Here is a 121,896-nt window from a genome sequence, read left to right on the forward strand (position 1 = left end):
ACACATTGTTACAGATCAAGCCTGCAAAACTTGGTCTGTATCGATCCATAATCAATCCCCATATATCACTCTTACAACAAGCTCCGTAAGAGTAAAATTCATCCGATCCTGTTGAAATTTGGTAAATTATGTTACTATATGCCTTCCAACAACCGTGTCAAAATTGGTTCGTATCGGTTCATAATTATATTTAGTTAGTTAAATTAACGGAACCCGAGGAAAAAAATATACTCAAATGAGGCATAAAGATTAACTAAATTTGTGTCTTCCACAAAATAGTTCAGAATTTCTTTAAATTTTTAAATTTTACCAAAAATGCGTCCATCGTGAACTTCGTATGTCACTAAAGACATTCTTGCAATTGTTATCTCCAAGTTTTTTCTTCAAACTACAAAATTTTCTTTAACAAGTGAAAAAACTTAGTTATGTCTAATAAATTTTCTTGAATTTGTCGAAAAATATTTACTTATTTTTATGACATCGGCGTGATGCCAACGTTTGTAATACTGTTTAGTTAAAATTTTCTACAAATATTCAAAATTTTCTAAAATTAACCGAAAGTTTTCTTCCTGGTGGGTTTACTGTTTTTTCAGTGTAAATATATCATAAAGATTTTGGTACTGACTGTCAGCCAAACATGTGTCTTTTTTTCATATAAGAACATTTTTTGGAAGCTATACGCAAAAAATAATTCTTTCATCCCAAACGAGATTTTTCGACCAAAACAACCATTGCACTTATAAAACAGTGAAGCCACCAGGAAGACAAATTTTAGTTAATTTTAGAAAATTTTTCTTATTTTTGGAAAATTTGAAGTAACCAGTATTACAACAGCATTATTAATTTTTTAACTATAGAAATAAAATGTTGACAAAATTTTCTATAGAAATAAAATTTGACAAAATTTTCTATAGAAATAAAATTTGACAAAATTTTCTATAGAAATAAACTTTTCACAAAATTTTCTATAGAAATAAAATTTTAACAAAATTTTGACAAAAATTGGAGTTTAAAATTGCAAGACTAACTTTGGTGCCATACGAAGTAATGAATGAAGTAATGAACTTTTTGTAAGAAGTACGAATTTACTAAGTCTTTATGCTTAATTTATGCATATTTTTTCCCCATTTTTTAGTTCATTTAACTCATTTAAAATTTTGACAAATTTTTCTATAGAAATAAAATGTTGACAAAATTTTCTATAGAAATAAAATGTTGACAAAATTTTCTATAGAAATAAAATTTTAACAAAATTTTCTATAGAAATAAAATTTTTATAAAATTTTCTATAGAAATAAAATTTTGACAAAATTTTCTATAGAAATAAAATTTTGACAAAATCTTGTACAGAAATAAAACTTTTACAAAATTTTCTATAGAAATAAAATTTTGACAAAATTTTCTATATAAAAAAAAATTGTGGAAACCCTCGTAGATTGACAGATTGATAGTGAGGCTGCCATTGACTCACCTTGTGATTCCAAATGTAATATTAACTCAATTACATTTTTGACACAATGAAATATGTTTGATAAATTGTTTAAGAAAATGCTATTTCCACATCCATTGTCTATACTAGATACTAATTTGAGTTTTACTTTCCATTGTTTGTTTTCATATTGCATTGCCATTCGTTTTCTTCGGTATTCACTAGACCAAGAATATTTGTTGTAAATCCAATAAATAAGATTTTAACGACGCCTTTTCTTTATTATTATACTATTTATGTTTTTATTAAAATGTTGTTGTTTGTTTTAAATTACACATACTTTATGCAACATGCAATTTTTACAGAATCCAGCAATGCAACAGCTACAGCGCCAGAAATTGCAACTTACCATTGCAGTGGCCATGGTCACTGGCGTTTTACGATCATTCCGTGGTCCCGTTGTTGCATGTTGTTATGCTAAGAAGATAAACATAAAAGAAATAAAACTCTCCCATTCGGTTGAATATGAAAAACGATACCTCTTTTCTTTGGCTGCTTTGCGGCGGCGTAATTAATACCTCTATCAAATAATAACCACGGAACAGTGACTACGAAAAGCGATAATAAGAGATAATCTAAGGACAATTATGATTTTGGACACAAAAATAAATTTTTTACATAAATATTTAATGTGAGATATGAACTTGAGTTCTTTAATTTTTTATTCATAATAATAAAGAACATCTTGAGAAGTAGTTAGTATGTTATACCTTGGTGTCATATTATGTTCATGTCACAAACATTTGTATTGATAGTGTTTAATGGTGTTTGTGAATGATCGTGCAGGGGCATTTATGTTATGTGTGAATATTTACAGTCGAAGCTCGGTTTTGCGAACGATATATTGTCAGGTCCTTTCGTTATTTAGAAAAATTCGTTAAATCGAACGGGAATTTAAAATGTTAACTTTTATTGAAATAGTAGTTTTTGCCATATAAGAAAAAAATCATAAGCATTTGGCAAAATTAAAGTACTAAAGAGGCACTTAAAAATCTATCTATCTAGGGTAGTTTGGAAAATAGGATGCAAGTTCCGATGTCTCATAAGGGGCTATATATACCTATGTCAATATTCGTCTTGATGTGTGCCCGGTTTCAAGCTCGGCCAAGCATATCTAGAGTAGGGATCTATAGTGCAAACCTATAATCAATTTTTCGACTTTTCCATTATTGACTACTAATCAAAAATCGATTTTCGACTATTTTTACCAATTAAAATTCGAATACTCGATTTTTCATAATCGAATTTCATTGAAGTAATGATTATACAAAATATTCGATTTTATGAAATCTTTGTCTTATAAGCACCAGTTGGTAAGAAACACCAAAAAAAAAATATAAAACATGTTATTTTTTTAATTCGTTTAATATTTATATATTAAACAAATTAATATTAATATTTATTTTTATTTATATTTAAATGTTAAATATAAAAATTTTATTATGTACGGAGATTTAATTTCTTTATTTCGCATGGAATTTTGTTAATAACAAATTATGAAAAATTTTCCCCACATCTACACTGTTAGAGAAATATGTTTTTCATATGTTCCGATATAAACAAAATGTGTTTCGGGCACAATTTTTAAACACAATGTATTTAAGTGCAAACATGCAATGTTCCTAAACTAACACTAAATGTTTGGGACACATATGTTAATATGTTAGAATATATTATGTTTGGGGCATGAATGATTTATAAAAATAATATGTGTGAATATAAACATATATAAATTTACAAATTTCTAGTAAACATATATATGTTGTGATATTTTATTCAGAGAGCGACAGAGAGAGTATAGAGAAAGAAATAGAGATGGAAACCGGGAGGGTTGACAAAAGATATCAACATAACACAGCGAGAGAATGAAAAGAGAGCAATTTCTGTGAATCCGCTTGTATGTTGTTTCGGAAAACTGTTTTATGATAAGGCCAAAAATTTGATATGCTTAAGTCTAAATATTATTTAATTTGAATATTAGAATGAGTATTCGGAGTAAAGAGAATAAACATTCGGAACGAAGAGAATAGACATTTGAAAAAAAAACAGCATGTGTTTTCGTCTTGAGAGCAGCATTTTATGTATGTGTGGACATGTGTTTTGTTTATCATTTTTGCATTATGGGCACAATTTTTTTCTTGGTTCGTTAAAAAAAATCGGAACGTATGCCAACCACTGCTCCACGTGGCCAACAAATGTATGTTTCTGTTAAATAATGTTATGTTTGCATGGGCTCGTGGGCGCTGCAAACTATGCTATATAAATGTAACTTATAACGATAATTGTCTATTGGTGACTATAACAGCTACGTAGCCCAGTGATAATGTGTTGGCTTACAAATTGCATGGTTTCCGATTCGATTCTCCGTCCAGGCGAAAGGTAAAATTTAAAAAAATTATAAAATTGAATAATTTCTTCAACATTATTTGTATTACAGAAAAAGGTGCCAAGAACTAAAAATTTCGTGGAAGTGACAATTATGTGAGGGAATGAGCACAAACTCCTTGGGGAGAAAATTCTTCCAAGCATATAATATTTTTGGGCTCAAAATACTTCCAAACATATAATATGTTCACATAAAAAACATAATAATGTTTCGGCAATATCCAATAATATATGTGCTTCCTGCAAAATATGTTTGGAACATATGTTGGAGAAGCGATTTTTTTTGAGGGTGTAGGTATTTTTCAATTCAATTGAAACTATTGAATATAAAAACAGAAAACATTAAAATCGATTTTTGATAGTCAAAATTAAGAAAGAGTTGAGAATCTAAAGTCAAAAATCTAAAATCGATTTTGCGATTATTTTTAGGTTAATAATCGATTTCGAATAATCAATTATTCGATTTTCGATTTATAGATCCCTAAGCTAGAGTTCATTGTAACATCCTAACACGTCCTACATAATACACCATTGTTCACTGATTCGGTTCGGCATAGCACTAAAAAAGTTTTTCAACTGTAGTTTATCCCTCTCAGTAACAATGCTGACATTCCTGTGTATTTCATAGTCTCTTTTCTACTATAATATAAGATCCATCTCATTGAGCTAAATATAGAATCGCATAGCTCTCATTAATACGAGAGAAGTTCACCACCTGTGGTATCACAATAGATTGAGTAGCTCCTTACTTATTCAGTCCAAATAGCGATCCAACGGAAAATTGGTGCATACTGCCACTAACGTACCTATCACACGACTAGTAAAATTGCTCAAGTTTGTGTCAATTTTTCCTTACATTTTCATATAATTTATTGATTTCTATACTGACAGAAAAAAATTCACAAAAAAATTTTCCAATTAAAGTTTTAATTGACTCTTAAAAAATATTCAATTAAAAATTTAATTGATTCAACAAATTTTTTAATTGAAACAAAAATCAATCAAAAAACTCAAAAGTGCCAATTAATGTTTTAATTAGATCAATTATTTTTTAATTGACTTTCAATTATTTTTTTAATTGATACTATCATTTCTATGATTGAAGAAATTTCAATTAAAAATTAATTGGATTGATTAATTTCGTGATTGAATCAGAAAAAAAAATTTGTGTGCTATCTTGATTTTAAAATCTTATTAGATCAACACATTCCAAACGTTTTTCCTTTCTGATGCGATTGGAATTGGACTAAAAAAATGAATCCTAAGAGCTTGTCCCAGACTAAGTTCTCCCAGGTCATGTCCTTCGAAATGAGTTCAAGTCGTATCTTGCAGTGTAAATTTACCTCGTCAATGGCAAACCTGTGTACAGTGGCCGTTCCCTTCTGGTTCTGGTCCATTCACACAGTAGTCCTATACCGGTTCTGGGGTAGATCGATTTCCCTTAGCGGAAATCATTTCACAGAAAGTATCAATCAATTAAAAATTAATTGAACCAATTTAAAATTTAATTGATACTATTAATTTCTGCACGCATCTTCAATCACAGAAATGATAGTATCAATTAAAAAATTAATTGATCCAATTAAAAACTTAATACTATACTATTAACTTGCGTGATTGATTTTTGTTTCAATTAAAAAAAATGGTTAAATCAATTAAATTTTTAATTAGGTATAGCCCCCATATAAATCGACTCACAGACTTGTCTTGCCGATGCTCGTGGAAGAGAAAATTTCATCTGATCCACTTTACATTTGCTACGTGATGTTACTATACCCCCTATAACATCCATACAAAAATTGGTCCATATCGCTTCATACTTATATATAGCCCCCATATAAACCGATCCTTATATATGACCACCGGAGCCACTTGGAGGAGAAAATTTCATCCGCTCCGCTTGAAATTTGGTACGTGCTATTAGTATATGCCCTCTAACAATCATGGAAAACTTGGTTCACATCGATCAATAATTTTATACAGCCCCCGTTCACATCGCGATTTCACTTACAAAAAATAAGAATCGAATCACCTATTCAATTCGCATGTGAGTACTATTTAACTCATGCAAACTCACAATGGAGCATTTTTACATATTCACACTCATGCATGGTATTTTTGGTAGAACTCACGGTCACGCCTTCTCAGGAAATAAAATTTTTTGCACATGCACGAAAAACATCTAAAGACTCAAACTCACGAAAGATGAAATTGTATTCCCGCATACTGACGATCAGAAGAAGGCAATCACACGCTGACATGTCTGGACTCACGAAGACTTTGTAGACTCACATTCACACTCACGAAAAATCTCCTGACTCACCAAAATTCACCTCACTCAAGGAACACACAAAAATTGTTTTCTCATTCAATCACGAAATTAATTGATCCTATTAATTTTTTTATTGAAATGTCTTCAATCACGAAAATGATAGTATCAATTACATTTTTAATTGCACAAAAAATACTTGATTAAAAAATTAATTGATATCATTGATTCAAATAAAAATGTAATTGATGTTAATTGGAAATATTTCGGTGATATTTTTTTCTGTGTAATTTTATTTTTAATTTTATTTTCATTATTATTAATATCTTAACAATTAATTAATTAATTTTTAAAATTTAAATTATCTCTTTGAATGACCCAATTGCGCATTTTCTAAGATTTGTCCAAGAGACCTTCTTCAAAAGGAAAAACATTGATAAAGAACGCGCTTAAAAAGAAATGGTATAATTTTTTGCAGCTAAGGCATTTCCCAAATTTTTTGTAATCATTAACTTGTTCTGAAATATAATATGTTCAAAAAGTGAGTCCCAAATTTATAATTTTTACACCACAACATATGAAAAAACAAGTAAGGAAAGTCTAAAGTCGGGCGGGGCCGACTATATTATACCCTGCACCACTTGGTAGATCTAAATTTTGGATACCATATCATATCCGTTAAATGTGTTGGGGGCTATATATAAAGGTTTGTCCCAAATACATACATTTAAATATCACTCGATCTGGACAGAATTTGACTTCTACAAAATCTATAGACTCAAAATTTAAGTTGGCTAATGGACTAGGGTGGAACAAAATGTTAGTAAAAAAATATGGGAAACATTTAAATCTGAAGCAATTTTAAGGAAACTTCGCAAAAGTTTATTTATGATTTATCGCTCGATATATATGTATTAGAAGTTTAAGAAAATTAGAATCATTTTTACAACTTTTCAAATAAGCAGTGGCGATTTTAGTTACAAGGAAAACGTTGGTATTTTGACCATTTTTGTCGAAATCAGAAAAACATATATATGGGAGCTATATCTAAATCTGAACCGATTTCATCCTAATTTGGCACGCATAGCAACAATGCTAATTCTACTCCCTGTGCAAAATTTCAACTAAATCGGAGCAAAAAATTTGCCTCTGTGGTCATATGAGTGTAAATCGGGCGAAAGCTATATATGGGAGATATATCTAAATCTGAACCGATTTCAACCAAATTTGGCACGCATAGCTACAATGCTAATTCTGCTCCCTGTGCAAAATTTCAACCAAATCGGAGCAAAAAATTGGCCTCTGTGGTCATTTGAGTGTAAATCGGGCGAAAGCTATATATGGGAGCTATATCTAAATCTGAACCGATTTCCACCAAATTTGACACGCATAGCTATAATGCTAATTCTACTCCCTGTGCAAAATTTCAACTAAATCGGAGCAATAAATTGGCCTCTGTGGGCAAATGAGTGTAAATCGGGCGAAAGCTATATATGGGAGCTATATCTAAATCTGAACCGATTTGGATGATATTGTGCAAGTTCTTCGAGACTCATAAAATATTCGGATGTACGGAATTTGAGGAAGATCGGTTGATACACACGCCAATTATGACCAGATCGGTAAAAAATATATATGGCAGCTATATCTAAATCTGAACCGATTTTTTCCAAAATCAATAGGGATCGTCTTTGAGCCAAAACAGGACGCTATACCAAATTTTAGGACAATCGGATTAAAACTGTGAGCTGTACTTTGCACACAAAAAATACATCAACAGACAGACAGACGGACATCGCTAAATCGACTCAGAATTTAATTCTAAGACGATCGGTATACTAAACGATGGGTCTCAGACTTTTCCTTCTTGGCGTTACATACAAATCCACAAACTTATTATACCCTGTACCACAGTAGTGGTGAAGGGTATAAAAAACATGATTTGAATCGACAGTCATTTTGCTCTTTTTCCATTTTCTGGAATTTGCGGATCTTTCATCCTGCTCACGCAATAAAAAACGATGAACCGAAGGTTGCTTTGCCGATACCTTTGAATGTGGGAGGAAGGTTTTAAACTTATCAGATCACCCTCTTAGGAGTTATTGGAAAAATTAAGATTTCAGATATTTCTACCATCTAACCACTGTGCATTGATTCAATCAAACCACCAACACTTAAGAAAAATGTGTGAAATGCAATAGAAATTATATCTTAACGCAACGCAAAATTATATTTAATCATAATAATGTTGAAAATATCAAAAGTATGTTTCGATCCAACAACGCTTTGCTCTAGCTATCAGATAGAAATGGTTTCGGTTACCGCCTGCCTGTCCGCCGCCTCATTGTTGCAAAGACAATAAAACTGAGTTGCAAGTTTGCCACAGTAATTAGTCGACATTGAACAGCCAGCATTGAACCCAAAAAGCTGAAGCTGAAAGTGATACGCGCTCGGGTTTTCGCCCCACACAGTTGGACTACGAAGTCTCTTTGTCCAGGACTTCAAATGTGACAGTAAACAAAACACACACATACACACAAATCTAACTAGAAAAATAAAACCTGATAGCAGTGCCTTTGTGAACAAAAAAAAAACATAGAAGAGTCCTTGTGAGTGAAATAATGGCACGTTTCAGTAACGATAAAAATTCGCTCAAAGCGATATCAATTTTGTTAATCGTCCATCTCAGTTGTTCGTTGATTCAATTGTGTGACGCGGAAATACGCAATCGATACTCTTCATCGCACGGGTCGAAAAGTGCCAATGTGAAATTAAATAGCATACACGATGGTCATACCAAAAACTCTGAGAATAAGGCAGATGCTGACATGCCATCGTCATCATCCTCATCCTCGGATGGCAGCTCCACGGTTCCCGTTAACACTGACTTTGTGGATAAAATGTCATGGAAATGTGCCAATAATGCCAGTTGCCTGTATAGTTTGGCCAACAGTATTATCAGCTCATATCGTCGGGGAGAATCAATCCACTTGGGTTTCCTCGATTTAGTCAAACTAGCACCATCAAAGAACCCCAACACCAATTGGAATGCCACCGAAACGGAAACTGGTCGTGGCATATCAACTTTTATGGATTTTATTAGTGGCAATGCCATTCGTATACCGGTTGGTCCCATGGTCTTTAGTGTGCAACGTGATGAGGATGATGCCAACTACATCGAAGTGGCTCTACTCAAGAAAGCAACCAGTAGTACAGGTATTTTTTTTAATTGGACTTTTTCTCTTAGCAAAACAAACTGAAAAATTAGAACGAATGTCCATCAATGGAATGTGGAATGAACGTTCATGCAAAATAAGTGAGAGTTGGTATAGGCAGGAGTTTTAATCCAATACAAAATTCTTTTTCTCATACTGGCCTACTTTGGTCTTTGGCATTTGAAAAAAATCCTGAAAATCAATAAGCAAAGAATTTGTAGTTTTCTATTGGCCGATTTAATTATTAGTTAACTACTCCGATTCTAAAACCATGAAGAGTTAGCCAAGCCAATTCTACTCAGTGTGCCAGCACATTTGTGGGGTATTACTAATAAGAAAATTTTGTCACAAATCGTGTTACACAGAAAAAAACTTGTTTTCTGATTTAAATTTGTTTGACGGAGCTTAGATTGACTCCGAATTTCGCCATGAGCAAAAAAGTATACGAGTATAGATGGGTCTCTTCTCGAGTCAAAAACAGAATGACAAAGTTAGAATAACGTCCATCCCTTCACAAGACAAAAATAATTTCCTTTATGGCAAACGAAATTTTAGACCAACGTTTGTCCCCAATGACATTTTAGACCATCGAAGTTGTTAATTTGAAGGCAAATAAATCATCAAATATTTTATATAGCCCTCATAAAGTCCGATCTGCCGATTTATGATCTTGTGGAGATCACCCAGATTTCTCGAAACTAACATAGAAGCAAAAATGCCTGACTTGAAAAATAAGAATAATATCTTCGCTGTAAAAGAGTCAAACAAATTGAATGGTTACGAATAAATTTTTAAAATTGACTGACGAATTTAAAATTGACTAAAAAATCTTTTCTCAGGGACATAATACTCAGTTCTCGAGAAAATTAAATTCTAAATAAGCATTAAATGGCCGCCGTAACAGTTTTTAGGGCCTTTTATTTTTTCCAAATTAAACTTGGTATAAAGACACAGTAAGAAGAGGGGTTTGATGACAGATAGCACACGCAAAAAAATAATTCTTTCCTCCCAAACGAAATTTTAGACAAACAAAGATCGTTTCTCATTTGCTTTTCGCTGTAAGGAAGTGTATTTGGAAGAAAAGTATATACTTTTTGTTATTCTTTTCCACGATGTGAAAACAATACGATTTTATAAATTTTTAAAATTTTTTTACCTTTCGCCTGGACGGAGAATCGAACCGCGGACCATGCACTTTGTAAGTCAACAGACTAACCACTGTCGGACGTAGCAGTGGTTGCTACGTCCGACTTGCATGCCAAGGGTCGTGGGTTCCATCCCTGCTTCGACCAAAGTTTTTTTTTGTTTTTTTTACATATATTCCTGATATGTTCGGAAGATTCCGAAAAAATGTTCCACATTACATTGTAGTATATTAAATTTTGAACTGTAAAATGTGTCTTATTAAAGGCTTAAAGTCAGAAAAGAACAGTGTTTGATATAAACGAAATGGACTGCGTTGTTGCTTCAAAAATAACTTTTTTTATGGAAAAAATAAAAATTTTGTAACAAACGAATTTTTTTGGTGATAAAAATTTTCGAAACATTTCAAAAAACTCTAACAAAAGAAAAACGTTTTCGGTACACGTTTTCCAAACGTTTTTTTTTTTTCTTTGCGTGCAGATCAGTTCAACCAGTACGCTAAATATAAATAAATATAAAAATTATACCTATGAAGACTATATCAGATTCTGGATTTATAATAATCATTTTTATTTGTTTTTTAGATGAATCATAAAAAGATTAAATAACGCCTTGATTTGAAATCTAAAATCTGAAGATTTTAGATTTCGTTTATTCCAACGATTACGAGAAGTAAAATCTGTAAATTTCAATTTCAAGTAAATGTCGTAATTAGTGAGCCTTCATCCTCAAGAAGTGAAATCGGCGTTACCAAAAATCACGGTTTATATAAGTCAAAGGACTTAAATTCGTTAGATCAGTCTATATGGGTGCTATGCCAAAAACATGCACCGATTCACACCAAATTCAGCACACCTAATTGTGGTTCTCAAAAACCTACAGAAACTAGACCGCAAATAGGAGGGGGTTTATAAGGGGGATATATCAAAATCTGTAGCGATATACCATAAATTTGGAACACCTATTTATGGTCCTAAAAACCTCTAGATTTCTAGAAGACCAAGAACTAAATTCGGGAGATCGGTCTATATGGGGGCTATACCAAAACATGGACCCATTTTCGACACCTATTTGTGGTCATAAAATACCTCTAGATTTCCAATTTCAGGCAAATCGGATAGAAAATACGGTTTCGAGACGCACAAGAAATAAAATCGGGAAATTGTTCTATAAGGGGGCTATACCAAAACATTTTCGCCACACGTATTTGTGGTCCTAAAATATCTCTCGATTTTCGATTTCATACAAATAGAAAATACTGTTTCTAGAAGTTCAAGACCCCAAATCGGTGGATAGGTTTATATGGGCGCTATATCAAAACATGAACCGATATAGTCCATCTTCGAACTTGACCTGCGTGCACAAAAAAAAACGAATCTGTGCCAAATTGCAGGACGATAGAGCCATTATTGTGAGCTGTAGCGTGATTACAACAGACGGACACGGTTATATCGTCTTAGATTTTCTACCTGATCAAGAATATATATACTTTATATAGTCCGAAATCTATATTTCGATGTTTTACAAACGGAATGACAAACTTATTACACACCCATCACCATTCTATTGTGGTGATTATAAAAAAGGCATATTAAATACTTATATAATTCAGCCAGTTTTTAAATAAATTTGCATGGTTGTTAGAGGCCACATACTAACACAACATAACAAATTTCAACTTGATCGGATGAAATTTGCTCCTAGAAAATACCCTGAAACCATGTCTGGAGATCGGTTTATATTATTTTCATAATAAAATGAATAAAAAACTAGACATCAAAATAACTCGACAATTAATTTATAATAAAGCAACTTGGGTAAAAAGCATGTTACTATATCTGCGTACCATCCGCAGGCAAATGGTATGGTTGAGAGAATACACCGAACACTAAAAACTGCATTGGCTTGCAAAAGCAATCCATCATGGTCTAAGGCTATACCCTCCGTTTTACTTGGAATGCGAACATCCTTTAAACAAGAACTAGAAGGAACATCTGCTGAATATCTCTACGGCCAAAACCTAAAGCTACCTGGAGAGTTCTTAGAAAGTTCTTATAATGCATGCTGAATTCCTGACAACACTTCGCAGGACTATGGAAAACATACGTCCAGTTTCGACGCCACATCATATGGCAGAAAAACCTTTTTGTCTCAAAGAAATGTTGACAATTCTCACATGTCCGGGTAAGAATCAACAGCATACGGAAACCCTTATCTTCAAAATATTCTGGTCGTTATGAGGTCATAACAAGATACCAAAGTATTTTATTGTGAATATAAAAAAACAAAACAGACAGCATTTCCATCGATCTTTTAAAACCAGCTTACGTCGAAAGAAACAAATTAATGGAGTGCTTTTGGAAGGAGGGTGAATGTGGCGACGAACCTGCACTACACAATTTTAAATTAAAATTCGGGGTCACCAATTTGTAGGTTTACGTTTTCCATTTTTAAACTCAAATAAAGAAGTTTAATTTTTAAAGATCCATAACGCGAACCTACAGACTAAACTAAACATAAATTTAGGAACTTAAATCATAAGTTCAACCACAGCCTTAATTAATGAATATCAAATTTCAAACATAACAATTATATACGGCCGTAAGTTCGGCCAGGCTTATGTACCCTCCACCATTGCGTAGAAACTTCTATGAAAGACTGTCGAATAATTGGGTTGTGGTATTTTAAAACTTCTTAGCATCGTTTTCTAAATTGTTAGTTAGTCCATACGTGGCATATATTAGACAAAAAAGGTATGTACAACAAATAATTACGAATCGATATGGACTTTTGCGCGGTATGTAAAGAGCCAGAATTGAAATATGGGGGTTGCTTATATGTGGGCTATATACAATTATGAACTTGATATGGACCAATTTTTGTGTGATTGGGGATCGATTTATCTGAGGGCTATATATAACTATAGACCGATATGGACCTAGTTAGGCATGGTTGTTAACGGCCATATACTAGCACAATGTACCAAATTTAAACTGACTCGGACGAAATTTGCTCCTCCAAGTGGCTCCAAACCCAAATCTTGGAATCGGTTTATATGGGGGCTATATATGATTATGGACTGATATGGACCACTTTTGGCATGGTTAATAAATATCATATACTACCACCACGTACCAAATTTCAACCAGATCGGATGAATTTTGCTTCTCCGAAAGGCGCCGGAAATCTGCACGCTCACAAAAAATCGCTTCTGTAACATATACTCCCAAACATATTTTGCTTCAAGCATATATATTTTTGGGTATTGCCCAAACATTTATATGTTTGATCTCTTCCAATATATAATATGTTTGAAAGCATATTGGTCTAAACAATATATGTTTGGGTAGTCTAAGTTCCAAACATTTTGTATTTTTGCATCCAAATTCAATAATGTTGTCTTCCAAAAAACAATGTGTTATTATGTGAACATATAATATGTTTGGAAGCATTTTGCACCCAAAAATATTATATGCTTAAAAAAAATTCTCCCAAACAATATTGTGCTCAAAATTTTATTTATTTATATATTTACAATCATAATGAATTATGAAAATAAACAGGTAATATAGGTGCTAACAACATAGGTTTTCGACCTGAATGCTCAAAATTTTGTTTCTGCCCAATTGTATATTCCCCCACATCTTTCTCACTTCCACGAGATTTTTTAGTTCTTAGCACCTTTTTCTGTAATACAAACATTGTAGAAGAAATTATTCAATTGTATGATTTTTTTTACTTTAATTTTACCTTTTGGCGGACGGGGATTCGAACAGCGGACCACACAGTTTGTAAGGATCAAAGAAGTAGCTGATCAATTGCCCAAGGAAAAATAAAATGTTAATTTTGTAATAACAAGCAACAACCACCAACTTAATTCAATATCGCTCCCTGTTAAATAGCGCTCCAAGCTACTAAACACATATATGTTTATGGGCTATTTCTAAATTAATATATGTATGCATCCAAGCATATTATATTTACAAACATTTTATGTCCCAAACATAATATCCTCTAACATATTAACATATATGTCCCAAACATGTTATGCTAGTTTATGAACATTATATGCTTGCACTCAAAAATATTGTGTTTAAAAATTTGTGTTCCAAACATATAATGTTTATAGCCAAACATATGAAAAACAGTCTTTTTCATCCGTGTGGGTATCGGTGAATATGGGGGCTATATATAAGTATGGACCGATTTCGACCAATTTTTGCATTGGTGTTTGATGCCATATATTAATACCACGTACCAAATTGCAACTGAATCAATGAATTTTGGTCTTCCAAGAGGCTCCGGAGGCCAAATCTGATGATCGGTTTATATGGGGGCTATATATAATTACGGACCGATTTGGTCCAATTTTTTAATTAATATTAGATACCATATATTAACACCACGTACCACATTTCAAAGCTGTGACAAAATCACAACGTTTGTGATATCCATACATTTTTCTTGACTTGTCCAAAATTATCGGAAATTGAAAAATTTATAGAGGCTTCCAGGAGTCGTACAAAAAGATATATTTGTGGACCGATTTTCAATTTATTTGAAGGGTAATATTAAACAATTAATTGTTGTTTGGCTAAAACCAAGTTCAAACGTATTTTTAGTTCACATTTCGTTACTGAAGTTTTTCGAATAATTGCCAATTTTCAACGTTAATAAAAAAATCAACCATATGATTTTTAATTGTTTTTATTATTTCTATCCACAACAGCTCGTCTGGGTGATGAAGGAGGTGGTGGACTATTAGGTGGTGGTGGTGGCGGTGGCGGTCATGGTATTATTCATCGTTTCAAAGAGCGCCATCACAAAGAGGATAAAAAACAAATGCAAATGTACATACCCATGTATTTGGCCGCCACAACATTCGGTTGGACATTGGTTGCAGCTAAATTTGTTGGAATGTTAACACTGAAAGCATTGGCCATATCAAAAATAGCCTTTATTGTTGCAGCAATGGTCTTGATGAAAAAACTAATGGATAATGCGTCGGATAAGTATGAGAAGCAAAAAATAAAACCAATCAAATGACTTCCATTTAATCTTTCTTATTTCTTCCACACATACACAAAAACTATGAATCCTTTTCAGAATGATGTATCAGTATCCCGAACATTCACCATACATGATGCCCTATAGCATGGACTATGGTATGCATTCAATGGCTGCTGCACCACACGATATTGCTGCCTCTGATATGTATGCAGGAGGTATGCCATTGCATGCTGCTGCTGCAGTTGCTCCTTTGGGTGGTCATCCAAGTCATCCCGGTATGGAGCACTATGCTGCGGAGAGTTCATTACATCAGAATATAGCCGATGGCCAAAACAATACCCAAGTTTTGGCTGCCCTCAATGCTGTTGGATTGGGTCAGAAGGTGAAACGTGAGGATACTTGGCTAGGACGAAGTATGTATACGAGTATGAAACTCATTTTTACATTAGCACTTCTCTCATGCACTTACCCTAGAACCGATGCACATAAAGCACTTGTCTAAGGACTTCACAGTATCCAACCTAGCACCTTCTTATTTAAGACAGACCATAGACCATGTGGGTTCATTGGAACCTGATGATTTTTATATAAAAGTTGCTGCAATTGCTGCTGCCGAAGTGGTGTCAGAAAATGAGAAACGTCTACAATGGAAGGCCAACTTATTGGGCATGGACGTTGAAGATGTGGAACAAGAAGAGGAAGATGGTATCTTCAATGAAGAGGAGAGTATAAAGGATACATTGCAATTTCTGGGAATGGATATTCGCAGAAAGAGGAAAAAGTAAATTAAAGTTTGTTTTATTTAATTGCACAAGCAAACAAAGAAATGAAAACCCCTTCGATCTCTTTTAAAACCACATTATATTTTGACAAGTTTCATTGAAGTTGTGAAATAAAATAGAGGTATATAGTAACATGAATGAACGAGAAGGTTTCACAGTGTCAGTTCATTGAATTATCTGTAAGAGTAGTAACAAGAAAAAGGTGATTTTCTAAGATTTATAGGAAATATTTTTAAAAATTCTGAAAATTTTAATAAATATTCATTTGAGTTGTTAGTAGGGTTCATATAATTTATGGTGTTTTCTTTTCTGAAAAAAGTGTTGCCATTAACCTAAAAAAACTGCTATTATTTCAGCGAGCAGGCAAGAAAGGAGGAAACAGGGCAATCGCAGCACTCTCGTTTGTCGGCAGTGCTGAAAATGCTCGCAATTTGCCTCTATGCGTGGCACTATTTCCACAACAGAATTCGAAGCCTTTTCGTACTTTTGCCTGTTTTTATATAAGTTTGATCGGCCAAAAAATGTGCTTACCAGAAATATTGGTTTTAGACCCCATAACATATATACCGATCGACTCAGAATCACCTCCTGAGTCGATCTAGGGCTTGGTGTCCGTCCGTCTGTCCATGTATTTGTTGTTCACAGGATTCCGGTCGCAATTATTAACTGATTTTGATGAAATTTGGTACAGGGAGTTTTTTGGGCACAAGGACGAACGCTATTGAATTTGGAAGAAATCGGATAAAATTTAGATATAGCTCCCATACATATGTATCGCCCGATTTCGACAAATGGGGTTACGTTGCGCTTTTTTACAAACGGATCGTCACAAAATTTGGCAAAAGAAATCTTTTTCCTCGCCCTTCAAGTCTGCAAAATTTCATCTAAATCGGTTCAGATTTAGATATAGCTCCCATATATATGTATCGCCCAATTTTGCCAAATTTGGCCGTAAAACCCTTATTTATCAACCGATCTTACTCAAAGTTGGCTAAATGTAATCTTCTATAGCACTAACTATATGTGCAAAAAATCATGGAAATCGGTTCAGATTTAGCTATACCTCCCATACATATGTACCGGCCGATTTTTCTAAATTTGGCCATAAAACCCTTATTTATCAACCGATCTTACTCAAGGTTGGCCAAATGTAATCTCCTATAGTACTAACTGTATGTGCAAAATTTCATCAAAATCCGTTCAGATTGAGATATAGGTCCCATATATATGTATGCCCGATTTTCCCAAATTTGGCCATAAAACCCTTATTTATTAACCGATCTTACTCAAAGTTGGCACTCCTTTATAGTACTAACGGTATGTGCAAAATTTCATCGAAATCGGTTCAGATGTAGATACAGCTCCCATATATGTATCGCCCGATTTTGAAAAATTTGTCCCTAATAACCTTATGTTTGACCATGGAGGCCTCATTTCGTAACTGATCTTACTCAAATTTTGCACAAGGTAACCTTTTGTGGTATTAATCAAACCCGCAAAATATTATGCAAATTGGTTCAGATTTAGATATAGCTTCCATATATATGCATCGTTCGATTTTCCCAAATTTGGCCATAATACTCTTATTTATTAACCAATGTTACCCAATTTCAAATTTTGATGTACTAGTCGATCGTATTTATACATACTTGTAGCTTTTACATAAGAATATTGCTCGATTTTTACAAATTCGGATTTATTACCAACAATAATTGAGCGATTTTCTCTTTTATAATAATGGGCTCAATATTACACACAATAAAATGTTTTCTGATTCAATCACGAAATTAAGTGATTCAATTAATTTTTAATTGAAATGTCTTCAATCACAGAAATGATAGTAACAATTCAAAAATTAATTGAAGGTCAATTTAAAAGTTAATTGATCCAATTAAAAAATTAATTGATACTATTATTTTTGTGATTGATTTTTGTTTCAATTAAAAAATGTTTTAAATCAATTAAATTTTGAATTGAATATTTTTTAAAACTCAATTAAAATTTTAATTGGAAAAATGTTCGTGAAACTTTTTTGTGTGTAGTGGCATACCAGCCCCGTAGGTGCAATATCAACTACAGCCAGTGTTGCTAGAAGTAGGGAAAATTCCCTATATGTATGTTTTTTCTAATATTTAGTGTCTTGTAGGGACGTAGTGCCACAATGTAGGGACATTTTCACTCAACACAATTTGCAATAATGGCTCTAGAGGAGGAAATGAGAAGCCGGCAAGGCTTGATCTTTAACAATGTGCGGTAACAACAGTTACCACTACACGCAGAGAAGGAATATGATCACCTCAAACATGTTTCAAGAGCAAAATGTTATTTTTGTATGGTGACCATGTACCATGTTTGTCACTAAAATGTTATTTTCTCGTCAAATAAAACCTGCTTGCCGGAATCAGATACATGATTTCCGAGAAAATAACATGGTTGCGAAAATCATGTAGTGCCAAAAAAAACAAAACAAACAAAATTTCAAGATTACCACAAATCTACCAAACAAATAGTGGTCAGGGTATAAATTTTTGTCTAAACTTTATTCCTGTAGGAAATTTTGTCAACATTTTATTTCTATAGAAAATTTTGTCAAAAATTTATTTTATAGAAGATTTTATCAACATTTTATTTCTATACAAGATTTTGTCAAAATTTTATTTCTATAGAAAATTTTGTCAACATTTTATTTCAATAGAAAAATTTGTCAAAATTGTATTTCTATAGAAATTTTTTTCAAAATATTATTTCTATAAAACATTTTCTCAAAACTTTATTACTATGGAATTTCTCAAAATTTTATTCATATAGAATTTATCAAAATTTTATTTCTATAAAAAAAATTTCTCAAAAAAAAAAATTGTTTACAGAAACTTTTTCAAAAATTGTATTTCTATAGAGATTGAACAAAAAAAAATCAGTAAAAAAACGGCATAAAATTATACATATTTGTTGCAAATTTTATTATAACTTAATGGGGAATACCCCAAAGCAAATTTTCACAAAGTTTCTATTCCTTAAAGTGGATTAATTAAGAAAAGTAATCGTGAAAAAATTGCGATTTTAGCGACTATACTCGAACTTAATACCCACCTTCTACCAACTGTGGCAACCGTGGTGGTGATACAATTTTTTTTTAGTTTTAAGATAATAAAGTAATAAAGTAAAGATAATAAAGTACCATTTTTATTTTGTAAAATTTGTTTAAAAATAACAAAAATATTGTAGGGAAAATTGTTTGGGATAATCGATAAAATAATCGATAAAAATTATTCCATGCGCATCCCAAAAAACAGAGGCCATTTCTTTGCCAGCGGACTTTTGAGTTTTTCCATGCTTCGGAGACGGTTCACCGGTCGCTGTCCACTCAGCCGACTGTCGATTGGACTCAGCAGTGTAAGGATGGAGCCATGTTTCATCCATTGTCACATATCGACGGAAAAACTCGGGTGTATTACGAGTTAACAGCTGCAAGCACCGCTCAGAATCATCACCACGTTGTTGTTTTTGGTCAAATGTGAGCTCGCGCGGCACCCATTTTGCACAGAGCTTCCGCATATCCAAATATTGATGAATGATATGACCAACACGTTCCTTTGATATCAGTAAGGCCTCTGCTATCTCGATCAACTTCATTTTACGGTCATTCAAAATCATTTTGTGGATTTTTTTTTTGATGTTTACGTCGGTAACCACCTCTTTCGGGCGTCCACTGCGTTCACCGTCCTCCGTGCTCATTTCACCACGCTTGAATTTTGCATACCAATCAATTATTCTTGATTTCCCGGAAAGTTTTTGCTTCCACCGTATTTTTTCCCTTCAGAAAACAGTATTTTATCAAAACACGACATTCCTTTTTTTCCATTTTTTTCACAATAACAAAAGTTGCTTAACAAAAGACGCTCTATCTCACAAAATAATTGACTTGCAGACGTCAAATTTTGACACGAATCATTTGAAGGTTGGTACTATATAAAAATAATATGCATTTAATACTAGCGACGCAATCTATATGTCAGGATAATGAAAAATATTACTTTGCGCCAAATTTAATGACGATCGGTTTCCGATTTCTTCCAAATTCAATAGTCGTTGTGCCAAAGGAAAAACACCCTGTACCTATTTTCATCAAAATCGGTAAATAATTGCACCGGAATCCTGCGAACAACAAATACATGGACAGAGGGACACCAAGCGCTAGATCGACTCAGGAGGTGATTCAGCGTCGATCGGTATATATTTTATGGGGTCTAAAATCAACATCGAGGAGGTGATTCTGTGTCGATCGGTATATATTTATGGTGTCTAAAATGAATATTTCTGAGAGAAAGTTTTCTACCACTGCGGCGAAGATTTCGATCAAATCTAGCTTTCACATTTCGGATAATTTCGGTGTGATACAAATGCACACTAAAGACTAGTCCTGTACCGGTTCTGCGATTGATCCATTTTCCATGCGATTGATCCATTTTCCATGGGGTAGCGATGTACCAATATTAATTAATTTTTACATTGTAATTATGTAGCTTATATTGAAATTGCATAGCAAATTTTAACAGTATCGGATGAACTTTGATCTTCTATGAAGCTCCGGAAAAAAAATCTGGGGGTAGGTTGATATGGGGGCCATACATACTTATATGTGGATGTGGACCAATTTTTACTTTGTTGTTAGAGGCCACATACTTACACGACGTTCCCAATTTCAACCGCATCGGATGAAATTTCCACATCCAGGAAGCGCCGGAAATCAAATCTAAGGGATCAGTTTATATGATAGTGGCCAAGTTTCAAGTCGATAGCTGGTTTCATTCGGAAGCTAGCGTGATTTCAACAGACGGACGGACATCGCTATATCGACTCAGAATTTCACCACGAACCGCTACATACAGTGACGCACATAAGTATTGGCATACCAAAAAAATTTTGTTTAAAAACCATATTTTAAAAGTTACATGAAGCTATTTCAATTTAAAAAAATATTTTAAATTAACTGTAGTAAGAATCTAGGTAATTTCTTATTTTAGAAAAATTTTTTTCTTTCAATATTTAAATTATGAAAAATTAAACAAGGCACATTTTTTGAGGAACAAAATTATTGGCACAGGTACCCAGCAAAAACAAATTGGAAGTTGTTCTACAAACATTTCTTTTAAAGCCCATCCCAGAATCCCACATCGTTTTTTCAACTTCCGATGCAGTCCTTTTGGACAAGTCCACAAGCATTTCTTCTAAAGCGCATCGTGGGATCCCCCAATGAGTTTTTTCCACTCCCGATGCAGTCCTTTTGGACAAGTCCACAAACATTTCTTCTAAAGCGCATCGTGGGATCCCCCAATGATTTTTTTCTACTTCCGATGCAGTCCTTGTGGACATGTATTAGAAAGTTCGCAATCAGGCTATTTTAAGTGCAAATTTTGGACAATTAAATTTCACAAAAAACTAGAAAATTAAAAAAAAATTAAAATAATAAAAAAAAAAAAAAAATAATAATAATAAAAAAAAAATAAATTGCATACCCGCTGGGATTTGAACTTGTGCCGTTTGACTTTTTCGCTTCCATGGAAGTTCTTTTGAGAAGGGTATGCAAATTACGAGGATTTTTATTATACCCTGCGCCACACTGTGGAACAGGGTATTATAAGTTAGTGCATATGTTTGCAACACCCAGAAGGAGACGAGATAGACACATGGTGTCTTTGGCAAAAATGCTCAGGGTGGGCTCCTGAGTCGATATAGCCATGTCCGTCTGTCCGTGAACACATTTTTGTAATCAAAGTCTAGGTCGGAGTTTTAGTCCAATAGACTTCAAATTTGTCAAAAGTATGTGTTTTGGCTCAGACTAGTACCCTATTGAAATCGGTTCAGATTTAGATATAGCTCCCATATATATATCTTTCGCCCGATTTGGACTAAAACGGTCCCAGAAGCCAGAGTTTTACCCAAATTTTGCACTAGGAGTTCAATTAATGGTGTAATCAAGTGTGCCAAATTTTATTGAAATCGGTTCAGATTTAGATATATCTCCCGTATATATCGTTCGCCCGATTTACACTCATATGACCACAGAGGCCAATTTTTTACTCCGATTTAGTTGAAATTTTGCACAGGGAGTATAATTAGCATTGTAGCTATACGTGCCAAATTTGGTTGAAATCGGTTCAGATTTAGATATATCTCCCATATATAGCTTTCGCCCGATTTACACTCATATGATCACAGAGGCCAATTTTTTACTCCGATTTAGTTGAAATTTTGCACAGGGAGTATAATTAGCATTGTAGCTATGCGTGGCAAATTTGGTTGAAATCGGTTCAGATTTAGATATAGCTCCCATATATATGTTTTTCTGATTTCGACAAAAATGGTCAAAATACCAACATTTTGGTGCTTGCTTTACTGGATTCTATTTGTTTTGGTTCACAATGTGCAAGGTTAATATTTCACTCGTTTGAGAAATGGACAATGAAGTTACTACTCGAATTGTAAGACGTGTGCTTGAAGTATTCGCTTGTGTATTCGTTGCTGAGGTTTGATCGGTATATATTTTATGGAGTTTAAAATCAATATTTCTGGCAGGCACATTTTTCGCAGATACCCTGACCACCCTGTGGTTTAGGAGCGGTGCCAATACTTATGTGCGGCACTGTATATTCCCTACGGGAAATTGGTGTAAATTGCCACTGACGAACCCATCACAGAACTAGTACCGGTGCTCCAGTTAGTTGCAATTTTTAAATAGTCGAAATATATTAATTTCCGTACTCGCTTGATATTAAAATCTTTTTGGATCTACACATTTGGTGAAATAAAATTATCAGAATAACCTATTGTTCGACATATTTCAAATGTTCGAATGCGATTCGGATGCCCAAACTGAAACAGTTTTCTAAGAGTTTGTCCGAGTGTGGGTCCTGAAGACCTGTGTATGGAGTGCTCCTGCTAAATTGTCCCTAAACGGGTCCTTTGGAATGAATCCAAGACGTGTCCTAATGTGTAAATTTAACTCGCCAATGACAAACCCATGTTAAAGTGACCGGTGCCTTCCATACATTTTGACCAGAACTGGGACTGGTCCATACACACCACGGACTAGTCCTGTACTGGTCCTGTGGTTGTTCCATTTCCCGTAGGGTTATTAAAGGGGTCTGAGAACAATATTTCGATGTGTTACAAACTGAACGACATAGTTAATATACCCCCTATGGTATAAACATTATTGGTGATATTTTCTTTCTGGGTATTATCAATGCACTTTAGCATGATTAAATCGACATGATTTTTTGTGTTTTTTATAGCTTTTATTGATATGTATTTTAAATTTTATTTCATAACAATTTTCCTAACAAGAATAAAAAAAATAAAATTTTCATAAAAAAACATAATGTATTTTAAATTTTATTTTCAGATACGGCTAGTCCGAGAAGACCTTTGGTTTATAACTATGTTAATCCATATGCACATTACAGGCAATGATATCATGGAGAATAAACAAGGCCAGCATGGAAATCCAACTACTTCAACAAAAGGACAAAAGAAACACAATAAAACAAACAAAAAACGAATAATGATATTTAGTTAAAAAAAATCGAAAAACACACACACACATAAACACGTTGCAATTAAATGCTTTTAATAAATAAACAAGTAAGTTTTTCTATATCTAGAAAAAACTATATAGCCATAAGATTAAAATTAGCAAAATATGCTCAAAAATTAAAAAAAAAAAAACAATTGTAATTATATAAATGCAACCACTTAGCAAAAATTCTTAGCAATAATAATTTATTCAATTTTTTTTTTTTGGTTTTTATTTTTGTTTTCATCAAAAACATAAGCTTTTTGTTACTGTTTATAAAACAATGTTTTATTTTGTTTTCGTATATAATAAATAAATAAATTAGTTAATAAATAGTTTATAATAAATTAGTTTACAACTAAAATAAATAATTTTTCATTTTGTGTTTTTTTTAATCTTTTCTTGGCTTTTGGCAATACAGTGTTATTAAGAGAAAATTAAATAGGAAAATTATATTGAAAATGAAAATACTTGCATAGGATAGATATTATCACAGTATAAGAAGAGAAACAAAGAGAATCATAAGAAATTAAAATTAAAGTTTCCACACCGCATAGAGATATTAGTAAAATTAAATTAAAATTAATTAATAACAACTATAACAAAAATTAATACATTTTTAACAATTAACAAAATAAAGCACTAGAAAACCTTAAAATCCCCTTTTCTACTAATACAAAAAGATACCCCAAGAGCAGATCAAGGTTTCAAAATAGAGAAATGTCTCCAAATTTTTATTTTTTTATGTTTGATAAGACAAAAATGTTTGTTTCCTATTTTTTCGATTTAGGTATTAAAACAAAATCCCTCGATTTAATTATAGGAAATTCCGTTGCAATTATTTAGAATTCGTTCAGACTTATTATACAAACAATCGTTCATATTGGTTTGACAACTTCATCGTTTAGATTCGACGATAATACAAATTGTTACTTATATACATATTTCACAAATTATTCGTAAAATTTCTCTTGTCGTACAATTTGTTCACAAATTTCAAATTCTATTATCTTGAGGGTTTAGAGATTTTTTGCACCTATGTCCCTCCAGATCTTGAGGCAGTAGGGAATTTTACTGCAGATTTTTAGCGATATTCGTCTACAGTGACTGTAATTCTTTTTCACTTAAGCATGAACCATCATTACCTCTTTTAGTTCAACATTTTTCACATAGACTCAATAGTTGACAATAGTAATCCAACAGAATCCAAAAGTCGACATTTTTAAAATTTGGAAATTTTGATTTGTTTATATCCCACTTTTTCAAAATTTAAAAAAATCGAATTTAGATATATGGAGTCGATTTTTTTACATTTCGTCTTTTTCAATATTTCAAAAAAAAAAACGATTTTAGGCTCATGGTGTGGACCATGACTACGAAAATCGATTTTAGACTCATGGAATGGACTATGACAAAAAGTCTATTAGCCGAAAAGTCATTTATCTATTTTTGTATCCCTGGCCGAAAACTATTTTCAACATCGATATTTAGTAATGAACAATTTTTATAAGAAATATATCCATGCCCAACAAAATCCTTTAACCGGTATTGAATATAAAATCAGCGAACGTTTGATTTCTTGTTAAAGTTATCCCTTTTTGAGAACGAATAGTGCACAGTTTTATTAAGCCTTTTCGAGTCTTAAAGAACCAACTTTCATGAAAAATGGAAACCTCGATGACCTACTATTTGAATTAAAATGGGTGAAAATTATTCCATATTTTTCAAAGAGCTCTCGAAAACCTCTGCAGCATAAAATTACATAGCTATCAGTTATTATCGGAACATAAATCGCCTTACTACGACCCTGTTCACTTGAAGATTTATTGTTCCAAAATAGGTTTCAAGATTAGGTTTCGTTGATCTATATTTTTGAAATTAAATCGACCAAATTAATTTCCAACTTAAATTGAAATTGATTTTAAATTCAAATTCAATTTGGTTCAAAATCACATTCAAATTGGTTTCAAACTAATATGCTAACAATTCTTGTAATATGTCTTAATTCTTACAAATATAAGCTGATCTATTTTTATGTTCAGCATACAATTAAAATTGAGAAAAAAATATTTCAAGTCTTTTGACATGAAAATTTCGGAAGCAAAGAATTAAGAATCATTAAAATTTATTGTACTAACATATTAATTCGGAGCAATATGAATAAAATTGCCTTGTCATTCAATATCAGGGATACTAGATATACTTGTGAAATTATATCGACCAAATTAATTTCAAACTCAAATTCAAATTGGTTTTCAACTCAAATTCAAATTAGTTTCCAACTCAAATTTAAATTGGTTTCAAACACAAATTCGAATTTCTATCAAATTCAAATTGTCTTCAAACTAATATGGCAACATTTTTTGAAATTTGCTTTAATACTCATGAATATGATTCGATATCTTTCGAGATAAATTTTAACACGTGACATTGATTTGAGAAAAATCGTCTGCTCTACGATTTGGATTCAAATATTGTTTGCTAACATTTCATTTTATTGTACAAAAAAGTCTACTAACCTAAACACCTCAGAGAATTGATAATTTTCGCGCATTTTCTACAAATTTGTGCCCAGAAAATTTCCAGAATTTGTTAAACCTAACTCCCAAAAAATGAAACCTCGACTTGCTAATGCGATAGAAAAAAGTTAGAAAATAACAAAGAACACTTAAAAACAATAAGATTAGATATAAATAGATCTTTGAATAGAGATGAATAGACCATTGCATTTACAAAAGAGAGTTCGCCTGTGCTTCTTTTACAAAAACATATATATCTACACTTTTCCAAATCCACTGGCCTTAGTCCTTGTGATCATACGCTTTCGTTTTCGCCTTCGATATGATTACCTATTATGAGGCCACTGGTTTTTGACCACTAAATGCCATATCATGGGCCTCATCGGCCAATATCTTGGCTGGCACTTCAACTAAGCCCTCCATGAAACCATCTAAAGCTCTAGCCCAACCGCTACTATAGCTATCATGATGTGGAACTTCCACAACATGTTTCTTCTGTGAGAGTAACTTTTTCAGGGCTATTATCACGGAGAGTAATAAGGCAATCTTGGAAACAATTAAAGCTTTGCCAGCCAACAGGAATAAGCCCTTCAGTATTATGGCACCCACAATACCAGCTTTACCGGCCATCATCATTATAATGGGCATCATATTCTTCATTTTGCCTCTACCCTCTTCGAAGGCTGAGACGGGACTTATGGAAACGCCAAAGTTCAAATTTCCTGCTGGTTCAGAATATGCCACAAAATCAGCATTATCACTGAAATGATAACGTAGTGTGCGTGATGATATGAATTTTCTCACTTTACTGGCCACCAGCAGGGCCAATGTCTCATCATCTGAGTCAATGGAACGTGCCAATAGCATATCATCTTCTGGATCATCAGGTATTTCATCAATATCTCTGTGAAGCAAAATGAACATAGTAAAATGAAATTATATTTCGTTTTCATTTGCACTACATTAACTCCGTCATACCTGTTTTGTGTCACAGTGACTTTTTTATTCACTTCCAGTGATGATTTTTTGAATATCCGATTCATGTACACAATCAATTTCAGCATCATACATGAATGATTATCTCTTTGGCTGCATTTGGTATTGAGTTTCCGCAGGAATCCCTCCTCCAATTGATTGCGATTTACTGCAGGAATCTGAAAAATACAAACAATACAAATTGTATGAATATTAAAAACAAATTGTATACATAATAAAAATTCTTCGAGTATATTTTTAGTTGTTTTTTTTTATGAAACAGTAGAATGTGAACAGATTTTAATCAATCTGTCATCGTACAACATTTCATGAAGTACAAAAAATCCACAAATGGAATGAACAGTGAAACCTCTCAGAAGTCCCCGGTCGCTAGTATTTAAATGCGGGAGCCATCGTGGTGCAATGATTAGCATGCCCGCCTTGCATACACAAGGTCGTGGGTTCGATTCCTTCTTCGACCTGACACCAAAAAGTTTTTCAACGGTGGATTATCCCAACTCAGTAATGCTGGTGACATTTCTGAGGGTTTCAAAGCTTCTCTAATTGGTTTCACTGCAATGTGGAACGCCGTTCGGACTCGGCTATAAAATGGAGGTCCCTTGTCATTGAGCTTAACATGGAATCGGGCAGCACTCAGTGATAAGAGAGAAGTTCACCAATGTGGTATCACAATGGACTGAATAGTCTAAGTGAGCCTGATACATCGGGCTGCCACCTAACCTAACCTAACCTAGTATTAAATGCTAACCTAACCTAATATTAAATGCATTATTTTTATATAGTACCAATCTTCAAATGATTCGTGTCAAAATTTGACGTCTGTAAGTCAATTAGTTTGTGAGATAGAGCGTCTTTTGTGAAGCAACTTTTGTTATTGTGAAAAAAAAAATGGAAAAAAAGGAATTTCGTGTTTTGATAAAATACTGTTTTCTGAAGGGAAAAAATACGGTGGAATGATAATGAGTTTCCGGACTCTGCCCCATAGAAATCAACAATAATTGATTGGTATGCAAAATTCAAGCGTGGTGAAATGAGCACGGAGGATGGTGAACTCAGTGGACGCCCAAAAGAGGTGGTTACCGACGAAAACATCAAAAAAATCCACAAAATGATTTTGAATGACCGCAAAATGAAGTTGATCGAGATAGCATAGGCCTTAAAGATATCAAAGGAACGTGTTGGTCATACCATTCATCGATATTTGGATATGCGGAAGCTCTGTACAAAATGGGTGCCGCGCGAGCTCACATTTGACCAAAAACAACAACGTGTTGATGATTCTGAGCGGTGTTTGCAGCTGTTAACTCGTAACACACCTAGTTTTTCCGTCGATATGTGACAATGGATGAAACATGGCTCCATCACTACACTCCTGAGTCCAATCGACAGTCGGCTGAGTGGACACCGACCGATGAACCGTCTCCGAAGCGTGGAAAGACTCAAAAGTCCGCTGACAAAGTGATGGCCTCTGTTTTTTGGGATGCGCAAGGAATAATTTTTATCGATTATCTTGAGAAGGGAAAAACCATCAACAGTGACTATTATATGGCGTCATTGGAGCGTTTGAAGGTCGAAATCGCGGCAAAACGGCCCCATATGAAGAAGAACAAGTATATACGGCCTTAAGTTCGGCCAGGCCGAAGCTTATGTACCCTCCACCATGGATTGCGTAGAAACTTCTACTGAAGACTGTCATCCACAATCGAATTATTTGGGTTGCGGTAACACTTGCCGATGACAAGGTATCTTAAAACTTCCTAACACCGTCTTCTAAATTGCAAGGTAGTCCATACGTGGTATATATTAAAATAAAAAAAGGCCGATTAAATACGTATATAATTAAGTTTAAAGTTTCTATAGAAATAAAATTTTGACAACATTTTCTATAGAAGTAAAATTTGGAAAAAAAAAATCTATAGAAATAAAACTTGGAAAAAATTTTCTATAGAAATAAAATTTTGACTAAATTTTCTATAGAAATAACATAAAATTTTGACAAAATTTTCTATAGAAATACTATAAAATGTTGACAATGTTTTCTATAAAAATAAAATTTTGGTAGATTATTTTTGGCTCGAGTGGCAACCATGATTATGAACCGATATGGACCAATTTTTGTGTGATTGGGGATCGGCTATATATAACTATAGACCGATATGGACCAATTATGGCATGGTTATAAGCGACCCTATACTAACACCACGTTGCAAATTTCAACCGGATCGGATGAATTTTGTTCCTCCAAGAGGCTCCGGTGGTCAAATCTGGGGAACGGTTTATATGGGGGGCTATATATAATTATGGACCGATATGGACCAATTCTTGCATGGTTGTTAGAGACCATATACTAATACCACGTACCAAATTTCAACCGGATCGGACGAATTTTGCTCCTCTAAGAGGCTCCGGAGGTCAAATCTGGGGATCTGCTTATATGGGGGCTATATATAATTATGGACCGATATGGACAACTTTTGGCATGGTTGTTAGAGACAATATACTAACACCACGTACCAAATTTCAATCGGATCGGATGACTTTTGCTCCTCTAAGAGGCTCCGGAGGTCAAATCTGGGGATCGGTTTATATGGGGGCTATATGTAATTATGGACCGATATGGACAAATTTTTGCATGGTTGTTAGAGACCATATACTTACACCATGTACCAAATTTCAGCCGGATCGGATGAAATTTGCTTCTCTTAGAGCAATCGCAAGCCAAATTTGGGGGTCCGTTTTTATGGGGGCTTTACGTAAAAGTGGACCAATATGGACCAATTTTTGCATGGTTGTTAGAGACTATATGCTAACACCATGTACCAAATTTCAGCTAGATCGGATGAAATTTGCTTCTCTTAGAGCAATCGCAAGCCAAATTTGTTTCGTTCGGAAGTTAGCGTGATTTCAACAGACGGACGGACATGCTCAGATCGACTCAGAATTTCACCACGACCCAGAATATATATACTTTATGGGGTCTTAGAGCAATATTTCGATGTGTTACAAACGGAATGACAAAGTTAATATACCCCCATCGTATGGTGGAGGGTATAAAAAAGTGTTGTTCCACCAAGACAATGCACCGAGCCACAAGTCATTGAGAACGATGTCAAAAATTCATGAATTGGGCTTCGAATTGCTTCCCCACCCACCGTATCTCGAGATCTGGCCCCAGCGACTTTTTCTTGTTCTCAGACATCAAAAGGATGCTCGCAGGGAAAAAATTTGGCTGCAATGACGAGGTGATCGCCGAAACTGAGGCCTATTTTTGAGGCAAAACCGAAGGAGTACTACCAAAATGGTATCAACAAATTAGAAGGTCGTTATAATCGTTGTATAGCTCTTGAGGGGAACTATGTTGAATAATAAAAACGAATTTTGAAAAAAAATGTGTTTTTCTTACAGTCATCATAATTTTGTCCACATTGGGGAGGTGATCATTTATAAGAGATAACGTTTAATGCGATAATATAGGAAACGTCTCACTATGATTGTTCACTTCCGAGAGGTGTCTGGCTTTCAGTGTGTCCAAGTTTGTGAGGTTTCACTGTATAAATCTATATACAAAAATCAAATTGGAATTTGGAAACATAAATAAAGTTGTTTTGTTCTCAGAAGTGAACACCCACGGTCGCCTAATTTTTGTCCATAGTTAGGTTTTCAGAGAAAATTTTTGCATCAAGGATTTTGAACTTTTTATACCCACTACCATAGGACGCTGATGGATGTATAATAACTTTGCCATTCCGTTTGTAACACATCGAAATATAGGTTTCTGACTATATAAAGTATATATATTCATGATCAGGGAGAAATTCTAAGATGATATAACGATATTCGTCTGTCTGTCTGGATGTCTGCTGTAATCACGCTACAGTTTTCAGCAAATAGCAAAGCTTTCTTGCCTAATAGCCTCCATAGATTAGGTTAGGTGGCAGCCCGATATATCAGTGAACTTCTCTCTTATCACTGAGAGCTGCCCGATTCCATGTTAAGCACAATTTATAGCTGAATCCGAACGGCATTCCATATTGCAGTAAAATCACTTAGAGAAGCTTTGAAACACTCAGAAATGTCACCAGCATTATTGAGGTGGGATAATCCACCGCTGGTGTTCGACCGAAACAGGAATCGAACCCACGACCTTGTGTATGCAAGGCGGGCATGGTAACCATTGCACCACGGCGACTCCCTTATCGCTCCCATATAGACCGATCTCCCGATTTAATTTCTTGAGTGCATGGAAGGCACAATTTTCAACCAATTTGATTAAAAGTTTAAAATCAGAGATAATTTAAGTTTATAAAGAGCTATGTTAAATTTGGTATATATCGGTCCATGCTTTGATATAGCCCCTATGTATATTTAGACCGAACTCCCGACTTGACAACGTGAGGGCATGGAAGCCATAATTTCCGTCCGATTTACTTGAATTTTAAAATCTAGAGGTTTGCCAAAAGGTTAATTGAATCGGAAGCAATTATGCAAAAGGATGGATGATGAACACACTTTTCATTAAACTGTGCTAAAATTTAAAGAATCATACATTATGATAGTTTATAGAAATCGTCCATACCCTGAACCAAAATTTTGGTCCATCATGTCTCAAGCCATTGATGATTTAAAAGATGGTATAATAGGATTGTCCGAACTTTTTATTCTGGGTGATTTCAACAAAATAGAAGCCTGTACGAGTAGCCTGACGGAAAGACAACTATTGGCGAAGGGATATAAATCACTCCTAGATCAAAATACTAGCACAAAAAGCATTGAACCAATATTGATTGGGCATTTTTTAGTACCAACAAGCGAAAAACAAAAAAAAATTGATGGTATTTTTATAGAATTATAAAAATGATATTGTTCAACTAATTTTCAATATTATATAAATAAACATCTAAAACTTAACCCATTTGAAATTTTACGCACAATAATTCAATGTTAAGTCTACTGTCAGTGCAAAATTTCAAGTAAGTCGGAGTAAAACCTAGTCCTTCGTAGGTCATATGAATTTAAATCAGGCATACACTGATACAAAAGTATATCTGGTTTCAAAGATTTTGTCTTTACCCTAATGATTTTGGTATTGATTCCGAACCAAAGAAGCGACGAATGAACACATTAGTAAAATGTTAATTCTACTCTCAGTGCAAAATTTCAAGAAAACCTTTGTCTCCGGGGGTCATATAAATCAGGTGTCCATTGAAAAAGGGCATGTCCGTTCCAAAGATGCTTGTTCCAAAGATTTTACACTTTACACTAATGATTTTGGTATTCATTCCGAACCAAAGGAAGGACACAACTCTCCTTTAAGTTAATGTTATTTTTCAGATCTTTTTCTTCATGTGCTATCAAAGTGAATTAAAATTTTGTTAACGACAACTTAAATTTCGAAATTCGACTAGACTATTTTTAAATGCTTTTCAACTTTGTAGCCAAGATGCAAATAGCCAACAAACTTAAATACGATTTCATTGATTTTGAAGATTTTTTTTCAAATTGACTTTTTATATTAAGAAAAAATTGTTTATACACTGAAAAAACAGTGAACCCACCAGGTAAGAAAATTATATTTAATTTTAGAAAAATTTGATAATTGTAGAAAATTTTAACTAAACTGTATTATAGACACAGATGTTACCCCGATTTCACAAAAATAAGTAAAAAATGTTCGACAAATTCAAGAAAATTTATTAGACAAAATTATTATTATTGTATCTGGCGTTTTCTTTTCAATGACTCTATTAATCATGTTCCTTAATCTAAATCTGTGCATAAAGCTCGATTAATAATTGTAAAATTGGACAAAATTATTATTTTTCACTTATTAAAGAAAATTTCGTAGTTTGAAGGAAAAAATTGGAGTTTAAAATTGCAAAAATGTCTTTAGTGCCATACGAAGTTCATGATGGGCGCATTATTGGTAAAATTTACTAATACTAAGGAATTCTGAACTATTTTGTGGGAGATACGAATTAAGTTCATCTTTATACTTCATTTGCGTATAATTTTTTCCTCTGCTTTAGTTAAGTTAACTTACGTACGCAAAAAAATATTAAAGTCATGGAAAGTTTCTTAAAACGTAATAACTCCTTGCACTAAAAGAGAATTAAATAAGCTTTATTGAAATATAGGGTTCACTTTTTTTGAGTGTATGTGAATAGCTTTACTAATATATCGCAAAACAAAAGTAATTAAAATTAAATAAATGAGTGCGGTATTCTAATTAAAATTTTATTTATCCTAGATTTGAAGATGCATAGAAGTTCCTAAAAAATATCCTTAGTTTAAAGGAGCTGTATTTTTGGCTCGGAATCAAGACCAAAATCTTTGGTTTAAAGTAAGTAAGTAAGATTTTTGTCATGTCACACACTCACAAAGTATTCATATTTTTGCTTTCTTCAAATCAAATGTATTTTTTTTTTTGTAAACCGTTTTACATTTTTATTAAATAGTTTTATTTAAATGTTTCCATGGACATACATAAAAGGAAAACGTAAATAAAAAATCCAAACAAGTATATACGGCCGTAAGTTCGGCCAGGTCGAATCTTATGTACCCTCCACCATGGCTGTTAAATATCATATCACTTTTGGCATGGCTGTTAAATATCATACACTACCACCACGTACCAAATTTCAACCAGATCGGATGAATTTTGCTTCTCCAAAAGGCACCGGAGGTCAAATCTGGGGATCGGTTTATATGGGGGTTATATATAATTGTGGACTGATATGAACCAATTCCTGCATGGTTGTTGGATACCATATTCTAACATCACGTACCAAATTTCAATCGATGTAGACCAATTTTTGCATAGTTGTTAGAGACCATATACTTACACCATGTACCAAACTTCAGGCGGATCGGTTGAAATTTGCTTACCTTAGAGGCTCCGCAAGCCAAATCGGGGGATCGGTTTATATGGGGGCTCTATATAATTATGGACCAATGTGGACCAATTTTTGCATGGTTGTTACCATATACCAAATTTCAGCCGGATCGGATGAAATTTGGTATATGTAGCCCCCATATAAACCGATTCCCAGATTTGGCTTGCCGAGCCTCAAAGAGAACCAAATTTCATCCGATCTTGCTGAAATTTGGTACATGGTATTGCTATATGGTCTCTAACAACCACACAAAAATTGGTTCACATCGGTCCATAATTATATGTAGCCCCCATATAAACCGATCCCCAAATTTGGCTTGCGGAGCCTCAAAGAGAAGCAAATTTCATCCAATCTTGCTGAAATTTGGTACATGGTGTTGGAATATGGTCTTTAACAACCATGCAAAAATTAGTCCTCATAGGTTCATAATTATATATAGCCCCCATATAAACCGATCCCCAGATTTGGCTTGCGGAGCCTCAAAGAGAAGCAAATTTCATCCGATCTTGCTGAAATTTGGTACATGGTGTTGGTATATGGTCTCTAACAACCATAGGTCCACATCGGTCCATAATTATATATAGCCCCCATATAAACCGATCCCAAGATTTAGCTTGCTGAGCCTCAAAGAGAAGCAAATTTCATCCAATCTTGCTGAAATTTTCTACACGGTGTTGGTATATGGTCTCTAACAACCATTGGTCCACATCGGTCCATAATTATATATAGCCCCCATATAAACCGATCCCAAGATTTGACCTCTGGAGCCCCTTGGAAGAGAGAGAATTCACCCGATCCGTTTGAAATTTCGAACGTGGTGTTAATATATGGTCTCTAACAACCATGCAAAAATCGGTCCATGCCGGTCTTAATTATATATAATCCCCATTTAGACCGATCCCCAGATTTGACCTCCGGAGCTATTGGAGGAGCAAAATTCATCCGACCCGGTTGAAATTTGTTACGTGGTGAAATTTGGTACATTACGCTAGTATATGGCCGCTAACAACCATGCCAAAAATTGGTCCATATCGGTCTATAGTTATATATAGCCGATCCCCAAAAATTATGTACCAAAATTTTATTTCTATAAAAAATTTTGTCAAAATTTTAATACTATACAAAATTTTGTCACGATTTTATTTCTATAGAAAATTCTGTCAATTTTTATTGTTATAGAAAATTTTGACAAAATTTTATTTCTATAGAAAGTTTTGTCAAAATTTTATTTCTATAGAAAATTTGGTCAAAATTTTATTTCTATTCAAAATTTTGTCAAACTAAATTATTTACGTATTTAATCGTCCTGGCCGAACTTACGGCCGTATATGCTTGTTTCATATTCCACTTGCCTTAATAATAGTTCTTATTTTTACAATTCTCAGAACCATCTCTGTCCACAGTTAGTACTACATTATTCCATGAGGCTTTGTATATATATTTAGCAATTTATTGTTAATAATTGTCTTCATTATGCTACATCTTTGTAATGTATATTTTTTTATAGTTTTTCTTGTTTTAATTGTAGTTAGAGTACTTAAAACAATTACCGCATTTTCATTGGAACTGATTGCTGGGGTGGCATATGCTGATAGTACTGCCGTACAGACTATTGTCCACAATATCAATGTTGTTCTCATGTTTCTGCTGTTGTTGCTTTGTTAACTAAAGGATCGATCCTTATGATTATTTTTGGTACAAGCGATAGAGTTTTTTTTAACGTTTCCCTAGTAGAAATAAAGGATACGTTAAAGAGTCTTTGTAGGTGTTTTTTTAAAGCTTTTTTTTTAATTTAGGTTGCACTTAAGTTTCCAATTTTAATTTACTTATGAAAACACTTTAAATTAAGTTTTCTTCAAGCACTCAAACTAGACAAAAAACTTTTTTCTTATTTTGTATTTTTCTTCTTTTTTTGTTAACTTAATTTTGTCTCTTAAATAATCCTTGTTGTATGAATTTTCAATTTCTTTTCTCTGCCACAAGCTGTTCTGTTTTTCTTCTTTGTTCACTTCTCAAACACAGCACTGTGGAGCTAAGTGGAGTTGGCGTTGCGTCTAGAATGCGGTGATGACATCGTCATCATATAAGAAAACCTAATGCGAATTTTCGTGAGTGTGATTAAGATTTTATATGAACCCCAGCGCTGCATTTGGTGAATGATAATGCTGCAGCTGCAAGTCCCGACCATCATAACTCAAACTCCTCTCGTGGCAACTACTAATGCTGCAGCAGACCGTCGTCGCTGTCATCATCATTTCTTCCAAATGCAAGAATTCCTAACGTACTCCGAACATGGATGTGATGAACATAGATGGCAAAGTCGCCTTGGCTAGGTTATAGTCGTCGTACCGGTCCACTTTTGTTTCAACTTTAAATCTAATTTTTTTTCGCTTCCACAATTTTTCCATGTTGTTGTCGTTGTCAAGTTTTCTCCTTTGCTACTGCACCATTTTCATCTTGGATTTTTTTGTGTTCACATGAACATCAAAATTTTCCCCTGGATTGTCTTGTTAAAAATTGTTTCCCAAATTGAAATTTATTCGCATTGTATAAAATATGGGATATAACGAGGGAAGTTGCATAAATTTCCTTTTGTGTATAAACGGAGCAAAAAAAAATCATCGTTAAATTGAGGCTATTTTTTGTTGCAAAGGAAATGTTTAGTTTCAATTAAATTTTATAATTTTCCACAGCTCAATGAAATTTCCCTGTGTCACAAGAATTGTATAAATTAAACCAATAAGTTCAATTGTACAAATCCAAGATAGGCTTTCTTGAGTGGATTGTAATTTGTTTGTTAGCTCTCAGAATTGTAAAAGGTTTGTATTGAAAGAAAAAGGGAAGATAGCAAAAGGCAAGTTTAAGTTTCAGTGAACAAAATAAGATTTTATTAAGGATGGCGGCAGCTTACCAAGATCAAAGTTAAAGCACAAGTGAAGTTAACAAACGAAGTGTTAGATCAACATTATGTTTTAGTACATACAACAATAATATATTAATTCATTGTAGAAAGGGACAAATTCTTAAGATATATTGAGTGAAAGCTTTAGGTTTTCCGCTCTTTAAATATCTCAAATATGGATAACAATAATTCAGTTAGATTGGTAATTCAAGACAATTCAAATATTTAAACGTTATTTAAGATTAATTCATTATGAGAGTAATTAAAATTATTCAAATCTTAGCACCAGGGCTGTGGAGTCGAGTCAATTTTGCTCGACTCTGACTACAGCATTTTTCATCAGCTCGATAAAATTAAAAAAAAAAAATAATTTCGATTGTTCGAAATATTTCAAATAAATTGATATGGGCATTAAAATGGATCGATCCAGCCCATCTGCTAGTCTAACATTCTAGGAAACATAAAAAGATAGCCGTAATTGGAAGTTGATTTTCATTTTCAATCATGCTGTACATTAATTGAATGAATAACGCAATGGAAACTAATTTGGGTAAAAACTTGCTTAGTTACAAAAATGTGAAGTGTTTTAAAAAATTTGTTTTAGCCGGAGTCGGAGTCGAGCAAAATTGTTACGACTCCGACTCCAGCAAAATCTTCAGACTCCGACTCCAAGACTCCGGCTCCGGCTCCACAGCTCTGCTTAGCACTATGTTAATAGTAAATTTTGGAGAACGGAGTTCAACATCAATATAAAGTAAAACAGAAAAAAATCTTTTGGATAATAAACAAATTTGGCATATTCTTTCAAGGACCTAAACTACCTATAGATTTCCAATATCAGGGAAACTGGATAAAAATTGTAAGATCAAGAATTCAAATCAGCAGATACATACCAAAAAATTCGTTCCCCCCAAATAAAATGGCAAAATTTCTTTTCGCAGTAAAAACGTTTGTTAAGCTCACGTTCTTTACAGGATGTAAAAACAATTCAATAAAGAAAATCTAATTTTTTTATTTTATACATAATTTTATGCTCTTAAGCACTATATCATCCATATGATTTATTTAGTTCTCACCAATTTTTTCTGCAATGCAAAATATGGGATTTCATAAATTATTTTTATACCCTCCACCATAGGATATTAACTTTGTCATTCCGTTTGTAACACATCGAAATATTAGTCTAAGGCCCCATAAAGTATATATATTCTGGGTCATGGTGAAATTCTGAGTCGATCTAGTTATGTCCGTCCGTTTGTGGAAATCCCGCTAGCTTCCGAACGAAACAAACTATCAACTTGAAACGTGGCATAAGTAGTTGTTATTGATGTAGATTGAATGGTATTACAAATGGGCCATATCGGACCACTTTTATGCATAGCCTCCATTTAAACGGACCCCCAGATTTGGCTTGCGGAGCCTCTTAGAGAAGCAAATTTCATCCGATTCGGTTAAAATTTGGTACGTAGTGTCATTATATTATTTCTAACATTCATGCTAAACTTGGTCCATAAACACTGAAAAAAAAGTATGCCCGGTTCCAAAGATTTTGTCTTTACTTAAACAAAGAAGCGCAGAATACATGTAAGGATACTTTTAAGACACAATTCTCTTTTAAATTTGGGTTTTGTGTACTTGCTTCTAGAAAGAAAATTTAAATTTTTCGTTTTTTCATCTTTCTTTCTTCATATGCTATCAAAGTCCTTTAAAAACGAGTTAACGACAACTTTATTTTCCAAATTCAGACTCGACTTCTAGTAGAAATTATGCTATGTTTCAAGTAAAAAACGTCTTTAAAATAAAGTGTTGAAAAACATGTCCTATCTTTGAAAGATTTTTTGCTTCGTAGTCAAGATGCAAAAAGACAACAAACTTAAAGACAATTTCATTAATTTTAAAGATTTTTTCTGAATTATTAAAGTCAAGTTGACCTTAGCCCAAATATTTTTTCTTTCATGTTATGATACCCATTTTTAAGTCAAATCACTTACTTAAAAAAAATAAAACTTCATTGTAAAGGTTATCGACTTTTAGACAAGGAAAAAACTTTAAAAACTTTTATGCTAAGCTACATTTGCTTTCGTATTTTAAGGACATGAAATCTTTGGCCTCACGACAATATTTTTTTTTCAGTGTAGGTACATAATTCCATATAGCCCCATTATAAACCGATCCCCAGATGTGATCTCCGAAGCCTCTTGGAGGAACAAATTTCACCTGGCACGGTTGAAATTCGATGTGTAGTGTTTATATATGGCCTCTAACATCCATGCAATAATTGGTCCAAATCAGTCCATAATTATATATAGCCCCCATGTAAACCGATCCCCAGGGTGAAATTTGGTACGTGGTGTAGCCTCTAATACCAATGCAATTTTTTTTTTTTTCAAATCGGTGCATAATTATATATAGCCCCCTTATATACGGATCCCCAGATTTGACCTCGGGAGCATCTAGTAGGAGCAAATTTCATCCGATCCGGCGGAAATTTGGTACGTGGTGTAAGTATATTGTCTCTAACAACCACGCAAAAATTGCTTCATATCGGTCCATAATTATATATAGCCCTCATATAAACCGACCCCAGATTTGACCACTGTAGACTCTGGGAGGAGCAAATTTCATCGGATTCAGTTGCAATGTTGTATGTTGTGCTAGTTTATGGACACTAAGAACCGTGAAAAAATTTTCCCAAATCGGTTCATAAATGTATATAGCCCCCATATAAATCGACCACCATATTTCACTTTTGGATCTCTAATTACCACGCAACAGTTCATATCGGTTCGTAATTATTTATAGACGTCCCTATATATACCGATCAAGAACTAAATTATTTACGTATTTAGTCTACCTTCTAATACTCGTATATATCCGGTATGAACCAACTAGCAATTTAGAAGACGATGTTAAGAAATTTTAAAATACCTTGCCATCGGTTAGTATTACCACAACTCAAGTAATCCATCCAAAAGTGATGTTTTTTGTATATATTTTTCATTAAAAATTTATATATTATTATCTCGTAAAATAATTTAAAAATGGTAATCTTAAAAAAACAGACTAATTATATCATAATTATTATACTAGAGTTGTATATAGCTTTTTCAACAAATATTGTTAACTTTTGTTTATTTCAGTTTTTCTTTTTTTCAAATGTATATTTTGCAAATATATAAACATCAAAAAAAAAAAAAAACATTTTTCTTGTGCTGATAAAAAAAAATCGTTATAGACCATTAAAGATATAGTCCACATGAAAATAATTGTCACCATTTTTTTTAATGTGGACTATATAATAAAAAAAAGCACCAGATCTGGTTTTTAACCATATATATTAAAATTGAATTAATTTTTTTCTTGAAAGCGTATCTCATTGATTTAAATATATTTCAATAAAAAAATAAATCGTCTTTTACTAACTTTCCTTTTCATGTCCTATTCATTCAAATGTGTGAATGCAGTTATTCATATTCCTTCTGTGAGTAACCTCAGGGGCTTCTTATTTATTTTGATTTCTTTTATCTTTTGTACCGATTTTCTACTACCGTTACCAAGGACATGGAGCCACCGTACAGTGCTGCGAAAACGGCAAAAAAAATATGTGCTCCGATTTTTATTCTAATTTATGTTTATAAAGTCTATGATATAGAGCTACGAATACAGAAATAAAACTTTTCTATAATTAACTTGTACTATTTTGTTAAAATATTGGAATTTTAAGCTTTTGGTTTATAAAGTCTATGATATAGAGCTACGAATACAGAAATAAAACTTTTCTATAATTAACTTGTACTATTTTGTTAAAATATTGGAATTTTAAGCTTTTGGTCGAAAATGGGGTTAATTAAAAGAAGGAATGGTCCGATTTTAGCCAAATTAAATATTTTGTGTAGGTATCGCTGAGCAAATTGCACTTTTGAAATTTTTTTAAAGTTTCGGAATTTTTCTAAACAAGAAGGATAATTTGCAAAAGACTCCAAAAAGATTATATCTCTCATTGTGGTCCTCACATTATTTTTTGGGTTGATTATAGAGAATCACAAAATAAAACACTGCTATTTATTGCGTTTTATGTTAACTTCAGTTTTCAATTTTAGTTTGTGCTTGTTGTTAACTATCGTCCATAAAAATAAAATTCTGTAAACTGTAGAAATAAACGTTATTTGTCGATTTTCTTTTTTTTAATTTTAATACATTTATTACAATCAAAATAAGAAAATGAAACTCAAAGATACCACCAAGATGGACAAAAAGAAAAACAAGTATATACGGCCGTACGTTCGGCCAGGCCGAGTCCACCATGGATTGCGTAGAAACTTCTACGAAAGACTGTCATCCACAATCGAATTACTTTGTTTGTGGTATCTTAAAACTTCTTAACATCGTTTTCTAAACTGTGAGTTAGTCCATACGTGGTATATACTAGACAAAAAAGGAATGTATAGGTAAGTATACAAATAATTACGAATCGATATGGACTTTTGCACGGTACGTAGAGAGCCAGAATTGAAATATGGGGGTCGCTTATATGGGGGCTATATACAATTATGAACTTGATATGGATAATTTTTGTGTGATTGGGGATCGATTTATCTGAGGGCTATATATAACAATAGACCGATATGGAACTAGTTAGACATTGTTGTTAACGGCCATACACTAGCACAATGTACCAAATTTCAACCGACACGGATGAAATTTGCTCCTCCAAGAGGCTCCAAAACCAAACCTCGGGATCGGTTTAACAGGTTGGCTGATAAGTCCCCGGTCTAACAAAGCAAAACAATGTTTTTTTTTTGTCAAAATTCGTTTTTATTATTCAACATAGTTCCCTTCAAGAGCGATACAACGATTATAACGACCTTCCAATTTTTTGATACCATTTTGGTAGTACTCCTTCGGTTTTGCCTCAAAATAGGCCTCAGTTACGGCGATCACCTCTTCATTGCAGCCAAATTTTTTTTCCTGGGAGCATCCTTTTGAGGTCTGAGAACAAGAAAAAGTCGCTTTGGGCCAGCTCTAGAGAATACACCGAAAGAATTCTCTTCGTTAATTTTACGAAGAATTCTTCATTAACTATTCTTCGTGAATTCTTCATTAAAACAACGAAGTTTTCATTCATTTTCGTAAATTTTACGAAGAACACTTTACGAATATACGAAACTCTACGAAATATTCTACATTAACTTTTCTTCGTAAAAAGTTGGTACTTTTAACGAAACTTTCTTCAAATTTCATGGATTTTGTGAAGAAGTTTTCACGAATATTTTACGAAACATTCTGCGTTAAAATTGCTTCATAAAAAGTACGAAACATTTTCTTTGAAATAACGAAGAAGTTTCATTGAAGTTGTAAAATTTCCGTTCGCGGCATTAAATTGTCTTTTATAATGTGCTTGAGTGTATTTCTTTATTCTAATTTTTTATGCAAGTCTATGCTACTTCTCATTTCGGTGATAGCGCGATATGAATAAAAGTGAAGCAATAAAACTAAAAATTATTCAACAACTTAAGATATAAAGTAGTGATGTAATTTTTCACACTTGTAACTACAACCAAATGCACTTTCGACTATAAATATTTTTTCTGAAAGATCGAACATTTTTGAAAAAAAAAGTACGAAATTTTTTCATAAAATGTACGAAAATTTTTCATAAAAACTAAGAAAAATTTTCATAAAAAGTACGAAACATTTTCATAAAAAGAACGAAATCGTTTCATAAAAAGTACGAAGATTTTTCATAAAAAGTACGAAGATTCTTCATAAAAAGTACGAATTGTTTTTTCTTACAAACTATGAAATTTTTGGAATAACTTTTCTTCGTAAAAAGTACGAAATATTTCGTACTCAATTTTTTTACAAGTCCAAGGTGGCACCAAGGTGGTTGTTAGAGACCATATACTAACACCATGTACCAAATTTCGCTGTCCACTCAGCCGACTGTCAATTGGACTCAGGAGTGTAGTGATGGAGCCATGTTTTATCCATTGTCACATATCGACGGAAAAACTCAGGTGTATTACGAGTTAACAGCTGCAAACACCGCTCAGAATCATCAACACGTTGTTGTTTTTGGTCAAATGTGGGCTCGCGCGGCACCATTTTGCACAGAGCTTCCGCATATCCAAATATTGATGAATGATATGACCAACACGTTCCTTCGATATCTTTAAGGCCTCTGCTATCTCGATCAACTTCATTTTACGGTCATTAAAAATCATTTTGTGGATTTTTTTTAATGTTTTCGTCGGTAACCACCTCTTTCGGGCGTCCTCTGCGTTCACCGTCCTCCGTGCTCATTTCACCACGCTTGAATTTTGCATACCAATCAATTATTATTGATTTCCCTGGGGCAGAGTCCGGAAACTCATTATCAAGCCAAGTTTTTGCTTCCACCGTATTTTTATACCCTTCACCACTACTGTGGTACAGGGTATAATAAGTTTGTGCATTTGTATGTAACGCCAAGAAATAATTGTCATAGACCCATCTTTTAGTATACCTATCGGCTTAGAATTAAATTCTGAGTCGATTTAGCGATGTCCGTCTGTCTGTCTGTCCGTCCGTCTGTCTGTATATGTTATTTTGTGCACAAAGTACAGGTCGCAGTTTAAGTCCGATCGTCCTCAAATTTGACACAACGTCTTTCTTCGGGTAGAAGACAATCGCTATTGATTTTGGAAAAAATCGGTTCAGATTTAGATATAGCTGCCATATATAGTTATCATCGATTTGATCATAATTCACGTATTTATGAACCGACGTTCTTCAAATTTTGTACATCCGAATGTTTTGTCAGTCCCGTCAAAACTGCCAAATATCAGCTAAATCGGTTCAGATTTATATATAGCTCCCATATATATCTTTCGTCCGATTTGGACTTATATGGCCCCAAAAGCGAGAGTTTTGCCCTGATTTGCTTCCAATTTTGCACAACGAGTACGTTTAATAGTATCGTTAATTGTGCCAAATTTAGTTGAAATCGGTTCAGATTAAGATATAGCTCCCCTATATATCTTTCGTCCGATTTTGACTTATATGGCTTCAAAAGCTAGAGTTTTGCCCTGATTTGATAAAAATTTTGTACAAGGAGTACGTTTAATAGTATCGTTAAGTGTACTTAATTTGGTTAAAATCGGTTCCGATTTAAATATAGATCCCATATATATCTTTCGTCCGATTTGGATTTATATGGCCTCAAAAGCCAGAGTTTTGCCCTGAGTTGCTTGAAATTTTGCACAAGGAGTACGTTTTATAGTATCGTTAATTGTGCAAAATTTAGTTGATGTCGGTTCAGATTTAGATATAGCTCCCATATATATCATTCGCCCGATTTGGACTAATATTCCCACAGAGGCAAAAGTGCTACTCTGATTTACGTGAAATTTTGCAGAGGAAGTAGAATTGAACTTGAAACTTTGCACAGGCAGTAGAACTAAGGTTCTGCATATGCGTGTTTATTTTGGTTGAAATCGGTTCAGATTTTGATATAGCTCCCATATATATCTTTCGCCCGATTTTCCGTCATATGACCACAGAGGCCAAAGTTGTCATCCGATTTACGTGAAATTTTGCACAGGCAGTAGATTCAACATAGTAACTATGCATGTGAAATTTGATTGCAATCGGTTCAGATTTCGATATAGATTCCATATATATTTTTTTCCTATTTAGGCAAAACTGGCCGAAATACCTACATTTTCCTTATCAAATCGCCACTGCTAAGTCGAAAACTAATCAAAATGACTCAAATTTTCCTACTACTCAATTACACATCTATCGAATTATAAATACACTTTTGCGAAGTTGCCTCAAAATTGGTTCATATTTAAATGTTTCCTATATTTTTTACTAACATTGTGTTCCACCTCAGCGCATTAGCCGACTTAAATGTAAAATCTATAAGTATTGCAGAACTCTGTACAGATCTGCTCAGATATACAGAATATATGTGTATGGATTCATATAGCATCCAACGCCTTGGACGGATTTGATATGGTATTGAAAATGTGGACTTACAAAGTGGTGAAGGGTATAAAATAGTCGGCCCCGCCCGACTTTAGACTTTCCTTACTTGTTTCCCTTCAGTATTTTATCAAAACACGAAATTCCTTTTTTTTCCATTTTTTTTTTTTTACAATAACAAAAGTTGCTTCACAAAAGACTCTCTATCTCACAAACTAATTGACTTACAGACGTCAAATTTTGACACGAATCATTTGAAGGTTGGTACTATATAAAAATAATACTACTAGCGACGCCATCTATGAGTCAGACCGGGCACTTATCAGCCAACCTTTTATATGAAGGCTATATATGATTATGGACTGATATGGACCACTTTTCGCATGGTTGTTAAATATGCTTCTCTTAGAGGATCCGCAAGCCAAATTTGGGGGTCCGTTTATATGGGAGCCATACGTAAAAGTGGACCGATATGGCCCATTTGCAATTCAAGTCGATAGCTTGTTTTGTTCGGAAGTTAGAGTGATTTCAACAGACGTACGGACGGACGGACATGCTCAAATAGACTCAGAATTTCACCACGACAGAATATAATATGTATACTTTATGGGGTCTTAGAGAAATATTTCGATGTATTACAAATAATATACCACCATCCTATGGTGGAGGGTATAAAAAATAATTTTCACTTGTTTCACAAATCTTTATAAAAATAATCTTACTTTTCCAAAATTAGCAACATTTTAATTTTTTGAATTGAATACTAACAACAGATATTAAACAAAATCAAGACAAGAAATGAAATTCAGAAATTTTTTTACAAGTCCAAGGTGGCACCAAGGTGGTTGTTAGAGACCATATACTAACACCATGTACCAAATTTCAGCCGGATCGGATGAAATTTGCTTCTCTTAGAGGATCCGCAAGCCAAATTTGGGGGTCCGTTTATATGGGAGCTATACGTAAAAATTGACCGATATGGCCCATTTCCAATACCATCCAACCTACATCAATAACAACTACTTGTGCCAAGTTTCAAGTCGATAGCTTGTTTCGTTCGGAAGTTAGCGTGATTTCAACATACGTACGGACGGACGGACATGCTCAGATAGACTCAGAATTTCACCACTACAGAGTATAACATGTATACTTTATGGGGTCTTAGAGAAATAATCTTACTTTTCCAAAATTAGCAACATTTTATTTTTTTGAATTGAATACTAACAACAGATATTAAAAATTTTTGTTACAAGTCCAAGGTGGCACCAAGGTGGCCAAATATATGGAAAAATTTGAAAAACACCAGCGACAAATTTGCTATCTATTTCAACTTCCTTTAAGTTTATTGATTAAAATATGAAGGCTAGTCTAAATCAATTTATCCATACAGAAAACTGGAACATTATTTTCAAATCAAATAAAAAATTTTATTTATGAATGTCTACAGCCTGCGGTGGATGACTGTCTATGTAGATATGACGGTGATAAATACATCTAAATCCGAATGAGACAAATCCTGTGTTACGCTTTGCTAGACATGAGCACCGCCAGCTGAGTCGGACCTGAGCAATTCATAAATTACAGCATTTTTTCCGGAAATATCTCAATAAACCTGCTAAACTGTATTGCAAGAGGGCATGCTATCTATGTTATCTTTGGGGCATGCTAACTATGTTATCTTTGAAAAGATTATCTTCTGGCTTAAAAAAGTACTTTTGTCGTGTTCCGGTAGAATTTCGTGAAGGGAATTTATTATCCCATCTTAGGATGCTTATTGCTAATCCAATAAAACATGTTTGTTATAACATAGACGAAGACGATGGAAAACCATACACTTTTTACAACCCTACCCTCGTATAATTACCAATGCTCATGGAAAATGGTAGAGTATATTTTCCACCAAATGACTAAATGCTTGACACTTTGATACCCCAGTCCGGTGAGTATTGCCATGGACATGTTTGTTATTATCTTTGCTTTGTAGTTTATTTTGAATGTCAAAGTCACAGAACTCAAGTTTACCGACTGGTTTTTCACGTGCAAGCAGTTTCGATGGTATTTGGATGCTACTTTAGTTTTCCATTTGTACAGTTTTTCCATTGAAATCAGAAACAAACAAAAAAAAGAAACAAGTTTAATGTTTGTTTTGGAATTGCGAATACCATTCATAAATGAGTGGTTATTTATCTATGACGGCTTCTTGTTTTCGCTTACTCTCCCTCATCCATTTCTTTCAATGGCAATAAACCCATTAAATGATTTTCAATTTAATTTAATTCGTTGTTGTAATTATGATATTGATGAAATATGTATTTTCTATAAAATTATAAATGCTAATTTTTATAAAAGTTTTATTAGGAATTTCGAAAGAGTTGAATGGGTTTAGGCCTCTACTAAATTGAGGTTCGAAATTGCTTATTTGTCCTTATATAAGAAGGACTTATTTCATAGGTCTAAACAAGTACTAAATGAACTCTGTGGCTCTCATAGTGTTAATTGTGTATATCAATTAAATCGATTAAAAAATCGCATTTAATTCCATGACTACTATACAGTTTTTTGTTAAACATAATTTTCATCACCTTAATCTTGGTAACTCTTTCTTAATGGGAGGTACAAAGAAACTATCATCTTACAAAGATTTCATATATGGACAGTTGCGATAATCGACATACAATATTTATTAAAATATCATGGAAAGTGTATATGTAATACATAAATTCCTAAAATTCTAAATCATTTAACTCCTATACTATAGAAATGAAATTTGGGCGCAATTTAATCAATTACGTTAGAAAAATATCCTGGATAATAGGACACAGTATATATATTAAATTTCGTTGTTGTTTCGTTTTGTGGAATGTTCCCACAATTGGTACTTATAAATAAATAAAATTTTGACCAGATTTTCTATAGAAATAAAATTTTGACAAAATTTGCTACAGAAATGAAAAATTTGTTTAAATTTTCTACAGGAATAAAAATTTGACCAAATTTTTTATAGAAATAATTTTTTTTTTACCAAATTTTCAATAAGAATTAAAATTTGCCCAAATTTTATAGAAATACATTTTTTAGATTTTTTTTTATAGAAATAAAATTTTGATAACATTTTCTATAGAAATAACATTTTGATAAATTTTCTATAGAAATAAAAGTTTTCTATATAAATAAACTTTTGACCAAATTTTCGATAGGAATAACTTTTGACAAATATTTTTCATAGGGACAAAATTTCCTATAAAAATTAAATTTTGACAAAATTTTCTATAGGAATAAACTTTTGACCAAATTTTCCATAGGAATAACATTTGACAAATTTTTCTATAGGAACAAAATTAAGACGAAATTTTTTATAAAAATAAAGTTTTTACCAAATTTTGTATAGTAATAAAATGTTAACCGAATTTGTTATAGGAATAAAAATTTGACAGATTTTCTATAAAAATAAAATTTTGACAAAATTTGCTACAGAAATAAATAAAATTTTGATCAAATTTTCCACAGAAATAAAAAATTTGTGTAAATTTTTTACAGGAATAAAAATTTGACAAAATTTTTTATAGAAATAAATTTTTTTACCAAATTTTCTGTAGGAATAATAATTTGGCCAAATTTTATAGAAATACAATTTTTAGATTTTTTTTATAGAAATAAAATTTTAATAAATTTTCTATAGAAATAAAAGTTTTCTATATAAATAAACTTTTGACCAAATTTTCGATAGGAATAACTTTTGACAAATATTTTTCATAGGGACAAAATTTCCTATAAAAATTAAATTTTGACAAAATTTTCTATAGGAATAACATTTGACAAATTTTCCTATAGGAACAAAATTAAGACGAAATTTTTTATAAAAATAAAGTTTTTACCAAATTTTGTATAGTAATAAAATGTTAACCAAATTTTTTATAGGAATAAAAATTTGACCAAATTTTCTATAGAAATAAGATTTTGACAAAATTTGCTACAGAAATAAATAAAATTTTGATCAAATTTTCCACAGAAATAAAAAATTTGTGTAAATTTTTTACAGGAATAAAAATTTGACCAAATTTTTTATAGAAATAAATTTTTTTTTACCAAATTTTCTGTAGGAATAATAATTTGGCCAAATTTTATAGAAATACAATTTTTAGATTTTTTTTTATAGAAATAAAATTTTAATAAATTTTCTATAGAAATAAAAGTTTTCTATATACATAAACTTTTGACCGAATTTTCGATGGGAATAACTTTTGACAAATATTTTTCATAGGGACAAAATTTCCTATAAAAATTAAATTTTGACCAAATTTTCTATAGGAATAACATTTGACAAATTTTTCTATAGGAACAAAATTAAGACGAAATTTTTTTAAAAATAAACTTTTTACCAAATTTTGTATAGCAATAAAATGTTAACCGAATTTTTTATAGGAATAAAAATTTGACAGATTTTCTATAAAAATAAAATTTTGACAAAATTTGCTACAGAAATAAAATCTTGACAAAATTTTCTATAGACATAAAGTTTTGACAAAATTTCTATTATTTATAGAAATAAATTTTTTTTACCAAATTTTCTGTAGGAATAATAATTTGGCCAAATTTTATAGAAATAGAATTTTTAGATTTTTTTTTTGAAATAAAATTTTGATAAATTTTCTATAGAAATAAAAGTTTTCTATATAAATAAACTTTTGACCAAATTTTCGATAGGAATAACTTTTGACAAATATTTTTCATAGGGACAAAATTTCCTATAAAAATTAAATTTTGACAAAATTTTCTATAGGAATAACATTTGACAAATTTTCCTATAGGAACAAAATTAAGACGAAATTTTTTATAAAAATAAAGTTTTTACCAAATTTTGTATAGTAATAAAATGTTAACCAAATTTTTTATAGGAATAAAAATTTGACAGATTTTCTATAAAAATAAAATTTTGACAAAATTTGCTACAGAAATAAAATCTTGACAAAATTTTCTTTAGACATAAAGTTTTGACAAAATTTCTATTCAACTAAAATTTTGACTTAAATTTTTGACAAAATTTTCTATTAAAAATAAAATTTTGACAAAATTTTCTATTAAAAATTAAATTTGGTAATATTTCTATATAATTAAAATTTTGACAAAATTTCTATATAATTAAAATTTTGACATCATTTTCAATAGAAATAACATTTTGACATAATTTTCTACAGAAATAAAATTTTGACAAAAATTTCTAAAGAAATAAAATTTTGACAAATTTTTCTACAGGAATAAAATTAAGACAAAATTTTTACCAAATTTTGTATAGTAATGAAATGTTAACCAAATTTTTTAGAGGAATAAAAATTTGACCAGATTTTCTATAGAAATAAAATTTCGACAAAATTTTCTATAGAAATAAAATGTTGACAAGATTTTCTATAGAATTAAAATTTAGACAAAATTTTCTATAGAAATAAAATTTTGACAAAATATTCCATAAAAATAGCATTGTGAAACATTTTTCAATAGGAACAAAGTTAAGACACAATTTTTACCAAATTTTGTATAGTAATAAAATGTTAACCAAATTTTTTAGAGGAATAAAAATGTGACCAGATTTTCTATACAAATAAAATTTCGACAAAATTTTCTCTAGAAATAAAATTTTGGCAAGATTTTCTATAAACATAAAATTTATACAAAATTTTCTTTAGAAATAAAATTTAGACAAAATTTTCTATAGAAATAAAATTTTGACAAAATTTTCTTTAGACATAAAAAAATGTTGAAAAATTTTCTATGGGAAAAAATTTTGACCAAATTTTCTATAGTAGTAAAGTCTTTACAAATTTTCTATAGAAATAAAATTTTGACAAAATTTCTAAAGAAATAAAATTTTGACAAAATTTCTAAAGAAATAAAATTTTGACAAAATTTTCCATAAAAATAGCATTTTGACACATTTTTCTATGGGAACAAAATTAAGACAAAATATTTACCAAATTTTATATAGTAATAAAATGTTAACCAAATTTTTTATAGGAATAAAAATTTTACCAAATTTTCTATACACACAAAAAAATTTTACGAAAATTTTTCCAATTAAAATTTTAATTGAGTTTTAAATATTCAATTAAAAATTTAATTGATTCAACAAATTTTTTTAATTGAAACAAAAATCAATCGCAAAAATAATAGTATAATTAATTTTCTAATTGGATCAATTAACTGTTTAATTGACCTTCAATCAATTTTTTAATTGATACTATCATTTCTGTGATTGAAGGCATTTCAATTAAAAATTAATTGGATCAATTAATTTCGTGATTAAATCAGAAAAAAAAATTTTGTGTGTAGTAATAAAATTTTGACAAAATTTTCTATAGAAATAAAATTTTTACAAAACTTTCTATTGAAATAAAATTTTGACAAAATTTTCTATAGAAATAAAATTTTGACAAAATTTAGTATGGAAATAAAATTTTGACAAAAATTTCTATAGAAATAAAATTTTTACAAAATTTTCTATAGAAATAAAATTTTGACAAAATTTTCTATAGAAATAAAATTTTGACAAAATTTTCTATAGTTGACAAAAATTTCTATAGAAATAAAATTTTGACAAAATTTAGTATGGAAATAAAATTTAGTATGGAAAAAAAAATTTTGACAAAATTTTCTATAGAAATAAAATTTTGACAAGATTTTCTATAGAAATAAAATTTAGACAAAAATTTCATTTTGACAAACTTTTCCATGAACTTATATAATGTTAGATTGGCTTTAATGCCCTGGAGGGTTCCCCTTTGTTGAATGTAGATACTCGACGGACGAATACAATCGAATAATATGCAGGATTTGGGTGTTATGAAACACCAAGCTTTAAATTTTTCCTCTATCATTATTTGTTCAGTGTGTTCGAAAGTATATATCTACACGCTGAGAAGGAACATGTTTGTCGGAATAATGCAGTTCTCTCGCCAAACATATACATGTTTGCTTAAATAGGATACATAATTTTCGATAGAAATAATATGGTTGTGAAAAACATGCTGAATGTTTGCCGTCCAAAAATTTTGCTCTTGAAACATGTTTGTGGTGATCATATTCTTTTTCTGGGTGTATGTTTACTCAATCTTTATACATCTTTTATGTGCACTAATACCAAAAATGTGGGCCTCCTACATATCAAACTGTTTAAATGAGCTTGCTTATAGAAATCAAATGGCTCCTTTGTGACCAATGAAATTGTGAAAAACTAGCCATTGGAAATATTTATATGAATGCATGTGTGCCGCTAGCCTCAAAAATAGATTGGTCTGCATTTTCCAGTAGAAAGTGGATTGCTGGCCAACAATCCAGATTTTACAAAAAAAAAAACCAATAGTATAACGCCACTGCAGTAAGTAATGAAATAAAAACTGAAATCTTATGTTTGGATATGTCAAATACTATTTGGGATATAAGATGAATGGTAAGAAATAAATCCATGGCATACTCTTGTATATTTCTCCTGGCTTAATAATGTTTTTTTTTATACCCACCACCATAGGATGGATATATATAGCCCCCATATAAACCGATCCCCCGATTTGGCTTGAGAGGCCTCTAAGAGAAGCAAATTTCATCCGATCCGGCTGAAATTTGGTACATGGTGTTAGTATATGGTCTCTAACAACCATGCAAAAATTGGTCCACACCGGTCCATAATTATATATAGCCCTTATATAAACCGATCCCCCGATTTGGCTTGCGAGGCCTCTAAGAGAAGCAAATTTCATCCGATCCGGCTGAAATTTGGTACATGGTGTTAGTATATGGTCTCTAACAACCATGCAAAAATTGGTCCACACCGGTCCATAATTATATATAGCCCCCATATAAACCGATCACCAGATTTGACCTCCGGAACCTCTTGGAAGACCAAAATTCATCTGATTCAGTTGAAATTTGGTACGTGGTGTTAATATATGGCCTTAAACTCCCATGCAAAAATTGGTCGATATCGGTCCATAATTATGTATAGGCCCCATATAAACCGATCCCCAGATTTGACCTCCAGAGCCCCTTGGAAGAGCAAAATTCTTCCCATTCGGTTGAAATTTGGTACGTGATGTTAGTATATGGTATCCAACAACCATGCAGGAATTGGTTCCTATCAGTCCATAACTATATATAGCTTCCATATAAACCGATCCCCAGATTTGACCTCCGGTGCCTTTTGGAGAAGCAAAATTCATCCGATCTGCTTGAAATTAGGTGCGTGGTGGTAGTATATGATATTTAACAACCATGGCAAAAGTGGTCCATATCACTCCATAATCGTACATAGCCCCATATAAACCGATCCCGAGATTTGGTTTTGGAACCTTTTGGAGGAGCATATTTCATCCGAGTGAGTTGAAATTTGGTACATTGTGCTAGTATATGGTCGTTAACAACCATGCCTAACTAGGTCCATATCGGTCTATAGTTATATATGGCCCTCAGATAAATCGATCCCCAATCACACAAAAATTGGTCCATATCAAGTTCATAATTGTATATAGCCCCCATATAAGCGACCCCCATATTTCAATTCTGGCTCTCTGCGTACAAAAAGTCCATATCGATTCGTAATTATTTGTAGACTTAACTATACATAACTTTTTTGTCTAATATATACCATGTATGGACTAAATCACAATTTAGAAAACGATGTTAAGAAGTTTTAAGATACCACAACCCAAGTAATTCGATTGTGGATGACAGTCTTTCGTAGAAGTTTCTACGCAATCCATGGTGGTGGGTACATAAGATTCGGCCTGGCCAAACTTGCGGCCGTATATACTTGTTTTCATTTAAATTGGCAGTTTACTATTTTGTGGAGGTATTCAGTAGTATGATGTCTTTCTAGGCTCTATTTTAAAGGCACATTGAAATATTTCATAATTTGTACTTGAAGTCTAGTTCGAACTTGGAATTTTGTGGTTAATACTTTTATGAATTAAGAATAAATTACGATTTCTTGCCCCAAAATTTTTAAAGTGAATTTCGTCCTAAATGCAATTATCAGCTTCTTTAGTACTTAACAAATACTAAAATTATTTTATTAAATTAGTGGAAACACGAAATCTTTGGAACTGGGAAGCTTTTCAGTGTAGAATCTATATCCGTTAATTTTAAAGGCAACTTATGGGACTGTATCATTTAAACCGTTCTTCTGGAAGCAGACTGTTCACCATCAAACTCGATTGAAATCTGTATGCCTTTCAGTACTGCGTGGAACGTGCTATTATAAGTTAGTACATATATTTGCAACAGAAGGTGACGGTATAGTCACATGGCAATGATGCTCTGTCTGTGAATATATTTTTTGTAATCTAAGGCTATGTCGCAGTTTTAGTCACTCAACTTCTTCACAATCTGTCCCTATTTATTTTAGAAGAAATCGTCTCAGATTTAGATATATCTTTCACCCGATGTATGGTCCCAGAAGCCAGCGAATCGCTTTGATTTACATCACATTTCCTACACTCAGAGGAGGAATATGATCACCTCAAATATGTTTCAAGATCACCATTTTACTTTTTCACAGCAACCATGTAACATTTTTGTAGCAAACATTTTCTTTTCTCGTCAAACATAACATGGTTTCCGAAATAAGATATATAATTTCCGAGAAAAGAACATGGTTTCCACAAACATGCTACATGTTTTCCGTGAAAAAGTAACATTTTGGTCTTGGAAAATGGTTGGGGTGATCATATTCCTTCTCGGCATGTACAAAGGGTAGAAATGATAGAAAAAGGCTCAGATTTAGCTGTGTATAACTCTCATATAAATCATTGGTCCGATCTATGACCACAAATCCCAAATATTCGTGAAATTTAGCAGAGATGGCTGATATGTATTGTAACCAACTTCAGGTTGCTATCATTTATAAACCGCTCTTATGAAAGCTTACAAATTTATTCCAGTGACAGTTCATTTTATTCTCAGCAAAAACGGCGTCGCCAAAAAAGTAGTGAACATTTTATTTTTGGATTCGGGGATTTCCAAAGGGATTTAACTCCGATTATCTTTTTCCATACTGTAATTGCATATTTTTATAGACTTGGTAAGATTACCAAGATATGGCTTCAAAAACCACAATGGGCGAGATCTAAATCGCTGTTGCCAAGTGGACAAAATTTAAAAAAATTAGCCGATTTATTTATACCTCTAATATATATCGCCCTATACTCAAAAAAAAAAAAATACATGGATCCAAAGATTTTGACCTTACCTTATACCCTGCGCCACAACAGGGGTATTCTAAGTTAGAGCATATGTTTGCAACACCCAGAAGGAGACGAGATAGACACATGGTGTCTTTGACAATAATACTCAGAGTGGGTCTCTGAGTCGATCTAGCCATGTCCGTCCGTCTGTCTGTGAACACATTTTTGTGATTAAAGTCTAGGTCGCAGTTTTAGTCAAATCGACTTCAAATTTGGCACAAGTTCCTGTTTTGGGTCAGAATAGAACCCTCCTCATTTTGGAAGAAATCGGTTCAGATTTAGATATAGCTCGCATTTATATCTTTCGCCCGATATGAACTTTTATGGCCCCAGAAGCCAGAGTTTTACCCTGATATGCTTGAAATTTTGCACCAGGAGAACAATAAGTACTATAGTCAGGCGTGCAAAATTTGATTGAAATCGGTTCAGATTGAGATATAGCTTTCATATACATCTTTCGCCCGATATAGACTTATATGGCCCCAGAAGCCAGAGTTTTAGCCCAATTTGGTTGAAATTTGCACTAGGAGTACAATTAGTTGTGTAGTCAAGTGTGCTAAATTTTATTGAATTCGGTTCAGATTTAGATATAGCTCCCATATATATCTCTCGCCCGATTTTCCGTCATACACTCAAAAAAAAGTGAACTCTCTATTTCACTAAAGCCATATTAACTTTATATTAGTTCATAGAATCATTATGTTTGGAAAAAGTTTATTTTAGTCAAATAATTTTTTGCGTATGTTAGTTAAATGAACTAAAAAACGGGAAAAAGTTATACACAAATAAAGCATAAAGATTTCCTAATTTCGTATTTCTTACAAAATAGTTCATTATTTCTTTAAATTTGTAAATTTTACCAAAAATGTGTCCATCATGAACTTCGTATGTCACTAAAGACATTCTTGCAATTTTGAACTCCAAGATTTCTCTTAAAACTACAAAATTTTCTTTAACTACTGAAAAAATTCAGTTATGTCTAATAAATTTTCTTGAATTTGTCGAAAAATATTTACTTATTTTTGCCATATCGGAGTGATGCCAGCGCTTGCAATACCGTTTAGTTAAAATTTTCTAAAAAAGTTCCAAATTTTCTAAAATTAATCGAAAGTTATCTTTCCTGGTGGGTTCACTGTTTTTTCAGTGTATGACCACAGAGTTCAAACTTGTAGTCCAACTTACGTGAACTTTTGCATAGGGAGTATAATTAAAATACTAAGTATGCATGTCAAATTTGGTTGAAATCGGTTCAGATTTCTATATAGCTTCAATATATATGCTTTTCCGATTTGGGCAAAAAATGACCAAAATACCCAAATTTTCCTTATAAAATCGCCACTGCTAAGTCGAAAACTTGTAAAAGTGACTCAAATTTTCCTTTATTTCTAAATATCTCCATTTTTTATACCCTCCACCATAGGATGGGGGTATATTAACTTTGTCATTCCGTTTGTAACACATCGAAATATTGCTCCAAGACCCCATAAAGTATATATATTCTGGGTCGTGGTGAAATTATGAGTCGATCTGAGCATGTCCGTCCGTCTGTTGAAATCACGCTAACTTCCGAGCGAAACAAGCTATAAACTTGAAACTTGGCACAAGTAGTTGTTATTGATGTAGGTCGGATGGTATTGCAAATGGGCCATATCGGTCCACTTTTACGTATAGCCCCCATATAAACGGACCCCCAAATTTGGCTTGCAGACCCTCTAAGAGGAACAAATTTCATCCGATCCGGCTGAAATTTGGTACATGGTGTTAGTATATGGTCTCTAATAACCATGCAAAACTTGGTCCACATCGGTCTATAAGTATATGTAGCCCCCATAGAAACCGATCCCCCGATTTGGCTTTCTGAGCCTTTAAGAGAAGCAAATTTCATCCGATCCGGTTGAAATTTGGTACATGGTGTTAGTATATGGTCTTTAACAACCATGCCAAAATTGGTCCACATCGGTCCATAGCCCCCATATAAACCGAAACCCAGATGAGGCTTGCGGAGCCTCTAAGAGAAGAAAATTTCATCCGATCCGGCTGAAATTTGGTACATGTTATTAGTATATGGTCTCTAATAACTATGCAAAAATTGGTCCACATCGGTCCATAATTATGTATAGCCCCCATATAAACCGATCCCCAGATTTGACCTCCGGAGCCTCTTAGAAGACCAAAATTCATCTGATTCAGTTCAAATTTGGTATGTGGTAGTAATATGTGGCCTCAAACACCCATGCAAATTGGTCGAAATCGGTCCACAATTATATATATCCCCATATAAACCCATTCCTAGATTTGACCTCCGGAGCCCCTTAGAAGAGCACAATTCATCCGATTCGGTTGAAATTTGGTACGTGATGGTGTTAGCATATGGTCTCTAATAACCATGCAGGTATTGGTCCATATCAGTCCATAATTATATATAGCCCCCATATAAACCGATTCCGAGATTTGGTTTTGGAGCCTCTTGTAGGAGCAAATTTCATCCGAGTCAGTTGAAATTTGGTACATTGTGCTAGTATATGGCCGTTAACAACCATGCCTAACTAGGTCCATATTGGTCTATAGTTATATATAGCCCTCAGATAAATCCATTCCAATCACACAAAATTTGGTCCATATCAAGTTCATAATAGTAGCCCCCATATAAGCGACCCCCATATTTCAATTCTGGATCTCCACGTACCGCGCAAAAGTCCATATCGATTCGTAATTATTTGTAGACTTACCTAAACATAACTTTTTTGTCTAATATATGTTATACCACGTATGGACTAACTCACAATTTAGAAAACGATGTTAAGAAGTGTTAAGATACCTTGCCATCGGTAAGTATTACCACAAGAACCATGCCAAAAGTGGTCCATATCAGTCCACAATCATATGGACTAACTCACAATTTAGAAAACGATGTTAAGAAGTTTTAAGATACACCCAGAAAAAAGTGCCTTCGAAACTAAAGGAAAAAATTTTCATCAATATAGTTTATCCATTTTATTTCCATTAAGGTAAATTTTTGTGAAAAATAATAAAATTTACTCGCTTCAGTAAAAAAATCCTAAACTGTAAGCAGTTAGGAATAGTTCATTAACTAGAATAAGGCATGGAATTTTACTCATACTATTTTCTTCGCTGGGTATAAGAATTTACTACTGAAAAAGAAAATTTTATTCACCGATAACAAAGCATTCGTAAAAATAAACAAAAACCGAACTAAAACCAAGTTTCCTCAAAATTAGTAAAATTTCTTATAAAATGATAATTGCGACTTCCTTTATAATAGAAAGTTTTTCATACATACGAACAACACTTGGCATAGAAAAATATTTTAGTTCATTCGTACTAAGAAGTACGCAATCCTTTCAAAACTTAAGGAAACACACTTGTTAGAATATAGGAAATTTTCCTAAATTTCTATTGTCTACCTGTAATCGATACCTGTCATCGTAATCGATGTGTTTGCGCGTGGGTGTAATCGATATATTTGCGCGTGGGTTGTTTTTTAGTTGGAATCGCGTTGTTGTGGTATACGGAGAGATTGTTAAAAAATAATATGGTAAAATAATATAATAAATAACAAATAAAATATATAAAATATTTGTTATTTTAAATTAAATAGTGTATAAAGAAAGAAAACACCAGCAGAATAACAACCCTTTCATTTGTCTTCATTTTGGAATCTTCAATTATCAGGTAATATTCAGTGACGCTAACCTTTTGCAACAAAAATGTTTTATGATTTTTTATATTTGTAGGTATTGAAATTGTAAAAGGAGGACAAAATCGTTAGGCAGCAACTTATTAAAAGTGAAAAGTACAAGAAGAAGAAAAAGTGCGTTTTACATTTGATAATATCACACGGAAATTGGAAATAGTGGAATAATAAACTAATATTTCAAAGAGATTCGATACTGTTGATTCTTAATAAATATATTCAATATATTAATAAAACATGTCTTTTATTGAAGATAAAATTGCTTATAGAAATAAATAAAATTGTATTTAAAAACGAAGGTAAGCAGTTCTAATTATGAAGTAAAAGTTTTACCACAAATGTGTAAGATTTGTCGAAATGAATGAAAAATTTCAATAAAATCATTCCATATATGAATTCAAATTAGTTAAATTTTTTCATTCTGTAGTATAGTGGTATATAAATATAGGAAAATGTTAACTAATATATGGAATGCATTATTCCTAATTTCTACGAAAATCACATCGTTCAAACAAATAAAAATGTCTTTGGCGCTATACGAAGTTCAACTTTCTTCACAATGAGTTCATTTTAACTTAAAGAAGGGGTCACTTTTTTCTGGGTGTACCACAACCCAAGTAATTCGTCTTTCGCAGAAGTTTCTACGCAATCCATGGTGGAGGGTACATAAGATTCCGCCTGGCCGAACTTACGGCCGTATATACTTGTTCTTTACTAATATTGTATAACAGAACCATAAATACAGTTTGGTTTTATTTTTTACAAAAAAAAAAAAATTTTATTTATAAATAAATAAATTTACAAAAAATTAAATAAATATGAAATAAAACAAAAAAATGAAATATGTGAAAACTATTTAACAAAATAACAATGAAAACAAAAAGTGATACTACACTTTAAGAAAAAAAAACACGTCATGGCATTTAAAGAAATCTAAAGAGTTGCATAAGAATGCGTAATTCTTTCTTTCTAACTCTTTTGAGTACTTTCAATATCTTTGCCAGTACTTCTGCCATAATAACCTGAATAAGCAGCTTCATGGGCACCACCAAAGCTAACAGAATTACCACTTGCTGTCGCACCTTGTTCATAATTTTTACTATAGTAATCACCATAAGGTTTGGAGAATTGTGGTTCGGGTCTATAGCCTCCATGTTCATAGTGATCATGATGATGATAATAAGTAGCTGAACCAACACCTTGTGGTGAATATTGGGTGTGTGAATCCTTGGCACCAAAGAGACCAGAGAAAATACCACCGCCTGCACTGAAACCAGCACCTGGTGGACGACATAATTTGAAATAGGCAAAGACACCAGGCAAAATAATGGCAGCCAAACTAAGGATCTTTTTCAAGCCAACAATACCCAAGATGAAGGGCAAGAACAACAACAATTTCAATTTGAAGATTTTCAATACCAACAACAATGGAATGATCAATTTCTTCAACTTCTTGCGCTCTAAATAGGAGTGAAAGAGAAAATGAAAACATGAAATTAATTGGGATTATTCAAGGGGTTTTCATAAACGTTAATAACTTACTTAGAACAGGAGCATGTTTATCTTCAATGATATCCAATTCACTATCAATATCATTACCAATAAAACGAGCCTGATAACGTCCTGCTTCAGTTAATTCTTCGGGAAGTTCGACTTCTAAAGCTGTGGACTTAATGAATCTGTAATTAAAAAAGAAATAAGAATTAGAATATATACTAAACATTAACGATTATACATAGGAAATTATAGCTGTATCTTGGAGACATGAATTATAGGAAACAAATATATATAGCCCTATGTTCTGCTGGGCCGAATCTTAAATACCCACTACCATAATTTAAATATAATACTTTTCTTATATTATGGATGTTTTTATTATATTCGACCTGTATATAGATTTTCCAATTGATAATACTTTTCTTTGGAAACTCTCCATTATAGAAGGCTTCTTGCAAATATATACAATTTCAGGTGAACTTGATCACAGATACATTGACAATCAGATCGGTTCAATTGGCTTCCGAAATAAAACCGGCAAATTTTATCTCTAAAGTTGTACAATTTGGATGATGAGTGCGCCTTCTGATCTCTCACGAAGTAACATTGGGAGTTTCTTTGGAAACCCTTCGTCATAGAAGGCTTCTTGCAAATATATACAATTTCAGGTGAACTTGATCACAGATACATTGCCAATCAGTTCAGTTGTCTTCCAAAATAAAACCGGGAAATGTTACTTCTAAAGTTGTACAATTTGGACGATCAGTGCGCCTTCTAACCCCTCACGAAGTAACATTGGAAGGCCGGTGTATATGAGGATTATACAAAAAATTACAGTTATAAACCAAATTTTACAAGGTATCAAATCGGCAGATCGGTTTATATGGAAACTATATCAAAGCATAGTTCATGGACCATGTCCAAGCATGGATGGGCACACCGATTTGTGGACCTCAAATACCAATAGATTTTGAATTTTGGGCAAATTGGATAAAAATTGCGTTGTCTATAAGCCCATGAAGTCAGATGGAGAGATCGGGAGCCACCGTGGTGCAATGGTTAGCATGCCCGCCTTGCATATACAGGGTCGCGGGTTCGAACCCAGTTTCGACCAAATACCAAAAAGTTTTTCAGCGGTGAATTATCCCACCTCAGTAATGCTATAAGTGTTTCAAAACTTCTCTAAGTGGTTTTACTGCAATGGGGAACACTGTTCGGACTCTGCTATAAAAAGGAGGTCCCTTGTCATTAAGCTTATCATAGAATCGGACAGCACTCAGTGATAAGAGAGAAGTTCTCCACTGTGAATAGTCTAAGTGAGCCTGAAATATCGGGCTGCCACTATACCTAACCTATCGGCCTACATGGAAAACATGGACCGACTCACACCATATTCCTAACATCTTTTCCAATTTGAGGCAAATCGAATAAAATTTGCGCGTGTCCAGAAGGCCAAGAAATCAATTCGGGAAATCGGTCTATATGGGGGTTATACCAAAACATGGACCGATACACACCTATATGAGGACCAAATTCAGGCAAATCGGGTAAAAATTGTGGTGTCAATAAACCCAAAAAATTAATTTAGGAGATCGGTCTATATGGGTTCTATATAATAAAAACCTGGAACTGTGCACACAATATTCGTCACACCATTTAGTGGGCCTAAAATACCTCCAGATTGTCAATTTCAAGTAAATCGGAAAAATTGCGGTAAATCGGAAAAATTTCCTCAAGAAGAGATCGGTATAAATCGAAACATGGAACAATGTTTACAAAATTTTTTTTATGGACCCAAATGGATTTCCAATTTAAAGCAAATCTCCTCTAGATTCCTAATTTAAAGCAAATTGCAAAAAAGTAGAGAGGCGTATATGCACAAAAAGACAAATGGGAATATATGGAGGCTTTATCGAAAAATTTACCAATATAACCAATCTTCGAACTTAACCTGCCTATAGACAAGGAACGAGTTTGTGCATTGTGTGCAAATTCAGCACAATATCTTCACTATTGATGGATATTGGACAAACGCACAGACAGACGGACATTGTTAGATTATCTTAGAATTTCATTTCCATGTGTTATAAACGGTATGACAAACTTATTATAAATACGGTGATACGGTCAAAATTTGGTCAAGGTTAGGTTAGGTTAGGTTAGGTGGCAGCCCGATGTATCAGGCTCACTTAGACTATTCAGTCCATTGTGATACCACATTGGTGAACTTCTCTCTTATCACTGAGTGCTGCCCGATTCCATGTTAAGCTCAATGACAAGGGACCTCCTTTTTATCGCCGAGTCCGAACGGCGTTCCACATTGCAGTGAAACCACTTTGAGAAGTTTTGAAACCCTCAGAAATGTCACCAGCATTACTGAGGTGGGATAATCCACCGCTGAAAAACTTTTTGGTGTTCGGTCGAAGCAGGAATCGAACCCACGACCTTGTGTATGCAAGGCGGGCATGCTAACCATTGCACCACGGTTGGTCAAGGGAAAACGCGTGTAAATCGGTGAAATCGTTTATTTAAAAAATCAAATTATATTTCTTTTTCAAGTTCAATTAGTATAAAATTCAGGAAAAATATTCAGTTAGGCTTTCGCTTTTCCAAATCCGAATTGCCGGGCCTCACGCTTAACACCTGCCATCAGATTTTGTACAGCCACCTTGTCCACCTTCTTCGCCGCAGAAAGCCAGTTTGCTTTGAACTGCTGCTCGTCCATAGCAGTTTTTTTTGGTCTTCTTTAGGTTCCGCTTGACAATAGCCCAGTATATCTCAATTGGGCGGAGCTCTGGCGTGTTTGGAGGGTTCTTGTCCTTAGGAACCACCTGCACGTTGTTGGCGGCGTACCACTCCATGGCCTTTTTACCGTAATGCCAAGATGCCAAATTCGGCCAAAACAGTACGGAACAACTGTGTTTCTTCAGGAAAGGCAGCAGACGTTTATTCAAACACTCTTTCACGTAAATTTCTTGGTTGACAGTCCCGTAAGCTATGAAAATGCTGCTTTTCAAGCCACAGTTACAGATGGCTTGCCAAACCAGATATTTCTTTGCGAACTTTGACAGTTTTATGTGCTTGAAAATATCTGCTACCTTTCCCCTTCCTTTTGCCGTATAAAACTCCTGTCCCGGAAGCTGCTTGTAGTCGGCTTTGACGTAGGTTTCGCCGTCCATTACCACGCAGTCAAACTTCGTCAGCATCGTCGTGTACAGCCTCCGGGATCACGCTTTGGCCGTCGTATTTTGTTTATCATCGCGATTTGGAGTCACTACCTTCTTGTAAGTCTATAGTCCGGCTCGTTTTTTGGCTCGATGCACGGTTGTAGACGATACACCCAGCTTATTTGCGGCATCTCGGAGAGAGAGGATAGGGTTTCGCTTGAAACTACCGGCAACTCTCTTTGTCGTCTCAGCAGCTTCCGGTTTTCGATTTCCCCCCGATCCAGACTTCCTGGCTGTCGACAAACGTTCCCCAAACACTTTAATTACATGTGTAACGGTTGATTTGGCAACTTTTAGCGATTTTGCCAGCTTTGCGTGCGAGTAGCTTGGATTTTCGCGATGCGCGAGCAAAATTTTGATACGCTGCTCTTCTTGCTTGGACGGCATTTTGACAACTGAAGAGTGAATACCAAAATCAAAATAGGAGCAACATTCTACACACACACACCTTCAAAATGAGGGGTTTTTTAAATGCAAAATTGAAAGAAATACGTCAAGTTTATATTGACCAAATTTTGACCGTATCACCCTTTATAAAGGTTTTTGTCCCAAATACATACATTTAAATCTGACTCCAATTTAAATTTAAGTCGGCTAATGCCCTGGGATGGTACACTGTGTTAGTAAAAAATATGGGAAACATTTTAATCTGAAACAATTTTGAGGCAACTTCGCAAAAGTGTTTTTTTATGATTTATCGGTCGATAGATATGTATTAGAAATAAAGGAAAATTTGAGTCACTTTTACAAGTTTTCGACTTAACAGTGGCGATTTTATAAGGAAAATGTGGGTATATTGGTAATTTTTGCCCAAATCGGAAAAACATATATATGGAAACTATATGGAAATCAGAACCGATTTCAACCAAATTTGACATGCATACATAGTATTTTAATTCTACACCCTGTGCAAAATTGCACGTAAATCGGGCTACAAGTTTGAACTCTGTGGTCATATGACGGAAAATCGGACGAGAGATATATATGGAAGCTAAATCTGAACCGATTTCAATAAAATTTAGCACACTTTTCTACACTACTAATTGTACTCCTAGTGCAAAATTTCAACCAAATTGGGCTAAAACTCTGGTTTCTAGGGCCATATAAGTCTATATCGGGCGAAAGATGTATATGAAAGCTATATCTCAATCTGAACCGATTTCACTCAAATTTGGCACACCCGACTATAGTACTCATTGTTCTCCTGGTGCAAAATTTCAAGCAAATCAGGGTAAAACTCTGGTTTCTGGGTCCATATAAGTGCATATCGGGCGAAAGATATATTTTGGAAGAAATCGGTTCAGCCGAGGAGGGTTCTATTCTGACCCAAAACAGGAACTTGTGCCAAATTTGAAGGCGAGTGAACTTAAACTGCGACCTAGACTTTGATCACAAAAATGTGTTCACAGACAGACGGACGGACGGACAGACGAAAATGGCTAGATCGACTCAGGGACCCACCCTGATCATTATTGCCAAAGACACCATGTGTTTATCTCGTCTCCTTCTGGGTGTTGCAAACATATGCACTGACTTATAGTACCCTGTTCCACAGTGTGGCGCAGGGTAGAATGCACTTGCTACCTTGACGTGCTAATTCATTTTTGTTTTTTTTTTTAACCATTTCATTGAAGCGTTATTTCATATATCCTTCTAAACATTTTAATCACTTTTAGTTGTAACAAAAAACAAACACCTAAGCTCTAGAATAAATAACGACATTTATTCCTTTCCTCTCAAAGTTTTGTGTATTTCAAAATATTTTCTTTAAACAAAATTTAAAATATTCATCATATGAATTTTATCAAACATGTATTGTGTTTACAAAACCTAACCTATCGCACGATACCATTGGTTATGTCTTCTTCCCACAGAATGTGTGTTTCGTCTTAATAAAAATTAATTTATTCATATTCTCATCACCGACACATTGTACTTAGGATCGCCTTCTGGATGATGTATTAAAAAAAAGCAAACAGGTAGCATCACAGCTACCTATATCATCTATTGTCTACAAAATGATAAATTTTCCTGAACATGACCTTACGAGAGATGATGATGAATTTGTTTGTTTGCTGCTGCTACTGCTGGTTGTTCTTTGTTTTCATGTTCGTGACATTAATTATGCCCAAATGCGCATATGGCCCATACATAATTCTAATATGAAATTCTGATGATGTTACGGTTGCGGTCTATATATTCATTCTTTGGAATTCTGGAATACCTGTATTGTGGTATCAGAGGAATTTCTTTGTATACATTTAATATTATGCACAAGACTTTCATGTACAATGTATCTTTACTTCATTATTAATTGCGATATAAGCTTTAGTTGTTTACTGAATATGTATAATTATTTATATTGAGTAATAACTTTAGTAGGAATATTTTTTTTACTAAGACCAAAATATTACAAAATCGATTGTCCAAGGAATAAAATCAGGTGATATATAGGGCTGATAGAAAAAAATCATCAAGCCAAGTTTGCGATTCTGCTGTATTTGTCCCCTGGGGACTTGGGAGACGCTGTGATGCAATGGTTAGCATGCTTACAAAAAAGTCAAGGATTCACTCTCCGTTTCGATCAAAATATCAAAAAAAATTCAGCGTTGGATAACCCACCAGTATTGCTAGTGATATTTCTTAGTGTTTCAAAGATTCTCTTTGTAGTTTTACAATAATGTGAAACTTCGTTCGGTACCGAATTTCTTAATTTCCCTTAAGCTAAATTATTTCCATCGAAACTTACCTCTCAGCCCTTCTTAGAGCATATTTTGTCAATTGGCTCCAATCGTCATCCTCATTACGGGGTTCTTCGGAATATTCAAATGGTTCTTGCAATAAAGAACGCTGTTGATTTTCAGGCAATCGAACAATTCGGGCGAACTCAGTCATACTAATTTAAAATTAAAAAAAAAAATGAATCTCACATTATTCAAAGATTCTAAAAATTTATAAAAGCAATTTTAACTTACGGATAACTCTCACGATAGAAAATCTCATCGAAAGTTGATAAAGCTTGATTTTTGAAACATTCCGAAAGATCACCACTCAGACAATGGGAACTTGTACGAGACAAATAGGGATCATTATCAGAGCTTATACCAAAGATATCAAAAATTGAAGAACGGCCCTCACCAACACCAGGTTGTTGGAGTTGAGGCTGTTGTTGGGGTTGTTGTTGCTGATTTTGGTATATTTGTTGAACATTGTTGAGATTTATTGGTTGTTGTTGTTGTTGAACGGGGCTCTGCTGGTCCGGTAAACGTAAAGCTTCAGCTGAGATTTGCCCAACCAAGATGGTTAAACTGAGAAATGTTGTTATAAGAATTGAAAATCCCAAAGATTTTAATTTAAATTCCATCTCTGTAAAGAAACCAGAAGAAAGAGATAATATTAGAATAGAGATAAATATTCGGAAGAAAAAAATATCACAGACTATTCTTTAATTTAAATATTAAGACAAATAAAAATCCTAATTAAATTAACAAAAACCAATAAATTTAATTAAAATAGAAATTTTGATTTATTCGATCTTTCGTTTGTATTAAATAGAAAATAATTATTCAAGCTTGAAGTCGTTTTTAGATATAAAATATAAAAAAATCTCAAGCTTGATATATTAGAATATAAAATTCGATACTTAAATGAATTTGAAACAATATATTAAAAAATTAAATGAACATAAAATTATTTCTATCTTACTGAAATCAATCTCATAAACTAATACAAATAATTAATATATTTAATTTGATCAATTAATTTGTTATTTTATTTTGGTTATTGATATTATCATTTCCATCATTGAAGCACTTTCAACTAAAATATTTTTTTTGATCATATAATTTAGGAAAAGTTTTTTTAATTAAAATATTAATTGAGTTAAACATTAATTTTGTAAGAAATAAATTAATTAAAAAAATTAAATTATTTATTTTATTTTAAAAAAATCAATTTAAGCCCTTTCCATCAAAAATTATTGGGATCCATTAATTAAGGAATATATTTAAAACAAATTTTAATTGAAATCTGAATAAAAATATCAAAGATTATTTTTTAATTAAAATACTAATTGGACTTCAAAAAACGTTGATTTTTTTTTTGGTTTGAATTAAAAAAAATCAATTAAAAACTTGATGGAAATTTAAAATATCATTTTTTATTTAAAAAATCAATTGAAGCCCTTTCCATCAAAAATTATTGGGGTCCATTAATTTAGGAATATTTTTAAAACAAACTTTAATTGAAAACTGAACAAAAATATCAACGATTATTTTTAAATTAAAATACTAATTGGACCTCAAAAATATTGGATTAAGTTTTTTGTTTTCAATTAAAAAAATCAATTAAAAACTTGATGGAATTTAATGGAAATTTAAAATATCAATTTTTTATTTAAAAAATCAATTGAAGCCCTTTCCATCAAAAATTATTGGGGTCCATTAATTTAGGAATATTTTTAAAACAAACTTTAATTGAAAACTGAACAAAAATATCAACGATTATTTTTAAATTAAAATACTAATTGGACTTCAAAAAATATTGGATTATTATTTTTTTTTTTTTTTTTTTTGATTAAAAAAAAAAATTAATTAAAAACTGGATGGAATTTAATGGAAATTTAAAATATCACTTATACAAACTAATACAACCAATTATTTTTTTTTTAATTTGGACAATTAATGTTTTATGATGATTTATATTATCATCAAGCCGTTCAAATTAAAATTACTAGGGATAAATTAATTTATGAAAATATATTTAATAAAATAATAATTAAAATTTAAAGCAAAATCTCTTAAAAAATTAATTAATTAAATTTGAATAACAAAGATTTCAAGACTATTTAACAAGCTTCAGTTTCAGAAACATTGAAACATTTTCTATTAAAAATTTGATCAAGAAATTTAAGAAAATATATTGAATAAAAAATTTACTTGAATTATGGCAAAATATAACAACAATTATTTCTTAATTAAAGTATTGATTAAACAAAAAAATATTGAATTAAAATCGTAATAGAGTTCTAAAAAATTTTTTGAAAATTTAATCATTTAAAACCATCAATTACCAAACTTATTACTTTAATTTTTTAATTGATCAATTAATTTTTTATTTTAATTTGTTGATTGATATTAGCATTGAAGTTGTTTACATAAAAGAATATTTTGATTGATTGACGACTGAGTTTGAATTTTAAAAAAATACAATGAGTAAAAGCTTCCAACCAAAAAGCCAAAAAAATATCAAATATTATTTTTTAATAATAATATTAATTGAACTAAAAATATCGAACTAGTTCGAGTTTGAAAAAATCAATTATAAAATAAATTGAAAATTAAATAATGTTTTTATCTAAAAAAAATTATAATCACACTTTCTAATACAACAAAAATATTTTTTATTTGTCTTTAATGACCAATGTAATATTTAAGTTTTTAATTCTTTGTGATGGGCTAGTTTTGGTCAAATTGTTTTGAAGATGCAAATAAAACAAATTTATTTCATCATTTCCTGGACGTTTCGTCGGCTGTTTTGCGACTTTTTTCAAAGTTTTTTTTTTATTGATAAATCTCTTGAAGAAGAAAATATTTTTTAATTGGTTCAAGTAATGAACTAGTTTATCATTGAAGTTATTTAAACTACAAATGAAATGAAATCAAAATCAAATACAAAATAATTATTGAAAATTATTTAATTAAGTTTTAATAAAAACAATTAATTTAAAAAAGATAACAACGATCACATAAACTAATACAAATACATATTTTTTTTGTTTTTATGGGATAAAAATATTTTTTTTTATTTTTCTTTGCTTAAAAAATATATTTCGATCAATTTAATTTAATAAAATATATTGAGTTCAAATCTTAATTGAATTTGAAAAAAAAAATTAATTAATTAATTAATTAAATTTTAATAAAAAAATTTAATAAAAACAAGACATTTACACACAATTTTTGTTTTTTTTTTGCTTTGGTTTTTGTGTGAAAAACATTTTTTTCACATAAAAGGAATATTGTAAAAACGTTCAGAGTGTTTTGCAATGGGAAAAGTTTCCAAAGACCCTTTCAAAAAAAATAGTTTTTTGTATTTAAAAAATTTTAAAAATCGAATATCTTAAATTTCAATTCTAGATCACACTTTCTCACGATATAATGATCACTTAATTATTTTCTTTTTTCTTTCAGTGCATACACTTGTAAAAATCATTGATCTTCTGGACAAAAGATGCCTATATTTATTTTTATTATTATTATTTTCGATTTTTTCTTTTTCATTTCATACGAATTACTCGACAACAACTTTCCCAACAAAGTCATTTATAAATTTGAACCTGGGGCCGGGGGAGGCTGTCGGTGGCTGTGGAAAATGCTATGCATAAATTTAATTGATTTCTAATAAAGTTTAATCACATTTTGACTTTTAGGCTGAGACCGGAGCCGGTATTGCTGCTGCAGCTACTGGTGTCTGTTGATGATGGTCTGTGTTCGTTATACTGGTTACAGGCACTGCCAAAGACTTTGGCTAATACTTCTTGACTTGTTATTGCGTTTTTCGAAGCTCTTTGTAAGATTGGAAATTCGTTGTGGCTGCGTTTAAAATGGTTTGTGTGCCTTAAGCTTTGGATGCGATATGTTTGGTGTTTTCGCTTTGATCAAAACAACATAAATTACAGGCAAAAAAAAAAAAAACATATATACTATACGAAACGAAATGCTACACAAACAAAATCAACTCCAGAAACAGTTTATACACTTTTTCGGCTATATCTGAAGGCTGTCAGTGTCAGCGGCTATAGATAGTAGATGTATAAGTTTCTTTCAACTGGAAGCTGGTTTTTTTGGTAATGGGTGTGCGAATGCGTTGAATGTTTGTTGGTGTTGCGGTTTTACATATTTTTTCTTTCAGTGAGGTATCAAGAGTGAAACTGATAAAAGGAGGCCTTGTGAAGAATATACTAAGGGCCGGCTACTCAAAGGTTTGTTATTGGTAAGCAAATGATGATTTCGGAACTGATCGTAAGTGGAAATGTGGTGGAACTAAAGAAATGCCAGATTTGTACATTCGTCGTTGTTCTGTGGTATTGGACATTACACAGACGTTATTACACAATATTTTGCTTAATGCTGATTAAGTGCATTTATTACCTTAACTGATGAGGTCATATTATGATGAACTAAAAATAGAATCGAGTGAGCTCTTTGATATTGGACCAATTAAAAAACAAAATCGCTTTCCCATTTCCTCCCCAGTAGGTTATTTACCACCAAAGTTGACAAACATAAAAGGCCAGCTCGGTCTAACGAACCGGCCATTTCAGTATTCAATGAGTGTGATTTTCTGTAAACTGAGTACCATGAGACAGATAGGTAGTTAAATGTATGTGATTGTGGTCCATTACCAACAAAACAACAACAACAACATGAATACCATGCAGACACACCTGACACACTTTCTTTGCCAAGGCATACAAATAAATTCGTTCATAAATTTACACGACAGAAAGAAAAATAAACGAAAGTCCCACCGCCAACACGTTTTTAGTCATATTGGAGTAAATGCTCCCAAACTCCTTTTGAAGTTTCTTCTTTTGGTCCATATTAAACTATCATCTGGGGGATTGAGTTACATACACAATTTATGTATGTTTGTGTATGTGTAGTGGAAGTGGTAGTATACTATGATCAAATACCGTATTTATAGATAGATTTCAACGTCTCTTCGTTGGGTATTTAATAATCGATTGAATTGATGAATGATCAATGGTGGAAGCATGTGCGCAGGCGCCTTATGTGACCATCAGTACGCTGAATGGAAAACTTCTACAGCATTTTAGAGAAAACTAAAATAAAATATTTCATCACGGAAATAATTAATCTAATAACTTTTCAATTGAAAGTTCTTCTATCACAGAAATTATAATATCAATCGTCCAGACTAATTAAAAAAAATAATTGATTAAAATAAAATAAAATATTGATTAAAAATTTAATAAAATATTGATTAAAAATTTAATAGAAACAATGAATGTTTTACTTAAAAATTTTCCAGTTGTATTAAAATTTAAATTTGAACATTTTTGTGTAGATCTAAACCTGTAGCCCTTAAAAGGGGTTTAAACAATTTTTTTTCATCGACTTTTTCATTTATTGGCAGTTTTTAAAATTTTGTAAATGTCGTGTTTTCTTTTTTTTAATAACACAGAAAATAATATTATAATTTTTGAGCTAACAATAAATTATTGTTACCGAAAATTTTTAAGTTCAACAAATTTTTTTTTGATATAACAAAATGTTTGTTGATATAACAAGATTGGTTGCTAAAGTGACTAAAATCGCAATTGTATTTACAAATTACGGTGTTAGCTCAAATTTAAACATAATTTTAATTGTATTGACAATCAAATTAATTGATATTTTTTTTTGTGAACCAAGGGGGGATATATGATTTTTATAATTTTTTATAACGATTTAAATTTGAACATTTTTTTGTGTGGATTTTAACATGTCCGTCCATCTATCAGTTATTCGCATAATTAAAGTGACCTAGCCAAATAATTTTAGCCCTTAAAAGTTACCACACACAAAAAAATATAACCTACCTTTTTCGAATTACAATTTTAATTGAAGTCTGCAAAATTTTCAATTAAAAATTTAATAGGTCAAAAATTTTTTTAATTGAAAAAAAAAATCAATCACGAAAAAAATAGTATCAATTAAATTTTTAATTGGATCAATTAATTTTGTGATTGATTGATTTCGTTAAAATTTTAATTGAAGTCTAAAAATTTTCAATTAAAAATTTAATTTAATTTAATTGGAAAAAAATAATCACGAATATTAATAGTATCAATTAAATTTTTATTTGGATCAATTATTTTCGCATTACTCTATAGGTATTAAAGATAATTCATCGACTTTTTTCAATAAAATAAACTGTATCTAAATTTTGTAAATATCGTTTTTCGAACAAAAACGAAGATTGTGACAAAAAGTCAAAAATTACCTCAGTATAATTAAGTTTTCATTATTTTAGAGATTTAGTAAATTCTTTTTTCTTAAAATAGTCCAGAATTTCTTAATATTTTTAAATATTACCGCCTATCTTGAACTTCGTATAGTGCACAAGATGTTTTTTTTTTTTTGAATTTTTGTGCAAACTCCATTTTTTTTCGTTCAAAGTAAGAAATTTGCTTTAACAAGTAATAAAATATGTCTAATAAATAAAAAATATTTACTTATTTTTTAATATCGGCGATTATAATACAGTTGAGTTAAAAATTTTCTAAAATTAACCTACATTCTCCACATTGGTGAACTTCTCTCTTATCACTGAGTGCTGCCCGATTCCATGTTAAGCTCAATGACAAGGGACCTCCTTTTAATAGCCGAGTCCGAACGGCGTTCCACATTGCAGTGAAACCACTTAGAGAAGCTTTGAAACCCTCAGAAATGTCACCAGCATTACTGAGGTGGGATAATCTACCGCTGAAAAACTTTTTGGTATTCGGTCGAATCAGGAATCGAAATCACGACCTTGTGTATGCAAGGCGGGCATACTAACCATTGCACCATGGTGGCTCCCGTGGTGCAATGACGTAGGTCGGATGGTATTGCAAATGGGCCATATCGGTCCACTTTTACGTATAGCCCCCACATAAACGAACCCCCAAATTTGGCTTGCAGACCCTCTAAGAGAAGCAAATTTCTCCGATCCGACTGAAATTTGGTACATGGTGTTAGTATATGGTATCTAACCACCATGCAAAAATTGGTCCATATCGGTCCATAATTATATATAGCCCCCATATAAACCGATCCCCAGATTTGACCTCCGGAGCCTTTTGCAGGAGAAAAATTCATCCGATCCGGTTGAAATTTGGTCCATGTCGGTCCATAATTATATATAGCCCCCATATAAATCGATCCCCAGATTTGACCTCCGGAACCTCTTGGAGGAGCAAAATTCATCCGATTCGGTTGAAATTTGGTACGTGGTGTTAGTATGTGGCCGCTAATAACCATGTCAAAATTGATCCATATCGGTCTATAGTTATACGAGTATATAGCCGATCCCCAATCACACAAAAATTGGTCCATATCGGTTCATAATCATGGTTGCCACTCGAGCCAAAAATAATCTACCAAAATTTTATTTCTGTAGAAAATTTTGTCAAAATTTTATTCCTATAAATAGAAAATTTGTCCAATTTTATTTCTATAGAAACTTTTGTCAAAATTTTATTTCTATAGAAAATTTTGTCAAACTTAATTATATACGTATTTAATCGGCCTTTTTCAGTTAAATATATACCACGTATTGCCATTGGCAAGTGTTACCGCAACCCAAGTAATTCGATTGTGAATGACAGTCTTCAGTAGAAGTTTCTACGCAATCCCTCCACCAGTACAATAAGCTTCGGCCTGGCCGAACTTACCGCCGTATGTACTTGATTCTTTTTTAAATATGAAAATTTGATTATGCGATTCGATATATTTTTAGAAATGTTAAAATCGAAAATGTTGGTTTTAGGATCTCGAAGATTTCGATTTGATTTGTTTTTAATTTCTGACAAATATTTGAAATTAGAATTTAATATAACAAAACGGGGACTTCTCTTTCTAACATATTTTATAAATAGTTTAAGTATCAACTATGCTTTCTTCTCGGACTATAAAATTAATTGAAATAAAATCAATAAAAAACTAATAAAAAAACCTTATTTTTACAAATAGAAAAAATAGTTTAAATATCAATTATTTTCTCGGACTAAAAAAATTAAATAAAGTAAAATAAATAAAAACCTTCTTTAATAAAAATATTGTTTGTCAATAAATTTAGCTATTATACACACTCACATGATTGGAGACTCAAGTGTTGAAAAAAAAACAACAGTCACATATTTTTAAATTTCATTTGTGAATTTGTACGATTATCTCTCCATTGAATGACTGTAGGCTACAGTAAAATTTTCGAATATCAATCAAAAAATGTATTTTTATCTATAGATATATTGTTTTTTTTTCTCCTTTTTGCTTCGAAAAATTAAATCCTCTATTTAACAAATTGATGATGGTTGTAGTTGTAGTTTAAAAGATTTTCACTTCAGCAATGTTGATTGGCAACTGAAGCTAAATAATTTTGAACTTGACCATCCGCACTAGTCGCTTGGTTTCTGTGAATGACTAAAGTGGGGTTTTTACTTTGGTTCAGCCACTTTAGCTCATAAACTTCTAATAGTTTAAAAATTGCAATGCAGTTTGGTTTTTGGTTTAGTTGTATTTGTATGAAGGGTAGCATTAGTTGTATACATCCAGATAAAATAGGTTTGTATTTAATTTTCTTATTTCGCATGAAATCTAATATAAACGTGTTTAAAGGCAAAAATGAACTAAGTCAATTGGAAATGAAGAATGAACAAGAGTTAAAAAATAATGAATATTATTTAAAGAAAGGAAAGCCTCCATAACATTAAAGAGTACAAAGGAACCTAATATTGTTGCTTGGATCTGAATGCCCAGTTCATTCTTAATATTTTTGAGAAATTTTGAAAAACCTTATTTTGCTTTAGCTTATATGGAACTCATTTGCTCATATTTCCTAAACCATGCGTCCTAGATCAAAAAGGGGCTTCATTCGATATCACCTTAAAAAAATCGAAAATTCCATTTAGAACTGAAAAATTTATTTTCCCATATTATCATAAGGACGCTTAATTCATGACCACCTCCAATAAAATCGAAAATTTCATTGAAATCCTGAAAACTTTAAACTTTTATATAAAAATTTTTCAGTTTTTTCATATCTCCTAAACTTTTCATCCTAAAACGAAATGGAGCTTAACCCGTGGAAATAAAATACTCCAATATAGATAATTCATATATTGTTTAAAATTTTCTTCTTTTATTGACTTAATACTTTTTAATCAACAATTCCAGTTCGCATGTATAAAGCATTTGTGGGGCATTACATTAAAGCTAATTAACCATCGAAGCCGTAACTGAGTAAATTTAATGCAGTTATGATATAATTATTCATAACTGCACAATGAATAATTATGTATGTATTCATACCATCATATATGTATGGCCTATTTAAAAGTATATTTTTTTCTAATGGGAGAAATCAAGCTGAAGCAGAAAAATATTCGTTTATTAACTATATATATTGGGTGAATCGCAAAAGAGTAGCTATAATTAAAATTTAATAAAAAAAGTGAAGTGAAATTTTTAATTTTTTTTTTTTCAAGTTGAGATTTTTATTTTCACTTAAATATCATATTAAATTTATCATAAGACCACAGAAAAAATTTTTTTTTTCAATCACGAAATTTATTGTTGCAATTCATTGTTAATTAAAATTTCTTTAATTACAACGTCAATTGAAAGATAATGTATCCGATTGGGTTTTGTTTTGATTAAAAAAATTTTTGTCACCACAAGTGGTGAAGTTCTCGCGTATCAATGAGTGCTGCCCGATGTCACTTACTGAGAAATGTCAATAAGCTATAATTAAAATTTAATAAAAAAGTGAAGTGATATTTTTAATTTTTTTCAAATTGAGATTTTTATTTTCACTTAAATATCATATTAAATTTATCACAAGTACACAAAAAAAAATCCAATTACGATATTTATTGCTGCAATTCATTTTTAATTAAAATTTCTTCAATTACAACGTCAATTGAAAGATGATGTATGCGATTGCGTTTTGTTTTGATTAAAAAAATTGTTGTCACCACAAGTGGTGAAGTTCTCTCGTATCAATGAGTGCTGCCCCATGTCACTTACTGAGAAATGTCACTTACATTAATGAGAGAGGAGAATACATAGCTGAAAAATTTATTGGTGTTCGGGCGAATATGGTATTGAACCCATGATCCTTCCTATGCAAGTCGAACATGCTAACCATTGGATCCACGGTTGCCACAGTTGGTAGAGTTCTAGCAAAAATGGTAGATTTTTTTACTGTTTGGAAGATTTTTTACAGTTGGTATAGTTCTGGCAAAAATGGTAGATTTTTTACTGTTTGGTAGATTACACTAGCCAACAGTCGCTTTGTGAATTGGTTCTAGCATAATTTTTCTCATTGATTTTGACCTACTAAACACGAAAATGAGTTTTAAAGAGTTTTTTTAGTAAAAAAGTGGCAGAAAAACCCATATAAAAATTCATATAAAATATAAAACACTATGCTAACAGCAATTTTGGTTTTTTTACGTATAGCTGAAATTTTTACAAAGAAAACAGCGTTGATGCGTTGATTTGGTCTTTTCGGTCTTTTACCAAAACAATTATAAGTCCGCTATTTGTTGTTAGATTTTGTTAAGTAAGGACTTATTTTCTTTGTAAATTTCATCTATACATAAAAAGCCGAAATTGATGTTAGCATCGTGTTTTATATTTTATATGAATTTTTATATGGTTTTTTTCTGCCACATTTTTACTAAAAAAATGCGGTTTTTTAACCTTTTTAAGCCGCCAACATCCAAACTACTTACCCGATTATAAAATTTTCTGAGAATGAGTTGTAGACGGCTCAATTTTCTTTAATTTGAGTAGTAGGGGGATCAAATAGGTCAAAGAAGACGAAAGATATGCTCAAAATTGTATGTGTACCTCCAAAAATTAAAAAAAAAAGTTCAAAAATTTGTATCTCGAAAACCAATCGAGAGAAAATTTTTTAAAACTCATTTTCGTGTTTAGTAGGTCAAAATCAATGGGAAAAAGTATGCTAGAAACAAATAACAGAGAAAATTTTGTTCTTTGTGACCTAGTGTTAGTAGAATTCTTCATGTTTTCGTAGATTTTTCAAATTATTCCTCTCCAACTAAGAGGTACTTTGAATTTTTTTTTTAAAGAAATGAAACTTTCTAAGAAATAACATTTTGTTTAGTATTTTTTTTTTTTGGTAAAATTTTCCCCAAATTTCGGAAAATTATTTTGGGTCTCGTGTACCAAACGAGATTGGACCACGTTGGATCTAAATTTAGTAAATATTTATCCTTAATTTGTTATATACAATATTTCCCGTTTTTAGTTAACCTAACGAGCAAAAAAAAAAATATTAAAGTGAAGGAAACTTTCTCATATTCTCATAAATTTTAACTAAGACAAAAATATTTCCATGAACTAAAATAAAGTTATGTCGGATTTAGTCCCCCCTTTTCTGAGTTTATAAATTTGTATTTGGATTTTTTTTAGAATGACTCAATTGATCACGTACTTTAATCATCTTTGTCCATAAAGCTTTAATAATATCTTCCATTGAAAACAAAAATTTACGTGGTATTAAAGATTACGCAACCTGAATTTTAGGCTACAATTTATTTTGAGGTTTTTGCATCTTTGGTTTAATTTTTTGGAACCAAGAAAACATTTTTTACTTTGAAGTATCCGTAATAAAATTGGGGTTTTAAACTTAGCATTTGTTTGTACGTGAATAGCTATATTAACGTACACTGAAAAAAATATTTACGTGATATTAAAGATTACGCAACCTAAATTTTAGGATGCGAAATTCACAAAATATTAAGGACAAATTTCTTTCAAATAATGAAATTCTTATTAAAATAAAATAAATAATCTTTGCTTCAAAATGTTTTTTCATTAAATGTAGGAAACACATTTTGTAAATTTGCATCCCTCCGTTAAAGTCGCATGTCTTTAAACTAAGGTTAATTTTCCTTAAAGTAAAGAAACACATTTTTGATTTAAAGAAATTGTCCTTAAATTAACTGAAATATTGAAATTTTAGATTTAAGATAAAAACTCTTCAAATATAGGCTAAGACTTATTTTAAGGATTTAGCGTCTTTGGTTTAAAGTTTTTTTTTTGGAATTCAGAAAACATTCTTTACTTTAAAGTATCCGTTATAATTTGGATTTTTAAACTGGTATTTGTTTGTAAGTGAGTGCCTTTATTACTAAAAAAATTGACAATCTCATTTATCAAATTTTCATTCTCTTCCTAATTTTAATTTTATTGGTCCTAGATGTAAAGCTAAAAAATGTCTTTATTTTAAAGAAGCAGCATCTTTGGCTCGAAATCAATACCAAAATCCTTAGGGAAGGTCAAAATCTTTGGATCCAAGTAAACGTTTTTTTTTTGAGTGTACCGGTAAAAGAGAATAAGAATTCGATAAATGAGATCTGTATCCTAAATTTGATTTTATTGATCCTATATTTAAAGCCAGATAGGTCGCTAAAAATGTCGCATCTTTGGCTCGGTATCAATACTAAAATCCTTAAAAGAAGGTCAAAATCTTTGGTTCCAAGTAAACTTTTTTTGAGTGTGTATTTGTACGTTACTCGCTTGTTTCGATATCAGGCTAATATGAAAGGTAAAATTAAATTATATTTATGTTTATGTTGTATTATCGTGTTACACCCAATTATCTGTTAGGATACCTGCTAATAAAAAAATTTGCTGTTCATGCTAATTTCTTGCAAATAAATTTAATTAAATTATTAGATTGTTATGAACAAAATGTTTAACTAGATTATTATCTACTGTATTACATAAATTTAAAACTGAAACTTTTTAATTCATTTATGTCATTAACAAAAATTTTATTTCCAGCATTCAACGTGGAGCAGTTAACAAGAAATCCATGATTCTACACACACACACCTATACAAGTGGGTGATGGTAAAGGGCACTTGATCAAATTTCCCCACAAGGCTTTTGTGTTTGTTGTTGTTAGCTCAACAATTGCATGTTTAATGATTTTCATTTAATTTCCAAATTATTTTGGACTTGAGAAGGAGGAGAAGGCAGTTAACCAGCTATGTTGAGAGCACTTGAAATTGTTCACTGAAATGAAATCATCCAAAGCCGTTTTGGATGCTGTAGCCAAGACCCATACATACCTTATGTATATAAAGGGTGATTCTTTTGAGGTTAGGATTTTCATGCATTAGTATTTGACAGATCACGTGGGATTTCAGACATGGTGTCAAAGAGAAAGATGCTCAGTATGCTTTGACATTTCATCATGAATAGACGAACGATCTGCCACAACGTCGAATTTTCAGTGAATGGGCCCTAGAAAAGTTGGCAGAAAATCCGCTTTTTTATCGACAAATTTTGTTCAGCGATGAGGCTCATTTCTGGTTGAATGGCTACGTAAATAAGCAAAATTGCCGCATTTGGAGTGAAGAGCAACCAGAAGCCGTTCAAGAACTGCCCATGCATCCCGAAAAATGCACTGTTTGGTGTGGTTTGTACGCTGGTGGAATCATTGGACCGTATTTTTTCAAAGATGCTGTTGGACGCAACGTTACGGTGAATGGCGATCGCTATCGTTCGATGCTAACAAACTTTTTGTTGCCAAAAATGGAAGAACTGAACTTGGTTGACATGTGGTTTCAACAAGATGGCGCTACATGCCACACAGCTCGCGATTCTATGGCCATTTTGAGGGAAAACTTCGGAGAACAATTCATCTCAAGAAATGGACCGGTAAGTTGGCCACCAAGATCATGCGATTTGATGCCTTTAGACTATTTTTTGTGGGGCTACGTCAAGTCTAAAGTCTACAGAAATAAGCCAGCAACTATTCCAGCTTTGGAAGACAACATTTCCGAAGAAATTCGGGCTATTCCGGCCGAAATGCTCGAAAAAGTTGCCCAAAATTGGACTTTCCGAATGGACCACCTAAGACGCAGCCGCGGTCAACATTTAAATGAAATTATCTTCAAAAAGTAAATGTCATGGACCAATCTAACGTTTCAAATAAAGAACCGATGAGATTTTGCAAATTTTATGCGTTTTTTTTTTAAAAAAAAGTTATCAAGCTCTTAACAAATCACCCTTTATAAGTGCGTGTGTGTGAGTGTGCGAGAGTGCTTTGTAAGTTGGTTGCTTTATAATTCGCACCGTTTAGGCTTTGAGGCTGTCATACACAAAACCAGGTTGTTGTTGTTGTTCTTTCTTCATCTCTATTTTATATCGCAATCTTAAGTAACGAAAAACACTCACACCATGTTTGCTTTGTAACTTTAACCACTTCAAAGGTGCGGTGAAACAAAATACCTAACACAATGCAACAACAAAAACAACAACTACACAAGGCCAAAAGCGATATAACAACAAATACGTTACCGAACTTTAGTTGGTCCAACGAAAGATGTGAAGGCAAAAAAATGAAAGTAAAAGTTTTTGTTATACGAATCAATGGAGATGAAGATTTTTTTGTTGTGGCTGTTGTTGGTTTTGTTTTCTTTCCATAGGCCAATGAATGGATAATCATAGATGCTGACCCAGGGGGCGACTATCGTAGCCAACGTTCATGTCACTACTGTTGGTATGGTTCGATGTCTCGTAATGACTTCTTTGTGTTTTGGGTAAAAATAAATTTCAAATCAGTTGATAGGCAATTGAAAAATAAAGGCCCCCTATGTTTGTTGATTGAAAAGGATTTTAAGGCTGTTTTTGTGAAATCTTTTGCTAAAAATATCAAGAATTGGATAGTTTAGAGGATATAACATTAGCAAGAAATAGCTTTGAAATAATAAAAAATACTGGAAAATTTCCAATAAGAAAATAGAATAGCTCTGCATTTTAAAATTAACCACTTGATTGAGATGAGTGGTATTTCAAGTGATATCTCGAAAACAGCAATGCAAATAAAATAAAATATTCACGTCAAAAGGTTATGGGTCATATCCAATTTGTAAACATTAAGGACATTTTTTTTTTGTCTAAAAATATGTTCCAAGAGGCATAAAGGAGTACTTCAGTCATATGAGAAAATGGACCTTCTATTTTTAGAAACCCCCTAAGAGCATGCCATACGACAACAGTCAATGTAAATATGACACAAACAGAACATTTCTTTAAAATTGTGCCAACAAAAAATCCAAAATTTTCTGAGATTTATTAAACTAGGGATTTTAGCAAAAAAAAAATAGCCCCTTCAAAGTCGAGTTTTTGTGAATCGTATTGGAGGAGCCAAGTTCATTCGATCCAGTTGAAATTTAATACACCAACAAAAAGTGTACTTGCAATCCTAAGGGAGCCACCGTGGTGCAATGGTTAGCATGCCCGCCTTGCATACACAAGGTCGTGGGTTCGATTCCTGCTTCGACCGAACACCAAAAAGTTTCTCAGCGGTGGATTGTACCACCTCAGTAATGCTGGTAACATTTCTGAGGGTTTCAAAGCTTCTCTAAGTGGTTTCACTGCAATAGCCGTTCGGACTCGGCTATAAAAAGGAGGTCCCTTGTCATTGAGCTTAACATCGAATCGGGCAGCACTCAGTGATAAGAGAGAAGTTCACCAATGTGGTATCACAATGAAATAAATAGTCTAAGTGAGCCTGATACTTCGGGCTGCCACCTAACCTAATCCTAAGATGCGGCTTCTTTAAAATAAATACAATTTTTAGGGACCTATGTAGCTTCAAATTGAAGATCAATAAAATCAAAATTAAGATACAGATACAGATCTCATTAATGGAAATTTTGTTTCCCTTTTTGCGATATATTAATAAAGCTATTCATGTACAAACAAATACCAGTTTATAAATACAAATTTTGCAGATTCTTCAAATTAAAAAATGATTTTTTAATTCAAAAAAAAAAAAAATTCAAACCACAAATACAAAATCCTTAATATAATTCTTAGTCTATATTTGAAGCATTTTCATCTTAAATCTAAAGATTCAATATTTCAATTAATTTAACCAATTTTTTTTCTTTACTTTAAGGAAAATGTGACTTAGTTCAAAGATATATACTTTAACGGGAGGACGCAAATATTCAAAATGTGAGTCCTAAATTTAATAAAACAATTGAAGTATTATTTTAAAGAAATTTTTATCTTATATCTAAAGATTCAATATTTCAATTAATTGAAGGACGATTTCTTTAAATCAAAAATGTTTTTCTTTACTTTAAGGAAAACTGGACTTAGTTCAAAGATATACAACTTTAACGGAGAGACGTAAATTTTCAAAATGTGTGTCTTAAATTTAATATAAAAAATTTTTTTGAAGTACTATTTTAAAGAAATTTGTCCTTAATATTGTGTAAATTGCGCATCCTAAAATTTAGTTTGCGTAATCTTTAATACCACGTAAATATTTTTTTTTATATTCTTCTCAAAAATTGAGTCAAGTCGACTAAAAGTTTCTCATTACAAACTTAAAAAAGCTCTCGTTACTCTCAAATATCACTCGACGATAGAGAGGACGATTTTGCAGTTTCGGATACAACAATGGACATTAGTGAGTCAAGTGTATTGAGTAGCGATGACAAAATTAAAAATTTTTCAGTTTTCTAGAAAGCATTGTTAAGCCGTGGAATATGTAATGGTTTTGTACGTAACTGCAATTTACGAAATAATTTCTTTTTATAAAAGAAAAAATTAACCAAATGTAATAAAACCCATTGGTGCAAAATTATAATTGTATTAACCACTTCGTAGTTCACTATTTTAATTTTTGAAAACTTTACGAAGATTTTCTCCTCGTTTGATTTACATTTTTTTAATCCACGTTTAGTTCATATAGTTTTTGAGACATGCTTGCCCTATGAACTGTGGAAAATGTCGCAAAAATATGTAGCCAAAAACCAATATTTCAATATGCCAATTTAAGCCAAGTTCGTGCGTGTGGTAAAACTTTAACCCACTGTTTACTTGTTACAAAAAATATCGTAATTTGAAAGAAAAAAATTTAGTTGAAGCTTTAGCGCCATACGAAGTTCATGATGGGCGTGTTTTTGGTAAAATTGAAAAATTTTAAGAAATTCTGTACAATTTTGTGGAATTAAGATATTTTCCACAAAATAGTTAGTTCAGAATTTCTTAAAATTTCTTTATGCTTCATTTGTAAATTTTCTTTTTCTTTTTTTTGCAAGTAATTTTACTAACATACACACACAATTATTAAAGTCCAGGAATCTTTGTAATTTTGGAGACATTTTTACTCAAACATAAATATTTGTATGACCTAAAATAGAGTTAAATTGTCTTTAGCACCCTGGCGAGTTCACTTTTTTAGTGTGCTATATTTTTTTAACACTACTGCATATGTGATATAAATAACTAAATCAAATTGGTCCCTTTCACTTTCCTTATTTTCATCAATAACAAACCTCTTCAAAAGGAAATGTAGTAGGCATAAAGGAAATGTAAAAGAATCAGTATTCATTTTCTCAATATGCGAAAGCATGGACAAAGACAATAATCCTTGAAAATTTTCCCCAAAAGAAAAAAGTTCACTGAGCATTCAAGATGGGATTTGCATGGTATCAAAAGACACTGTTGATTGAAATTTTCATGTGATAGGCCATAGAAAAGGTCGAGAATTAGCAAAATGTCTCAATGGCTATTGAATGGATTCTTTAAAATGAAAGGGGATCCAATAAAAGGTGATAAGCCAAAAACACAAAGGAGAAGATATCCTTCGTATATTTAGGAGAATGGATAATGCTTTGGCAGTTTGTGAATACCCAACAGATAATACTTATGTCCCATACTCAAATACACCAACAAAAATTGTTTCCTACGGAAATAAATTCTAGATAAACAGCCTTAAAACTGTGTTCGTATTATTACAGCGTAGTGTGGTCATGTTAGTTTACATTAAAAATAGCATACAAATGTTAGTATACTTTTAGGCTGCCAGAAAAAATAAAAAATTCTCTAACGAATTTATTACAAAATAGTATAAAATGGAAAAAATGAAAAATATTTAAATTAAATACCGTAGCATTTAATTTTAATATTTTTATTTATTAGTATTTATAATACAGTAAAAATCTATCTTCAAAATAAAAAACTGTAAAAAAATTTTACTACGGTAATAGTGATATTAGTACCCAGCAAAAAAAAAAAGCGTCGCCAAAAAAGTAATGAAAATGTTCTTTTGGATCCGGAAGTGGTGCAAAATTTACGCAGAAGCGTTGAATTTAACATAGGATTGTCAAAGGATGGAAGTCCTCCATTTCAACAGCCGTTGCACTGAGTTTGCATCACTTCTTTAGGTGTGAACCGAATTCAATGTTTTGGATGTAAATTAAAAAATTCTGTGATATTTTGTCAAATAAATATTTTTTATAATTTTTAATGGATTCTAACGCTTGTCAAAAACGTTTCACCTCAAATATTTTTAAAAAATCACAATTTTTCCAGATTTGATTTTTTCAGAAATGATTTGTACCATTTTATGAATTCTTACTCTATTTTTAACCTATTTAAAACCAAAAAAAGTTAAAGTTATCCATTAAAAGTATGAAAAAACCAAGTTATAAAAAATGTTCTTTTTGGAGCCGGAACTGGTGCAAAATTGACGGAGGAGCGATGAATTTAACATAGGATTGTCATAGGACGGAAGTCCTCCATTTCAACAGCCGTTGCACTGAGTTTGCATCAATTCTTTAGGTGTGAACCGAATTCAATGTTTTGGATGTAAATTAAAAAATTCTGTGATATTTTGTCAAATAAATAATTTTTATATATTTTTTTATAATTTTTAATGGATTCTAACGCTTGTCAAAAACGTTTGACCTCGAATATTTTCAAAAATTTACAACTTTTACAGATTGGATTTTTCCAGAAATGATTTGTACCATTTTATGCATTCTTACTCTATTTTTAACCTATTTAAAACAAAAAAATTAAAGTTATCCATTAAAAGTATGAAAAAAAAACAAGTTATAAAAAATTGAATTAAAAGAACTTCCATCTTCTGGAAGTGCTTTTAAAGTTGTGCCTTTGGAAGAACCTCCAATTTTTTTTTGCTGGGTATAGATATGAAGTAAAGGGTGATTTGTTAAGAGCTTGATAACTTTTTTTTTTAAAAAAAACGCATAAAATTTGCAAAATCTCATCGGTTCTTTATTTGAAACGTTAGATTGGTCCATGACATTTACTTTTTGAAGATAATTTCATTTAGATGTAGACCGCGGCTGCGTCTTAGGTGGTCCATTCGGAAAGTCCAATTTTGGGCAACTTTTTCGAGCATTTCGGCCGGAATAGCCCGAATTTCTTCGGAAATGTTGTCTTCCAAAGCTGGAATAGTTGCTGGCTTATTTCTGTAGACTTTAGACTTGACGTAGCCCCACAAAAAATAGTCTAAAGGCGTCAAATCGCATGATCTTGGTGGCCAACTTACCGGTCCATTTCTTGAGATGAATTGTTCTCCGAAGTTTTCCCTCAAAATGGCCATAGAATCGCGAGCTGTGTGGCATGTAGCGCCATCTTGTTGAAACCACATGTCAACCAAGTTCAGTTCTTCCATTTTTGGCAACAAAAAGTTTGTTAGCATCGAACGATAGCGATCGCCATTCACCGTAACGTTGCGTCCAACAGCATCTTTGAAAAAATACGGTCCAATGATTCCACCAGCGTACAAACCACACCAAACAGTGCATTTTTCGGGATGCATGGGCAGTTCTTGAACGGCTTCTGGTTGCTCTTCACTCCAAATGCGGCAATTTTGCTTATTTACGTAGCCATTCAACCAGAAATGAGCCTCATCGCTGAACAAAATTTGTCGATAAAAAAGCGGATTTTCTGCCAACTTTTCTAGGGCCCATTCACTGAAAATTCGACGTTGTGGCTCGTTAGTAAGTCTATTCATGATGAAATGTCAAAGCATACTGAGCATCTTTCTCTTTGACACCATGTCTGAAATCCCACGTGATCTGTCAAATACTAATGCATGAAAATCCTAACCTCAAAAGAATCACCCTTTATATATATATATGGAAAACGTGTACCGAACACGTTTTTCTTTTGTTAGAGTTTTTCGAATTGCTTCGAAAATTTTAAACTTTTATCACCAAAAAAATTCGTTTGTTACAAAATTTTTATTTTTTCAATAAAAACATTATTTTTCAACCAACAACACAGTCCATTTCGTTCATATCAAGCACTGTTCTTTTCTGACTTTAAGTCTTTAATAAGACACATTTTACAGTTCATAGTAAAAATTTAATGTTTGGTTTTCGGTCGAAGCAGGGATCGAACCCACGACCCTTGGCATGCAAGGCGGACGTAGCTACGACTGCTCCACGGTGCCCAACTAAATGTATGTTTCTGTTAAATAAAGTTTGTTTAATCGGCTCGTGGGCGCCGCAAGCTATGCTATATAAATATAACTTATATGGATAATTGTCTATTGATGACAATAACAGCAACATAGCTCAGTGGATAGTGTATTGGCTTACAAATTGCATGGTCCGCGGTTCGATTCTCCGTCCAGGCGAAAGGTAAAATTTAAAAAATTTATAATATCGAATAATTTATTCTACATTGTTTGTATTACAGAAAAAGGTGCTAAGAACTAAAAAACCTCGTGGAAGTGAGAAAGATGTGAGGGAAAATACAATTAGTCAGAAAAGATTGTTTTTTTTTTGAGTTAGTCTTTATGAAATTGTTTTTACATCCTGGAAAATAAACTTCCTTACAGCGATAAGCAAAAGAGAAACGAATTTTGTTTGTCTAAAATTTCGTTTGGGAGGAAAGTATTATTTTTTTTTGTGTGTATGAAACCGATTAAAATTCTTGGCAATTTAATTATCATGTGTATTACTTCTACATTTTGTCCACTTTTTCTGTGTGTGTGTGTGTGCAATAAGTAGGTGGAAATATAATAAAAAGAAATTTTGCTTTTGCCCAATTAAAGATTCTCCATATTTGAATAAATTAAAAATCCCCCGGGTTGCTGTTTTCTTGAATCTTTGTTCTTCGCTACAGCTACGTAATTATTTGCAAATACTAGAAAGTATAAAAAACTCCAATAATGGTACATGTAAACCATGTACAAGAATGCTAATTAAATATTCGGTGTAATTTCCAAATGAAACTTTTCTAATTAAACCTTATCTTAGTTAGACATTATTTAATTATGCCATGAATATTTTAGCCATAGAATATTTCCGTTGATTCTTAATTAGAAGCATATTTAGAACATTTTCAATGGTGCCCATTGGATGTTTATTATACTGGTTCATTACTTTAATAATGATGTGTTTAAATTTATTATGTCAATTTCAAAGATATAATTCAATTTTTAACAATGTAAATGTAATTTTATCAAATTGCCAATAATAATCCTTTCAAAGTGGAATCCTCTAATAGAATTAAAAATATTATCTATGTGAAATGAGCAGAGAGTATATAATTAACGTTTTGCTTTCATTTCTATAGTTTCTACACTGTTAGAAAAATATGTTTTTCATATGATCCGATATAAACAAAATGTGTTTCGGGCACGATTTTAAACCACAATATATTTAAGTGCGAACATGTAATTTTCCTAAACTAACACTAAATGTTTGGGACATCTATGTTAATATGTTAGAATATATTATGTTTGGGGCATGAATGTTTCATAAAAATCATATGTGTGAATACAAACATATATAAATTTACAAATTTCAACTAAACATACATATGTTGTGATATTTTATTGAAAGCGACAGAGAGAGTATAGAGAGAAATAGAGATGGAAACCGGGAGAGTTGACGAAAGATATCAATATAACACAGCAAAAGAGTCAAAAGAGAACAATTTCTGTGAAACCGCTTGTATGTTGTTTCGGAAAACTGTTTTATGATAAGGCCAAAAATTTGATATGTTTAAGTCTAAATATTATTTAATTTGAATAAAGAGAATATACATTCCGAACCAAGAGAATAGACATTTGAAAAACAAACAGCTTATGTTTTCGCCTTGAGAGCAGCATTTTATGTATGTGTGGACATGTGTTTTGTTTATCATTTTGGCATTACTTTTTTCTTGGTTCGTTAAAAGAAATTAGGGGTCTTCATAAAAATAACGAAAGGGCACTATACTCTTTTTAGAGTTGGGACGGTAAAATGAAATAAGGAGGAAATAGTGAAAAATTACACAGTAAAATGTAAAAAAACAAAGTTTAGTTTCTCTTTATTAAAAAGTAGTCCACGAGGAGTTGACGGACACCATCAAATATAAAAGCGGGCATTAAGTTCGACTAAAACAATTTAAAAAGTTTATTTTCTTTAAAATGAATTATTAAAGAAAAATAAAAGGAATTTTAGAGCGATGGTGTTAAATGCTAGTAAAAAACTGTTCACTCCTAAATAAATTTATGTTTATATTATAAAATTATGTATGTATGTTTATACTCGACTCCACGTTCTTCTTTGTTAGTTTTTGAATTCCTTCCAAATTTTAAAGTTTTGTACAAAAACAGTTTTTTATTATAAGATTGTTTTTTTTTTTGCAATAAAAAATAATATTTTATCAAAAAATCATTCAATTTCGTTTATATCAAGCACTGTTACTGACTATAAATCTTTAATAACGCACATTTCGATGTTTCATTTAAAAAAATTAATATAGTATAAATATAAATGTGTAAATTAAAAAAAAAAAAAAAAAAAAAAAAATGTTCGGTCGGAGCAGGGATTGAACCCACGATCCTTTGCATGCAAGGCAGACATGCTAACCACTGCTCCACGTGGCAAACAAATGTATGTTTCTGTTAAATAATGTTATGTTTGCATGGGCTCGTGGGCGCTGCAAACTATGCTATATAAATGTAACTTAAAACGATAATTATCTACTGGTGACTATAACAGCTACGTAGCCCAGTGGATAGTGTGTTGGCTTACAAACTGTATGGTCCTCGGTTCGATTCTCCGTGCAGGCGAAAGGTAAAATTTAAAAAATTTATAAAAGTGAATAATTTCTTCAACATTATTTGTATTACAGAGAAAGGTGCCAATAACTAAAAAATTTCGTGGAAGTGAAAATTACGAGTATGTTAGGGAATGAGCACAATCGTGTTTGGGAAAAATTCTTCCAAGCATATAATATTTTTGGCTCAAAATGCTTCCAAACATATAATATGTTCACATAAAACAAACATATTAATGTTTCGGCAGTATGCAATAATATATGTGCTTCCTGCAAAATATGTTTGGAACATATGTTAAAGAAGCGATTTTTTTTGAGGGTGTATAGAAAGAGAAATACATGGAATTAATTAGAGAAACTTGAATATTTCAATTATATGTACTTGTTTCATACTATTGAAATAATGAGCAAAATTATTTTGAAATGTTTTGCATATGGGGTGGTTGTAAAAACTGGTGAATATGCACAGAAGGGAGCCACCGTGGTGCAATGGTTAGCATGCCCGCCTTGCATACATAAGGTCGTGGGTTCGATTCCTGCTTCGACCGAACACCAAAAAGTTTTTCAGCGGTGGATTATCCCACCTCAGTAACGCTGGTGACATTTCTGAGGGTTTCAAAGTTTCTCTAAGTGGTTTCACTGCAATGTGGAACGCCGTTCGAACTCGGCTATAAAAAGGAGGTCTCTTGTCATTGAGCTTAACATGGAATTGGGCAGCACTCAGTGATAAGAGAGAAGTTCACCAATGTGGTATCACAATGGACTGAATAGTCTAAGTGAGCCTGAAATATCGGGCTGCCACCTAACCTAACTAACCTAATATGCACAGATAAACATATTGACCTAATATTAAATATTAAGATTTTGCAACTTACATTTTAGGATCCGCAATTTATTAATAATAAAAACAAATATCTTTAAAATAAAGAATTAAAAGTATGTTCGTAGTCATTACTAAAAAGTTTTCTTTAAATTTAGGAAACGAATCGTTGAAATTTGTAACTAAATTTTAAAGTCGCATGTCTTTCAGGTAAAACTAAGTTTTCTTAAAGTAAAAAACAAGTTCATGTCAAGAAATAATTTTTAAACTTGCATTGATTAAAAAATTAAAAATCTTCAAATTCATCGCAGAAGCGATGAATTTAACATGTGCTTGTCATAGGACACATGTCCACCATTTCAACGCCCTGTACACTGAATTTGCATCACTTCTTAAGATGTGATCCGAATTCAGTGCTTTGGATGTGAATTGAGAAATTTTGTGATATTTCGCCACATAAATAATTTTTATAAGTGTTTTATGCATTTTAGTGTATTTTAACGCATGTCTGAAACGTTGGAACTCAAATATTTTCAAAAATCGAAATTTTTCTAGGACTTTTGACACTATTTCAACCATTTTATTCTGTTTTTATCCATTAAAAATATGAAAATAAAACGAGTTAAAAAGAAATTGAATTAAAAAAGCTTCCTGTATAGTTGCAATTAAGGACATCTTTGGGAAGTGCTTTTAAAGTTGTGCTTCTAAAACAACCCAGCACAAAAAAGCATTGCCAAAAAAGTAGTGAAAATGTTCTTTTTGGATCCGGAAGGGGTGCAAAATTGGCGCAGAAGCGATGATTTTAACATGGGCTTGTCATAGGACGGATGTCCACCATTTCAACAGCCGTTGCACTGAATTTGCATCACTTCTTAAGGTGCGATGCGAATCCAGTGATTTGGATGTGAATAAAGAAATTTTGTGATATTTTGACGAATAAATAATTTTTTAAATTTTTTATGATTTTTAATGCATTATAACGCTTGTCTGGAACGTTTGACATCAAATAGTTTTAAAAATTCGCAATTTTTCCAGAAACGATTTAGCATTTTTTTCCGCAAAATTTAAATAATTTGCACTATTTTATTAATTTTTAATCTGTTTTTAACCCATTTGAAACAATAAAATTTTAAATTTCCCATTAAAAATATAAAAAAGCGAGTTATAAAACATTTACTCAAATGAACTTCCTGTGCAGTTAAAATAAAGTACATCTTTGGGAGGACATTTTTGGAAGTGCTTTTAAAGTTGTGCCTTAAGAAGGACTTCCAAATTTTTTTGCTGGGAACTTCTAAATTTTTTTGCTGGGTAGAGCCTAGAAAACTCTTTGATATCTTTATTGTAAAGAATGAGGGTCATTGTCTCGGAATCAATACCAAAATCCTTAAGGTAAGGTCAAAATCGTTGGTTCTAAGTTTAGCTTTTTTGAGAGTAGATAGATCTTTTATGGACGATTGTAGAAAGCACTTAAGGGCCCTTCTTACAATTGAAATTCCTTAATCGGCTCTTTTAACTCTAGAAAAAAGAAAATTTCAAGCCCAGATTGACTGTAACAAAATTTACGTTCGATTTAACGAAAATGCTTTTAATCTTAAGAAAATAAACAACAACAAAATCAGCAATATTTGACGATTGTGAGAATGGTTTAAGTCCTTCGGATATTTAGATCGAATCAATTGTTTGGAAACGCATAATGGCCGGATAGCTAGGTAGGTGGGATAGATAGAGTGGCAGCTCCGCTACGGGAAATCGATCTACCCAGAACCGGTACAGGACTAATGTGTAAATGGACCAGAATCAGAAGGGAACGACCACTTTAACACAGGTTTGCCATTGACGAGATAAATTTACACTGCAAGATACGGCTTGAACTCATTTCGAAGGACATGACCTGGGAGAACTTAGTAGGACTATATATTTCTCATGAACCGGTCTGGGACAAACTCTTAGGATCAATTTTTTTAGACCAATTCCAATCGCATCAAAAAGGAAAAACATTTGGAATGTTTTGATATAATAAAATTTTAAAATCAAGAGAGTATAGAAATCAATAAATTATATGAAAATTTTAAAAATTTGCCACAAACTGGAGCACTGTTACTAGTCCTGTGATAGGTCGTTAGTGGCAGTATGTACCAATTTTCCGTTCGATCGCTATTTGGACTGAATAAGTAAGGAGCTACTCAGTCTATTTTGATAACACAGGTGGTGAACTTTTCTCGTATTAATATTTAGCTCAATGACAAGGAACCTCCTTCTTATAGCAGAAGAGATACTACACTCATAGAAAAAATTCTGCTAAAAACAGCAGTCGATATCTGCTGTTATATTTTTGTATTTCAGGGCGTAATGAACAACAATTTATAAAATTTTTAGGTTATAAAATTTTCGCCAAAGCCTATTTAAGAACCAAAAGTAGTTTTTTGTATATTTTTGCACTGTAATATACTAACAAGCTCATAAATACGATCAGCGAACATTTTGTTTGCTGTTATGCCTCAATTCGATAAATATTCAGATTTTTGGTCAAATACTATAGATATTCATAAAATATTGTGTTAATTATGTTAGGATAGCTCCTAAGTTGATATTTTTATTTGTTTTAGCCAAAATAAAACCTGTTTTAGTGTAATCGAGCTTCAAAAATAGCAGGAAATGTTTGCTATTTCAGCAAACAATGACTGCTGTCCCTTTTTCAGCAGACTTTCTGCTGTTTTAGCAGACTTTTCTGCTGTCCCTACTAACAAATTTCTTTGGGTGTATGAAATACACAGGAATGTCAGCATCATTACTGACAGGGATAAACTACCGTTCAAAAACTTTTTAGTGCTCGATCGAAACGGGAATCTAGCGTTGATAATACATCCATGCCGAACAGGAATCAGTGAACAATGGTGTATGTAGAACGTGTTAGGATGTTACTATGAACTCTATGCTTGGCTCAGCTTGAAACCGGGCACACATCAAGACGAATATTGACATGGGTGTATATAGCCCCATTTAGAGACAGCGAAACTTGAATCTTATTTTCAATCTATCCTAGATATATCAAATTCAATAGTTTATTTTTTAAGTGCCTATGTAGTACTTTAATTTTGCCAAATGCTTATGAATTTTTTCTCATATGGTAAAAAAAATTCGATTTTCAATTCCCGTTCGATTTAACGAATTTTTCTAAATGACGAAAGGGCCTGACAATATATCGTTCGTAAAACCGAGCTTCGACTGTATTATTGCAATTAGAGTTGCCAATCCACTCTAAGCTTTGTATAACCATACTATGATTAGAACACCTAAAGCTATGCTGTAATGTAGTTGTTTTATCAATGAAAGTAGATGATTAACTATGACACCCCTAAAGTATGCTTCAACATGTGTTTTTCCCACATTATCCTAATATGAAAATTTGCCGTTACAGGTCGCACTTGTGAAAGGTAACAAGGTGAGCAATTTTTGTATACCAAAAGTTTACGCATTAAATATATATTTTGCGGCAAATATAAAATCCTTGTAAGTATAGAAAGATATGAGGAATTACATTCCAAATAAACATTTTAATATTAGAAATGTTTAGAATGTTTATTTTAAAGTTAATTGCTTATATGACAAATTATCGAATGAATTTATATGGTAAAAGTAGGCTTGAAGTTTTCTTTAGTTTTTTTGCATATGGGGGAATATATTTAGATGTTAGCTTTATTCAAACAATTGAATACAGGTAGAAGTAGAGCTTATGCCATTAAGATCTAGAAAAGGGGAAACAGTTTCGTATATATTATTCGGTATAAAGAATTTTCCAATACATTTATAAATCTAAGGCAGATTAAAGACTTTGTCTTTTTGTATGAATTCATACGTTTGTAATATTATTTATTCCATAAAACCTTGTCATGATTATTGATCCAATTTAACTGCATTCGCTTATAATAAATTTCATGTATTTATTTTTACCGGCATGTCCGAGCTCTATTTTCATGGTTTTTGTTGATGATTATTGAAAACCTTCACGAAAATAGGTTATGGTGCAAATCGGTCATTTGTATTTATTCATAAACAAAAGTTGAATGAAATTATAATAAAAGTTGAATGAATTAACAATTCATTGAACTTAATGATGAATGTATCGTATGTTAACGTTTATTAAACATAGATGAAGGCAAAGTTATGAATATTTATTATATTAAATAGATTTTACTGAAAACAAAACACAGTGGTGCGAAAATTAAAACAAAACAATGTGAAACAACATTATTCAAGAATGAAGGGATGAAATCAATTAATATAAATGATTTCGCATTGATATATAGAAAAGGAAGATAGAATAAATGGAGACATATTATGTCTAATATCAGCAATATGTGTGAAAATATTATTCTCAATGAATTTCGACGAGTAAAAATTACTTTACATACCCGCAGAAAAAAGACAGCAAAATTTTTATAGCCGATTTAATTTTAGTTTTGTTCATGAAAATCAGTGGGTTTTTGGTAAAATTTTCCCAAATGTGAGAAAATTTTTCATACCCAGCAAAAAAAGCGTCGCCAAAAAAGTAGTGAACATGTTCTTTTTGGATCCGGAAGTGGTGCCAAATTGACGCAGAAGCGATGAATTAAACATGGGCTTGTCATAGGACGAACGTCCACCATTTCAACAGCCGCTGCACTGAATTTGCATCACTTCTTAAGGTGTGAGGCAAATTCAGTGTTGGTTGTGAATTAAGAAATTTTGTGATATTTTGACAAATAAATAACTTTTAAAATTTTTTATGATTTTTAATGCTAATTTAACGTTTGTCTGGAACGTTTGTTATAGGTTAGGTTAGGTGGCAGCCCGATGTATCAGGCTCACTTAGACTATTAAGTCCATTGTGATACCACATTGGTAAACTTCTCTCTTACCACTGAGTGCTGCCCGATTCCATGTTAAGCTCAATGACAAGGGACCTCCTTTTTATAGCCGAGTCCGAACGGCGTTCCACATTGCAGTGAAACCACTTAGAGAAGCTTTGAAACCCTCAGAAATGTCACCGCATTACTGAGGAGGAACTGAAGAACTTTTTGGTGTTCGGTCGAAGCAGGAATCGAACCCACGACCTTGTGTATGCAAAGCGGGCATGCTAATCATTGCACCACGGTGGCTATGGTTATTTTCAAAAATTCTAAATTTTTCTGCAAAAGATTTAACATTTTTTTCGGCTAAATTAAAAAAATTGTACCGTTTTATTATTTCTTAATCTCTTTTTAACCTATTTGAAACACAAAAAAATTTCCCATTAAAAATATGAAAAAACGAGTTATAAAGAAATTGACTCAAATGAACTTCTTGTGCAGTTAAATAAAGAACATCTTTGGGAGAGCATATTTGGAAGTTCTTTTAAAGTTGTGCCATGAGAAGAACTTTCCAATTTTTTGCTGGGTATTTTAATTATTTTTGCTTATTTTAATGACATGAGCTAAAAATAAGAATAAAAGTTGTATACAAATGAAGTACAAAATTTTATTAAATATGAAAATAGTTCATATTTTCCCAAAATGGGTGAAGTTTGCTTAAATTGTGTTCATAAATTTTTCAAATGAGTACATTTTTCTTAAATTGTAATTATAATTTTTTCTTTCGAAATATGAAATTTTATTAAACAACATAAAACAATTTATTTTTATTTATTCTCATACTTTCGCTTATGATTATAGATGTAATCGGCGTTTTAAAAAATAATGTCATTTATGTATCTAATATTGTGCCGCCTAAAAGTATGCAAATAACTCAATAGAAATTTTCTATAGTAAACTAGGTTACACACATAAACATACACACACTGTGGTACAGGGTATAATAAGTTTGTGCATTTGTATGTAACGCCAAGAAATAATTGTCATAAACCAATCTTTTAGTATACCGACCGGCTTAGAATTAAATTCTGAGTCGATTTAGCGATGTCCGTCTGTCTGTCTGTATATGTAATTTTGTGCACAAAGTACAGGTCGCAGTTTGAGTCCGATCGTCCTCAAATTTGACATAACGTCTTTCTTCGGGTAGAAGACAATCGCTATTGATTTTGGAAAAAATCGGTTCAGATTTAGATATAGCTGCCATATATAGTTATCACCGATTTGATCATAATTCACGTATTTATGAACCGACGTTCTTCAAATTTTGTACATTTGAATGTTTTGTCAGCCCCGTAAAAACTGCCAAATATCAGCTAAATCCGTTCAGATTTATATATAGCTCCCATATATATGGCCCCAGAAGCGAGAGTTTTGCCCTGATTTGCTTCAAATTTTGCACAACGAGTACGTTTAATAGTATCGTTAATTGTGCCAAATTTAGTTGAAATCGGTTCAGATTTAGATATAGCTCCCATATATATCTTTCGACCGATTTGGACTTATATGGCCCCAAAAGCCAGAGTTTTGCACTGATTTGTTTCAAATTTTGCACAACAAGTACGTTTAATAGTGTCGTTAAGTGTGCTTAATTTGGTTAAAATCGGTTCCGATTTAGGTATAGCTCCCATATATATCTTTCGTCCGATTTGGATTTATATGGCCTAAAAAACCAGAGTTTTGCCCTGAGTTGCTTGAAATTTTGCACAAGGAGTACATTTTATAGTATCGTTAATTGTGCAAAATTTAGTTGAAGTCGGTTCAGATTTAGATATAGCTCCAATATATATCATTCGCCCGATTTTCCGTCATATGACCACAGAGGTCAAAGTTGTTATCGGATTTACGTGAAATTTTGCACAGGGAGTAGATTCAACATAGTAACTATGTATGTGAAATTTGATTGCAATCGGTTCAAATTTCGATATAGATTCCATATATATGTTTTTCCTATTTAGGCAAAACTGGCCGAAATACCTACATTTTCCTTATCAAATCGCCACTGCTAAGTCGAAAACTTATCAAATTGACTCAAATTTTCCTATTACTCTATTACACATCTATCGACCGATAAATCATAAATACACTTTTGCGAAGTTGCCTCAAAATTGGTTCATATTTAAATGTTTCCTATATTATTTACTAACATTGTGTTCCACCTCAGCGCATTAGCCGACTTAAATGTAAAATCTATAAGTATTGCAGAACTCTGTACAGATCTGCTCAGATATACAGAATATATGTATATGGAGTCATATATCATCCAACACATGGGACGGATTTGATATGGTATCGAAAATATGGACTTACAAAGTGGTGAAGGGTATAATATAGTCGGCCCCGCCCGACTTTAGACTTTACTTACTTGTTTTTTTTTTCAATTCTATACACAAAAACATATGTAAATGGATTTGTATTTCATTTTTATAAGAAATAATATCAATTTTCACTACCACTACTATCGTAACGTTGGGTGCATAAGCTGTGTACCCTATTGTTTTAATTACATTTTCAGACAAACAATTTTAAGAAGATTTTCCATTGATTTTAAGTCTATAAGTCTTTGTTTCTTAAAATACCATTACAGGAAGTATACGTTTTGGTTTTTAATATGAACTTTTGACTTTTATCCTTACTAGCCTTTATTTGACATTTCTTGCGTTGGAAAATAAAAGCTTTTCCATGTTCATATCCATGACATGAAGGCCATTTAATAAAGAACCAGAAATGACAAAGAACTAACTACGAATTTCTTCAAGATTCCCCTTCGACATATGGCAAAGCAACAGACAATAATTCAGTCGTTCCACTTTGACATTTGAAATATATAGAACTTTTTAAAGAATGAAGCCCATATCATTCATTTTAATGAGTTCGAAAAAAGTAAAAATAACCTCCCGTCGTGGCTATATGAAATTAACATGAAAATGAAGCAATCACAAACGAAAAAAAAAACGAAGCGAGGAAACTCTTAAATACCATTAGCCCGTATTCGTTGGTGACAGTTATACATATCTCTTCGGAAACCTTTGCCAACATCCAATTACACGAAAAGAAAGATGAAGATAATGATTTTTGTTTCATTCCTGAGTCCTGATGTTGTTAATTGTTTTTCCATATTCTGTGATGGCAAAGACAAGGAATTGTGTGAAGCATTACATCTTTTGCAAAAAATAACAACTTCCCCATACAAAAAGGAAATTCTGATAATGAAAACTAATCCCATGTGAAAGACGGATACGTATGAAATATAAAATCTTACTACAAAGTGAAGGAATGAACAATCGCTAAGAGCTAATGACAAAGGAATGGGAAATTGTAGCAATCTTTATCGCTTACTACCTACACTCAAAAAAAAAAGTTTACTTGGATCCTAAGATGTTGACCTTCCTTTATAGTCTTGGTATTGATTCCGAGCCAAAAATGCGTCTTCTTTGAAATAAAGACATTTTTTAGCGACCTATCTGGCTTTAAATCTGGGATCAATAAAATTAAACATAGGATACAGATCTCATTTATCAAATTTTCATTCTTGTTTTCGTATATTAATAAAGCCATTCATGTACAAACAAATGCCACCTCAAAAATTCAAAATTCTAACGGATATTTCAAAGTCAACAAGTATATACAGCCGTAAGTTCCTTATGTACCCTCCACCATGGATTGCGTAGAAACTTCTACGAAAGACTGTCATCCACAAATCAACTCACATGGTTGTTAAATATCATATGCTACCACCACGTACCACATTTCAACCAGATCGGATGAATTTTGCTTCTCCAAAAGGCACCGGAAGTCAAATCTGGGGATCGGTTTATATGGGAGCTATATATTATTATGCACTGATAGGAACCAGTTCCTGCATGGTTGTTGGATACTCTATACTAACATCACGTACCAAATTTCAACCGAATGGGAAGAATTTTGCTCTTCCAAGGTGCTCCGGAGGTCAAATCTGGGGATCGGTTTATATGGGGCCTATATATAATTATGGACCGATATCGACCAATTTTTGCATGGGTGTTTGAGGCCATATATTAACATCACGTACCAAATTTCAACTGAATCAGATGAATTTTGGTCTTCTAAGAGGCTCCGGAGGTCAAATCTGGTGATCGGTTTATATGGGGGCTATATATAATTATGGACCGATATGGACTAATTTTTGCATGGTTGTTAGAGACCATATACTAACACCATGTACCAAATTTCAGCCGGATCGGATGAAATTTGCTTCCCTTAGAGGCTCCGCAAGCCAAATCGGGGGATCGGTTTATATGGGGGCTATATATATTTATGGACCGATATGGACCAATTTTTGCATGGTTGGTACAGACCATATACAAACACCATGTATCAAATTTCAGCCGGATCGGATGAAAATTTTTTCTCTTAGAGGCTCTGCAAGCCAAATCGGGGGATCGGTTTATATGGGGGCTATATATAATTATGGACCGATGTGGACCAATTTTTGCGTGGTTGTTAAAAACCATATACTTACACCATGTACCAAATTTCAGCCGGATCGGATGAAATTTGCTTCCCTTAAAGGCTCCGCAAGCCAAATCGGGGGATCGGTTTATATGGGGGCTATATATAATTATGGACCGATATGGACCAATTTTTGCATGGTTGTTAGAGACCATATACAAACATCATGTACCAAATTTCAGCCGGATCGGATTAAAATTGTTTCTCTTAGAGGCTCTGCAAGCCAAATCGGGGGATCGGTTTATATGGGGGCTATATATAATTATGGACCGATGTGGACCAATTTTTGCATGGTTGCTAGAGACCATATACTTACATCGTGTACCAAATTTCAGCTAGATCGGATGAAATATGCTACTCTTAGAGGCTCCACAAGCCAAATCTGGGGGTCCGTTTATATGAGGGCTATACGTAAAAGTGGACCGATATGGCCCATTTGCAATACCTACATCAATAACAACTACTTGTGCCAAGTTTGAAGTCTTGTGGCGTTCAGAAGTTAGCGTGATTTTAACAGACGGACGGACGGACATGCTTAGATCGACTCAGAATTTCAACACGACCCAGAATATATATACTTTATGGGGTCTTAGAGCAATATTTCGATGTGTTACAAACGGAATGGCAAAGTTAATATACCCCCCATCCTATGGTGGAGGTTAATTGGTTTAATACATCTTTAATTGAATCGATTTTCGGTTTAAGATTTGAAATGAAAGATATTTAATTGAAAAATATTGGCCATATATTTATGGGAACAGTATCTTGTGTTATGTTAAACAAACACTGCTTAAATATGTAGGAAAACCACTAATTGTATAAGGATTTTGTTGGTTATAAAATGATAGTCTTCGTCCCATTGTGCTTTCTTATATTTTTAGGCAATTTTTAATTTCACATTTGCTTATTTTGTGTTTTTACCTTGGCTACTAAATACTTTAATTGTTAATACACCCAGAGAAGGAATATGATCACCTCAAACATATTTCAAGAGCAAAATGTTATTTTTGTAACATGTTCACTGCAACCATGTTATTTTCTCCGAAATTATGTATCTGTTTTCTGAAAGCATGTTATGTTTGCCGAGAAAAAAACATTTTTGCCACAAACATGTTACATGGTCACCATCCAGAAATAACATTTTGCTCTTGAAATATGTTTGAGGTGATCATATTCCTTCTCTGGGTGTATATTGAACAAAATATTCCCATATTTTTCGAAAAATTTTAAATAACCATGCCGTAAGTTATCCAATGGTAACCTCCGTCCCATTGTGCTTTCTTATACTTAGGTAATTTTTAATTTCACATTTTTTCTATTTTGTGAGTTTTTTTACTTTGCATCTAAATATTTTTATCGCCAATATATATAAAAAAATATTTTCACTTTTTCAAAGTTTTTCGAAAAATTGATTTTAGTTTTGGAGTCACGTTTCTTACTATTATTTTTTTTTCACTCTTACATGTTTTTGTAATAATTTTTATAAAATTTTTTTTATTTGTTAAATACGTGTTGGCACAAAATTGTAGTTTTGTTTTAATTGATTTTCTTATTATTTCACTTTTTTTAATTCTAAATCCTTTGGTGACTTACTTTCTGTTGCTGCTCTCTATTGTTTGCAGAAGTTTAAAGTCCTTATGGCAAAGTTTACACTATAGGATTGGTAGTATTAGTAGTACTACCCTTGTTGGTATATAATTTTGAACTGTTGGCATTAATTGCCGGTCACAATGGTTTTATACGAAATATACTCGAAATTAAGAAAGAGAAAAAAAAAACAAACAAACAAACAAGCACTAGACAATAGTCTACAAAAATCTCATCATGATAATATAGTAAATATACAGAATTACATATAGGACTGAGACGCATTTGAGATGATGATAATGATGATGGTGATGGCGATGATAGTGGTAGTAATAACGTTATTGGTAAAAACCCAAAAAATTAAAAAACAAACCTACCAACAAAATGGCTATGGTTAAAAGACAAATACGTAAAAAAAAACAGAAATAAAAGAGCAAATAATTTCTGCCTTTAACAATTTCCTACAAAAGTCTCTATGCACACGTAAATGTATCCCGATATAAAAAAACGCAAACTTCCCCCATTCACTTCCAGCCATTGTGGTTGTAATACAAACCCACTTTGGGCCAAAAGAGAATGACCGATTGACTGACTGCCTTAACCAGATTCACATTGTGGTAGGTTGTAAACCCACAATACTCAGTGCTTCAAACCTAAACAAATTTTGGAGCATATTTGATTGGCGCTGCTATAATTATTAGTTTATTAACACTGTCTCCTGAGGAATAGCTTCTCTTACCTTCTGGAGGTTGAAGATGAATTCACGAGAACTCAAAACAAAAAAAAAAAAAAAAAAAAAAACGAAAACTACGCGTGGCCAAGAAGAGCTCTTTTTAAAGCAATGAAAAATCCCATTGACGTCAAGAAATGCCACTTTATGTTTTTATTGACCTTCAAAATATAGACAAAAAGAGAGCCAAAAGAAGTTGTTTTGGTTGCACTCTACAATTTGTAAGTTGGTATATTAAATGCTGGTTGATTAAAGTGACAACACCAGATCCTATACTAACAGGTTGACTGTAAGTCCCCGTTCTGACACATAGATGGCGTCGCTAGTATTAAATGCATATTATTTTTATATAGTACCAACCTTCAAATGATGCGTGTCAAAATTTGACGTCTGTAAGTCAATTAGTTTGTGAGATAGAGCGTCTTTTGTGAAGCAACTTTTGTTAGTGTGGAAAAAATGGAAAAAATGAAATTCGTGTTTTGATAAAATACTGTTTTCTGAAGGGAAAAATACGGTGGAAGAAAAACTTGGCTTGATAATGAGTTTCCGGACTCCGCCCCAGGGAAATCAACAATAATTGATTGGTATGCAAAATTCAAGCGTGGTGAAATGAGCACGGATGACGGTGAACGCAGTGGACGCCCAAAAGAGGTGGTTACCGACGAAAACATCAAAAAAATCCACAAAATGATTTTGAATGACCGTAAAATGAAGTTGATCGAGATAGCAGAGGCCTTAAAGATATCAAAGGAACGTGTTGGTCATATCATTCATCAATATTTAGATATGCGGAAGCTCTGTGCAAAATGGGTGCCGCGCGAGCTCACATTTGACCAAAAACAACAACGTGTTGATGATTCTTAGCGGTGTTTGCAGCTGTTAACTCGTAATACACCCGAGTTTTTCCATCGATACACCCTCAAAAAAATCGCTTCTTTAACATATGTTCCAAACATATTTTGCAGGAAGCATATATATTATTGGATACTGCCGAAACATTAATATGTTTGTTTTATGTGACATATTATATGTTTGGAAGCATTTTGAGCCCAAAAATATTGTATGCTTGGAAGAATTTTTCCCAAAGACGATTGTGCTCATTCCCTAACATACTCGTTATTTTCACTTCCACGAAATATTTTAATTCTTGGCACCTTTTTCTGTAATACAAATAATGTTGAAGAAATTATTCACTTTTATAAATTTTTTAAATTTTACCTCCCGTCTGCACGGAGAATCGAACCGAGGACCATACAGTTTGTAAGCCAACACACTATCCACTGGGCTACGTAGCTGTTATAGTCACCAGCAAATAATTGTCGTTATAAGTTACATTTATATAGCATAGTTTGCAGCGCCCACGAGCCCATGCAAACATAACATTATTTAACAGAAACATACATTTGTTTGCCACGTGGAGCAGTGGTTAGCATGTCTGCCTTGCATGCAAAGGGTCGTGGGTTCAATCCCTGCTCCGACCGAACACTTTTTTTAATTTAACTTTAAAACTTTGAAATGTGGGTTATTAAAGATTTATAGTCAGTAACAGTGCTTGATATAAACGAAATTTGACTGATTTTTGGATAAAATATTATTTTTTAAAGCAAAAATAACAATTTTGTAACAAAAAACAGTTTTTGGTACAAAACTTTAAAACTTGGTATTCAAAAACTCTAACAAAAGAAGAACGTGGAGTCGAGTATAAACATACATAAGTAATTTTATAACATAAACATAAATTTATTTAGGCGTGAACAGTTTTTTACTAGCATTTAACACCATCGCTCTAAAATGCCTTTTACTTTTCGTTAATAATTCATTTTAAAGAAAATAAACTTTTTAAATTGTTTTAGCTGCAAAACTCGAACTTAATGCCCGCTTTTATATTTGAAGGTGTCCGTCAACTCCTCGTGGACTACTTATTAATAAAGAGGAACTAAAGTTTGTTTTTATATATTTTACTGTGTAATTTTTCACTATTTCCTCCTTATTTTATTTTACTGTCCCAACTCTAAAAAGAGTATAGTGCCCTTTCGTAATTTTTATGAAGACCCCTGATTTCTTTTAACGAACCAAGAAAAAAATTGTGCCCATAATGCCAAAATGATAAACAAAACACATGTCCACACATACATAAAATGCTGCTCTCAAGGCGAAAACATATGCTGTTTGTTTTTCAAATGTCTATTCTCTTGGTTCCGAATGTCTATTCTCTTTATTCAATTTAATTATATATAGACTTAAGCATATCAAATTTTTGGCCTTATCATAAATCAGTTTTCCGAAACAACATACAACATTCTTTCGCTGTGTTATGTTGATATCTTTTGTCAACTCTCCCGGTTCCCATCTCTATTTCTTTCTCTATACTCTCTCTGTCGCTTTGAATAAAATATCACAACATATGTATGTTTAGTCGAAATTTGTAAATTTATATATGTTTGCATTCACACATATGATTTTTATGAAACATTCATGCCCCAAACATAATATATTCTAACATATTAACATAGATGTCCCAAACATTTAGTGTTAGTTTAGGAACATTACATGTTTGCACTTAAATATATTGTGTTTTAAAATTGTACCCGAAACACATTTTGTTTATATCGGAACATATGAAAAACATATTTTTCTAAGAGTGTATGTGACAATGGATGAAACATGGCTCCATCACTACACTCCTGAGTCCAATCGATAGTTGGCTGAGTGGACAGCGACCGGTGAACCGTCTCCGAAGCGTGGAAAGACTCAAAAGTCCGCTGGCAAAGTAATGGCCGCGGTTTTTTGGGATGCGCATGGAATAATTTTTATCGATTATCTTGAGAAGGGAAAAACCATCAACAGTGACTATTATATGGCATTATTGGAGCGTTTTAAGGTCGCAATCGCGGCAAAACGGTCCCATATGAAGAAGAAAAAAGTGTTGTTCCACCAAGACAACGCACCGTGCCACAAGTCATTGAGAACGATGGCAAAAATTCATGAATTGGGCTTCGAATTGCTTCCCCACCCACCGTATTCTCCAGATCTGGCCCCAGTGACTTTTTCTTGTTCTCAGAAATCAAAAGGATACTCGCAGGGAAAAAATTTTGCTGCAATGAAGAGGTGATCGCCGAAACTGAGGCCTATTTTGAGGCAAAACCGAAGGAGTACTACCAAACTGGTATCAAAAAATTGGAAGGTTGTTATAATCGTTGTATCGCTCTTGAAGGGAACTATGTTGAATAATAAAAACGAATTTTGACAAAGAAAAGGTGTTTTTCTTTGTTAGACCGGGGACTTATCAGCCAAACTGTTATATCGCAAAAAGAGGATAAAAATTCGATGAATGAGATCTGTACCCAATTTTAATTTTATTTATCCTAGATTTAAAGCCAGGGAGGACCGTCAAAGATGTCTTTATTTTTAAGAAGCCGCATCTTTGGCTCGGAATCAATACCAAAATCCTTAAGGGAAGGTAAAAATATTTGGATCCAAGTATTTTTTTTTGGGGTGTGCGTCTTCTATGGTAATCAAAATTCGAATTCGTATTTTAAAGAAATGAAATCTTTGGCGTCAGGACAATATTTTTCTCAGTGCACAAGCCTAAATATACACATATTTCATCGCCGACTATTTCGAATTTATATAGCCCTTAGAATAGATCAAATAGATAAACACCATCATACTATGTTATATTTTTTTCTAAAAACTCAAAATTTAAGAAGTAAAGCCGTGGTATCGGTCTCTATGGGTCCTATAAAAAACCTACGATCTACATTTTAGTCAAATCGAATGAATGTGGGGGCTTTTATGCACTCAAGAAACTCTTTATGCAAACCTACATTAAAATCGGGACCGACAAAAAGCATTTTCTTTGGGGATCCCAAATGGTGACAAATCGTATGAAAATTTCAGGCTGGCGAAAAATGGTATACCTTTTAGTAGTCTAAAGGCCAACGTAGGGGACGTATATGCGAACGCGAAGTTTATATACAGACTGACATATATCGTATATAAAACATTAATCGATTGAATTACTCAATGGAATAAAATCGGGGTAAGTATTTGTTTAGTTACAAAAATATGAAGGATTTTTAAAATTTTGGTTTTGCCGGAGTCGGACCACTGTTGCTACTCGAGCCAAAAATAATCTACCAAAATTTGAAGAAAATTTTACTAAAAGCTACCCAGCAAAAAAAAGCGTCGCCAAAAAATTAGTGAAAATGTTGTTTATGGATCCGGAAGTGGTGCAAACTTGGCGCAGAAGCAATGATTTTAACATGGGCTTGTCATAGGACGGATGTCCACCATTTCAACAGACGTTGTACTGAATTTGCATCACTTCTTAAGGTGTGATGCAAATCCAGTGATTTGGATGTGAATAAAGAAATTTTGTGATATTTTGACGAATTAAAATTTTTTTATGTTTATTAATGCATTATAATGCTTGTTTGGAACGTTTGACATCAAATATTTTCAAAAATTCACAATTTTTCTGGAAAGGATTTAGCATTTTTTTCGGCAAAATTTAAATAATCTGTACTATTTTTAACTTCTAATCTGTTTTTAACCCATTTGAAACAATAACATTTCAAATTTCCCATTAAAAATATGAAAAAAGCGGGTTATAAAAAATTGACTCAAATTAACTAACTGTACAGTTAAAATAAAGAACATCTTTGGGAGGACATTTTTGGAAGTGTTTTAAAAGTTGTGCCTTAAGAAGAGCTTCCAAATTTGGAAAAATATGGGAAAAATTATTTTGCAGTTTTTGTGATTATTATGACAAAAACGTTCCTTCGAAAGATATGTTTTATAATTTTATTTGAGAAGTTTATTTATTATTTTATGATCACTTCTAATAGCGACAATTTATTTGAGTGTATACATGTGTCGAAGTTGTAAATACAAGCTTGCAATAATTTACCCACAATGGACTTTGATAGCATAACCTACAAAAAAATTAAAATTTTTAAACATATTGACTTTATAGAAAAATTAATCAAAATTTAATTTTTATAGAAAATTTAGCCCAAAATTTATTTCTATACAAAATTTCCCAATAATGCCTTGTGACGCTGGGCCAAAAATTGTAATGGAAATATAATAAATTGTACAATAATCGAAATAAAAAACAAAATAAAAAAAAATTTCTTTTGTTTTCTACAGAAAATTTTTAAAAATTTAATTTCAAAGAAAATTTTTAAAAATTTAATTTCAAAGAAAATTTTTAAAAATTTAATTTCAATGAAAATTTTTAAAAACTTAATTTCAAAGAAAATTTTTAAAAATTTAATTTCAAAGAAAATTTTTAAAAATTTAATTTCAAAGAAAATTTTTAAAAATTTAATTTCAATGAACAATTTTGTCAAAATTTTATTTCTACTGAAAATTTTGTCAAAATTTTATTTCTATAGAAAATTTTGTCAAAATTTTACTTCTATAGAAAATGTTGTCAAAATTTTATTTCTATAGAAAATGTTGTAAAAGTTCTATTTCTAAGGAAAATTTTGTCAAAATTTTATTTCTATAGAAATTTTTGTCAAAATTATATTTCTGTAGAAAATTTTGTCAAAATTTCATTTCTATAGAACATTTTATTTCTATAGAACATTTTGTCAAAATATTATTTATACCGTTTTTACAATTACATTTTATTTGAATAGAAAATTTCATTTCTATAGAAAATTTTGTCAAATTATCATTTCTATAGAAAATTTTGTCAACATTTTATTTCTAATGGAAAATTTTGTCAAAATTGTATTTCTATAGAAAAATTTAAAAAATGTTGTCAAAATTTCATTTCTATAAAAAAATTTGCTAAACATTCATTTCTATAGAAAATATTGTCAACATTTCATTTCTATAGCACTTTAATTTCTATAGAAAATTTTGTCAAAATTTTATTTCTATAGAAAATTTGTTAAAATTTTATTTGTATAGAAAATTTTTTCAAAATTTTATTTCTATAGAGAATTTTTTCAAAATTTTATTTCTATTTTATTGACTGACTGCCTTAACCAGATTCACATTGTGGTAGGTTGTAAACCCACAATACCCACAATACCCACAATTTTATTTCTATGAAAAATTTTGTCAAAATTTTATTTCTATAGAACATTTGTGAAGTACTTCTTATTAGCAGAGCAGGGAGTCACCGTGGTGCAATGGTTAGCATGCCCGCCTTGCATACACAAGGTCGTGGGTTCGATTCCTGCTTCCTACCTCAGTAATGCTGGTGAAATTTCTGAGTGTTACAAAGCTTCTCTAAGTGGTTTCGCTGCAATGTGGAACGCCGTTCGGACTCGGCTATAAAAAGGAGGTCCCTTGTCATTGAGCTTAACATGGAATCGGGCAGCACTCAGTGATAAGGGAGAAGTTCACCAATGTGGTATCACAATGGACTGATAAGTCTAAGTGAGCCTGATTAATCGGGCTGCCACCTAACCTAACCTATTAGCAGAGAAATTTTTTTTTTCCAAAATCTACCAAAACATCAAGAATTCTACCAATCTACCAAACAGTTTTTTGTGATGACGTATCGTTGGAAAAGAAAATGTGACTTTTTACCAAAATAATAGTTTTACAATAAAAGTAATCTCGCTTTATGTATAGTATTTCCGCAGGCGACTTTTGTCATTCGGTCTTTCATTTACCAACGGCAATCACAGAATGACTCATTTAAGTGGGAATACACCCAACAAACTGAACGCACTTTACTTTGGCCGTCATCCATCGCAATTCGGTTAAAATCATTCAACAGAAATTATGCAATTTTACATGTACACACGACACAAGACGGCTCAATGGTCCGCTATATGGTCCCGCCACTTAATTGTTTATTCCAGTAACAACAGTCATCATAATAATTATGATGACGATGATGATCACGATTTGTGGTTACTGCAGTCATAAAGGTTGTAGAGCAATTTTTTTTTCGAAAAACAAGTTTCCAGCCCTCTTCCTTTCTCTCTTGATAATGATCTTTTCGATCTTTTCAATTAGCGAATCTATGCTGGCCGCTTGACGGTTCACTGCGGTTGATAGGAAAAGATTTCGATACAACTCCCACAATAATTTGTGTGATGACAAGCATTTCTTTATCGTATTTTGTATTTAATTGTGCAAAATTAAATGTTTGTCAATATTTACATCAATTTTATATTTTATATATGACTCAGAAAGTATATTGGGTTCGTGTTAATTAAAAACTTTAATATTTGGTTTAGTTATAAAGAGTTGGCCATGAATTTTTTTATATGTGAGTTTTTTGTCAATACTGCGAAAAAATTAATCACTTTGCATACAAGTTCCCAAAAATTAAGTCAAGGAAATCAAAGAGGTATTAACTGAATTTAATATTTTTAAATGTTTGGGACCTTATGATAATAAATTATTTAAAAACAACAATGCAAATTTATATTTTGAAGCTAAATTTAGACTACGTTAATTTGCAACAAGAGTTTAATGACCTAAGTCGATTAGAGATTGTAATGAGAATGAAAAAGTTGACTTTTGGAGAAATCGGAATACAAATAAAAACCTGTGTTTGTAATTTATTTGATTATTACACGCAAAATTTTTATTTATAAATATGTAAGTCCATAAGCAATCAAGAACGTGTACTCTGCAACCTACATTTTCATTTGTTGTAATTAAACTTTATCTTTTTACTCTATTCTCTCTCGCTCTCTTTGACGTCTCTAAACATATATGTGATCATACGAAATTTCCACATTAATGTATGTTTGCATCCAGTGATATTATAGTGAAGAAAATGTAATGTCCCAAACATATTATACTAGTATATTTAAAATAAAGTGTTGAAAAACATGTCCTATATTTGAACGATTTTTTGTTTTGTAGTCAAGATGCATAAAGACAACAAATTTAAAGACAATTTAATTAATTTTAAAGAATTTTTCTGAATTATTAAAGTCAAGTGTAGTTAGCCAAAGTTTTTTTCTTTCATGTTATGATACCCATTTTTAAGTGAAATCGTTTAATTATAAGGACAATACGACTTCATTGAAAAGTTTATCAATTTGCATTCGTATTTTAAAGACATGAAATCTTTGATCTCACGACAATATTTATTTCAGTGTAAGAATATTTTTGTTTAAGGCTCTAAATAGTTAATTAGAGTTTCTAAACATTTGTTTGCTTGCAGCAAAATGTCTTAAATATAATTGTGTTCGAATACAAATGAACAATTTTCTTAATTTACACCCCAGACATTTATTTATATACAAAATATGTAAGTCGATAAGCAATCATGAACTAAGCATTTTTATACCCTTCATCACTACTGTGGTACAGGGTATAATAAGTTTGTGCATTTGTATGTAACGCCAAGAAGGAAAAGTCTGAGACCCATCGTTTAGTATACCGATCGTCTTAGAATTAAATTTTGAGTCGATTAAGCGATGTCCGTCTGTCTGTCTGTATATGTAATTTTGTGTGCAAAGTAAAGGGTGATTTGTTAAGAGCTTGATAACTTTTTAAAAAAAAAAAAAAAAAACGCATAAAATTTGCAAAATCTCATCGGTTCTTTATTTGAAACGTTAGATTGGTCCATGACATTTACTTTTTGAAGATAATTTCATTTAAATGTTGACCGCGGCTGCGTCTTAGGTGGTCCATTCGGAAAGTCCAATTTTGGGCAACTTTTTCGAGCATTTCGGCCGGAATAGCCCGAATTTCTTCGGAAATGTTGTCTTCCAAAGCTGGAATAGTTGCTGGCTTATTTCTGTAGACTTTAGACTTGACGTAGCCCCACAAAAAATAGTCTAAAGGCGTCAAATCGCATGATCTTGGTGGCCAACTTACCGGTCCATTTCTTGAGATGAATTGTTCTCCGAAGTTTTCCCTCAAAATGGCCATAGAATCGCGAGCTGTGTGGCATGTAGCGCCATCTTGTTGAAACCACATGTCAACCAAGTTCAGTTCTTCCATTTTTGGCAACAAAAAGTTTGTTAGCATCGAACGATAGCGATCGCCATTCACCGTAACGTTGCGTCCAACAGCATCTTTGAAAAAATACGGTCCAATGATTCCACCAGCGTACAAACCACACCAAACAGTGCATTTTTCGGGATGCATGGGCAGTTCTTGAACGGCTTCTGGTTGCTCTTCACTCCAAATGCGGCAATTTTGCTCATTTACGTAGCCATTCAACCAGAAATGAGCCTCATCGCTGAACAAAATTTGTCGATAAAAAAGCGGATTTTCTGCCACTGATTTTGGTAATAAAATTCAATGATTTGCAAGCGTTGCTCGTTAGTAAGTCTATTCATGATGAAATGTCAAAGCATACTGAGCATCTTTCTCTTTGACACCATGTCTGAAATCCCACGTGATTTGTCAAATACTAATGCATGAAAATCCTAACCTCAAAAGAATCACCCTTTACAACTCGCAGTTTAAGTCCGATCGTCCTCAAATTTGGCACAGAGTTTTAGATTGGCTAAAACACAATTGCTATTGATTTTGAAAAAAAAAAATCGCTTCAGATTTAGATATAGCTGCCATATAAATTTATCACCGATCTGGTCATAATTGACGTATTTATCAACGTATTTTCTCAAAATTTCGGCCAGCCAAATATTTTGGGGCTTTCGTAAGATATGCAAAATATCAGCAAAATCGGTTCAGATTTAGATATAGCTGCCATATATATCTTTCGTCCGATTTGAACTTATATGGCCAAAAAAGGCAGAGTTTTGTCCTGATTTGCTTCAAATTTTGAACAAGGTGCACGTTTAATAATATTGTTAATTGTGCTAAATTTGGTTGAAATCGGTTCAGATTTAGATATAACTCCCATATATATCTTTCGTCCGATTTCGACTAATATGACCGCAAAAGCCAGAGTTTTGTCCTGATTTGCTTAAAATTTTGCACAAGGAGTACGTTTAATAGTAGCATTAAGCGTGTAAAATTTGGTTCAAATCGGTTCAGGTTTTGATATAGCTCCCATATGTATCTTTCGCCCGACTTAGACTCATATGGCCTCAAAAGCCAGAGGTTTGCCCTGATTTGCTTCAAATCTCGCACAAGGTGTACGTTTAATAGTATCGTTAAGCGTGCCAAATTTGGTTGAAATCGGTTCAGATTTCGATATAGCTCCCATATATATCTTTCGCCCGATTTACACCCACACGGATGAAAAAGACTGTTTTTCATATGTTTGGCTATAAACATTATATGTTTGGAACACACATTTTCAAACACAATATTTTTGAGTGCAAGCATATAATGTTCATAAACTAGCATAACATGTTTGGGACATATATGTTAATATGTTAGAACATATTATGTTTGGGACATAAAATGTTTTTAAATATAATATGCTTGGATGCAAACATATATTAATATAGAAATAGCCTATAAACATATATGTGTTTAGTAGCTTGGAGCGCTATTTAACAGGGAGCGATATTGAATTAAGTTGGTGGTTGTTGCTTGTTATTACAAAATTAACATTTTTTTATTTTTCCTTGGGCAATTGATCAGCTACTTCTTTGATCCTTACAAACTGTGTGGTCCGCTGTTCGAATCCCCGTCCGGCAAAAGGTAAAATTAAAATAAAAAAAATCATACAATTGAATAATTTCTTCTACAATGTTTGTATTACAGAAAAAGGTGCTAAGAACTAAAAAATCTCGTGGAAGTGAGAAAGATGTGGGGGAATATACAATTGGGCAGAAACAAAATTTTGAGCATTCAGGTCGAAAACATATGTTGTTAGCACCTATATTACCTGTTTATTTTCATAATTCATTATGATTGTAAATATATAAATAAATAAATAAAATTTTGAGCACAATATTGTTTGGGAGAATTTTTTTTAAGCATATAATATTTTTGGCTTCAAAATGCTTCCAAACATATTATATGTTCACATAATAACATATTGTTTTTTGGAAGACAACATTATTGAATTTGGATGCAAAAATACAAAATGTTTGGAAATTGACTACCCAAACATATATTGTTTACACCAATATGCTTTCAAACATATTATATATTGGAAGAGATTAAACATATAAATGTTTGGACAATAGCCAAAAATATATATGCTTGAAGCAAAATATGTTTGGGAGTATATGTTACAGAAGCGATTTTTTGTGAGCGTGCATATAACCACGGAGGCCAAAATTATTCTTGCATTTACGTTTTTTGCTGAGATAGCAGGATTATTATTCTAACTATGCATGTCAAATTTGGTCAAAATCGGTTCATATTTAGATATAGCTCCCATATATATGTACGCCAGAATAGGGGAAATATGGTACAATGTTTCATAGTTTAGACCCATTTTCAATGGGAGTTTCTTGCAATTGACTCGATAGTTTCCACAGAGAATACATTTAATATGCTATTTAAGTGTGCCATCTTGATCTAACAGACCAAAATACCCACATTTTACACAAAATTGTGTGACGATATCCCCATATCGTATTTAGTCATATCCTACACACTGTTATGCCAAATTTACCACAAAAGGGTCGAATTGTAAATAAAGCTCCGACTTATGGAAATATCGTCCGAATTGGCACAAATAACATATCACAACCCGCAATTGACACATATCGTGGCGATATTTAACCAAAATCCTTGAAAAATCACCGCTGCTGAGTAGCAAAAATTATAAATTTTACTCAAATTGTCCTATATCTCGTATACATATGTATCGCCCGATAAATCATAAATGCTCTTTTGTACAATTGCTTCAAAATTGCTCTAGCTTTAAATTTCCCATATTATAAGTATATATATATATATATATATATATATATATATATATATATATATATATATATATATATATATATATATATATATATATATATATATATATATATATATATATATATATATATATATATATATATATATATATATATATATATATATATATATATATATATATATACATCTATTCTTGATCAGGGAGAAATTGTAAGACGATATAACGATGTCCGTCTGTCTGTCTGTTGTACTCACGCTACAGTCTTCAATAATGAAACAATCGTGCTGAAATTTTGCACAAACTCGTCTTTTGTCTGCAGGCAGGTCAAGTTCGAAGATGGGCTATATCGGTGCAGGTTTTGATATAGTCCCCATATAAACCGACCTCCCGATTTGGGGTCTTGGGCTTATATCGTACTTTTTATCCAATTTGCCTGAAATTTGAAATCTAGAGGTATTTTATGACCACAAATAGGTGTGCCAACAAGTATATACAGCACTAAGTTCGGCCGGGCCGAATCTTAAATACCCATGAACCAAATATTAGGGTTTCCTTTGAAATTTCAGGAGGGCTTGAGGACTTGAGGACACTTCCCGAAGATAAATTTAAAGATTTCACCTATGAGGCCTATATAAGATTCTGGATTTATAAGAACCATTCTTGTTTGAGTTTTAGAGGAATCATTAATATCTCTTGTAAGTGTGCAAGAAAATTATAAAATAACGTCTTGATTTGAAATCTTAAATCTGTAGAAGTAAAATCTGGAAATTTTACATTGAGTTTCAAGCAATTTTCATGATCAGTGCGCCTTCTACACCCTCAAGAAGTGAAGTCGGTCTATATGGAGGCATTACCAAATGGACCGATAAAAACTTAATCCGATACACGTTTTTGTGAGCCTAAAATACCAGAATATTTACAATTTCAGGCAAATCAGATAAAAACTACGGTTTCTAGAAACTCAAGGAGTTAAATCGGTAGATCGTTTTTATGGGGGCTATACTGAAATATGGACCGATACTCACCGTTTTCGGCACACCTTTTTATGACCCGAAAATACTTCTAAATTTCCAATTACAGGCAAATAGAATAAAAACTTCAGATTCTAGAAGCCCAAGAAGTAAAATCGGGAAATCGGTCTATATGGGGGCTATACCAAAATATGGAGCGATACTCACCATTTTTGACACACCTCTTTATGGTCCTAAAATACCTCTAGATTTCCAATTTCAGACAAATTGGATAAAAACTACGGTTTCTACAAGCCCAAGACCCCAAATCGGGAGGTCGTTTTATATGGGGACCATACCAAAACATTGACCGATACTCACAATTTTTGGCACACGTATTTGTAGTCCTACAATACCTCTAGATTTCCAATTTCAGGTAAATTGAATACAAACTGCGGTTTCTATAAGCTCAAGAAGTAAAATCGGGAGATCGGTCTATATGGGGGCTATACCAAAATATGGACCGATACTCACAATTTTTGGCACACGTATTTGTGGTCCTGCAATACCTCTAGATTTCAAATTTCAGGCAAATTGGATAAAAAGTACGATTTCTATAAGCCCAAGACCCCAAATCGGGAGGTCGGTTTATATGGGGACTATATCAAAACCTGCACCGATATAGCCCATCTTCGAACTTGACCTGCCTGCAGACAAAAGACGAGTTTGTGCAAAATTTCAGCACGATTACTTTATTATTGAAGACTGTAGCGTGATTACAACAGACAGACAGACAGCCAGACAGACGGACATTGTTATATCGTCTTAGAATTTCTCCCTGATCAAGAATATATATACTTTATATAGTCGGAAATCGATATTTCGATGTGTTACAAACGGAATGACAAACTTATTATTCCCCCGTCACCATTCTATGGTGGTGGTTATAAAAATATGGGAAATATAAAGCTAGAGCAATTTTGATGCAATTGTACAAAAGAGCATTTTGATTTATCGGGCGATACATATATATTCGAGATATATGACAATTTGAGTAATATTTATAATTTTTGCTACTCAGCAGTGGCGATTTTACAAGGATATTGGTTAAATCTCGCCAAGATATGTGTCAATTGTGGGTTGTGATATACTATTTGTGCCAATTCGAGCGAAAGTTTAGCATTACAGTGTGTAACATATATATGGGAGTTGTTTATGCCAAACAAGACAACCCTACAATCTTCCCCTCAGAATCAAATCCCTAAAATATTAATGAAAATATCCAGATACTCGCACTAAAAAAAGTACTATATGTTTGGCATTTATTAACGAAAAATCTTTTAATTCTCCACTAAACCATACCACGTCAAACAGCAATTTCCGCTAATCTGTCTCATTCATTTTGTTAGATTCTTACTGGTAAGAATCAATCCGAAAATAAATCTTGAACTCCAAAACCAAATCTAACTCCCTTGTTTTTCCTTCTTATTTCTCGGTTCATATGTTCATTGGGAACATATTCTCCTCGAATTCTTTTGGAGGTGCAAAGCCAACCGTCATCTGTGACTTTTTGCTCTTTGCATCATCCACCACTTCCCCCGTGCATCAACAGGAGCTATATCTTAATATGCTATCCTGCTATCTCGTGAATAGGAGAATAATTTTGGCCTCAGTGGTAATATGGGTGTAAATCGGGCGAAAGATATACACATATGGGAGCTATATCAAAATCGGAAACGATTTGAACCAAATTTGGCACGCTTAACGATACCATTAAACGTACTCCTTGTGCAAAATTTGATCAGGGCAAAACTCTGGCTTTTTTCCCATATAAGTTCAAATCGGACGAAAGATATATATGGGAGCTATATCAAAATCTGAACCGATTTGAACCAAATTTGGCACGCTTAACGATACCATTAAACGTACACCTTGTGCAAAATTTGAAACAAATCAGGGCAAACGTTTGGCTTTTGAGGCCATATTAGTAGAAATCGGACGAATGATATATATGGGAGCTATATATAAATCTGAACTGATTTGGTTGATATTTTGCATATCTTACGAAAGCCCCAAAATATTTGGCTGCCCGAAATTTTGATAAAATACGTTGACAAATACGTCAATTATGACCAGATCGGTTATTTTTTTCAAAATCAATAGCGATTGTCTTTGAGCCAATGTAAAACTCTGTGCCAAATTTGAGGACGATCGGACTTAAACTGCGAGCTGTACTTTGCACACAAAATTACATATACAGACAGACAGACGGATGGACAGACAGACGAACATCGCTAAATCGACTCAGAATTTAATTCTAAGACGATCGGTATACTAAACGATGGGTCTCAGACATTTCCTTCTTGGCTTTACATATAAATGCACAAACTTATTATACCCTGTACCATAGTAGTTGTGAAGGGTATAAACAGTTTTATTAACCGTGTACTCTTATGTGTAGAGATTCGGGGTTGTTTTTGTAAACTTATCAATATCTCTTACTTTTGCTCTGCTATTGCTAATCGTCTATAACACTCAATTTCAAATTCAATTACTTATGTGGTTTTCCCAAATTTATTTGCACTACAACTGAAAAACTTTGAAAATTGTTTACAGTGATTATAACACAAGCTTATGTCTTTGGGGAATTCCCACATTGGAAAATCCATAACACAATTTTTCTTTATATACAGTTTGATTTCTTGCAATTGCTCCAAAGAATTGCAACAAAGAGGTCGTTAGGATTACATTTGTTTGGTGGAGCAGAAACATCTTGGCAAAAACCGAAAACAAAAGAAGATTGAAAAGCCGCAGCGGAATATTAAAAATGTCAATGTTTTATTCTTTCCTATAACTCGATCCAATAAAATTTAGTTTAAACATTTGTCATAATTATGAGATTTCAATAAAGGCTTGGTTTCACACTGACAATTAGTTGAGCAGAGGTTTAGTAGCAGATATTTTTGATTAAGTATTGAGCACCAGTGTTGCCATTATTGGGGATTTTCCCCAAATTGGGGATAGAAATTTTTGTGTTGGGGAAAGAAATTTTTGTGTTGGGGAAAATTGTGTTCATCTTTATTCATACAGACTTAAAACATCGCTTCTCTAACTTATGTTCCAAACACATTTTGCAGGAAGCCCATATGTATATTCTTGGATATTGCCGAAACATTATGATGGTTATTTTATGAGAACATATTATACTTTTGGAATATCAAATGCTTGGAAGCATTTTCTCCCAAAGAAAACTGTGTTCTTACTGAAATTATAAACTATTTGTCACAACACACAAAAAAATAATTCTTTCCTCCCAACCGAAGTCTTAGACAAACAAATACCGTTTGTCATTTGCTTTTCGTTCTAAGGAATTTTGGAAGAAAAGTTTATATTACTTGTGATAAAAGTTGATTCTTTTATAGTATGTAAAAACAACTGAACAAATTTTCTTTTGTGGTCACATCTTTTTCACTTCCACGAGTTTTTCTTAGTTCTTAGGACCATTTTCTGCAATACAAACAATCTAGAAACAATTATTTGATTTTATAATTTTTTAAATTTCACGTTTCGCCTGGACGGAGAGTATGTAAGCAAACACCTTATCCACTGGGCTACGTTGCTGTTATTAGCATCAATAGACAATTATCGCTATAGCCATCAATTCACAAGCAACGTAAACAGTCAAGCAGTTATATTTATAAAGCATAGTTTTCGGCGCCCACTAGACGATTTGAAGAAACTTTGTTTGGCAGAAATGTACCTTTAGTTGGCTACCATGGTCAGCATGTCCGCCTAGCATACAAAGGATTCAAAAATTATTTTTTTCCATTGCAAACATACAAATTTTGTAACAATTTTTTTGGGTGATAAAAGTTTGAAATTTTCGAAGAAATTCAAAAAAAATACGACTAATCACATAGCGGTTTGGAGTTTTAATTAAATTTTTCAATGGCCAATCAACCAACGCCCCCGATGGCAAAAATTTAGTGGCAGCTACCGCCGACTAAAATGCGGCGGTTTCACAAACCGACAAATAATTTCACTCTTATTGATATGGAAACTAATATGTTTATATATTTGTTTATTTACAAAAACAAAAGTAGTATTGTGTGCTTGGCCGGAATCGAAGCACGCTTGCCTCAGTTGGTAGAATTCTACCAAAAGTGCTAGATTTTTTACTGTTTGATAGAATGGTAGAATTTTTAATGTTAGATTTTGCAAAGTATTCCTCTCTACCTAAGAGGTAATTCATAAATAGGTATCAATTTTTTTAGAAATAAAATTTTACCAAAATTTTGTATCGAAATACAATTTTGACAACATTTTCCATAGAAATACAATTTTGACAAAATTTTCCATAGAAATAAAATTAAAAAAACAATTTTCTATAAAAATAAAATTTTCACAAAATTTGCAATAGAACTAAAATTATGACAAAATTGTCTATAGAAATAAAATTTTGACAAAACTTTCTATAGAAATAAAAATTTTTCAAAATTTTCTATAGAAATAAAATTTTGACAAAATTTTCTATAGAAATAAAAGTTTGACAAAAGTTTTTATAAAAATAAAATTTTGACCAAATTTTCCATAGAAATAAAATTTTGACCAAATTTTCTATAGAAATAAAATTTTGACCAAATTTTCTATAGAAATAAAATTTTGACCAAATTTTCTATAGAAATAAAATTTTGACAAAATTTTCTACAGAAATAAAATTTGACATATTTTTTTAATAAAATACAATTTTGACAAAATTTTTTTATACGACTAAAATTTTGGCAAACTTTTCTATAGAATTAAAATTTTGACAAAATTTTCTATAAAAAAAAAAAACAAGTAAGGAAAGTCTAAAGTCGGGCGGGGCCGACTATATTATACCCTGCACCACTTTGCAGATCTAAATTTTCGATACCATATAAAGGTTTGTCCCAAATACATACACTTAAATATCACTCGATCTGGACAGAATCTATAGACTCAAAATTTAAGTCGGCTAATGCATTAGGTGGAACACAATGTTAGTAAAAAAAATATGTGAAACATTTAAATCTGAAGCAATTTTAAGGAAACTTTACAAAAGTTTATTTATGATTTATCGCTCGATATATATGTATTAGAAGTTTAAGAAAATTAGAGTCATTTTTACAACTTTTCTACTAAGCAGTGGCGATTTAACAAGGAAAATGTTGGTATTTTGACCATTTTTGTCGAAATCAGAAAAACATATATATGGGAGATATATCTAAATCTGAACCGATTTCAACCAAATTTGGCACGCATAGCAACAATGCTAATTATACTCTCTGTGCAAAAGTTCAACCAAATCGGAGTTAAAAATTGGCCTCTGTGGTCATATGAGTGTAAATCGGGCGAAAGCTATATATGGGAAATATATCTAAATCTGAACCGATTTCAACCAAATTTGGCACGCATAGTTACAATGCTAATTCTACTCCCTGTGCAAAATTTCAACTAAATCGGAGCAAAAAATTGGCCTCTGTGGTCATATGAGTGTAAATCGGGCGAAAGTTATATATGGGAGATATATCCAAATCTGAACCGATTTCAACCAAATTTGGCACGCAAATTTGGCAACCAAATTTGGCAACGCTAATTCTACTCCCTGTGCAAAATTTCAACTAAATCGGAGTTAAAAATTGGCCTCTGTGGTCATATGAGTGTAAATCGGCCGAAAGCTATATATGAGAGATATATCTAAATCTGAACCGATTTCAACCAAATTTGGCACGCATGGCTACAATGCTAATTCTACTCCCTGTGCAAAATTTCAACTAAATCGGAGCAAAAAAGTAGCCTCTGTGGTCATATGAGTGTAAATCGGGCGAAAGCTATATATGGGAGATATATCCAAATCTGAACCGATTTCAACCAAATTTGGCACGCATAGTTACAATGCTAATTCTACTCCCTGTGCAAAATTTCAACTAAATCGGAGCAAAAAATGGCCTCTGTGGGCAAATGAGTGTAAATCGGGCGAAAGCTATATATGGGAGCTATATCTAATTCTGAACCGATTTGGCTGATATTTTGCAAGTTTTTCGAGACCCGTCAAATATTCGGATGTACGGAATTTGAGGAAGATCGGTTGATATACACGCCAATTATGACTAGATCGGTGAAAAATATATATGGCAGCTATATCTAAATCTGAACCAAAATCAATAGGGATCGTCTTTGAGCCGAAACAGGACCCTATACCAAATTTTAGGACAATCGGACTAAAACTGCGAGCTGTACTTTGCACACAAAAATACATCAACAGACCGACAGACGGACATCGCTAAATCGACTCAGAATTTAATTCTAAGCCGATCCGTATACTAAAAGGTTGGTCTATGATTACTCCTTCTTGGCGTTACATGCAAATGCACAAACTTATTATACCCTGTACCACAGTAGTGGTGAAGGGTATAAAGAAAAATGTTGACCAAATTTTCTATAGAAATAACATTTTAACAAAATTATCTATAGAAATTAAATTTTGAAAAAATTTTCTATAAAAATAAAATTTTGACAAAACTCTCTATAGAAATAGAATTTTGACAAAATTTTCTGTAGAAATAAAATGTTGACAAAAGTTTCTATAGAAATAAAATTCTGACAAAATTTTCTATTGAAATAAAATTTTGACAAAACTCTCTATAGAAATGGAATTTTGACAAAATTTTCTGTAGAAATAAAATGTTGATTTTGTCAGAATTTTATTTCTATAGAAATAATAAATGTTCTATAGAAATAAAATTTTGACAAAATTTTCTATAGAAATAAAATTTTGACAAAATGTTCTACAGAAATAAAATTTTGGCAAAATTGTCTATAGAAATAAAATTTAAAAAAAAAAAAATCTATAAAAATAAAATTTTCACAAAATTTGCTATAGAACTAAAATTTTGACAAAATTTTCTATAGAAAAAAAATTTTGACCAAATTTTCTATAGAAATAAAACTTTAACAAAATTTTCTATAGAAATTAAATTTTAACAAAATTTTCTATAGAAATTAAATTTTGAAAAAATTTTCTATCAAAATAAAATTTTGACAAAACTCTCTATAGAAATTTTCTGTAGAAATAAAATGTTGATTTTGTCAGAATTTTATTTCTATAGAAATAAAATTCTGACAAAATGTTCTATAGAAATAAAATTTTGACAAAATTTTCTATAGAAATAAAATTTTGACAAAATGTTCTACAGAAATAAAATTTTGACAAAATTTT

At 32.2% G+C, this 121,896-nt stretch overlaps 3 protein-coding genes across 5 annotated transcripts; 1 reads left to right on the top strand and 2 right to left on the bottom strand.

The window, feature by feature from the left end:
• The first annotated feature begins 8,521 nt into the window (after positions 1-8,521).
• Positions 8,522-24,050, top strand: Osi4 (Osiris 4). Of its 2 annotated transcripts, none has more exons than XM_075292551.1 (4): positions 8,522-9,359; positions 15,231-15,513; positions 15,608-15,924; positions 15,986-16,450. In XM_075292551.1, exons 1-4 carry the CDS (start codon positions 8,765-8,767, stop codon positions 16,294-16,296), a joined length of 1,506 nt encoding a protein of 501 aa, XP_075148666.1. In that variant the 5' UTR covers positions 8,522-8,764; the 3' UTR covers positions 16,297-16,450. The 2 variants fall into 2 exon arrangements, with proteins under 2 accessions (XP_075148666.1, XP_075148667.1); XM_075292552.1 differs by lacking the exon at positions 15,986-16,450 and adding an exon at positions 23,699-24,050 and having other exon boundaries at positions 8,523-9,359.
• An 82-nt stretch (positions 24,051-24,132) lies between these two features.
• Positions 24,133-36,380, bottom strand: Osi3 (Osiris 3). The gene is made up of 3 exons (XM_075292553.1): positions 35,828-36,380; positions 27,367-27,542; positions 24,133-27,292 (listed from the first exon to the last, which is right to left on the bottom strand). Exons 1-3 carry the CDS (start codon positions 35,915-35,917, stop codon positions 26,722-26,724), a joined length of 837 nt encoding a protein of 278 aa, XP_075148668.1. The 5' UTR covers positions 35,918-36,380; the 3' UTR covers positions 24,133-26,721.
• Positions 36,381-59,938: 23,558 nt separating this feature from the next.
• Osi2 (DUF1676 domain-containing protein Osi2) lies at positions 59,939-101,344 on the bottom strand. Of its 2 annotated transcripts, none has more exons than XM_075288400.1 (5): positions 101,243-101,344; positions 66,791-67,181; positions 66,565-66,711; positions 60,634-60,770; positions 59,939-60,551 (listed from the first exon to the last, which is right to left on the bottom strand). In XM_075288400.1, exons 2-5 carry the CDS (start codon positions 67,177-67,179, stop codon positions 60,061-60,063), a joined length of 1,164 nt encoding a protein of 387 aa, XP_075144515.1. In that variant the 5' UTR covers positions 67,180-67,181; positions 101,243-101,344; the 3' UTR covers positions 59,939-60,060. The 2 variants fall into 2 exon arrangements, with proteins under 2 accessions (XP_075144515.1, XP_075144516.1); XM_075288401.1 differs by lacking the exon at positions 101,243-101,344 and adding an exon at positions 70,232-70,344.
• Positions 101,345-121,896: the final 20,552 nt, after the last annotated feature.

Source organism: Haematobia irritans, chromosome 1, assembly GCF_050003625.1.
Source record: "Haematobia irritans isolate KBUSLIRL chromosome 1, ASM5000362v1, whole genome shotgun sequence".
Classification (NCBI taxonomy): domain Eukaryota; kingdom Metazoa; phylum Arthropoda; class Insecta; order Diptera; family Muscidae; genus Haematobia; species Haematobia irritans.

What these genes read in the sequence shown, in the direction of transcription:
- Osi4 (XM_075292551.1), top strand. Translation starts at nt 8,765, where the DNA reads ATGGCACGTTTCAGTAACGATAAAAATTCGCTCAAAGCGATATCAATT. An exon ending in GAAAGCAACCAGTAGTACAG is followed by an intron (nt 9,360 to 15,230) that starts GTATTTTTTTTA and finishes TATCCACAACAG; the next exon opens with CTCGTCTGGGTGATGAAGGA. An exon ending in GGATACTTGGCTAGGACGAA is followed by an intron (nt 15,925 to 15,985) that starts GTATGTATACGA and finishes CACTTACCCTAG; the next exon opens with AACCGATGCACATAAAGCAC.
- Osi3 (XM_075292553.1), bottom strand. Translation starts at nt 35,917, where the DNA reads ATGAGAACAACATTGATATTGTGGACAATAGTCTGTACGGCAGTACTA. An exon ending in TCAGTTCCAATGAAAATGCG is followed by an intron (nt 27,543 to 35,827) that starts GTAATTGTTTTA and finishes TGTATTTTTCAG; the next exon opens with ATTCCTGCAGTAAATCGCAA. An exon ending in GTCACTGTGACACAAAACAG is followed by an intron (nt 27,293 to 27,366) that starts GTATGACGGAGT and finishes TTTGCTTCACAG; the next exon opens with AGATATTGATGAAATACCTG.
- Osi2 (XM_075288400.1), bottom strand. Translation starts at nt 67,179, where the DNA reads ATGGAATTTAAATTAAAATCTTTGGGATTTTCAATTCTTATAACAACA. An exon ending in TTCTATCGTGAGAGTTATCC is followed by an intron (nt 66,712 to 66,790) that starts GTAAGTTAAAAT and finishes ATTTTAAATTAG; the next exon opens with TATGACTGAGTTCGCCCGAA. An exon ending in TAAACATGCTCCTGTTCTAA is followed by an intron (nt 60,552 to 60,633) that starts GTAAGTTATTAA and finishes ACTCCTATTTAG; the next exon opens with AGCGCAAGAAGTTGAAGAAA.